Source organism: Zeus faber (assembly GCF_960531495.2).
Source record: "Zeus faber genome assembly, chromosome: 12".
Classification (NCBI taxonomy): domain Eukaryota; kingdom Metazoa; phylum Chordata; class Actinopteri; order Zeiformes; family Zeidae; genus Zeus; species Zeus faber.
This window is the reverse complement of record NC_137196.1, coordinates 3,451,858-3,596,036: the sequence shown is the minus strand read 5'-3', so window position 1 is coordinate 3,596,036 and position 144,179 is coordinate 3,451,858. Positions and strand designations below refer to the sequence as shown.

Here is a 144,179-nt window from a genome sequence, read left to right as displayed (position 1 = left end):
GAAACAAATGCTCCACTGGGGAATTTTGCTTCATCTGTGGTGGCGGCAGGTAAGTGACAGCATCGCTAGTGCACAAGTGACAACGCGACAGATCGTAGAGTTCCTGGAGCTTTGTAAGGGGTGGGGTGGAGGGGGACCACCTATGATGTTCTCTCTCTCTCTCTCTCTCTCTCTCTCTCTCTCTCTCTCTCTCTCTCTCTCTCTCTCTCTCTCTCTGTCAGCCTCTTGTTCTTTGCCTCCATTTCACCTTTTTTCACTTCTGATCTCCCTCCTTTTTTCAATTTTACTCACTCTCCCGTTTCTAATTGCCTTGTTTCAACCTCAGCAGTGTGACAAAATGAAACACCAATCGAGCGTCCTTTCTTCCAGCCCACAAGTTTGTCGTCAAATTCCCCGGTGCTGAACCAGCTGGAGGGGTATGTCTCTTGATGTCATTGATTAGAGTCTCTCGCTCCATCCGCTGCCATCGCTTGTAGATTTTGCAGCACACTCCCAAATCTCTCAACATGACCATAAGAAGTGGACAAGATCACAGGCGTAACATATACAAATTCTGTTTCCCAGCATTGATTCCCCTTTTGAGGTTGAGCGTTGAATACTCTGCTAGTCTCACCCCCCCCCCTTTCTCTCCCAACATCCAAATTCAGGGTGAATCAGGGCTGTTGTGACACTTTAATGGGAATCGGAAAAGGTCATTTGAGAGAACATTGCTATTGGTGCCGAAATGCCACTCACAGCAAAATAAAATGTTTTCCTTTGTCGCAGGGGAAGGGGCATAAATGGTGTCAGCTGTTTTTGCCAGCAACAAAGACCCCTCAGAAGCTATTCCATCTCTGCCCTTCTATGCATTCTTCGCTTTTCTCTCTTGTTCCCATTTTTTCACTCTCTCATTTTCCCACCCACTCCTGCCTCAAGATACTGTCAATGACAAAACCTTCAGACAAAACATCAGTCTACAGTTTACTTTGCACAACAAACGTTGCGTATCAACATGGCCGGCGGTAGACGGCACCTTCAATTGTTCTCAAAATAACCCATTATGTAAAGGACAGTTGAGCCATTAAACAACAATGTTATTTAAAATAACATTTAGGAGCAGACAATGAGTCTGTGCGCTGTGACATGTCGCGGACCATTTTCTGAAACTATGATTGCTTTATTTTTATTTTTACATGCATACAAACAAACATTTGCAAATATCTGCAGTATACAATCACCTGCCCCAGCAGCTTAAAATGCATGCCTACCGCTGTTATAATGATGAATACTACTTGACTCGATTTATCTTACAAGTGGGCCATTTCATTTACTGCAGTCAGAACGAAAATCCTTTTTAATACATACCCCCCTAACCCTAACCCCAACCCTAACCCGCCCTGGGTGAGCGCTCAGATTAAGGCTTTAAACCGTAGTGTTAAAGCCTTGATTTGGTGCTCACAAAATCACTGTTTTTGACTGAAAACTCTTTTATTTACATCCAATCCCCACTGGCTGTGTCATGGCTGTGTTATTTCGACACACGTACGGTATATGCATTTTTCTTCGCTGTGGGCTGCATGAATTAGAATGACTTTTTTTGCCAGGTGCATTTACATGTACTGAACTAGTCATGGTGATTATTGGTGTGTGTCTGCAGATGATTAGCATTACAAAAAAAACTCAGAGGAAAAAAAAAATACATAAAATAAAATAATAATGAAATAAAATAGATATTCCGTTATAATGTCTAGTACAAAATAAAACTAAATTGCCATATATACACAAACAGCTGAAAATACCAAACCAGTAGTATTTACATACATACTGTACCTTTCACTAGATGATCAAGATGGACAACTCTAAAGTTGTTATGGTTGTGGAAGTGGAAAAACCGCATTTGGCAATTTTTATTTATTTTATGTTTTATTTTCTTTCAGAACTTTTTTTTAAAGGGTCCAAGGGTATATTCAATTGAAAATTAATATTATTAGTTCTTCTTATTAATATTTTTTTTATTTACTATTAAGCTTTTTTTAAATGTTTATTGTCTGTAAAAACGCACCAATCCTCAACAGGACAAATTCTTTGGACATGTAAATGCACCTAGTGGAATAAATTTATTCTTATTGTGATTCTGAATTGGAATTGCAACAGTGCTTGATGATCTGTGTCCCTTGCCTTTAGTCGTCGAACAGCCACACGTTTGCTCGCTCCCCATAAAAGGTGATCCAGGTGACAATGTTGACCCCGGTTTATTCATCCTGTGTAGAATAACCCAGTGGTGGAGGTCAGGGTTTGAGGTTGTGGTCACACATCAGCGGTGGATGTGAGTAGGGGGATTTGTGTAGATCAAAAACCCTTTTGCCTTTATTGGAATTCAGGGAATGAAAGTTAGTATAGTTGTACAACGGTAAGGTCACGTTAAACAATCATTACTAGACTGCTTGATGCCAAGTTCCAGGGATTTCCGAGTCTAGTGATGGAAAGTTTGGCTGCTTTTGGAGATTCAGCTCTTAATGAGCGACTCAGTAAAAATTCAATTAATACAACTTAATTTGTTTGATCCAGTTGCTCTAACGAGAGATTGAAGAGTTGGTTGGCTCTGATTTGTGAATGGAATTCTGACAAGAATAATTTATTCCTGTCACAATCATCTATTAAAGGAGACCTCATTATGATCCTTTTTACACAAGATCTCTGAGGTCCCAAAAACAAATTTTTAAGGTTTTTTGATGAAAATACCACTCAGATTATATGCATTCTAGCCATTCTTAGATACCTCTATACCATCCTGTTCCAATACGGGATGTTTTTTGTGGGTGGAGCCACAAGTTCCAATTATGTGAGCCAATGGCATTCAAGCATGGCTTCTAGGTTTCGTTGTATCTTCTCCGTAACTTTCACTGATTTCACATTATCAGTCTCCCAAAATCGATTTCTGAAGGAATTTGAGGTAAGAGTTAAGCGATCCAGTTATTAAATCTTCATTCATATTTAGATCTACAAGGCCTAATTTAAAAGTTAGTTCTGACTTTCATTGCCGTGCTCCAAGCTTGCGGAGACAAGGACGTTGCAATGCAACGCAACGGGACACTGACATGAAGATTTCTTTATTTCATGTTAACGTCGGAAAATAAAATAAATAATATAAATACATATATGTACAATAAAAACACTACACAAATTATTTTTGAAATACTTAGATTTCATTGCCGGCAGTTTCTTCACGGACAGATGGTATTAATTCCTCTTTCTTTCAGATGATTTGTAAAGTTACTCAGATGGAGGGCTATTCTAATTACAGTGAAGCCCTCAGTGACGGCTCGTTTTAGGACAGCTCACAAAAAACTGACTAGGTTGTCTTATTTCAGTCTGTGTGTTAGTACTGTCGGCCTATCAGAGTCTCAAATGTATGTGCACAAGCACTGAAAAAGTGTAAATCAGTCACTTTGAATATCAGTCATATGTGTAAATCAGTCACATTCAATATGAATTACGCCAAATACATTCACCTTTTTTCACATTCATTTTATCTTATTTTGTGCTCGCAAGTTTAACATTCACTCACTTGCCTGGTGCAGGAGATTTGAAAGATTGAATCCCTACGAACTAATCATTTGTGAGTCATGCATCACTACTCCAGTCCAGTCAAGGTAATTGCTGTGTTTGGTTTGGTCAGTGTCTTATAGGGCTGTGACGGGTCTCTCCAATGGTGTAGGTGTATTTGAACATGGATGGAGATGTAAACAAGGGGGTCTGTTTAGATCATCATATGTTTTTATTGGTGGGCACAAATGCATGTGTTCTAAATATTGAGGGGAACGTGCGTCCTCCCTGAAATCTATGCCTATGTTTCTCTCGTGAGATGCATGAGAGATAGCCCAGGGGGCAGGTAGAACGAGAATCCGACTTTGCTGCGTGTTTTTCCAAACAGAGATTAAACCTGTATTTTCAGACCACCGTAAAGGTCACAAACGTGACCCAGCTCTGAAAGAGGAGCCCAGAGAGAGATCAAACACACAGCAGCTTTTCAAGACTGCTAATTACCTAAATCCCTGAGAGCTGCTTCCCCGGCCTGTTGAACGAGTGCTGGCTCCTCAACCTGCAGATGGCGCCAAAACCACAGCGGCATATATTTTGTTGTTGAAACAGAAAAAAAAACATGGAAGGTGTGGGGTCATCATCTAGAAGCACTCCACTGAAAGTCCAACCAATTTGACCCCCCATTTGCTGCTGACCTTTCAAAGAGTAACCAGTGGTTTTGCATTACGACATAATGAGAGATGAGACAGAAATGTGAAATTTTGTTTGATGTGTCTCTGAGTTTCTGGAATTCGGGAAAATCAGCTAGGTTCAGCAACACACTTGGCAAAATATTTGCTTTAAAAAAATTGATTGCGAGTGTCAGAATGTGGATGTATTTTTTATATGTGAGTTGTTATGTTTTGAGGTAAATAACATAAGCCTTTATTCATTACATGCACAATAATATTTGTACATGCAGCGGAATGCTCATTAGCAGGCTCCAGAGAAAACTGTGCAGGAGGTAAAGGAAATGTATTTAAAAAATCTCAGGAAAGCTTATCCCATATGAAAGATAAATCAGGTACAACAATGTAAAAATGACAATTTTCAAATTGTTAAGAGGTTTAGTATTATGAAACATTGAAAATCTTCACATAAACAGTATACTGTATATATAAGGACATTGGGCTTGCGTTAAAGTAGCACAATGTAACTTTTGGTATTTGGGATTTGGCATCCCGACAGTTTCTGAGTGCAATTGCACTTTTACTCCACTGTCGTAAACTTGGTCCGGCCTCCGAAAATAATTTAATTTACGGGACAAATTTGAACCTTATTGGTTCAAGGGGAACTGTAACCTTGGAACCAAAGGTTCCAAGGTTACAGTTCCCCTTGCACGGACCTTGTCGCTTCCCAAAGCCGTGGGGAGAGAGGGCGCGGGGAGGGACGCGGCCACCTGTTGTGCTCGGCCTGGAAGATCGGGTCGCACATGCGAGACAGAGGGTTAAACAAACCCCCATGGCACAATGAAAGTGAGGGCACTGATTGAGGTGAGGTGGGATCCTGGCCCTGCGGGTGCTGGGCACACCACTATCTCATCCGCGCCGTCGGGGGGATGGAGCAGCTATGCTTTGCATGAGCATTATAACCGGACTGGTAAGTTTATAATTTAATTTTTTTACATATACATTTTACTAGGCACAGTTCTGTAGCTGTTTTTGTAAAGTAAAAAGGTTACATAGTGTTGCTTTAAACCATCTTCTCAAATTGTAACGGGTGTGGTTAGGACCCAATTGCAGCACAAAGACAGGCAGGGATATTTGCTAATGTCTTTTATTTGTAGGGCAGATGGAAAACAGGCAGGCGGCAGGCAGGCGGCATCGTCGGGGACAGGCAGGTTCGATAACGAGGAGTGCAGACAGAAGACAGGCGGGGGGGCAGGCAGGATACGTGGTCGTAGCGAGGCAGAGTCGGTAGCGGGGAATCAGTCCACAGAATGCTGGAGAGTCTGGTGCAAGCATCGAAGACAATCGGGCAATGGGTGACTGGTGAGAGAGGCATATATAGTGGTTAGATTGCAGATCTGGAACAGCTGTGTGCGCAGGTGAATAGAGTTGGGCTAATGGGACAGGTAAGGAGAGGGAGGGGAAGGTAGAAGAAGGCGGAGATCATGACAGAACCCCCCCCCCCCCCCCCCCCCCATGGGACGGCAGGACCTCTCCTCCGGGCCGTAACCCTCCCAATCCACCAGGTACTGCAGGCCTCTCCCACGCCGGCGGGAACGTAGGAGACGGCGGACAGAAAAGGCAGGACCCCCGTCAATGAAGCGCGGAGGAGGCAGGGGAGGCACCAAGGGGACCAGAGCACTCTCCCGGACTGGCTTGACTTTGGACACATGGAAGGTGGGATGGACATGCATGGACCTGGGGAGCTTGAGCCGATCTTGAACTGGCCGATGAACCAAGGAGCCAGCTTTTGAGAGTTCACCTTCAGGGGGAGGTCCCGGGTGGTACCCTGAGGACAGGCTGACGGTGGCCCCCAGGAGCGAACAGAACTCCCTCCAGAAGACCAAGGCGAACTGGGGACCCCGGTTGGATACATCTACCGGGATACCATGGAGGCGGAAGACGTGATATAATAGCTCGGCGATGCCCTTGGCCGACGGGAGCTTCGGGAGAGGCACGAAGTGAGCCATCTTGCTGAACCGTTCCTCCACGGTCAGGATGGTAGTGTTGCCGCTAGACAGTGGCAGACCGGTGTCGAAGTCCACGGAGATGTGAGACCAGGGGCGATGAGGAACCGGCAGTGGGTGTAGAAGACCGGGAGGCGCAAGAAGAGAGGGTTTGTGCTGGTTACAGGTGGGGCAGGCATTGACGAACCCTCGGACATGCTCACCCAGGGAAGGCCACCAGAAGCGACGCTGGATGACCTCCTTCGTCCGCTGGATCCCCGGATGGGAGGTGAGTCAGGAGTTGTGGGCCCACTGGAGAACCTCGGACCGGAGGTCGGGCAGGACAAACAGACGGTCGGCCGGACATGCGCTGGGTCTGGGTTGGTCCTGGGGGGCGGCTCTTACTTTCTCTTCCACCTCCCAGGTGAGTGTGGTGACTAGACGGGAGGACGGTAGAATGCTGTCGGGGTCGGCAGCGTCTTCCTCCTCCTCCTGGAACTGCCGGGACAGGGCGTCGGGTTTGACATTGCGTGACCCCGGCTGATAGGAGAGGGAGAAATTGAATCGGGTTAGGAAGAGCGCCCAACAAGCCTGACGGGAGTTCAGCCTCCTGGCGGACTGGATATACTCCAGGTTCTTGTGGTCAGTCTACACCAGGAACGGCAGCTGGGTTCCCTCTAGCCAGTGTCGCCACTTTTCCAGGGCCAATTTGACGGCAAGAAGCTCCCTATTCCCGATGTCGTAGTTCCTCCCGGACAGGCTCAAATGCCTGGAGAAGAAGGCGCAGGGATGAAGTTTCTGATTGGAGGCTGTTCTCTGGGACAGGAAAGCTCCGACTCCCACGTCGGAGGCGTCCACTTCCACCACGAGCTGCCGTTCGGGGTCAGGCAATACCAGAATGGGGGCTGAAGTGAACCATGCCTTCAGGGCCAGGAAGGCATCGTTGGCGGCGGCGGACCACAGGAACGGCACCTTAGAGGAGGTTAGGGCTGTGAGAGGGGCCGCCACCGTTCTGTAGCCTCGGATGAACCTCCGATAGAAGTTGGCAAAACCGAGGAAGCGCTGGAGTTGTTTGCGGGAGTCCGGGGCGGGCCAGGTGGTGACCTTAGTGGAGTCCATCTGGATGGTCCCCCTCCCTACGACATACCCCAGGAAGGAGACAGATGGGACGTGAAACTCACACTTCTCTGCCTTCACAAAGAGTGAGTTCTTCAGGAGGCGCTGCAGGACCGTCTGGACGTGGTGGACGTGCTCAGCTTGGGATCGGGAGAAGATCAGGATGTCGTCGAGGTACACGAAGACGAACTTGTTGAGCATGTCCCTGAGCACGTCATTGACCAGGGCCTGGAAGATGGCGGGGGCGTTGGTGAGGCCAAAGAGCATCACCAGATATTCGTAGTGACCGGAGGGAGTGTTGAACGCCATCTTCCATTTGCCCCCCTCTTGAACCCGGACCAGATGGTAGGCGTTGGGTAGGTCGAGCTTGGTGAACACCGTGGCACCCTCCAGGAGTTCGAAGGCTGATGAGATGAGGGGCAGAGGATAGCGGTTTTTGACCATAATGTCGTTGAGACCTTGATAGTCAATACAGGGGCGAAGCGTCTTTCTCTCTATGAAGAAGAAGCCAGCCCCTGCCGGGGATGAGGAGGGACGGATGATGCCTGCCGCCAGAGCGTCGTTAATATAGGTGTCCATGGCCTCTCTCTCCGGGGCAGACAGGGAGTACAGGCGGCCTCTGGGGGGGGCGGTGGAGCTCGGCTGGAGGTCAATGGCAATATCGTATGGCCTGTGCAGGGGAAGGGATGTCACCTTGGCCTTGCTGAAGACCTCCCCGAAGTCGAGGTACTCGGCGGGGACCCCCAACATGTCGGGTGCGGAGCTGGAGCTGGTGAACGGCTGAGGTGCGGCGGCTTGCTTCAGGCAGACCTGATGGCACGCAGGACTGCATCCCAGAATAGCCCCTGTGGTCCACTCGAGGTGTGGGTTGTGACACCGGAGCCAGGGGAACCCCAGGAGGAGAGGGTGACGAGGTGAGTGCAGGATGCAGAACTGTATCATCTCGTGGTGGTTGCCGGACAGGAGCATGCGGATGGGAACCGTCTGATGGGTGACTGTCCCCAGGAGGCGGTCATCCAGGGCAGTGGCAGGGACCGGAGAAGGCAGGAGAACTCGACCAACACCCAGCTGCCGTGCTAGGTTATCGTCGATGATGTTAACATCGGAACCAGAGTCAATAAGTATAGCGAGGGAATGTGAGCCTTGTGGTAGCAGCAGCCGAGCCTGGCACAGGGGGCGTAGGTTGGAGGGGAATTTGGAGGTGTGGCTCACCAGGACCTCCTCCCTCACTGGCAAACCCGGCCCTTTTACCGGACACCCGGAAATGTAGTGTCCAGCTAGACAGCAGTAGAGGCAAAGGTTCCCCATCAGGTGTCTCTCCTTCTCCTCCGGGGTGAGGCTGGCCCGGCCAACCCGCATGGGAGAGGCCTCACTCGTGGGTTGACGGGCCGGAAGAGCTGGCGGCCCGGAGGAACCTGGAAGACGGGTTGCTGGGCGGCGCTCCACTTGCCTCCGACGCCTCTCTCGCTGCTGGGCCTGGATGTGTCGGTCGATACGGGAAGCAAGCTCAATGATGCCATAGAGAGAGGTGGGCAGGTCGTGGGAAACTAGCCCATCCTTCACATACTCTGTTAATCCCATCAGGAACGCGTCAATCTGGGCTGCCGGGTTCCACTCGCTCAGTCGAGCCTGGGTGCGGAAGTCGATCGCGTAATCGACCACGGAGCGGGACCCTTGACTGAGACCCAGGGGACCACCAGCAGCATCGGGACCTTGTGATGTCGCCACAAACACCTTGCGGAGCTCAGAGGCGAAGGCGTGAAAGGAAGAGCAGGCTGGTGTGCGTCGTTCCCACTCAGCCGTTCCCCACAGCCGAGCGCGGCCCGTCAGGCATCCTCGGAGGCAAAGGTGTGGGGCTGCAGAGCGAAGAGGATGGAACAGTTCGTGGTGAACGGACTACAGCCGTCTGCGTCTCCGGTGTAGCATTCTGGAATCCCCACCCGGGGCTCCAGGGAGTACCCAGGCTGCTGGTGCTGGTGGAGTTGGGTCCGGGGAAGCAGGCGGTGGGATGAACTGACCAAGAGCGATGGCGAGCTGCTGGACCTGGGCTGCTAGCGTGGCAAGCCCTTGCTCCTGGCTAGCCGCTGCTAGCCGAACGTCCGTTGAGGTGGAGGCTAGGACAGCCTCCTGGTGTTGGAACTGTGACTGCACCCTTCCCAGGCGTGCCAGCAACTCGGGGTTGTGTGCTGGGTCCATTGTTGGCCAGATTGTACTGTAACGGGTGTGGTTAGGACCCAGACGGAAGACAGGCAGGGGGCAGGCAGGTTCGATAACGAGGAGTACAGACAGAAGACAGGCGGGGGGGCAGGTAGGGTACGTGGTCGGAGCAAGGCAGAGTCGGTAGCGGGGAATCAGTCCGGAGAATGCTGGAGAGTCTGGTGCAAGCATCGAAGACAATCTGGCAATGGGTGACTGGTGAGAGAGGCATATATAGTGGTTAGATTGCAGATCTGGAACAGCTGTGTGCGCAGGTGAATAGAGTTGGGCTAATGGGACAGGTAAGGAGAGGGAGGGGAAGGTAGAAGAAGGTGGAGATCATGACACAAATGATTGTGTCCTTGCTGCAAGGTCTCATCTGTTAAAGGTTTACACATGCCAACAAGTCTAGATCAAAATTTGTATTAATTTATTTATTTTACTTATTTATTTATTTATTTATTTTTCATTCAGATTCAACCCTTGGGCCCACTGATTATTTTCAAATGAATTTTTAAATACAGGCGTCAAACATTCTTAGATGAAGGTCAACACATGTTGATGTGGTAAGAACCTGCTCTCCCAAAAATGATCAGTGAAAGCGTCTTGTAAATTGTGAGCACACCACTGAAGTTACCAAATTCCATACGTTATTAGTCTTGGGTCTTATTTGTTGTAGTTTTGCTGTTCATTCACTTTTGCCTTTGCTTGGCACCTAAATACACTTCTCCTATACACTGTGCTATACACTGACCCACCGCTTTGCAGGTCAATCCATTCTTTGAAAAATATGAAAAAGGACAAAAAAAGAATGATAAAATGTACAAAATTCTGTGAAAAGGCTGTCTGCCACCATTCTGAGACAACCCATTTTTTCACATAATTTCTATCCCCTACTTTCATCCCTTCTCTCTCTCTTTCCCTTCTCTCTCTCTTCCCTTTTTCTTTCAGTCCAACCCCCCAATCACTCCTTGACCCCCACTCAGGCACACAGAAGACGGCTTTATCTTGAGAGGGCACTTGAGCAAAAGAAAGGGCCGGAACAATAAAGCTTTTCAGCGCAGCTGCCCACTCAGAGAGACCCTTTTTTTTGTATCTTAGCAGCATTTTTTTATCTTCCTGTACCACTGTGCTCGTGTTGACCCCATCAGAGAGAGTGCATGTGTTTGTGGCTTTTCATTTCTCATATACGCCATTACGTCTTACCAAACACCCTGTGAAAAACTGAAATCTCATCACTGCAAAAAATCTCGAAAGTAAACAATAAATCTTTTTCTGGTATTTTTAGGTAAATTAATTGGCCTAGAATTGTGTGCACATTAATAGTCGGGGAGTTTAAAGAAAAGCTGACCTCTACTACATTTTGGTGGTCCTAAAGCTCAGTGTGTCTTGATGAAGGTTGTAGTCTGCAAGCGGTCTCGTTTATTAAAATGATTCAAATACATGCAAAGGATTTATTCTGTTGATATGGGCTATGGGCAGTAACTATGTAAATACTGCTGGCATGATCTCCATATTGCCATCCACAGCAGGTGCATGGTCTGTTTTGTTGTGTGGCACTCAGGCTGCCACTCACTGAGGTTGGAAGCTGAATCTATAGATGAACGCAATGCAACGCAACACCATGACGCAGTACTCAGTCCACTTCCAAGCAAACCCTGGTACAGTTCAATGTAGGTGAAACATGACCAATTACAAAAAATGTAGGATGGGGATTACTCAGAAGAGTGACGTGAATCGTGTACTAAGCGCAATAAAATCAACCAATAAACTTACATGGGTTGAAAAGCAAATCATTTTACTGAGCAGTCAATTTAGTGAGTTCAGGGTGAGGGCTGGGGTTTCTCCGCTCTCTGTTTGCTCACTTGAGAAGAAAGGTCGTCCTCAACACAGCGGCTTATTCTATTTCCTTATGTCTTCTCTCTCGATCAATTTATTCTCCACCGTTGCCCTATATTTGTCTACAGGCAATGATTTTGCTAAGTAATAAGTCTTCATTCGGTTGAGAATTATACATTGTGCTTTTACTTCGGTATGGTGTGTAGTTACATTTTGTCAATGTTTGATGTGCGCATACTATCTCAGGCCTTTTTTTATATATATATTATATCATGCCTGTAGTTGTGCTGTTACTATGAATGTGACAAACTTTCATTTTATATATTGCTTATGTTAACTCATATAATTGGGCTGGACAATAAATATGTTTTCTTTTGATCGGCAGGTTAGCACATTTAGAAAGTTTAAACAAGATTACACAAGTGTCACGACCAGGGCTAGGAGAGACCCAAAAGCACGACACATGGAGATGGGAGGCAGACAAAGGATGTTTATTAGCCCACACGGTGGAGCTGGCCGGGGGGGACCCGGTCAGGTAGGGATGGAGCAGGGCTGGGCAGGGATGATGATGACCGGGAGGAGGGGTCCAGGATCCGGGTGGAGAGACGGGTAACCGGGCTTGATGGAGATTGGACGGACAGCCTTGGTCGACGAGCAGAGACAAGCAGGTAAACCGGGCTGGCTGGCGATGGACAGACTGACTGGGTCAATGAGAGGAGACAAGCAGGTAAGGGGAAGACGAAACAAAGAGACATAAACTAGGGACTTGAAACAAGCACTAGGAGCTAGGAACTTGGAACTAGGAATGGAGCCAGTAGCTGCACAGAGCCATACCATCTGTCCGGGGACGTATGTGAGTGCAGGCGCACGGTGCCAGTTCGCCTGCCGCTGGGACCTGGCAGAGGCCTGGAGTAGGGCAGAGCGGGCCCTCCTCCATGTCCTCCGGCCAGAGTGCGGGTGATCCTGGGATGGCAGCTGAGGCGGGAGGCATGGGCCCACTGCAGAACCTGGGAGCGTGCAGAGTCAGAGACGAACAGGTGGTTAGGGGGTCCGGTACCTGGGTCGGGCTGGTGTTCCTGCGCTTGGGTGACAAGGGACTCGATCTCCCAGGTGAACGTGGCGGCAAGGCACAGGGGTGGAAGGATGGGTTCTGGATCCCCTGTCTTCTTCTCTGGCGCGAACACATGGGACAGGGCGTCAGGTTTGGTATTCTTGGTGCCTGGGCGGTAGGATAGAGAGAAGTTAAACCTGCCGAAGAAAAACGCCCACCTGACCTACCGGGAGTTGAGCCGCTTTGCCGTCTGGATATAGGCCAGGTTCTTATGATCGGTCCAAACGTCGAAGAGGTGGATTGCTCCCTCAAGCCAGTGGCGCCACTCCTCCAGGGCTAGTTTGACGGCCAGGAGTTCCCGTTTGCCCACATCATAATTGCGCTTGGGTGGGGTGAGCCTGCGGGACAGAAAGGCAATTGGCTCAAGGAGGGAGCTGCAGATGGGGCAAGAGCGGCCTCTAGTGGTGCTGGGAGGCCGTGGGCCTAACAACTAGAGGGAGTACTGTTATACTTAATATCGCAATTGATGGTTTGGTTGTTGGCACAAAGCCACAAGCAGAGTGATAATCTCCATTTTTAGATAATCCCCTTTTTAAGCACTAGGTTGATATTGCTTTTAAACAGCAGTTCAACAAATAAGGCATTCATCAAGTAACAGTCAACAGCAATTTTTAGTTTGTTTATTTTTTGTTTGGTTGTCTTTTTTTTTTTTTCTTTGTTGTGGTCTCTTAATTCATCTGACTTGTCTTGTCATGCTACTATTTATCTGCAATGTTGCTAATTGGTACCGAAACTAAGCATTTGATTGCTAACACTTGCCGTAATGTTATGTATTGATAAATCAAAGTTTGATCTTTTGAATAATAGACTACTTGTAGACCGTTTCTCACTTAACCTTTATTTCACAGCCAGGCTCTCCAGTTCTCCAGAGGCTAGCTGTTTGTGAAAGTGGAGAAGGGTTAGTTTCACGTTCCTTCCGTTTCCTTCCTGGGGTAAGTGATTTCAAATTCCCACATGGAAATGGATCCTGTCAAGGTGGCTGCTGTGAGGGATTGGCCCCAACCTACTACCGTGAAGCAGCTCAGACGCTTTCTTGGATTCACCAATTTCTACCAGCGTTTTATGTGCGGGTTTGGCTCCCTGGCTGCTCCTCTGAATGACTGACTCCTGGTCTCCAAATGCGGATCAATCATTTCTGGAGCTGAGAAAGCGCTTCACTTCTGCCCCCATTTTTGCTCACGCAGATTCATCTCTGCAGTTTGTGATCAAGGTTGAGGCTTCTGAGACAAGGGTGAGCGCTTTTCTTTCCCAGCATACCAAAGGATCACAAGCTGCATCTCTGCGCCTTCTTTCATGACGTCTCTCCCCGGCTAAGAAGAACTATGATATCGACAATCGGGAGCATCTGGTGGTAAAGCTGGATCTTGAGGAGTGAAAGGCACTTGGCGGAGGGGACCAAGTTGCCTTTTTAGTTTGGACTGACGACAAGAATCTGGCCTACATCCAAAGGGCTAAACTCCAATCAGGCTGGGTGGGCTCTGTTTTTTTTTTTTACCCGTTTTAACTTAACCCTTTCCTTTTGTCTTGGGTCAAAGAATGTCAAGCCCTATGCCCTGTCCCTGCAGTTCTGTCCTGGCGGGAGCCCAAGCCCATTCAATCTGAGCGGGCCAACCAGGACCTAGAGATTTTGCTGCGCTGGAGCACTTGGAGCAGGTGTCCAGTATGGATGGAGTATGCACACAACACTCTGCCCTTGTTAGCCACTGGTCTCTCACTGTTCAAGTGCGCCCTTGGGTACCAACCACACTGTTTCTAGAGAAGGAGGTGGAGGTGGCAGTCCTCTCCGCTCAGGAGCGTTGTCGCTGAATCTGGAGGTGTCCAGTACCTAGTGGACTGGGAGGGTTACCGGCCTGAGGAGAGGAGTTGGGTCCCCACCAGAAGTATGCTGGACCCAGGTCTCATTGCAGACTTCACCGGCGCCAGTCTGGTGGGACGTCCGGAGCTATCCCTGGGTTTTGAATGAATTTTCCAGTGTCTTCACTGTTACCTCCCCATCTATATCATAGACCTGTCCAATTAACGTCACATCACATTTTCAGGCAAAATTGGAAGTGGCAATAAGGTTACCATAAGATTATGTTGTTAAAAATCCCACATTTGAGATATTTCTAGCTTGTACTTTTCATGAAACAGTCCCATTCAATGTTGTATGCTAAAATGTGCTTCTCTACAGTATATGTATGCCTTTTCCATTGTTGGTGGTAGCTTTCCTTGCAAGAATTCAAAGACTGGGCACACCGTGATTCATTTGATACACCAGATACTTTCAAGAAAACTGACTTAAAGCATCTTAAAGCGATGATGAGGGAAAATATGGATGTTATGGATTCATAAATTGTCACTTTGAATCAAAATTGTATTTACGGATTGGTAGCCTAAATTGTGTTTTTAATATATGAGTTGATAGGAGAGTTCAGTTCATTGGCCTCCTTTCTTTTGATTGTGAAACTGCACAATCGGGCCCACCAAAAATATTGAAATAGAAGTAAAAATAGACCACAGTAGACCACCTGATGAATTTAATTGTAATAAGACAAATTAATTACCGTTCTGCATTTCATTTTTGGAACCCCTTGACAGTTCCATTTTGTATCTGATATTATTGAACGATAAGGTAACAAGGTGAATAAATGACTGACTATTTCTGCAACAAAAATATTCACTGAGAACTTGATACTCATTCTTTGTGCCAAAAATGTTATTGACGTGTTGCCAATACAGGCATAAAGACATAAAAATAGGCATTAATGATTGATGAGTTAAGGAGAATATGGGGCTAAGATAATGTATCGCTGAAAAAATAACGGCAAAAATAAACAACATAAATGGTATCCTGCACGGTTGCAACCCCCATGAGTCACATATAAGGATTTAATTGCACGCAAAAACACTTCCAACCCACATGTACATACTTTTGACAGCAGGCACACAAGTGCACTTAAAACCCTCCTTCCCACACAGGAAGAGCCAACACACACACTCACACACAGATTCACAAAGACACGCAAGGCATTCTTCATTTGCCTTCATAAATTACCTCTTACACACAACATTAACAAAAAAAACACAAACATGCAACATATACTTACACACACCACCCACAACACTCAGAGACTTCAGAGAGAGACAGAGACAGAGACTTTTAGCCCTCACCCCCCCAACACATAATCTCCCACCCACACACCCTCTCCTTTAATGTTCACTGAGATGTGAGCAGGAGCCCTGAGGACATTGTCCCCAGGCTGCCTAGCAAGTATCAAGGTCACTCTTCCTTTGTTTTCTCCCCCTGGGGAGGGGGGGGGGGGGGGGGGCAAGTATAAGAAGAGATTGTTGGGCAACAGACTGCCAGAATACAGGATTTCAGCACATATGGCAGCTTCTGAACTTGCCTCGGGGACATGCACACAATCTGGATCCCGTTCACCGACTCATTGCCAAGGCGATCACTTGACCCCTGCCATCCGCGGTTCTTTGTGTGTAAATACCTCAAATGAGTAAGGAGTCCTATCTTTTCCACTTTCTTTGTATAGAATTGTATTCATATTTTATGGCTGGTCCCGTTAATGTTTTTCTAACCATAATGCACAAAAAAAATCTTGCTTGAGATTTTAAAGGTACCCTAGTCAAGATTCAGAAGTTCAGAAGCAAAAATGTTTCATGTCAATTTTTGGTTTTGGAAAATATTATTGTCAACATTTTATGTACTGTTTAATGGTTATATTTAATGTCAGGTTTATTGTACATTAATCTTTCTACTTCACTGTTTATTTCATAAGTTATTATATAGGAATGTAAATTGTATGTTGTATGTTCATTTTGTTGTATATTTTCCAAATTTTCCATATATTGTATTGTTTTATTGCTTTATTATAATTTTGCCTACGTATCTATCTATTTATTTGTCTATCTATCTGTCTATCTAACTAATGTCAGGTGAATGAGCACGAGTAAGCTCATACAACAGAATGTTGCCTTTGTCTTTCAAAGATAGAGACCAAGCAGCTATAACCTGCAGTTCGGCTAATGGCCACTAATTGTTGGTTGCTACACCCATTTTTTTGTACAGTCTCTGATACGGTCCTCAAACATTTTTTTTCTGTTAGAATTAATTGTTATTTTTATCCATAGAGTTGCACCGAGTTTATTTTAACAGATTGCAGCTGAAGCAATGAAGTTACTGGGCCTTACTCTTTCAGATTCAATGCGTTCTGACAGGGCAAATTATTTTGCACTCTAAAATACATAAATATTCTTTCAGGAAACACAAACCTGGGTACAAATATGGGTATTACTTTAAAAGTAAATCACTGCAGCTCATAAAACATTTATTCAACTAGTCTACCCATCATCTCCAGTACATACCAGGGGTAAAGTAATGTGTAGTGCGCAAGATATCAAATTGCTGAGTTACACACCAATTATTTGTGAAACTAGTTCAGTATGATAACTGCTATTTATTGTATTTATAAATGTAGCAGGTTTTTTTTTTTTTAGAGGGTAAGTCATTCGCCCGATTGGACTGAACTTAATGAGTGAAGAATATTTTTAATAGGGATGACACAAACTATATAAGAATATCATTATGAGATCATCCAAATCAAATTTCTTTGAACAGATGCTTGTTCAATTATTTAAAAAAATCATCTCTCATTTCTCTTTCTCACCCCTTTGGAAGATAATGGCACTCCTTTCAATCGTTTTTTCCTTTTCTTAATTCACGCTATTTATTTATTTACTTGTTTATTTTTTTGCAGTATAGTCTTATGAATCTGTCCCAAAATGGTGTGTTGTAAAAATTTAAACATTAAACATTTAAACATTTAAATTTCTTTCTCTAAAAATCAGTTTAAAAAATCTGTGTTGGGGCCTCTGGAATGCATCAGGGGATAAAGGAACAGGGGGACTCCATTCAGCACTCAATAGTACCCTGTCTAGCACCCCGCCGTACTCTGGAATGACCATTCCTACATTTCCAGCTGACAACAAGACACCGGTGCATGGTTGCATAAAGGAAAGTTTGCCATTTTTCAACCCAGGCCTGATTAAAATGTTTGTTTCCATCATTGATAACTGTTCATAGCACAACTCTGCTGAACAGTTTTCTGTTGAGAAACACACCACCCTGCTGCGGCTTCTCATTGTGGTCAATTCAAGATTCAAGAGGTTTATTCATCACATACATATACATACTTTCATACATATATGCAGTGAAATGTCAATGCAACGCACCCAGTGATTACATACAATATGTTCTAGACTGAACACAATAGCCACCTAGAAAATTCTGCTTGACTAACTAACCGATTCCTAAAACGTAATACAGTAAGTTGAATACTATAGAATGAAATAAAATAAATACAATAAAATTAAATAAAATTAAATAAGAACTCAAAGGTAACACCAGAACAACACCAGAACAACCCAGAACGGTGAGTATGCGGTACAGTATGCTACATACAGTCCAGTGAGGTAGTGGAGCCTATGTGTGTGGCTCAGTTAGGACCCCTGGTGAGGTCAGCATTGACAGTTCTTATGGCTTGCAGGAAGAAACTCTGTCTCAGTCTCTCTGTTCTCGCTGTGTGACTGCAGAGGCGCTTGCCTGACCTCAGCAGCTGGAACAGTCCGTTGTTGGGGTGGTGAGGATCCTTCATGATCCTGTGGGCTCTGCTACTACACCTCCTGGTGTATAAGTCCTGCAGGGAGGGGAGGGTAGTTCCAGTGGTACGTTCAGCTGAATGCACCACTGGACAGTTCCCAAACCAGGCAGTGATGTTGCCTGTCAGGATGCTCTCCACTGCTCCACAGTAGAAGGACTTGAGGGTCCTCACCGAGACCCGGAATTTCCTCAGCTGCCTGAGGTGGTAAAGACGCTGCCTCGCCTTTCTCACCAGAGTGTCTGTTTGTAAAGTCCATGTTAAATCCTCTGTGATGTGGACTCCCAGGTACTTGAAGCTGCTCACCCTATCGACAGAAGCACCATTAATCACCAAAGGCGCGTGCGTCTTCGGTTGTAATGCCCTCGTAAAGTCCACAATCAGCTCCTTTGTTTTGCTGATGTTCAGGTGGAGGCTTGTTTTGCTGGCACCAGAGTGACAGGTCAGTCGACTCCTCACCTCGCTAGGCCTTCTCATCGTCTTCGGTGATCAGGCCCACGACAACAGTGTCGTCAGCAAACTTGATGATGGTGTTGGAGCTGGAACTGGCCACACAGTCATGTGTGTACAGGGAGTACAGTAGGGGACTGAGGACGCAGCCCTGGGGGCATCCTGTGTTCAGGGGGAGGGAACTGGACATGTGCTTCCCCACCCTAACCACCTGGGGCCGGGCTGAGAGGAAGTCCAGAATCCAGGCACACAGCGAAGTATTCGGTCCAAGCTCCTTCAGCTTGACAGCCAGTCTGGTGGGGACTATAGTATTGAAAGCTGAACTATAATCGATGAACAGCAATCTCACATAGGCCCCCTTCCGGCCATCCAGGTGCGTGAGCGTGGTGTGCAGTACATGGGAAGCTGCGTCATCTGTGGATCTGTTCTGCTGGTACGCAAACTGCAACGGGTCCAAGGTGCGGGGGAGGGAGGCGCAGATATAATCCTTAATCAGCCTCTCGAAAACTTCATGACTTCAGGTGAGGGTCAATGGACAGTAGCCATTCAGGCAGGCAGGAGAGGCGATCTTCAGGACAGGAACAACAGTGGACCTCTTGAAGCAGGACGGGACCACTGATTCAGCCAGCAAGATGTTGAATATTGTAGTGAGAACTGGGGCTAGCTGGTTAGCACAAGTCTTCAGTACTCGTCCAGATATGCCATCTGGGCCTGCAGCTTTCCTGGTGTTCACCCGCATCATGAGAGTGCGCACTCATCCCCAGCGGTGTAACTTCAATTAGCCGGTGAGCTAGCGGTGCTGTTGCTAGATTCAGACCACGCATAAAAGGAGATCAGTTTGTTGACTAGGGAATGAGTCTAATGGGGCAAAACCAAATCCATAAAAAGCCTTATAAAAAAAAACCTTATAATATCGTATTTTCTAAAACGGGAGACTCACGTTATAGTTACATGTGTCTTCGTGTATTTTTTCAATATGTTTGAAATTGTCGTAATATGACATTTTCATCTAAAGCTATTTTTTGCAATTGCCACAACACAAGGCAAGCGTAATGTTGGCTTCAGTAGGTTGCCAGTTTTCTCTTTTTTTTTAAACTGCATTTAAAATAAGCAACAGTGAAATTTCTTCTTTCAAAAAAGCATCAAATGTCTGCAGCTCTTTATTGAAAAAGTTTATAACAAAGGTAATCCATAGAATTATCCATGTTTTAAATATTTCTTTAAGATATCAGAGATATTGTCTCAAAGCCAAGAATAATCTCATCACACACAAATATCGTGTGTGATAAGATGATGATATGCACTGTAGGAAGAACCGAGAGCTTCTAAATAAAACAAAACCTCTTTCACTTTTGTGCTCAGAAAAACCTTTTAATAATTGAAATGAAAAAAAAATACACGCCTTCCTCCATGCCCACGTAACGTTTTTTTTTTTTCCACACTGATGCTGACACATCCCTAACTCATCAATAGAAAATTGTATTGTATTTCCAGGTTCACTGACAGCAGCTCAAGGGGTAACTGCTGTGAAATAAATAAATGAGGGCACATTAACTAAAATCGTCCTAATTTTTCTCTCAATTAATGGCTGACACTGCATGCTTCGTTTTACCAATCGGAAGTGTCTAAAAGAGAGCTACTCTGAAGAGAGATCCATGGGAAACATATGTCGACTACTGTGGCAATGCTCTGCTCAGTGGCCCTGGTGTAACCAGATAAGCTGAGACAGATGTACAGGTCACCAGACCAAGGGTGGAGTTTGCGCCAGTCATTGCAGCTACTGGCTTGAACAGCTTGGTGTGGGAAACCCTGGCTAAAACCCTGGTGCTTTCCTTGTCTTTCGCACTGATCCACTGAAAAGTTGTTTCAGAGGCCAATCATCTTCGTACACCAGAGTTGTACTGCAATTATTTGTGAAACTAGTTCAATATGATAACTGATGTTTATTGGACTTTTAAATGTAGCATTTTTTTCAAGTTATGGACTGAACTCCAGAATTTTAGTTAATGAGTGTACATTTGTTTTAATAGGGTTTATTTTAACTATATAAGAACATCATACGATGTAAAATTCAGACCATTACTCAATGTCGGCCTCACCGTTGTCAAAGGGAGACGTCCGATAATGAGACAATGTCGCACCACCATTCAATTAAAGTCAAATCAAGTCAAGTTTATTCATATAGCCCTTAATTACAGCACAGTCTCAAATGGCTTCACAAGCTTCACATTTCACATAGAAATGAAATGCATCACATGGTCTTAACAGCCACCTGGCCACAAAACAGATGGGGGTGGGTGATTGAAGAAACCTTGAGAAGGCGTCACAGAAGACATGAATTGAACAATTCCAGACGGAGGAATTGTTTGATGTGAACCGTTTGTTTCGACAAATGTTTTTATTCCATCGCAACCATTTACTTATGAGTGTCGCAGGACCTTTTGGATGCATGGACTAGTTAAATTAGGTAAAACTGCATCTTTGCAAACTGTAGTTGTTATAGTCATTCGTTAGCTTATTAGCGTATTTGAGCAAAGCTGTCTATCTGTTGGCATTGTAAAATTTCAGGCAATATCTGGATCTTTAGTAGACTAACGCAGACACAGATTTTGAATAAAATAAATCTATTCTGTTGGTCTGTTTGATCTATTATTATGAGAACTTGCTCAGAGCACTTCCAACAGAGCATTTCACATGCAGTACTGTTAATGGCCTGCTGCAATGCATTGTGGGAGATGTGCAAAAGAGTTTCAGGCCACCACATACAGTATCGGGGATTGTCTGATATTGATAGTTTTGATGGTCTTCACCAAACTGTTTCTGGGCAGCTGAAATGTTGAAGTTGAAACACTGCCCAGTCCAAAAGAAGAGCTCATCCTTCTAAGTGTAGACTTAAAGGCCGGCTTAATGTCGACATCCAGTATTTTTTTATATTTTGTTGCTATTTAACATTTTCCTACAGCACTCCCTACAGCATTGCATTGATTCCATGGTCACTGCAATACATTTTGGATGAATAACTGATTTAAGCACCAAAAGTTCAAAATTTCAAGCACTCGTTAAAACAGCGGTACTAAATTGATACCAACGCAATGCCCACTCACTGTGGAACACAACTATTCTCTTTCTTTCCTTGTTCTTCCTCTCTGTGACTCAACTCTACTCTGTGAGTGGTTGCGGCCGTTTCACAGCAAGTATATCATAATATATATATATATATATAATATATAATATAAGTGAGTCAGCTAAATGTAGAGAAAATTCCTCAACTTCAACTTCAACTTCTGTTTGAACCATCGCTACGTTTGTTTTCACTCGCTATCATTGAAGCTCGCCAGCAGTGTTGGTGGAAATCCGCTATGTTTATCACTGGTTGCCATGGTGTTGCTAACATGTGATGTTTAATGATATAATAACCACACTTCCACCTCCACTTGCAGAACGTTTTTACAGGGAAAGCAGAAAGTGACATTTGCAGGGAAAGCAGGAAGTGACATTTGCATTTGTATACCGATTAATTGATATGTTCATCTGCTCTGTTGCTTGTATTATTGCGATTGCTTCTAACTCCTCCCTCTCTTTGTAATTTATTGTTCTTTTCATTATGCCTTGTTGTTCTGTGTCTACACTTAACTGCTGCAGTTGAACTGCTTGGCTTATTAAGCAATGGTAAGTACTCCATTTTCAAAAGATTGCTTCTTGAAGTCCATCTCTGTCTTATGCTCACCACTCATATAATACATACATACCGAAGGTAGGTTTAATTCTTGCAGCAATCCAGCATTTTCTCTCATCATGCCGTATAATGCAAGTACTAGAGGACAAATCCACAATCTGCATAACCTTTCCTTTAAGCTGTATTATAATTATAATTATAATTATAATTATAATTATAATATAATTATAATTATGATTATTATTATTATTATTATTATTATTATTATTAGGGGTCCAGGTGAACAATAGGGAACCCTATTGTTTTTGTCAATCTTCACCACTCTCCCGCACTCTCCGTGGTTTGGGTGGTCGACCCCAAGTACTTGAACTCATCCGCCTTCTCCACCTCCATTCCTTGCATTCTCAGCTTTTCGCCGCCCTACCTCCCATTCAGGCACATGTATTCTGTCTTACTCCTGCTGACTTTCATTCCTCTTCTCTCTAATGCATGCCTCCACTTCTCCAGGCTCTCCTCAACCTGCTCCCTACTCTCGCTACAGATCACAATGTCATCCACGACAGAAGGGTTCCAGTAAGAGTGAATGGGAAGGTCTACAGGACGGTAGTGAGACCAGCTATGTGGTATGGTTTAGAGGCGGTGGCACTGACAAAAAGGCAGGTGACTGAACTGGAGGTGGCAGAGTTGAGGATGTTGAGATTTCCATTGGGAGTGACAAGGATGGATAGGATTAAGAATGAGTACATTGGAGGGACAGCTCAGGTTGGACAGTTTCATGAAAAAGTGAGAGAGGTGAGCTTGAGATGGTTTGGACATGTGTGTAGGAGAGATGAGAGTTACATTGGGAAAAGGATGCTGAGGATGGAGCTGCCAGGCAAGAGGAAAAGAGGAAGGCCAAAGAGAAGGTGTATGGATGTGGTGAGGGAGGACATGCAGGCGGTTGGTGTAAGGAAGGAAGATGCACAGAACAGAAGGTATTGGAGGCGGATGATCTGCTGTGGCAACCCCTAACAGGAGCAGCCGGAAGAAGAATAAGAAGAAGATAGTTTTTGTCAATCTTCCCAGTCATTATCACATGTCAAAATGTCTGCTTGGTCCAAGTTGGATCCACATCGGTCCATATTTCAAGGTTAAGTCCCATTGATTATTTGTGACATACATGTACATTGTGTATTTCCCATCTCTGTATGCGATAACAAAAGGTCACATGAAAACACTGCCGAATACTGATTGGTCACAAAGAATCGTCACTGCGTCATCATTGCGCAACACGCAACAACTCGTGGTTCATGCATCTTTGAAAGCTTGAACTCTATTCCACTGGAGATTTTGCATCCTGAGGAGTCCAGTGGAATTATCACAATCCTACCTAGAGGTGTCCGAGGCGGCGCAAGGAAAAAAAGCAGAAGTGGAGCAAGAGAGCAGGCCTACGAGTGAGGCTACACGTTTACCCGCACAGCCGGTCACTGGTCAACAAGATGGATATATTAAGACTGAGAATTACTTCGCACAACATGGATAACTGTGTAAAAGATCATTACAGAGACTTGGCTGGACAGCAACATTCCCTACGTGGCTATGGTGCAGCGGCTGCTCTGTTTTCCAAGCAGACAGGACTGCAGATTCCGGTAGGAGTAAAGGTGGAGGAGTGTGCATATATGTTAATAATGACTGGTGTACAGCTATGGACATTGTTGGGTCACACTGTTCCCCAGTTATAGAATACCTGGCTTTGAAATGCAGACCCTCCTTTATGCCGAGAGTTTACTGCCATCTTAATCACAGCTGTTTACATACCACCACATATTATAAGATATCCCTAGGGGAACTGCATAGCACTATCAATAACCAGCTGAATACACATCCAGAGGGAAGTGTGATTGTGGCAGGAGACATGGAACTAAAGACGATACTGCCCAGACTCCACAAAAATGTTGATTTCCCAATCAGAGAATATAATATTCTAGTCCACGTTTACAGCAAACAAAGCTACCCCATCTCCACACCTATATTTATCAGACCACATTAACCGCATTTAAGAGTGGCAACAGGCAATAATTTAAAGTGGAAAAATACACGCTTGGCATTGGCGGTTACATACATTTATATTTGTCCTTAGATCTTCTTGATCCTTCGGCTGCTCCTGTTAGGGGGCGCCACATCGGATCACCTGCATCCAATACCTTCTGCTCTGCGCATCTTCTTCCCTTACACCAACCACCTGCATGTCCTCCCTCACCACATCCATAAACCTTCTCTTTGGCCTTCCTCTTTTCCTCTTGCCTGGCAGCTCCATCCTCAGCATCCTTCTCCCAATGTAACTCTCATCTCTCCTACATACATGTCCAAACCATCTCAATCTCGCCTCTCTCACTTTCACTTTCATTCACTCTGTATTAGTCTTTAGATATTAAGCCAAATTCCAAGTTAATGACAGTCTACAATAAACGTTACATTTGATAGTCAAACCCAGTTTTGTTGCCAATATAACATATGGGTGTATTCCATCACAGACAAATAATTTGGTTATATGTCATCTTGAATTTTAATTAGTCATAACATTAAACATAATAAATTCTTCAGTATTGCAAATTCGGCTTGTAGGCCTACATTTTCGTGGAGCAGGGCGATTTGTGACGTCATGATCCGAATTTATATGAGTCCAAACTTCCTCTAACTGAAGTCAATCACAACCAGCAACTTGCGTTTTGTGTACTGCATTAGCGCTTGCTACACGTAGACAAACAACTCCAACATGTACATGAGCCAATGTTGTGGTTAAAGGAAACTCTGAAAACTGTAACTCGTACTGCATTTTACAAAACCCCGGAAAAATATAATCGGTCACAGAAGGTGTTTTCGCACCGCAGGAAATTCTAAGAACCATTGGAGGCACTTCAATGGTTCTTAGAAGATCTTCCCTTCGATTGTGTCCGCACTGCATGATCCAGGAACAATCGGAATTGTTGCTGCACCATTCTTGAAGGACATTTAAACTAAACTACTACTTAATACACATTATTATTATTATTATTATTATTATTATTATTATTATTATTATTATTATTATTATTATTATTGTTATTATTATTATTATTATTAATAATAATAATAACTTTATACTTAACTTAACTTTATAACTTAATTCTTATATGCGTGTGAGAGAGACAGAGGGAGAGAGAGGGACACAGAGAGGTAGAGAAGCAGATTTAGAAAGTGAGAGAGAGAGACTTCCATGAAATACTCTTACACTACACTACACCTCCGCCTGACCCCCCTCTTCTCCGTCACCTTGACAAAGTGGGTAACACGAAAAGACTCAGGGTAGCAATGAGAATAGATGGAGAGGCAGCTGCATGCATCAGTATGCCAGGAATTTGTGTGTGTGTGTGTGTGTGTGTGTGTGTGTGTGTGTGTGTGTGTGTGTGTGTGTGTGTGTGTGTGTGTGTGTGTGTGTGTGTGTGTGTGTGTGTGTGTGTGAGTGTGTGTGTGTGTGTGTGTGTGTGTGTGTGTGTGTGGGTGTGTGTATTTGTGTATGTGATAAAAAAAGCAAAAGCATTTCTATTTAGTTTGATTTCATGTTTTTTATGGAAAAGGGTTGGGTAGCCATGCACAGTTGAAAAAAATATACCTCTCGCACAAAAATGAAGCAATACTGCTCCCCCCCAGACCCCACGTGGCTGACATGGCCAGTGGAGCTGCAACAGTGTATTAACATAGATTTGAGGAAGCGTGCACTTACAGCACACCGTGCCTGTACGCAGCGCCAGTGCGTGTGGTGTAGTTCTATCATAAGCTTTGCTTGTGCACATTTATACCTACGAAATAGTAGCCTGTATGCGCCTTTGTTTCAATGTAAATATGCATGTATACGCATGGATACAAACTGTACACTGAGTGTTCATTTGTCAATTGTGTGTGGTGTAAATATATATATTTGTGTATGTGTTCAACCACACTGCCAGACACTGTGGCAGTTGCAGATGATTTTGAATACAGTCAATTTGATCGATGACACATGGCCAGGCACACGCAAAGCATTATGGGAATCATCCAACATCAAAACATATCCTTGAATTATTGAGTTCCTGATTCTATGTCCAGATCAGGATTGTACTTGCAGTGTGAGTAAAAAGACATTTGGAAAAAATAAAATAATAAAATATATGTATTTTTATACATATAAATATATATGTTTATATATATATACTTTATATATATATATGTATATATATATATATACACACGAATCAGTGACAACATAAAAACCACCACTAATAACCATTTATATTGTGTAACTCCCCCGCCATCAAAACATCTCTGACCCATCGAAGCATGGACTCCAGAAGACCTCTGAGGGTGCCCTGTGGTATCTGGCACCAAGACGTAAGCAGCAGATCCTTTAAGTCCTGTAAGTTGTGAGGTGGGTCCCCCATGGATTCAACTTGTTGTTCAGAACATCCCACAAATGCTCAATCGGATCGGACACTAACCCCGGCCATCCACATAATGAAGAAATGTGATTCATCATACCAGGCCATCTTCTTCCATTGCTCGGTGGTCCAGTTTGACGCCCACTTGCCCATTGTAGCCGCTTTTGGCGGTAGTCAGGGTTAAGCATGGGCACTCTGACTGGTCTGGTTATTATTATTTCCGCACCTGAGCGTGATTTATTTTTTTATTAAACTAAACCAAACCAAGCCAGACCTGCATAGTCAGTCGGCTACATCCACCTTCCAGCATAACAAAAAAGTTACGTATTTACGCCATACATCTTACATCTCATCACCTTCCATGATGAGTAAAAATAAACATTTTTCAAATGATTTTGGTTGCTTTACCCTAACCCCCTGATGTCTTTGCATCCTAGCAACTCCCCTGTTACCTGGTACGAACCTCAGTGCCTTGTGTCAGAACAGTAAAGTCAGCAAACTCAACTGAACTGAGTAAACTGCAAAAATAAGGGATTTATTCACCCAAAGAATTTAAACAACTTAGAATGTGTAGAAAAATCTACGTGCAGGGGAAACATTTACAAAATAACTCAAATTAGTCAAATTAACTGAAATATTATGAAGACGATAAGACACACCAAACAGACCAAACTAAATGAAACAGGAGGGAACATGCATACATAGGAGCCAAACTAAAATAAGAGGGGTGAAACAAATATCAGGAACAAAATTATTTAACTCTAGACATTTTTAAGTAGGGGACTAAAAAAAATAAGTTGCACAGGTTTAATTAATGCAAAAATTAATAGAAAAATACCCCATTATTCAAAAAAAAAGTATTGGTCTCGAAGTAAATAAAGATGAACCCTCAATCAGTGCGTTTACATGCACTTGAATACGTCAATCGCAATTGGGTTACAGAAAAATTCTGAATATTGCAACTCTCATGTAAACACCTTACCTGGATTATTTTAATTGAGTTAATGCCGAAATAGGTTCAAGCACAACACAACAATGGACCTATATTTCAGTTTGCCAGAAAAGTTGACCTTTTCCACAAACTATAGACACAAATCCAGTATCGCAATTATGTGTTGTAGATGCAATAACCTTGTTCTACTATTTATCAGAACTCATCGTGGCAGACAGGGGTTCAGCATATGGGAATTGGAGATGTTGGGGTGTACAACATGACTAAGGTTGTTGCTAATAAAGCACATTGTTAGAGCAAACAGAAAGTCCCGTTTTCCCCATTTTCTCCCTTTCATGGATCTCAGTAGTTGGTCCCTTCATTAATAGATGGTTCAGGCACCAAGAACTACTTTAATTGTGTGTGTGTGTGTGTGTGTGTGTGTGTGTGTGTGTGTGTGTGTGTGTGTGTGTGTGTGTGTGTGTGTGTGTGTGTGTGTGTTTGAGCAAAACCCATTCCATTGCAGCTGCTAAGAAATTGTTTTCCTCCCCCTCTTCGAAGTTGATCTGTCCAGTTAATCTGTCTGACTTTTCAACAAACATTTTTTACATATTTAATTTGAAATGTCAATTTCAAATTTTTAAATATGAACATAAGAAATTAATAAAAAATAGCCAGTCTGGACAATGGTTGTGAGGGCCTTTGTGTTTTTGAAGGTTGTTTAGAGTTTAGATAGATTTTGCTTAAATCTGTTTTAATTGGACATTTAGGTTGCAAAACAAAAGTTACAGTGGAAATGAAAGTCAAACCTTTTTGGTACATCGTAGATATTCTTTAATGCAACCTTTAGCAATTAAAGAGATTTTGTTTCATTTACCGGAGTTTTACAGTATCATAAAATACTGTCATGGCTTACTGTTGAGGTCAATTTTTGTCATTTTATTTTGTAAGTACCTTACATATATTCCAGTGCTCCCCAACACTGAATACTACAGTATAATAGTTAACCTAAATGGTTAACCGAAGATAACTTACTATAAATCAGGTACGAATTAATGTTGCAAGTGTCGCAATAGTTTTGACTAAAACCTCTCTCAAGACTTCAATCCTACCATTTCATCTAATTAACGAATATAACACATCGCTGTGTTATGAAATCATTTTTTGGACTGTCGCTTCTTCATCATATTTTGAAGCATCTTCAGAAGATCAAACCGATATTTTCCAATCCTTAGCATTTCAACTGCTGCGCATGTGTTGGATTTTGAGGAGAAACATATACTGGCCGGCCCTAGGAGGACTCATTCAACAACTTTCTCGTTGGAGAATCAACAATCCTTTCCCTCATCTCCTTCTCCTTTCTCATCATCCATTACTAGCTGTTATATCACGTCCCCTTGCTAGGAGTGTGTCCCGAGCATCCTATTGCCCTGCACCACCAGACCCCCAGATGCAAAGTCAAGTCAAGTCAAGTCACACTTTATTTATAGAGCGCATTTCATACCAGGGCAACACAATGCGCTTTACAAAGAAATACAAATAAGAAAGAGAGAACGTAGTCGTCAGCCAGTCAAAGAATGCCCCTGAAACAACTGCAACAACAAAAGCAAAAACAAAGACAACAAAAAAAACAATAAAAGAGACTCCAACCACAGTGGCAGCAACAGCAACAGAAAACAACAACAGCAGCAACAGAAACAACACCACTGGTGCCGGATGAAGCCATCCGTCCAGCTGAGTCCTTCTCCGTGTTCTGCGGCGACAAATTGGGGGAGTCGGGGAGATCCAAAGGTGGAGGCCTCTGCCTCATGGTAAACAACCGCTGGTGTAACCCTATCAACACCAAGTCTCTCCCCCGCTCCTGCTCGCCGAACCTGGAACAGCTGACAATCTTATGCCGTCCATTTTATCTCCCCCGGGAATTCAACAGGGTCATCATTACAGCGGTTTATATCCCACCGCAAGCGGATGCGGGTGAACACCAGGAAAGCTGCGTGCCCAGATTGCATATCTGGGCGAGTACTGAAGACCTGGGCTAACCAGCTAGCTCCGGTGTTCACTACAATATTCAACATCTCCCTGGCTGAATCAGTGGTCCCGTCCTGCTTCAAGAGGTCCACCATCATTCCTGTCCTGAAGATCACCTCTCCTGATGATTAAGGATTATATCTGTGCCTCCCTTCCCCACACCTTGTCTCCCAGGTACTGCACACCATGTACTCACGCACCTGGATGGCCGGAAGGGGGCCTATGTGAGATTGCTGTTCATCGATTACAGTTTCAATACCTCGGTTTTCAATACCATAGTCCCTACCGGACTTGCTGTCAAGCTGAAGGAGCTTAGACTGAATACTCCGCTGTGTGCCTGGATCCTGGATTTCCTCACAGCCCGGCTCCAGGTGGTTAGGGTGGGGAAGCACATGTACAGCTCCCTCATCCTGAATTCAGGATCCCCCCAGGGCTGCGTCCTCAGCCACCTACTGTACTCCCTGTACACACATGACTGTGTGGCCAGGTCCAGCTCCAACACCATCATCAGGTTTGCTGACGAAAACCATTGTGGTGGGCCTGATTACCGACTGCGATGAGAAGGCCTACCGTGAGGAGGTGGCTGACCTGTCACTCTGGTGCCAGGACAACAGCCTCCACTTGAACGTCAGCAAAACTAAGCAGCTAATTGTGGACTTTAGGCAAGGATTACAATCAATGACGCACACGCCCTTGGTGATTAATGGGACGTCTGTTGACATGGTGAGCAGCTTCAAGTACCTGGGAGTTCACATCACAGAGGATTTAACATGGACTTTACAAACAGACACTCTGGTGAGAAAGGCCAGGCAGCATCTTTACCACCTCAGGCAGCTGAGGAAATTCCGGGTCTCTGTGAGGATCCTCAAGTCCTTCTACTGTGGAGCAGTGGAGAGCATCCTGACAGGCAACATCACTGCCTGGTTTGGGAACTGTCCAGTGGTGCATTCCCCTCCCTGCAGGACGTATACACCAGGAGGTGTAGTCGCATAGCCCGCAGGATGATGAAGGATCCTCACCACCCCAGCTGCAGTAGGGCAAGTGCCTCCGCAGTCACAAAGCAAGAACAGAGAGACTGAGACAGAGTTTCTTCCCGCAAGCCATAAGAACTGTCAATGCTGACCTCACCAGGGGTCCTCACTGAGCCACATACATGGGCTCCACTAGCTTCTGTTCTGTATGTAGCATACTGTACCGCATACTGTGTCACTGTTCTGGGTTGTTAGGTGTTACCGTATTGCTGTGCCGTACTGTTGCATACTGTGCTGTATTATCCCACAAACGCTACCTCACTTTATTCACATGCCACTTTAATACACATATCTGTATTTACATAATTGCCTATCCCATCTACGTCAGCCAATTCCCTTTATCTATTCCATCTTATTTTATTTTAGTTTATTTTATTATTAAGTATTCGACTTACTGTATTATGTTTTAGTAATCAGTTAGTTGGTCTAGTAGAAAGAAATTTTCTTAGGTAGCTACTGTGTTCAGTCTAGGACATATTGTGTGTAACTCAGGTTAGAGATGGTTCAGTCGAGGTATAAAGCTACGTTATGTTGGGGTATAAGGTAAGCGAGAGTAAATTTTAGGTATAAGCTTTGCAGCAGCAACGACAACACCAGTTAAGGTATGAGGTTAGCAGCACCAACAACAGCACCAGTAGAAGCAGAAACGACAACATCAGCAACAAAAACAGCAACAGTAACATCACACGAGCGAAGACGTCACCGGGACCGGAAGTGGTAGCTCTCACCGGAACCAGAAATCTCCTCATCTGTATTGAGTCAACAGTGCGTACCATCTCATCTCAATGAAGTAAAGCACAGCAAAGACATCACCAGAACCGGAAGTGGTCGCCCTCACCGGAAACGTTAATTTCAACTGTGTGCACCATCTCATCTTAATCCAGTCACGGTCCTTTAATTAGCGACCCTAAGTTACAGGTCAAGTTTTCAGTCAGACCACGGGAGGGAGATTCTTTTGACTCTCTCTCCCCAAAAACACACCCTTTTTATGATCCTCTAACTGAAATATCACAACAGAAACAACCACAGCAACAGAAATAGCAGCAACATCAACATCAGCAGCACCAACGGCAAAACCAAAGCAGGAGCAACAACAGCAATGCACACGCAAAGACCTCACCGGAACCGGAAGTGGTAGCTCTCACCAAACCGGAAGAGTCACCCAGGTTAGAGATATCAGAGATGTTGAGTTGAAGTACAAAGTTAGAGATATTTAAATTTGGTTAGACATGGTTTAGTTAAGTTATACGTTTAGGGATTGTTATGTTTAGGTATAATGTTCGAGATGATTAGGTTAAGGAATAACGTCAGAGATGGTTAAATTTAGGTATAAGGTTAACAGCGGCAACGACAACACCAGTTAAGGTATAAGGTTAGCAGCACCAACAACACCACCAGCAGCAATAACAACACTAGCGGCTACAATACCAGCAGCAACAATAGCAGCAGCAAAAACAGCAGCAACAGCAACATTGCAAAGACGTCACCGGAACCGTAAGTGGTAGCTCTCACCGGAACCAGAAATCTCATCTCTAAAGAGTCAACAATTCTCAGGGAAGTAACACACAGCAAAGACATCCGGAAGTGGCAGCCCTCACCAGACACTGAGATTTCAACTGTGTGCACCATCTCATCTAAATCCAGTCACGGGGGATGGTTAAGTTTAGGTATAAGGTTAGCAGCAGCAACAACAATACCAGCAGAAACAATAGCAGCAACAGAAAACAGCAGCAACAATAGTATCAGCAACAGCCCACAAGCAAAGACGTCACCGGAACTGTAAATGGTAGCTCTCACCGGAACCAGAAATCTCCTCATCTGTATTGAGTCAACAGTGTGTACCATTGCATCTCAACGAAGTAACGCAGAGCAAAGACGTCCCCAGAACCGGAAGTGGTAGCCCTCACCGGAAAAGGAAATTTCAACTGTGTGCACCATCTAATCTTAATCCAGTCACAGTCCTTTAATTAGGGTCCCTAAATTACGGGTCTCATTAGTTTTTCATTCTGACCTCGGGAGGGAGATCCTTTTGACTATCTCTCCGAAAACATACCCTTCTTATGATCCTCTCACTGTAATAAAGTCACACTCTCTAAAATCATTAATGAAGCCTCAACAATAGTAAAGTTTTCTTCTTCACTGTTCTTCGACTTATTAATCCACCATCTACAGCCCCGTCAGAGATGCTCTCCACTGAAAAATGTGAGGAGTTCGCTACATTCTTCAGTAACAAAATTTTAGCTGTCAGACAGAATATTAGTCCCTCAACATCCAAAAATTAACCTACCCTTCAATTCCCCAGTAATATGACTGCTGCCATGTCTCATTTCATCCCCTTAGACATAAAAAGACTGGACGATATTGTTTGTCAGCTCAGGTCCTCCACCTGCTGCCCTGACCTCCTCCCTACCACTTTTTTTAAAAGCGTTTTTAACCACCTAGCACATGAGGTATTAGAAATTTTAAATGGCTCTTTTCAATCAGGTATATTCCCTGCAGCATTTAAAACTACTGTCATTAAACCACTCCTGAAGAAGAGCAATCTGGATGCAACGGTTATTGCCAACTACAGGCCCATTTCCAACCTGCCGTTCCTCAGCAAAAAACAGTTTACCTTCAGCTTAACAACTATCTAACCTCAAACAGCCTTTTAGACACCTATCAATTTGGCTTTCGACCTCACCATAGCACAGAAACAGCACTTATTAAACTTCTGAACGATCTGCACATAAACACTGATGATAAAAAACAACTGTTCTTCTGCTCCTGGATCTCAGTGCTGCCCTCGACTGTTGACCATCAGATTTTATTAGTGAGATTACAAAAATGGGTTGGCCTATCCGGCCCGATTCTAAATTGGTTCAAAACCTACCTACAGGACAGGCAGTTCTTCGTATCCATTGGAGATTTTGTGTCAAACAAAGTGGATATTGTATGTGGAGTGCCGCAAGGTTCGATTCTGGGACCATTATTGTTTAACCACCATATTATTCCACTGGCACATATTGTACACAACTGTACATATCTCCTGATGACCTACTCCCCATACACTCCCTCACTCAGTGTATTAATGATATTAATGCATGGATGTCAAATAACTTTTAAAACTGAACAAAGACAAAACAGAAATATTCATTTTTGGTGCAAAGATGTCCCTGGAGAGCAAGAATGAAGCCAAAAGCCTGGGTGTAATAATCGAAGGCATTCGAAAAGTTTGAACATATCACACCTGTTCTTAGATCTCTACATTGGCTCCCCGTCAAAACTAGAAGTGATTTTAAGATTCTGCTACTTGTATATAAAGCTATAAATGGCCTTGCACCTCAGTTTATATCAGAAGTGCTAATTATACACGAACCAGCAAGAACTCTCAGGTCCACAGGCAGTGGTCTTTTACCTATCCCTCGTACCAACTCTAAAGCAGGAGAAGCAGCTTTCTGTATCTTTGCCCCAAGTAAATGGAAAACCCTACCGAGGGACCTGAGAGAGGCCCCCAGACTGAATACTTTTAAAAGCAGGTTAAAAACCTTGATGTTCGCTACAGTCTATGACTGACTGACTGACGTCTGTCTGTCTGTCTGTCTGTCTGTCTGTCAGTCTGTCTGCCTGTCTGTGTTACTGGTGCTGGTGCTGTGGCTGCTGCTAACCTTATAACTAAACTTAACCCTTGCTTACCTTATGGCTAAAATTAAGCATCTCTAACCCAATTCCCTAACTTAAACACCTCTAACCTTATACCTCAACTTAACCGTTTCTAACTTGAGTGACTTCTCCGGTTCCGGTGAGAGCTACCACTTCCGGTTCCGGTGACTTCTTTGCGTGTGCGTTGCAGTTGTCTTTTTTGCTGTTGTTTTTTGTTGCTGCATGAAAAACTTGACACGTAATTTAGGGACGCAAATTTAAGGACCATGACTAGATTAAGATGAGTTCACACAGTGAGTGCACACAGTTGAAATTTCCGTTTCCGGTGAGGGCTACCACTTCCGGTCCCGGTGACGTCTTTGCTCTGCGTTACTTCGTTCAGATGCGATGGTACACACTGTTGACTCAATACAGATGAGGAGATTTCTGGTTCCGAGGAGACCTACCACTTCCGGTTCCGGTGACGTCTTCGCTTGTCCGCTGTTGCTGCTACTATTGCTGCTGCTGTTTTCTGTTGCTAACCTTATACCTAAACATAACCATCCACCGTGACTGGATTTAGGTGAGATGGTGCACACAGTTGAAATCTCAGTGTCTGGTGAGGGCTGCCACTCCCGGTTCTGGTGACGTCTTTGCTGTGTGTTGCTTCCCTGAAAACTGTTGGCTCAATACAGATGAGATTTCTGGTTCCGGTGAGAGATACCACTTACGGTTCCAGTGACGTCTTCGCTTGTGCGCAGTTGCTGCTGCTGTTGCTGCTGTTTTTGCTGCTGCTATCGTTGCTGCTGGTACAGTAGCCGCTAGTGTTGTTATTGCTGCTGGTGGTGTCGTTGGTGCTGCTAACCTTATACCTTAACTGGTGTTGTCGTTGCCGCTGCTAACCTTATACCTAAACTTAACCATCTCTGACCTTATTCCTTATCCTAATCATCTCGAACATTATACCCAAACATAACAATCCCTAAACGTATACCTTAACTTAACCATCTCTAACCTTATACCCTAATTTAAATATCTCTAACTTTGTACCTCAACTCAACATCTCTAACCCCTCTAACCTGAGTGACCTTTCCGGTTCCGGTGAGGTCTTTGCGTGTGCGTTGCTGTTGTTACTCATGCTTTGGTTTTGCTGTTGTTGCTGCTGGTGTTGATGTTGCTGCTATTTCTGTGGCTGTGGTTGTTTCTGTTGTGATATAACAGTTAGAGGATCATAAGAAGGGTGTGTTTTTGGAGAGAGAGAGTCAAAAGGATCTCCTTCCCGAGGTCTGATTGAAAACTTGACCCCTACCTTAGGGTCGCAAATTGAAGGACCGTGACTGGATTAAGATGAAATGGTGCACACAGTTGAAATTTACGTTTCCGGTGAGGGCTACCACCTTCGATTCCGGTGACGTCTTTTCTGTGCTTTACTTCATTGAGATGAGATGGTACACACTGTTGACTCAATACAGATGAGGAGATTCATGGCTCCGGTGAGAGCTACCACTTCCGGTCCCGGTGACGTCTTCGCTTGTGCGCTGTTGCTGTTGCTGTTTTTGTTGCTGCTGTTGTCTGCTGCTGGTATTGTCACTGCTGGTGTTGTCATTTCTGCTTCTGCTGGTGCTGTTGTTGATGCCGCTAACCTTATACCTTAACCGGTGTTGTCGTTGCTGCTGCAAACCTTGAACCTAAACTTGACTCTCACTTGCCTTATACCTCAACTTAATGTAGCCTTACACCTCGACTTAACCATCTCTAACCTGAGTGACCTATCCAGTTCCGGTGAGAGCTACTACTTCCGGTTCCGATTACGTCTTTGCATATTCATTGCTGCTACTGTTGTTTCTGCTGGTGTCGATGTTGCTGCTGCCATTGTTGTTATTTCTGTGGCTGATGTTGCTGCTGTTGTTGTTTTCTGTTGCTGTTGCTGCCACTGTGGTTGGAGTCGCTTTTATTGTTGTTTTTGTTGTCTTTGTTGTTGCTTTTGTTGTTGCTGTTGTTTCAGGGGCATTCTTTTGTAATGATTGGCTGACAACTACATTTCTCTTTCTTTTTTGTATTTCTTTGAAAAGCGCATTGTGTTGCCCTAGTACGGCCCGGACACGGAAAGGATTGACAGATTGATAGCTCTTAACCCGCTGCAGGTACAGGGACGTTGTACCTGCAGCGTCCCTGTACCACCACTTAAGACCCACAATGCGCTCTATAAATAAAATGTGGCTTGACTTGACTTGACATTGCAATTAGAACAGAGTTAGTCTGCATGTGGAGTTCAAGTTCTCAACCTGCAATGCAACTCTTTTTAAATTCTTAAATCATCAAAAACTACTGCAGTAGTTCTGTCCTGTGGATGACCTATAGGATGACAAGAGCACAGTTTTTCGTTTTAGAGAACCACCACCAACCCCCCTCTTTGGAGAACTATTTATCATGTTTGGGTCTGTAAACAACTGATCACTACTCCAAGAGGAGGAGATTCACCATAGGTGAGACAATTAAACATAGAACAAAACAACATTTACACAAAAACATAAACATTGAACAACATGTATTGAAGAACAGTTTATTAGGTCCAGGAAAACGAGAACTACAATCGGGCATGTGGCATCCTCCTGTCATAGTTATGGCCAATAATGAGGGAGGAAAGGAGAGGGATGCAATCAGGAGGGTGCTGGGGTGCATTCGAGGCAGGTGTGGTGGTGTGTGCATGTGTGTGTGTGATGGGACCGCCTGTATGTGTGTCCGTGTGTGTGTGTGTGTGTGTGTATCAGTCAGTATTATGTTGTGGGGCTTCCATGCAGTGGAAAGACACTCTATGGCTGCATGAAAGCCCCGAGCGTCCTGCCCTGCAGCCACAGAAGACCCCAGGCCCCCAGCAAAGCCGGAGGGCCGCGGAGCAACTCCCACGCCCTTCCCCAGAGGAGCATAACCAAGTCCCAGGGAGCATGAGGAGACCCACACATGCAACCCACCCCCAAGTGCAGGCACGAGACACACCCGCAGGCACAGAACCCTGGCACTGGGAGAGATAGGCAAAGCAATAAATTCTAGCTCTTATTTACCACTATTCATGTCTTACTAGTTAACTAGTCTCAGCCGTAACAAACCCAACCGGCGAACAGTACAAACCACAAAGATGCCAGAGTCCTAGAAAATCATATTTCCAAACTTTAACAAAATGTAATTAGTCTATTACAACACAATTAGTACATTTTTTGTGTGTGTTTTAATGTTGGTCTAGGCTCCCCCAAAATTCTAGTATCCTTAAATGAATGTTGTATGTGCAGGGGTTAACTTTACATATGGAGGTTATAAAGGATTCATCTTAACTTTACATATGCAGGTTATAAAGGATTCATCTTAATCTCCAACAGGTGTGACAACAGCATATTTATCTTTAAGGAATTAATTATGGATATTGCTGGATGCGTATCTCAGAGATGCTTGAATCTGTTTACTGAGAGTGCTGAATGGCTAATAACCCCATTTCCACTGGCAAGACAAGCCCTTCTTTTATTATTTATTATTATTTTTTCCATTCTATTATTATATACCATATGTAATAACCTGTAGCTGCAACTCAATCACCAGACCCACCGCGCCCAACCGGAGTCTTCTCACCACCAAACAGCCTCCATTTCAATTCATCAACTTCAATAAAATAAATCATTCATACATAAATAGACTCATATATCGATCCACATTTTCAATTTCAGCGCAAATCTCCTGCACCAGTCAGTGCGCTGTATGGTGCACTATATGCCCTTCTCCTCCTCCTCCTTTGAGCAGTAAACAGTTCCTTTCATGGAGAAATCGAGGCGTGGTTTAGGCTAACTAGACGTTCTGACCTCATGCATCTTGCATCCACTGGTGATTTTCCGCATCCAGCTTTTTTGCACACGGTGTAAGAACATTTCTTTGTACATATTCATGAATGAGGCCCAATGAGAAGCTGCCGCAGAGCAGGATGTTTCTCAATTTTAAAGCAGGATCATTTTTTTTGTTTTTGTTTTGGTTTGATTAACTATTTTCCTGAAATCCATAACCCCAACCCACCATCAAATAAAAGCAAAAAAAAGCTGCAGTTGTCAACCATAATTTAGAACTCACTCATTTTGAAAGGCTGTTTTAATTTCATTAATATCCCTCCAAATGGGAGATCATCGCTGCCTCAGGATCCCCACCCCTCAACTCATTCTTCTATTTCCACCAACAAAGTTCCAAGAGGCCTGCGTTCACGCAGCGTTCACGTTGACGTTTTCCACGAGAGATGAGCATGGTTTGGGAAGAGATGAGGAAAATATTAATGTAGTGGAGAGGGCTTTCAGAGAAGCTGGGGAAAAGCATATTTGCATTATTACATTTTTTTTGCACGCCACCTCATAATGGATGATTTGTGAACCATGATTTGCCAATCCTAAATTCCTCAGTGCTAATTTCTAATTCTCTCCCTCCCTCCATCCCTCTCTCCATTGTCCATTTCTTTTCTCTCTCCATCTCTTTCCTTGCTTATCCCCGACCTCCCAGAGCACTGAGTTAACTCTAACTCTCTCTTGCTTTCTTTCATCTGTTCTCTTCTCTCTCTCTATCTTGCTCTCTCTCTCTCTCTCTCTCTCTCTCTCTCTCTCTCTCTCTCTCTGTGCACACATATTTTATGTGTGCGTGCATGTGTGTGCTGTTGCTGAATCTAATCATGACTCCCTTGGCAGCATCTTGAGGGGGAGCCTTCACACGGGTGCAAGGCTGAAAACACACTGCCAACTGAAAAAAATATCTTTATTCTGTCACCACGTGGACCTATTGCTAATTCAACACGGAATACCCAGTAACACTCATTCTGGAGCGATGTGTGTGTGTGACTACGTGTATGACGTGGGGGGCAGGTATGGTTCCTTTTTAGTCACTTATAAAACCAATTCTGTAATCACTCTTGCATTGAAAGGAAAGCTGCATCGCCTTGTCTGGTTGCGCCGCAATCTTTTACCTATACGTAAGCTATAGCTAGTTAATGATCTTTATTGTATCTGGGTTAGAGTAAAGGTCTACGCATTGCAGTCTAAAATGGTTTATATATATATATATATATATATATATATATATATATTCCCTTCCGCTTTCAAAGCGGCTCGGGTCGCACCACTGCTCAAAAAACCCTCACTCGATCCCAATCAAGTAGAAAACTATCGGCCGGTCTCTCTCCTCCCATTCCTTTCCAAAACCTTAGAGAGGGCGGTCTCTAGACAGGTTACAGAGTACCTGTCAAGAAACAACCTTCTCGATACACTTCAATCTGGCTTCAAAAGTGGTCACTCCACCGAAACAGCCCTGTTGTCCGTGACAGAGGCCTTAAAAACTGCTAGAGCTGCTGCCAAATCCTGGGTTCTCATTCTGCTTGACTTATCAGCTGCTTTTGACACCGTCAATCACAGCATACTCCTGTCCATACTCTCAAGCATGGGCATGACGGGCAGCGCACTTTCCTGGTTCGAATCTTACCTTACTGGGCGCTCATTCAGTGTGACATGGCGAGGCCAGCTGTCTGTGCCTCACAACCTCACCACAGGGGTGCCCCAAGGCTTGGTGCTAGGACCCCTCCTCTGCCATATACACCACCTCACTGGGCCCGATCATCCGCTCACATGGCTTTTCATATCACTGCTATGCGGATCATACTCAACTCTATCCGTCCTTCCTGCCCGACGACCCCACTGTAAGCGGTGAATCGTCGTCTCTCTGCCACAGTGCAGAAGTAAGGTGGTTGTCAGTCGGCAGATTAGTCACAGGTTAGACACACACAAAATCCAGGTTCTACTAAATAAAGTCCTATACGAAGAGACACCGCAGTAAAGTTAAAGGGAACAACAGAGAGATACTGGGTGGGTGATACTGTGGTTTAGTTGAATTTTATTCAAGTAGGAAATTAAGGAAAATAAATACATCTTATTTTAAATAAAAACACACTACCTTTGTCTGAGCTTCTCTCTATGAGAGACAATCTTTCCCAAGATAGACAGGGCTCTACGCTCCCAGTAGGATGGAGTGGTTGTTCATGTATTTCGTTTCATACGGACAAGAAACTTGGAAATAAATCAAAATCTAAACTCAAAAGACCCAAAAGGAATATGAAGGGTGTCTCTCTCTCCGCATCTCTTCTATTTGCCAAGTTGCCATTCACCGCGGTGCTAGATCTGTCCTGTCTCACTCCTGTTACGTCACGTTCAAGTTCACAGGCAATGTCAGATTGGTGGTGGTTGTGGCTAATTGCAATGCAAAAATTAGTCCAGCTGTAATTCTAAGTAAAAAAAGAAAGAAAATAATTCTTAAATTTAATTGAGACATAATTTCCCCATACATTAATTCACTGAGTCTGCCAACCTGCAATTGCCCTTGAAGAACAAATGCAAGCTAAAATGAGATAAAATTCACTGATTTTGGACAAATCTTTTACTAATTTGCAGTTTTATAGTTTCAGATCAAGGTCATGGAACGGAAAACGGGGGATGCAATGGTGGGCAAGAAAGGTTTAAAGGTTGCCTAAGTCTTCATAATATGATGTTGCAATAAATTATGTTGAACTAAAATATCGTTATTGTATGAATCATCTGTAACTGTAAAATTTCAATCCATTAAATTAAATATATGCTGAACACTGCCATCAAAGCTGCTGCATATCAAGTCCGAACTTGTGGGTGTGGTGGAGGGACTTGTCCCACGCTAAATCTATTAACACCACAGATGGTTCCTATCAAGGGAAATGGGAAGTACCAGTTTTGCACCGCTTGCCAAAAACTAGTCAAGGCCAGCGGCGCATGGAGAGGCGCGGGCCAAGCGTCAGTGTAATGAGCATGTTAGCTGCACAGAAATGCCTGGAAACACACCTGCTGACACCTAGCATGTTAGTTTTTTCAACTTTCTATGTAACTAATACTTGAATCTAGAACGATGGTTTGTTTATCATATTTTACTGAATATCAAATACAGTAGTTATCCTGGTACCTTTCGGATACTATTTGAGCATCCTATGGTTTCGGACATAATAAACATTCATTTCTGCACGCTAAATAGTATGCTAGAGTGCCATTTTGGACACAGCTCTGACAGTATCTGTCCTCCACGTCAAAAAGTATTTTCCATTACTGAGCCTATTTGGTAGTCCACTGCAGGTAAAAATGTGTCACAACCGAGTGACCTATGCAGGATTTACACCCAAGCCACAACAACACCAACAAAAGGCAAAGGTTGGGTGGAAGGAATACCAATTTTTATTTCAAAATACACTCAAATAATACTAAATATAAAAAAACTGAGCTAAGAAATGAAAACGATAAAAGTCCACAAATAAAAACCTATGATGCTGCTAATATGTGACATTCGATTACTAACTGCAGGCCTATGAAAGAAAGAAACAGTCTTTAATCGTCACACGACACTCCACAACACATGCTTGCACACACACACACATGCACATGCTTGATGGTGGCCGGTGAAATGGCTCCTCTGCTTTTGACCCATCCTGGCTTGTCTGGGGGCACAGCCAGGAGCAGTGGGCAGCATACGTGGACGCGCCCGGGGACCAGGTGATGAGTGTCCATCGCTGGTCAGACCATGATGGGTGCATGTTTTTGGTGGTGGCCTTTCAGACTGTTTCCAACAACCACCTATATAGTTTTATTAAAAAAAACAACACGAAACTTGGACTGACAAAATGACACTAATGAAAATGTCCTTGTCTGTTTTGGAAAAAGCTAATTTAAAGGCACTAGCATGTTCACACACACACACACACACACACACACATACTCAGAGACATATGCAAGTTTATCTTTGGCAGTCCTTGAATGATGTGGACAATATTGAATAAAGGTACCAGGGAAAAGGTATAGCAGACAGAGAGAAAAAAAGAAAAGATGGCAACCTGAGAGACAGAAGCAGAGGGAGAGGGTGATTACGACCATTGCCCTCTCTCTCCGCCATGTCTGTGTGTGAAATATCATCTTGAGTGGTTGCCCCTGACGTCGTTCCTCTTTCACAGCTGAGGTCCTCCACTTTGTCATTTGAGATACAGGGGAGGGGGGAAAGATGGGTTTAAATAGCATGAAATGGCAGGCTTCCATCAACAATAAAAAAGTGCAAAAGAGTGGGTCAAGTGATTTGCTGACCGCCTGAGAGGATGATGGCTTGCTTTGTACGAAGGTTTTGTTAAAGAACTTCTCAGCCCAGCAGACGATAATATAAGTATGAGTTCATGTCGGAATGTGGTTTTATAGTCATAGCTGTGCATATATGCATGGGTACCACAAATGGTCGTGAAAGGTTCTCACTTTTCCTGGTCAATTCAGCTGAAGACTTCCGGTATCCTGTTCGATAGCTTCCGCCATGTGTTTTATCAGGTTTTTCAGGATTTAATGGACTTGCAAAGAGTTGTTTTAAATAAAATGTAGCACTAATACTCAAAAAGGAGATTCATCACATAGGTTTTTTTGTAGCTTAAACATTTGCACCATTGCGCTGCATTTAAGCTCAGCGAGAATCTGCAGTAGAGCGCCAGGTTTCTCAATCGTAAAGCAAGTTCAGCGACATTGTGCTAATAATGAGAACCAATATTTTAAAAAGGCCTGTGAAGGAAACCAGAGAACCTAACCTTTAACTATTCACGGTATTGCCATGTCAGGCTTTGCAGGCAAGCTGTTCTGTTCATCAAGTTATCTGTAGTCCATTCTACGGCGAGTCAATAGGCTGTGTTACTATGTCACAGCATTGTGCCTTTCTGAACGACAGTACAATACAACCGATCCAACGAGGTCGCATTGTGCAAGTCGCTGCGGCTTGAGAGCAAAGTAACTTTGAGTTATCTGAGAAAGCTGATGCAAAGCATGCAAAGAGGTGGGAAATAATAGATGAAAAGAGAGAAAAACAGCACAGTCTTCCCCCATTCCTCCCCCCAAACCCATCCACCCTCACCTTACTATTTTCTGTGTGACATTTAAGAGTCAGAAGGCAGAAAGGTGGCAATGTGCCCATGGGGACCCATGAATCACAAGATGGAGGAACTGAAAGGGAAACTCCGACTTGAACCGCAGTCTGGAGATGCGTTAGTCTGTGTTGTTTACTGGGCAAAATGGATGTGGAAAGCGTTACCTAACCTTGTTCATCAAAGAGATCATGTTTGAACCGGCATCTAGAGAATGTTTGTGTATCATCTGAAGGTGGGATCATGATTAATATCATGGTACATTGAAAATATAATTGCAAACATTTTTTTTAAGATTTACTAAATAAATGATGTGTGTAGTTGTATACATGCATACATGTACACATATATATATATGGGTGGGAAAACACAAGGCAGTTTTATCCGAAAGTGAATAAAATGACCTTGCAGAGGTCAGGGGGTATCACAGGCGTCTAAGGCTTGGAACACATCTTCAGAAAATCCCACCGTGGAACACCTCAGCGCACTACATTGTCAAGCTTTCCTCAGTGGACAACCGCGGTTAATTATATTTCCTAATAAATAAATATATTCATACATGAATACAGAGATGATGGAGTGAGAGGGGAGAGGTTGTGGAAAGAGAGGGCATGATCAAATGATGTCTCCTACTTCTGAGGCAATGGAATAATATTTTAAAGTAATTTGAATCCAACCTTAATGCCATCTTCCGCGTGGAAAGAATGATGCTGGTCGCTACCTATTCATCCCCGGGTTATTCCTGGGAGACAAACAAGCAAAGGTGTTGCTCGATACTTGAGGTTGTTTGAGTTCAGAGAAATGTTTTTATTCGCTTTGATTTGTCTTGTTTATCCTCTCACAGGACGGTACACAGTATTCATTGGAATTCACTTTGGGCATCAACCAAAGGTTTGGCTGTAATGGGGGCATCAAGTTTTCCAACAAATTCTACTGCAGGTAATAATGTCTGTGTACGATCTGTGAAACAAGTCATTGCTCTGTTGGGCATTATGGGCTGAAAAGGCACAACAGGAGCTTCCTACGGTTGAAAAGCCCAAATGGCACATAGCAGGCCTCTGAGCCAGGCGATCAGATTTACGTCTCCAATAAATGAGGTGAGGTGGGATGTGGGAGAGTAAATGTCAATACAGACAATTTGACGATGCCTGGAATCCATATAGTCTAGATATCTTAATAGTAAAGCGTTCAGTGGGGTTGTTCTTTGAACAGTTATGTAAATGATGGAAACCAATCATTTAATTGTTTTAAACACCTGGGTCTAGAAATAGCAAATCTATTCTTTCTTTGGTGCTTTGCATGTCGCCTGTTGTCATGTATCAGAACAAGTGCTGGAAAACGTGTGTCCCAGTAGGACACGCAAATCGGGTCACTATTAATGTCAGTCATATTGCGGTGTGTCAGGTTTCCTCAACCTATTTGTCCATATTCCTTGAACCTTATCTGTAGTAAAAACAGACACGCACCAAAAAAAAAAGAGTTTGGTGCAGATTTAAGATAAAGCATTCCTTCAAAGGGAGACCTGGAAAATAAACAAATGTCATAATTTGTACAAGTTGGCTCTCTCAGGCATGCATTCTTTTTTTCAGTACTCAAACTTGAACACCTGACCACAGACATAAAAAAAGAACAACAAATTAAGGAATTATAAATCACTTAATTTCTTCGGGAGCAAAAACACAACTAACATATACTGCACTTTCTTCGTTATTTAAAAAAACACAATAGTCAACCTTGATCCTTTGGAACCTGTGTGTTATTTTGGACGGAAAACCTTCAAAGTCAGGAAGGATGAGTGACAGAGTGTCTCTACAAAGATCAAGTGGCACATTGACAGACCGGAAAGAGGAAATGGTAATGGAGCTAGGTGATTGGTTTTGGGGAGAAGAGGGACAGCGGTACAGAGACCACAGGACGGAATCACTAACAGATGGTTTGGGCGGATAGGAAAGTTGTTTGCACATTTCAAAACATTATGATCACCTGGTGAGTCAGCTTGTTCAAAAAATCTGACCAATCTGACAGTGGGGATTTCATGGGACTCCCCAAACCTAGGGATAGGGTTAGGTGAGTCAGTGAGTTCCATCCCTTCCAGAAGGCCCATATAGAAAACATGGCATCTTGGAATCATGGCAACTCATGGGACAAGATGGGAACACAGCTAGGAGCATTGGCTGGACATCTTAAAGACCACAGTATACTTAAATAGATTGAAACAGAACTTTTCCTGCAAAAAGAACAAGTATCAAACAAAAATACTTCTGGAGTGGCTTTGTGTGCATGTCCTGAGTAAACTATTCATCGGGGAGAAATAAAATGGCTCCCCCTCTTTTAAAGACATAAAAAAAAGAATCAATATTTTCCAATATTAGAATTCAGCTTTCTTCTCCAGCTCATTGTATCATCGAATCGTATATGTCGCTGACCATAGAATAAACCAAAGATGTTGGTGGGAACTGTTCCCCTGGCGGTTTCTTTGCCAAGGTTCTCTATAAGACGATCTGAAATGTATCTAGTACATGGGCTAGGATCGGGGAATCGGGGAACGATTCGTTACGATATCTATTCAGTGCGATTAGAATGAGTGCAATGCGATACGATATCACGGCCCCAGCTGTGCCCTTCAGTCCCCTAGTCTCCTTATGTGTCTTTCCTCCCTTTCCCTGTTGTATCTAGTATGTCCATGTCGATGCCTGATAGTGCAGTGTGGTCGTGACTCCTGGTTCCAGGTTTGGCTGGCACAGCTGATCCTAGCCACACTCATCACCACTCTCCATAAGAACCCATAAGAAGCTCCTTGTCCGGACCTTGTCTGATCATACAGTCACATAGTGTGGTATACTCCAGACAGCACTCCATGAGAGCTAGTATATTCGTTGTTCCTGTCTAGACTCTGTTGCGCCTCGCCTTGCCTCGCCTCGCCTCACCTCCAGAAAATCTCCCTCGTGCTTGCTTGGCTGCGTATGCCTCAGTCCCAGCCTGCCAACTCTCCAAGCCCTGTGCTGTTAGCCCGCCCGCCCAGACCCTCGAACGACCCATCTGCCCTTCATCCCATTCCCAGATCATTATTATTTCCCCTTTGTAAATAAACCTTTTTTTTATGCCTGTGGTCGGTGCTGCGTTTGGGTCCTCTCCATCTTGTTCATGACATACGATGCAATCTGATACAGTTCTTAACATTTGTTTAATGTAGAGATTTGTTTTCCATTATAAATTAAAATAAGACAGTTTTATTAAAGTATATCTTAAATATCTGATACAATGATACGATTTCAGACACCCCTAAAGTGGACCGTACCAATATGCTGAGCGCAGTGGATCCAGGCAAGCTGGATCAGCTGCAGCGGGAACAGCTGTACACCAGAGGATGCGATCCGCCTCTCAGATCAGAGCGATCTTTTTTCCAAGCAAAGCAAATAAAACAATCTGTTTTTATTTTAGATCATTTATTGTTGATTTATTTTACTCCATTTTATAATGGAATGAAACAAAAAAAGCCCCATGTGTACAATAATACGTAACACGTACACATTCTCAGTCACAGCTCTCCGGCTGCCCGACCTCGCAGTCAAAGGCCTCCAAGGGCCGTAAATGGTTGTAAACCGCTTAAAAAACCGGAGGAAGCATGAACACTTGACATACAAGTCATTGTACTCCTATGGGGGGGACTAGAAGTGGGGATCGTGTTGGAGTGGGGAGTCATGCTGAGAAACAGTAGGTAGGAGGTATTGTGGGATGGGTAAATGGGGAAAGTCTACAAAGGGAAATAAAGAAAATCAACAGGGAGTGAGAAATGCATAAGAAGGATGTGTAAGGGTCCCTGGGGGAGATTCCTTCGTCTGCCTTTGTAAAGTAGTACAATGAAGGAAACAAAATGACACGCTCTAGTCAGGCTTCACAAGCGAGATGAAAACGCATTCCATGTGCATTGCTTGCGAGCACTTGTGATCAGATCTTTCCTCCTGGTTGAGTGTTATGCGATTAGACTGCTGTAATACTGTTATATATTATGTATATTATATACATATATATGTAATACTGCTGTATCGTCCGTCATGAAGTCAGGACCATGGTAAAATTTTCTTTCACGCACAGTTAGTTTTTATTTGGAAAGTTTGAGTGTATATATATATATATATATATATATATATATATATATATATATATAAAATATCCTCAATGCCACTAATTCCCGGTCACGATCCGGATCACCCTGGACGTATTTTTAATGGTGGCCGTCTGAACTGGCTCAGAAAGTAGAGGAGAGGAAGATTGGTGTTATAGCTGAGTCGCAATTCTCACACACAGACACATGCACGTACGCACGCACACATGCAGGCACGCGCGCACGCACGCACACATACACACACACACACACACACACACACACACAGACTAGAATTAAGCTTTTGCATCCAAGTGACGAAAAACTCACAAGCAGGTGGAATCTTAATACGAGAACACTGTTTCACTACAGTTTTTCCTATAATATTAAATATATCAAAAACCATAGCGGCACAGGTGATCATTTTACGGCACAAATCAGCACAAACGCAGCACGAATGACAATGATTTTATTCAAATCCTAATCACTTAGGGTGCCAACTCCACATAGGTTTGTACGTGTACTTTGCTATGCTGTTGTTCCATCGACCATCGGCGAGTCGGAATGACGGGGTCAAAAGAGAGAGAAAGAGGACTGGGATTTGGTAAATTCTTTTTTACAGATCAATCAATTGATAAATCAATTACTCTTTACCACTCCTTGCTGCAAAAAAAATCGTCCAAAAGGAAAAACTGGGGAATTAAAAAAATTATTGAAAAAGAAAAAGAAAAAGAAGTAAAAAGAAAAAGAAAAATGTCTTTGAACAGCCATTGTTGTGAACATTTTTCTGCAGTCAAACTCATAGTCTTTTTTTTTTTTTTTTTTTTAATCTTTTTTTGAATAACAGTAATATCACACAATCTCCTGTTGCATATGTCTCATTTAATTAATTGCCTGGACAGACGCCGCACAGAAGGCTCAGCAATGTTTGGCCTTCCAAAACCCCTAATTCCGCACCCTGGGGTAAATTCACCTTCCCCCTTTGCTCTTCTTACAAATTAATTGACTTGTGGAGCAAGAGAGCTCAAAAGGTGACAGGGTATGTTAAAGTTTCCTCAGCCACTTCCCACCGCGTACAAGTGGGACTTCCAGCTACGGTTCCAGAATCTCCAAGATGATGACCCGTTTGCCCTTTGCAAGCAACCAGACATGCAATTGCGACACATCACTCATATCAGAGACACCTCTTAATTCTTCTACATGTGATAAGTGCTGGTGGTATGAGATTTGTGTCCACATTGCAGATAAAAAAAGTATTTAGGGGAAAGAACTTCATCTGCAAAATTATTTGTCGATGAGCTGATCAACATTACATACATTCCTAGTGGTGGGGCTGATGGTGATATTGGAGGGGAGGGATAAATAAACACTGACATCTGTTTGTAAAAAATTACATTACAAAACTACATGCGTAAGTTCTCCAGTAAAATACCATGTTCCAACTGAAACAATTTATCATGGAAAAGAGTTTGCTAATTGCTCTAGAAAAAGCATTAGCCAGAACTTTATACTATATGAAACCACAAAATACAAAAGTTGCGTTTTCGTTTGGAAGAAACGCATATGGTTCACATTAAATCACCAGAAATCATTGATGGCGTGCATGGGCACAGTGCAAATGTGCCTACAGCAGGACCCAAGATGAACGAAACTAACAGAAGTTTGAGAAATTAGAAATTTTGAGATTCTTTGGAGAATTATTTTATGAAAACTAGCGTTTACAAGATGAAATACAGTGAGGATTTCAAACACAATAATGTAGGTGCATAAAGACTATGACAGTGACTCTGGTAAAGTCTTTGACTTTGGTAAATTCTCCTTACCAAATTACTGCTAACAAGCTATATGTTCTAGCTATACAATGTTCTAGCTAAGTAAACGAGAGTTCTAGCCTCAAACTGTTGATTACATTGTCTGATTGTGATATTCAATATATCCATTTCCAGAACCGCCGGAGAGGCTTTAAACAGTTTATCCACATATAAGCATTATATGGGATGGTACATTATGTTAGCTAATTATGTATTGCTAGTTCAAACGCTTGGACACACAAAGAAAAATAAACATTTCTACAAAGTGTACAGCCAAATCATTTCTTGTTCAAAAGAATTGTAAATTCTACCTAGTTTTACTTTAAGAGGCAATTGAGTTCAATATGGAAGAGCAAGTGACTTCTGATAGTTTTAAGATGTGCCACCACTACATCTGGGATGTCTCATTGTAGATCGTAGATCTTAGATTTGTACACCAATACTGTATGCAGCTAAGGGCTCCTACATCCAAAGCGTGTTTACAGCTCAGTTAAAGCTCTGTGACAGTGTCACATCGTAAAGCTCGGCTTGTTTAAAACATGAATTCTTCCATTCATTTTTTTATTTTTTTTTTTAAATCACATTTGCACATGTCCATCTTTGCTTTACGTCATGAAATGCCCCTCCCCCAATCATTTGACTATTTACACACTGGGTCATCTGAATAGTCCTGGGAAATCACTGTTATATTTATTCTATTTGGCCTTAGATGTGCCAGTGTGATTTCTCACTAGGCAGGCCTGTATGGTACTGGTAGTGGTATTTAGGGATGGAGGGTAGCCACTGGACATGTCTCATACAGTGTTTGTGGCGGTAGATAAGAATTATCACTGTGCATGTATACACGGAGTAGTGGAAGGCTGAGGGTGCTTGATGTGGGTAAGAAGGAAGGCGGTTTTGGTACACCAGAACTCATTGTTGAGTCTTCTGGAGGTGTTGTGGGACTAATGCAATAGAACACTGGTGAAAGAGGGGGCCCACTTTATAACCCTTAGTGAAATACTCAGGCTGGCACTTGTGGTCGTCATCGCAGCTTGGTAGCCAAATAAGCCATTTGGAGCAGGGCTTATTGAGTTTTATGGCGGCACCACCTGAGGTGTTCTACTTCAGCATAGGGAGGAGCATGTGAAATTACTTTGTTAAAATTTGATTCTGTGTGTAGTTACCTAATTAACAGCACAAGAGATTGAACATTATATCCTTTAGTGTTTAATCTGTAACAACCACAAGTTTATACAAGACGAAACAATACTTTTTTGTGATACATGGCATTGCCTTAAGAAAATATGTCCTCAACTATCTTAACAAATATACTAATTGTATTTTTTAAGATGGCAGCAGACCTTTGATGTTGATATCAAACAAAACTATAGGATACCATCCTTTGTTATAACACAATGAGATTAGAATATATATATTAAAAAAAATTGTCTTATTGTTCTGAATTTCTTAAGTTCTTAAATTTCTCAATCCAATTGCAAATAATTTCAATATTTTTATATATATGTTTTTATATGTAAGTTTTTATTTTGCAGTGAAGTAATATTTTGTGACCAGAGTCAGTTGGTTGGATACATTTTCACCACCTGAGTTTGGGTTGTAAAGAAGCCTTTTTAGTAACCGTTCTCAACTGCTGTATAGGATATGCACAATGGGCCATCGGCCTTGATAACTCAAATTGGATTTTAAACCTGAACTGATTGTAATTCTCATTTTCAAAGGGATTTATCGACGAAAGGCCACACTGTGCAAAAACGTGTGAAAGATGTGAACTTCAAGGTTTTTGTTTTTTTGTTTAGTAATGTGATTTTTATAATAGTCTTGGAAAATCCACAGTCTTCAATTTGAACCCACAGAAAAAAATAACAAATACAAAGTCGTTTTTGAGTACCTTTAAATACAAATAGTAATAATAATATAAATAGTTGGTTTTTTTGTTAATTCATCCTTGAATCTCTTCCTTGAAATTACTCATTGTTCCCTTATATTAATAAAGGATGCTCTCAAATTACTAATTCAGAATTTTGATTTCTGATGTAAATAATTTACATTTAATGATTTAATATCTAATTTCTGATATTAGAAATAAGCATTTTAACAAGTTAAAATTAAATGACAACAATACAACAACAACAATGTTGAACTATTTAGCTAATCAGTCAGGGAGCTTTTTAGGTTTCCGACAGATCTTGCAGTTTTGTGGTCCAAACAGCAACTTTCAAAGTTCACATCAGTTCGGTTTATACAAACAATTCAGTGTTGTTGCTACTGGCTAGATCACAGGGGTCACACAAATTGTTCAACTTGGCCAAGTGGTTATGATTGCAATTGTTTGGGTTAACTGAATTCACTTGCTAAATAAAGATTGTTGTTGCCAAGCAATATGAACACTCTGATTGGAGCTCTACTTGAAATAAAAAAAAAAAAAATCTTTGTAGTAGTACTTTTCAGTGTTTTTTTTTTAATTCTAGGCCTGTGGCTTGTATGACTAACTGGTTGGTAAATAACATCAAATTTGTGTTGCGTGGCATTTGGTGCCGCATCATTAAGCAGGGGGTAGGAAGTTCATCTGCCGGGCGTCTTGGACTTGAAAAAAAAAAAACGGAATCCCTATTTGCTGACTGCTGAGATAACACACACGCTTTCTTTTTTATAAATATAGCATAACCTGTATAGAGAGTACCATTAAAGAGTATGTGTTTCGGAAAAGAAACCCTGAAAATCTACCCTTATTGTAGTTTTATTAAAATGTTTTAACCAAATGGAAAAAGGGTTGTGGCTAGTAATAGAAGTTCATGCAGTAGCTACACCATAGCAATTGGTGATAAATTAAGCCGAATCTTACCAACTCTACGAGTTAGAGTCATTAATGGAGAGTTCAAACAAATGTTGAGAGGTGAACGATTTTTCTGTATAGATATCTGATTTGCTCAATAGACTGTAGAGGCCGTAATAATACTGTTGCAAACAGGCAGAATGAGTGACAAGAAATGTTTTAATTTCACAGTGAGTGGGCATGTAAAAAATCATTTTAAAGATTAAAAAAATTACAATTGTGCTGAAATCAGTTTGCAGTAGAGAGTGCCAAGGTTGAATATATGAGGCATAGCTTCTGTCAGACAACTTGACAGTGCCACACGCTTCCATGAACTTATGGACTGGCCTATTCAAGCAGCCAATACCTCTTGCCGACCTGCTCTGCTGCCTGTTTGCTTGCTGTGTTGCTGCGCTCCATCCACCTCCACTGCACCCACATGTTCTATCCAATGGGGGGATTCACGCTCATCACTCCAAGATTTTTAGCCCATTAAGCATGCCTGTGTTTGCTGTACGCTTCGCTGGGCAGTAGAGCACAGACAGCAAACTCAAAAAATGCTAAATAAATAAAGATAATTTTAAATTCAATCTAAGAGTTGTCTGTCAGAAATAAAAATGGACGCAGTGCGCAAATGATTGATGACATTTCATTGCGCACGTGAAGCAAAAGTGCCTTAATGAAAGGTAAACTTCACCTCGTCTCGATTGCAAATAATAACTAACTGCTTTGAAAGAATTAAATGCTGAATTTGCATTGAACTATACGGAACCTGCCTTGTGAAACAAACTGCAGAATGTCAATTACATTGATGCAATTTGGTCAATGCAATTGCACCTCAAATACGGCAAATGTTTGACAAGTGGCCTTAATTGACCAGGATTGCCTCATAGCCATGAACCCGACAAACCTCTAACATTAAATGATGGAGTTGCTATTTTTCAACCTAGGCCTTATTAAAATGTTGTTTCCCATCATTTATAAGCTGATGGCACATCTTCATAGAAGGCTTTAAAATTGAGAAACTCACAGCTCTGCTGCAATTTCTCACTGTGCTTGAATCCAATCCGTTAAGGACAAATATCTATGCCTTAAACAATGTAAATAAAAAAGTGATGGGAACCAAAATTCTATACAGTAAGTTGCGCTGGAGACAGCGCTGAGTTGTGGAAATATAATTTCCTCCATCGGGACCTGAAGGTAGAAATGCTCTAGAAGCAGAAATGCCATATCTACATACTCAAATGTGATATTCTATGTAGAGTTTGAGACTTGAAGCTTGGAGCGACTCACATAGAGTGTTTGCAGAGCATGCCCAATGGAGTTCTCTCTCCCCTGCTAGTGTGTGGCTGCCCCCATGGGCTGAAATAGCCAGAGCAAATCCTCATTTGTGTGTGTGTGTGTATGTGTGTGTGTGTGTGTATCCTACAACCCCCCCGCCCCCCATTCCCTCCAGGCTCTTCCTCTTACAATGAGGGTGGAGATCTCTTCGGACATCAGAAGACTCAGAGTGGCTCTCACTCAGTGATTAGCTATGCTCAGCAATCTCTACAGAGAGCAGCTAAGTCACAGTCACCCACACACAGTTTGTCACGCTGACAGACGGAGCAGCAGGGAGATAGACAAGCAGGCACCAGCTGGCCAATAAGTGGCGCAGTGTGTGTGTGTGTGTGTGTGTGTGCGTGTGTGTGTGTGTGTGCGTGTGTGTGTGTGTGTGTGTGTGTGTGTGTGTGTGTGTGTGTCTGTGTGTGTGTGTGTGTGTGTGTGTGTGTGTGTGTGTGTGTGTGTGTGTCTGCACGCGCACATGCAACTAAGCTTTAAATGTGTGCGTGATTGTGCGTGATTGTGCGTGATTGTATGTGTTTTTGTTTGTAGTCGTTTGTGTGTGTGTGTGTGTGTGTGTGTGTGTGTGTGTGTGTGTGTGTGTGTGTGTGTGTGTGTGTGTCTGTGTGTGTGTGTCTGTGTGTGTGTGTGTGTGTGTGTGTGTGTGTTCAGAAAAAGTGCATAGAAGGGTGCACACATGAATGCAATTACCGCACATTTTGGGAAGAAAACATCAATCCAAAATGGGATATGTTAACACAAGAAAAAATATTACAGTAGCATGCACACAAACACAGCGTTCTTAAAATAAAAAGAACATTTTAAATCGCTTCTTCCTTCCTGGAGAGAGTAAATAAAAAAATGTCCTGATGTCTTTAAAAATTATTTTTTTTCGCTAAAAAATTGCGAGAAATGGTTTATTTTTCTAGGTCATGCAGTTGAGGGCAAGTTTTCCAAAAGCTAGCTAAATAATCTGATGAATTGTTTGTTTAACAGATGCATTGTATGTGTATGTTTGAATATGGATTTGCATGAATAGAGTTATGTATGCATTTATTAAGTTGCATTAAGGTATAATTTTGTCTTTGTGTATTGGCAATGTGGGCAATAATGAGGCTTGGATGTGGTCCTTTAAAACCCAACATTTGGCCAGCAAAAACATGTGATCAGCAAACCTGGTATTACACTGTACATGCTTTAATAAGATAGTTAGCACATATAAATAATTCATATCTAAAATGTATTCCCTTATACCCATAACAATAATTTATCCTCTACATAGTATCGCATTTTGTATATTCGTATAACTTTACATATCTGATGATTTCTGTCTTGTATTATATTTTGTATTTGGTTTTCGTTTGTATTTGTATATTTTGCCAATTCAATAAAAATATTTTTTTTAAATAAATGTTTATTACTGTTACTGTTTTTAATGTAATGTTGTCTGGTGATTGAGCCTATGGTTCACTGATGAAAGCCCTTGAATTAGCATTATTCTGTGTATTAAGAACCAGGTGTCTGTGAAGAACCTGAACCTTTCCGAGTGAAATCAGACAAAGGGTTGGTCAGCTCCAAATAGTCGGCTGCAAACCTCATATCGTAACCTGCAGCCCTAAGAACTGCTTTACCTCCATTTTCGTTTTGGGTCTTGGACTGTTCACGACTGCGGCAGTTTTCTCTATGTGGGGAACAACCCGAAGGGAAGGGTTGGAAATTGGTACCCCTGCAGAGTGGAGAAAGCTGATATTTGCTTGGGCTCTCGCGACAAATGAATCTGCCATTAGCGCTTGGTTAAATCCAGTGTTGCAAACAAACGACCCGTGCCTAACCGGTCAAGGAGTTTGTCGACACGGGGCACGCATCCAATTTTGACACCGCCTTCACCTTTCTGTGGTCCACATAGAAGTGGACCGACCCATCGGGCATACCAGAAAGATGGGACCACACTGATCACTTGTAGCCTCCTCTATCAACCCTATGTCAAGCATGGTCTTCAGTTCTGCCTGCAGGACTTTCATGTTCAGGCAGGTGGTATGGAAGGGAGCATACTTTCTCCCCAGGGGTCATCTCCATGTGGGGGTGAATGAGGTAGCTGCGACCTGGCTGTGGGGGGACATCAGAAAACGGCCATTGAAACACGGCCACGTCCATGCTCTGGCCGTGCGAAAGATGGTTACTGGAAAGGCCTGAAAAGAGAGATCGAGATCGTGGTCGTTTTTGGAACCTCCGGCCCTTACTCATCCCCCTGTACACCAGCTCCTTCCACTCCTTTTGGAGGTTAAGGTGATAAATCTGAGTCGCCCCGCCCCTGTCGCCCCTTTGCAAGTAATTTAGAGCTGGACGCAAGGAGCAATTTGCAATGTGAGACAAATTGTTAGTACACATTGTGTCACGCTGAAAATTGCCTGAGGTGAGCCATTCTGTTGTATAACCAGCACTGACGTTCCTAAGCCTGAAGCAAATTCTCCCATGACACTCCCCAGCGAGTGTAGCTTTGCTTGTATGTCCATAACATACTGAACTTCATTCTTACAGGTGTTAGGCCATTCTACCCAGTTTTCCATAATTAGGTCCAGCAACCCCCAGGGTCCCCTGCCAAAGAGGAGTTCAAAGGGAGAAAATCCTGTGGAGGCCTGAGGCACCTCCTTTACGGCAAACAACAGAGGGTCCAACTATTTATCTTAACCACAGCTATTGTCAAGCACAAACTTATGAACCATATTCTTCAGCATCTTTATTGAACAGCTACACCGGGCCATTGGTCTTGGGGTGGTAAACACTGGTCCGAATTACGCCCAATAGCTCGTAAAGTCCGAGGTGTACGTGACATAAAAGGAGTGCCCTGGACGGTCAGGATTTACTTCGGAATCCTGACTCAGGGGATGACCTGAAACAGTGCTTGCGCCACTCTTTTAAGCCGTAATACTGCGCAGGGGCACCGCCTCAGGATACCGGGTTGCATAGTCCACTAGGACCAGCACACAAAATGAACGTGCACCGATCTAACAGCCTAATGAGGTCCATACTGAGTCTTTCAAACAGGGCCTCAACTAGGGGGATGGGCTGCAGCAGCATGGTTGGTGTAGCCAGAGGGTTGACTAATTGGCACTCTGGATACGCTGCGCACCATTTACGCACATCAGCCCACATCTGCCTGTTTGCAGTCCCAGCAGATTTTTGTGAGTATGAGCACAAAAAAGCGTGAGACTGGGTTGTTCCACCAGTCTTTCTTGCAAGGTGTTTACATTCCCTATCACAAGAGAGAGTGGCCTTTCACAGCGAACATTTGATTTGAATTAATGCATTGACAGACAGCCCCTTCAGCCAATCAGATTAACAAAACGTGTGACGCTATTACAGTTCACACAATTTGTGTAATGAATGGATGAAATATTCAAGTTTCGGGTCAAGTTTTTTGGCATCATCTTGAGAAGCAACAACAAACATAGAAGGACCAAATCAGAGTGCCAGCATGCTGGTTTTTTAATATGAGAACATTTCCTTTAAGTTTTTTTTTAGTTTTTTTTTTTATGAAATTGTGGCATGAAACATCCCAGCCTCAAAATAAGTTCACACGTGTGAAAATAAAGACCACAATGGAATATCTTATTTTCCCTGCTAGTGCAAAAAATATAAATAAAAACCACCCTACCCCTCAATTATTCAGATAGAAGCTCTAGTGCTTGAATTTATCTTGGAAATGCACAGTAACCAGTCTGCCAATATGGTGTAACTAATTTAAGGCGGATCAGCGATTCCTGCGCTAATCCCTTAGAGAATTCCCTCAGATATACACAGAGACAGACTGAATTAGCGGGGAAAAAACAATAGCCATTTTCAATGCGTTTTATGTAAAATATTTGTGTGCTGTGATACTCCTGGGCTGGGTAAAGGGCTCTATTGTGTTCCAGAGAACACGTAGAAAATATGTAGAAATGTAGAAAACCATGAAATCTTCTTGGTCAAAATTACAAAACTTCCTCAGTCAAAAGAAAAATAAAGTATCAACCGACTCCTCACTCTTTAGGCAAGGAAAAAAAACATAAAAATCCTGTGGCACTCTTTGGAAAATGAGCATAGCACTCTCAAACATACTTATTTTGTTCCTCACAAGGAACATAATGTCAAAATATCTATATTAAAACATTGGCATTGGTACATAGAAAACATAAAGGCAAACTGTTGGGGAGCTTGTTGCTAAACAGCTTTCATCAGTGTGGCAGATGAGGGTGGTGTTGTTAATCCACGTCTGCAGGGGACAGGGCCTGGCTTGGCCATGGTGGCGCAGCTTTTCCGGGTCTGCCCAATCAGCCTCTTTAGCGCTGATTGGTCGGACCTGGCTCGGAGAGTCTACTTATATGTTATTCTGTCTTTCAGTGGAGAGCTGAGGCAATAGGATGCGAAAAACGTACAGGTGGTTAGGGGGTCCGGTACCTGGGTCGGGCTGGCGTTCCTGCGCTTGGGTGACGAGGGATTCGATCTCCCAGGTGTGTGTGGCGGCAAGGTACAGGGGTGGAAGGATGGGTTCTGGATCCCCTGTCTTCTCCTCTGGTGCGAACACACGGGACAGGGCATCAGGTTTGGTGTTCTTGGTTCCTGGGCAGTAGGATAGAGAGAAGTTAAACCGGCCGAAAAACAATGCCCACCTGGCCTGCTGGGAGTTGAGCCGCTTCGCCATCCGGATATAGGCCAAGTTCTTATGATCGGTCCAGACAATGAAGGGGTGGATTGCTCCCTCAAGCCAGTGGCGCCACTCCTCCAGGGCTAGTTTGACGGCCAGGAGTTTCCGGTTACCCACGTCATAGTTGCGCTGGGGTGGGGTGAGCCTGCGGGACAGAAAGGCACAGGGTTGGAGCTTACTGTCGGTTGGAAGGCACTGAGAAAGTACTGCTCCTACCCCCATGTCTGAAGCATCCACCACTACCATGAACTGGAGGTTGGCGTCGGGCTTGGCCAAGACTGGGGCTGATGAAAAGCGACTTCTGAGGTTGAGGAATGCGGCCGCGGGGGTCCACTGGAGGTAAGGGCTGAGAGGGGAGCGGCGATTCGGCTGAAGTCTCAGATGAAGCGCCGGTAGAAGTTTGCAAGCCCGAGGAACTGTTGGAGCTGCTTCCTATTGGCTGGGGTTGGCCACTCCATCACGGCGGCCACCTTCTTGGGGTCCATCTCCAGCCTCCCTCAGCCAATGATGAATCCTAGGAAGGAAATGGATGGAACATGGAAGACACACTTCTCGGCCTTAACAAACAGACGGTTCTCCAGGAGGCGCTGCAAGACCAGACGTACGTGTTTTACGTGGTCAGAGAGGGATTTGGAGAAAATCAAGATGTCGTCGAGGTACCAAAGTCAAATGAGTTGAGCATGTCCCGGAGGACATCGTTAATTAGGGCCTGGAAGACCGCTGGGGCATTTGACAGACCAAAGGGCATTACCAGATACTCGAAGTGTCAGAGGGTGTTGAACGCGGTCTTCGGCTCGTCCCCTTCGCGGATGCGGACCAGGTGGTAAGCTTTGCGGAGGTCAAGCTTGGAAAAGTGGGTTGCACCCTGGATGGGGGCGAAGACTGAATCCATCAGGGGCAAGGGGTACTTTGATAGTGATGTCGTTGAGTCCCCTGAAGTCAATGCAAGGACGGAGGGTCTTGTCCTTCTTAGCAACAAAGAAGAACCCTGCGCCTAGTGGAGACGACGAGGGGCAAATGATCCCGGCAGCGAGAGAGTCGCGTATGTAAGTTTCCATGGCCTCCTGTTCGGGCCAGTAGACTATATACAGGCGACTGCAGGGGAGGGGGGCGCCTGGCAGGAGGTTGATTGCGCAGTCATAGGGGCGATGAGGTGGTAGGCATAGTGCACCCTGCTTGCTGAAGACCGGAGCCAGGTCCAGATATTGTGACGGAACTGAGGACAGGTCAGGGCTCTTGGGGTCCCCTGGCGGCGCGTCCGGCGGCAAGGTTGAGGCCGAGCGGAGGCAGTGGGCATGGCAGTGTGTGCTCCAGGAGCTCACACTGCCCGAGTGCCAGTCCATCTGAGGGTTGTGGGTCTGGGGCCAGGGGTACCCAAGAACCAGGGGGTTGAGTGGGGAATCTATGAGGAAGAACCTCAAGGACTCACGGTGGTTGCCGGAGAGTAGCAGCTTGAGGGGGGCTGTCTGGTGGGTAATCCGGGTCAGATGTGACCTGTTCAGCCCCTTGACCTCGAGCGGTGTGGGGAGAGGGACGGGTGTCAACCCGAGCTGGCGTGCTAGTCCCAGGTCGAGAAAACTCGCATCCGCCCCGGAATCTATGAGAGTGGAGGAAGGGAGTGTTATATCCCCCCACGAGGGGTAGCTGGGAGCAGAGGACGGGAGAGAGGGTTGGAGCTGGAGCGACTGGAACGTAACCCTAGTGAGGAATCGCAGGTGGACTGGGCAGGTGGCTCGGAGGTGTCCCAGCCGGCCGCAATACAGACAGGGTCCAGTTTGTATGCAGCTGCTTGCTCCTCGGGGGAGGAGGGAGGGTCGGAGGAGGAGCGGGGGGGTGCCACGGGGGCCGGAGGAACCTGCAGGCTGCTGACGGCCACTGAGATGGTCCGGAGATGGTCCGGAGGTGTTCCGCGATGTCCCAGAGGGCCTGGTCATGTTGACCAAACAACACTCCTTGGACCCGGAGTGCGCGGCGGAGGCTTCTGTGTCGGCTGGGTCCGTGTTTTCTTGGCCAGTCCGTACTGTCACGACCAGAGCTAGAAGAGACCCAAACGCACGACACAGGGAGACGGGAGGCAGGCAAAGGATGTTTATTATACCAGACGGTGATCAAAAGCTCTGGAGGTCTTCCTTGCCCTGACCGGCAAGGAAGTCTGATGTCGCTGTCTAGCCACAAGTCACAACACTCGCCAGCTCGGACACCCCATCCTCAATCAGCAACTTCAACACACAGTGTGGAAACAGATCGTGCACCCTCCTGCCATGAGAACTCACGGCTGTCATCCTCTCTTCTCCCCAACCACATTAATATTTGGGGACCCCATAACCAGGAACATCCGTTTCTTTATTACAGCCACATACTGCTTCCCTGTCAGCCTGTTTACCGGGGCTGCTGGGCTCTCTCTCGTCTTCTACCAAAAGGCTAATAAGTGCAGGTGGGGTCAAACGATATACTTCGTCAGCAGTCTCAGGTGACCAAAAAAAGATTTGAATTAATTTTTTTACTTTCGAAGTAGTTGTGGAAAGTCTGTTTTTATTTCCGGTCCGAATCCCACATTGGCCCTCCACGGGCCAATGTGGGATTCGGACCGGAAATAAAAACAGACTTTCCACAACTACTTCGAAAGTAAAAAAATTAGCAGGACATTTCAGCAGAATCCTCAGCCCCGAACTTGGTCCTGCAGACGGGTAGTGGTTGGTGGACTTGCCATAGCTTTTAAAGAACACGTTCAGATGCAAGCACATGTAAGCACAGAGTCTTATTGTTCATTTGAATTACAAATGTCTGGAGTCCGTCGGCTAAACCCTATTTATTGTATTTTCATTTACGAAAAGTCTAGCATGTCAGAATGTTACGATCAAGGCTAGGAGGGACCCAAATCCACGACACAGAGACGGTAGGCAGACAGAGGTAAACGAAGGAGGTTTATTTGGAGACACAGTGGAGACGACAGGAGGGGTCCTGTCGAGTTGGAACGGGTCGAGCCGGTGGGACTATCGGAACAGGTGGAGGAGGACAGGACCAGTGAGGACTGGGAGGACCGCCGAGAACCGGGATGGAGGAATCCAGGTTTCGGGTGGAGGGACGGTGAACCAGGCTGGGTGAAGCAGGACGGAAAGACTTGAACGAGGAGAGGAGACAGGCAGGTTAGGACAAGGATGCGATACTTGGATACACAGACTTGGATCAAAAGACTAGGAAGGAGCCAGGAGAGATATAAACTCGGGTAAGCTAGCTGATGATGGCGATGAATGACTGGGGAGCCAGAGAATAAATACAGCGGTTGATGATGATGATGATAGGTCTCAGGTGTTTGTATGGATTTTGCCTGAGCGAGGAGCAGCAGATGAGGAAAGAGCGGCCTCTAGTCGCGCTGGGAGGCCGTGGGCTTTACAGTACCCCCCTACAGACGCCACCTGGTAGACACCTGGAGCCAGGGGAAGAGTTCTGTTGAAATCCGAAATGAGGGAGACGTCCTGGATATGTCTCCGGGGGATCTGTCTGACGTCTGCGGGGTTGCCGTGTTGCCGGAACACCTCAGCCACCAGAAGATCAGCGGTCTCCTTAGCCGACGGCAATTTGAGCAGAGTGAGGAAGTTGGCCGCCTTCGAAAAATAGTACACCACTGTGAGGATGATGGTGTTGCCGCTGGATGGAGGGAGTCTGGTGACGAAGTCCAGGGCGATGCAGGACCAAGGGCGACCAGGAATGGTTAGGTGATGGAGGAGACAGGAGCGTGGTTGGGTGGAGGTCTTATTCTGGGCGCAGGTGGGGCAGGCGGAAACGAAGGACAGGGTATCTAGAACAGGAGTCGGCCACCAGAAGCGCTGTTGGATGACGGCCAAAGTGCGGGTGAACCCGGGGTGACAGGTGAGGCGGGATGCGTGATCCCACTGCAGGACCTGGCAACTTGCTGAGTCGGGAACAAACAGACGGTTAGGGGGTCCAGTACCTGGGTTAGGCTGGTGCTCCTGTACTCGGGTTACCAGCGATTCGATCTCCCAACTGAGCTTGGCGGCAAAACAGGTAGGGGGAATGATGGGGTCAGAGTCTATACTGTTCTCCTTTGCTATGAACACGCGGGACAGCGCATCGGGTTTGGTGTTCCTGGCACCTGGGTGGTAAGACAAAGAAAAATTGAAACGGCCAAAGAATAGCGCCCACCTGGCCTGCAGGAGTTGAGCCGCTTCGCTGACTGGATGTAGGCCAGATTTTGTGGTCCATCCAGATGACGAAGGGGAGGTTCGCTCCCTCGAGCCAGTGGCACTATTCTTCCAGTGCCAATTTAACCACCTCTCTGCAGCGGGTGCCCCGGGTGCCCCGGGTGCCCCGGGTGCCCCGGGTGCCCCGGGTGCTGGGGTTGTGGAGGGCCCATATATCTGGCGGCCTGCTGGCGTCGGCAGGGCAGTGGGGGGCTAACATCCGGCTGCACTGAGCTGAGCACACTCGGCTATGTGGGGCGACCGTGGTGGGGTGGGCTTGCTCTTGCGCGGGGCGCGGGTAGGCATGTGGGTCCCACCGGATCGCCTGCGGGGCGGGTGGTTTGGGCCTGGTGTCAGTCTGTCGGCGCAGGACCTGGCTCTGGGCCTGTGGTCCGTGCCTGGCACCTGCGACTGAGGCTGTCTGGTTTTATTGGGAGTTTCTTGTTTTTGAAACAGAGATTAAACGTGTTAATGCTGAAACATTTGCCCCATTTGACATCATTCAAGCACAGTGTAACAGCACACTGCAGCAGTACCTGAGAGCAGTACTGTACATTTTGGCGAGTTATAAAGGATGAGAACCAACATTTTAATTAAGGAGCCGAGGATGAAAAATGACAAACCTATCACTGAAGCCCAGGAGGTTGAGGTGGCGAGTGGCGACATTTGCAACCAGAGAAATCTCCTGTTTTCATCCAGCCTTGTCATGACAAGCGAAACACCCATCCCCCTGCTTGAAAGGTAAAGAGAGGCATACAGTGACATTGTATATGTAAATGATCTGCTTTGCACAGCGACCCATTTCAAACTCATTCAAGAGTATTCACAGCTACATTGAATTAACCTGGTATTAGATTAACCTGATGGCCTGTTGAATTTACCACCTCAGTTTGTGTATCCCCCCCCCCATAAGACAATTTAAATAATTCCCTACCTTGTTTCTACAAGCGCTTTCTACAGGATTTGCTGTTGCCTGGCAGGCAGAGTTGAAGTCATTATAATACTTACCGTTACTGTGCAATAGGCCTGGCAGAAATATGGACTAATCCTTCTATGTTGGGAATTAGGTCCTTTGTTTCAGAATGGCGGCATGTGAGGGTGCGAGGCCAAGCTTTCCCATTACACACAGATGGAATTCACTTCACGATTTCCGGAAATGGAGGGTTATTGAAATGGGGCTAGGATGAAAACAGCTGTTTGGTGAAAACAAAATGTTGTCGCTGTGTGTTGCATGTCCTCTCCCCCTTGGTTGAGATTGTGACACATTTTCATTCATAAAACAAGGAAAGTAATCTGAAATGATATATACAATTAGTAAATGGAATATATATCTTACTATATCTTATATCTATATATATCTTACTATATCGACATATGTTTTTTATCTCGGGGGGATGGTAGCTCAGGCGGTAGAGCTGGTGGTCTAGTGATCTAAAGGTTGCTGGTTGGATCCCAGGCTCCTCCTGCTAGCATGCTGTAGTGTCCTTGAGCAAGACACTTAACCCCTAATTGCACCTGATGGCTGCGTCCGTCGGTGATTGAACAATTGTAAGTCGCTTTGGATAGAAGCGTCTGATCAATGTAATGTAATGTAATATTTCCACTTATCTGTATACATATTTTGAACAGCAATATTTACATTTATCTGTTTTCATTTTGGATTATCTTCATATATATATATATATATATATATATATATTTTTTTTTTTTTTTTTTGTAAAATTAAATTAAATTTTATATATATATATATATATATATATATATATATATATATTTATACAATTTTATACAATTTTACAATAAAAAAAATGCATACATATATATATATATATTATATTTTATATATATATATATATATATATATATATATTTTAATTTTACTTCATATTTTCTTTGGCAATGTTAACTCTTGATCCCTGCCAATGAAGCCCTTTGAATTGAACTGAATCAAATTGCGAGAGAGAGTAGAGACAGAGAGACGGAGGGAGGTAGAGAGTCGAACACCCCTCCTCTCTCATTCACTCAGTCTCCTCCACTGGATTCACAGCGTCTGTGCTTTAAGAGAGATTCTCGGCAACGGTTTGCGGTGAGTTGATATCAATATTCACACTTCTATTCACATTCTCACTTCTCAAGACAATGCCACACCTGTTGCGTGGGAGACAAATCTTTTCTGCTGGCTTGAGGCTGAAATGTGAGATATTTATTTTTGTTGAACTTAGAACTGACAGCAGGCGCCCCCGATCTTCTTTTCTGTGTGTTAAAGGAAATGGACTATGAAGTTTTGGGGATATTACATTAAATCAGTGCAATAAGTGTTTATACGTTTTGCAATAAGAGCATGTTTTCCCATCTACGATGACTGACTATTTCATCTATTCAAAATCTGAAATTCTAACTATCCGGGGGAGCGCTCCGGAGAGGATGCTCCGTCACGATGATCGGAGATGACTGGAACTTTTATTTGTGCGCATTCTAGTTGCCGAGGAGATTATTATTATTATTATTATTATTATTATTATTATTATTATTATTATTATTATTATTATTGTTATTGTTGTTATTATTATTACCCTCAACTGAATGCGTGCTGTGATAGTGGTGCGTTATTGTGTTCTAGGTTAGGAGATGTGGAATTGTGGAAACGGAATAATTAATAACCTCGATCGCTGTGAAAAAAAAATAATAATAATAATAAAATAAGTGATGTTTAGACAGAGATGGCCTATCTCTCTGCGGTTACGCAGGAAGCACAGATCTAAATATTTTTTCCCTTATCATTATATTAATAATTATATAATGTTCTCTATTTGACTATTCTTCAGAAATAAATCTAATCATACCGTCAACGCTTTCTTGTTTATACATTTATTTAGTTATTAAATAAGAAAAATAGGGGTAAAAACATAGGTGGGTAACACATGCAAAAGCCCTAAGCTGTACTTGTTTTGTGTTGGGAATTGTTATGTTGGAAAGAAGTAGAGAAGGGAGGAGGGGTGAAAGAGTGTGTGTGTGCCACATTTACATTTGGCTGTTTTGTATTATTATGTTGTCATATTATATCATATATTATGTTATATTTTCTTTGCCATCCTTTTCTTGTTTTCTGTTTGCTTTGACAATGTAAACGTATGTTTCCTAATGCCCATTGAATTGAATTGACAGACAGATAAACGGGGAGAGAGAGCGGGAGAGAGAGAGAAAGAGAGCGAGACAGACAGACAGACAGACAGACAGACAGACAGACGCGGAGAGGGAAAAATAGATAGTTGAAATGGTTCTGTTTTCCAATGATGGAAAGGAGGAGAGAAGGGGGCAGTGAAAGAGAGAGGCAGAGGACGCATATAACGAGAGAGAGAGCGAGGGAGAGAGAGAGAGACTGGGAGTATGATGCTGGTGGCTCTGACTGCTTAGCTTGTAGTGTTCCTTTCCTTAACCCCTAATGTTAAATAACCAACAGGACCTCATCTAACACACACACAGACACACACACACACAGACAGACACACACACACACACACACACACACACACACACACACACACACACACACACACACACACACACACACACACACACACACACACACACACACACCCCTTGTCAGGCTGCCTGACATGGAAGGATTTATTATCAAGGCAATAAGAGGATGGAATAGCACAACACATATGGACTGTGTTTCATATAACCCCTTTCTGTTTGATGGTGACAGCCAGGCACTTTGCAATCACGGCTCACATTCCTATAATGATATCACAGTGCGCACTTAATAAGTGGAATAAGAAGAGGAATCTGACTGTGATTCATTCATCACAAAGTATTTCCTGAAGTATTGGGGGAGTGTATAATACCAATTTATATTGTATAATAATATACAAAAGAGTACCAAAACGTACCTCCATTCTGTATATCCGAGAACTTTTATGATGCGATGCCACTGGTGTTTTGTCATAAATTTAATAATCCCGAATAACATTAGGATTTGAATGACGAGTACATGAGCACAGCATGTATTGGATATATCAAGAAAACACGCCTATATATTTGATTGTCATATATTCTAATACTCTGTACCCCAAAGCATCGTCCTCATTGTCTTAACTGTTCCTTTCCTCTCCGAGCCTCTCTCTCTCTCTGCACCTTGTCTTGACCCTTAAAGGTGCCCCCGTTCAGTCGTTACAGGTGTTTCAGCATTGATGGCTTCGATTCCCTTCACAGCTTTGACAAGACAACTTGTGGATAAATCTCCATGAACTTGCTCATTTAAAACCTCATATGGGTTGAAGTTTGTTATGGGTTGAAGTAAGCACTCCATTTTAATGCTACTACCAACCACGTAGGGCGAGGCAAACGCCAGTCATGAATGGAAAATTGCTAGGAGGCCTCTTGTTGTGTGAGAAACATAACTTTTTGAGCAAGAAAAGAGTGTCAAGAACAAGAAGCATTTTGCGTTTACCTTACGTGGTTTTCCAGCAGATCGCCAACCTTCCTCTGCGTTGCGATCGCTCTAAGTATCACCTGTTTTTTTTCTCGCCGTGTTGAGTATAACAACGTTGTTCCCAGGTTGTTCTTTTTGGTCCAGTTCTTTCTTCATTTGTAGCATGCTGCTTTCTTTGATGCCTTGAGGGATTTAAGTTATTTTTGATAGGGACATTCCTTAATTTTATAGTTTTGTCAGGCGATCTACCTCTCTGCCCCCACCCCCCTTTAGAATGCACAGTACGGATGTGCCCTTGAAAGCCCCCTCCCCCGCATGCCCCCCAGGAGCAAGTGACATCATCTCTGTTATATTGCCTCCGAAGTCACTCCCTCACGTGCCGGGCCTTTTCGTCTCTGACTCAGACATGGCACATCTGTCACTTTTATAATACCCTGAGCATTCATGACATCGGTGAAAAATAGTTTCCAATATTGCCATTTGAAAGGTAGAGCCTCGTGGCCTTTGTGATTTGCGATTTCGAGTCGCTCCGACACAAGATCCAAGCCCATCCTATTGTCAAGCTGTTATGATTACACAACCCATCAAATATGAATGGCTACTTAATAGCAACTCGTGGAATGTTATCATTGCGAGAAAAATCACCTGACTGGCAACAGTCGTAAAACGTCTGATTTTACGACATTGTAAAATCCCCATCAATCACGCCCCCTAGTTTCCTGTCAAGAAAGACTCACTAAATGACTCACTGGATTTCCTTTAGCATTTCGCCTTTTCATGAATGCTTGAATGGTCATTGGGTTTCCCATCGCTCAACAAGTTGTACGTTGATTTTGATGTTGACGTGAGTAGTTTGCCGCTCGCTGGTGGTAAAATACAAACAAAATGTACAAGCTCCTTACCAAACGGATGGCCTTCTGCTATCTTTTCCTAAAGATTTTGTTCACATTTTTCTGTTCATAGAAATTAGGCATAATGAAATTATGGCTTAGGATGCGCTGACGCTGTGTTTCGTGGGAAAATAGCCACCGTTTGATTCACCGTGGATGTTAAATTCATTTAGTTAGAACACAATGCAATTGTAGAGAGAGCAATCACTTTAATTGTTCAGTGACATCACCCTCCTCAATTGAAAAGTGGAAGCAATGTCTGACTGTGAAGTCTGTATGCAAATTAAGCCCCCTCAGAAGCTTCTATAATGGTAATTTGATTGTGAGCAAACGGTGAATGCGATAATGAGCCATTGTGCTGTTTGTGTGCGTGTGTTTTTGTGTGTGTCTGTCTGTCTGTCTGTCTGTCTGTCTGTCTGTCTGTCTGTCTGTCTGTCTGTCTGTCTGTCTGTCTGTGTTTATGTGAAGGGCAAGAAATAGAGACTCCTTGGGAGCTTGAAAAAGCTCACACTGCATAAAATGGAAGGTTAACAAGCGAGAAAGCCTGAGAAGATAAATGATAGAACTGTGTTTTTCATTTTATAATTTATTGACTCGTTCGAATTGTGTGTGGAAGATTATTTAGCTATCTTCGGAAAAATATTTCTTAAAGGATAATTTCTTTGTAAGAAAGAAATCAAGTATAATTGTCTCAATCACAGTTTGCAAGACAATTTGACTTTGTTCAAGTATTTTCTTTTCTCTATTCATTTCACCGCCAAGTTCTGAACTGTTCAATTGCAAACCACTTGTAAAAACACACTAATAAAGGTGATTATATTTGGCCCTGAAAGCGGCACAAACTGAGAGTAGCAGCTAAATAATTTTAAGGGTGTCCATTAAAAAAAGAACTGCTAGTATCACAACACTGTTATAACAGACTGAGCAGGCAGATAAATAATCTTAGGGAAAGCAAACAGTGCTTTTAATGATTTGGAAGGTTCTTTCCCAGCATGTAAGAAGCTCAGTGACACTTTGATGTAGGTGCGAAACCCATCTCCAAAAAAATATAACCCCAAAAAAACTGATTGTTGTTGCTTCTGTCTATGGATATGCTTAAATCCTCTACTTAGACACACACACACACACACACACACACACACACACACACACACACACACACACACACACACACACACACACACACACACACACATACACAAGGATTCAAGAAAGATTCAAGAAGAGCAAGATTCAAAGACTCAAGATTTCTTGAAAAATTTCAGATATGCAAATACGGTGCAGTGAAATTAGTAAAGAGCAAGCGCCAATGGCTGTGCAAATGAACAAAGCAGAGAAATCTTAAAAAGAAAAATGTACACACAACAACACATTCAAAAATGGACATATGCAAAAGGAAAGATAAAGTTAGAGCAAATAAAGTTGGTTGGATTAGTCATCTGACCAGTGAGATACCGTTATCAGTATACGTTGCGGTATCTGGAGAGATTTGAAACACTCAAGTCTTCTGCCGATATTTGTGATATTTGTGGAGTACGTGTGTTACAGATTCTGGGTCTTGGAAGCTTTCATTAACTATTCATGATTTTTTGCTGAATAATTAGGTTAAAAGTGCAGTTTTTACAGTGCGCATATGAGCGTAATTGCCGTTTAAGTTGGCTAAACGGTTTAAGTTGGATAAACTGCCGCTAGCGCAGCAGTATCCATTAGCGACTGTAGCGACTTGTATGGAAACTAAGCACCATTGCAAGGGTCAAGGGTGGCTATGCATTTTGGTTAGTCACACGAAAGCGTCTTTGGTTTCTTGCTTGTGACTTTATCTGAGCCCACCTTTATCACTCAGTTGACCAACGGTGGAAGCTAGAACATTCTCTGTCTTAATCAACCTTTTACCCCCCTGCTTTTTGGAAAGGTCGCTGGGGCGCTTGACCCCCCCGCATCTCTACTGCTGTTACTCTGCAACAAATTCCTCTCTGTTCCACTGGCCTTGTGTCATTGTCTTCACTCCCTAACCCCTTTTTCTGCTTCCCATCTCTCAGTCTTTTCTCAGTTTTGGGTGCTGGGGATAATTGCGCAGTGTGTAATGAAATATTGAAATTTTAGGCATTTGCAAATGCGCACGGACCTTCTAAGAGATTAGGGCACATGCAACAATGCACTTGTCAGTTCTGCTTCTAAGCATGGCCTTCTCACTGCAAGTCTTTTCAGTGCACTAATTAGGGGTCAAGCAGCGGCAGCGCTGGTCAATATGAATATTTACACATCGTCCTCTGAGTGGCCCTCAGCACCTGGCATCACTGGGTCTCATTTAAGAAACATGAGCCCGATGAGTTTGTGCACAAAACGTTGCAAGGATGAAATCTCGAATTTGGGAGCTCATCAATCTTTCAGTCGGTACGATTTTTCTTTTTTCTTTTGTTTGCCCCCACGTCCAAATGCAAATTTCGGTAGACAACAAGAACTGGCGTAAGTTATGCAGAGCCACTTACTGTCCACGAATTTATGGAAAATCAGCAAAAAAACGACTCCTAAAATCCTTTTATGTCCTTAAATCCGTTAAAACATGCCTGTTAAAGAGTCTGACCTTTAAAGGGGCAATATACTTCACCCAAAGAAAGAACTTAATGAAAGAGAACCACCAAAAGAACCCTAACCCCGGATATTTTATACATTGATAGATTAAGGGGATTTATTTGGGGTCAGTACACTGTTTGTCAACTGATGAATAGTTTGTCGTGAGGGGTTAGACACACCCCTATATATAAGCTCAAAATACTGACTTTGTCTTTGTTTACATCCTTGTTCTAAAAGTTTTCTTTTGGCCAAAAAAGTTCTGTTACTCTGCGAGTATACTGGCACCTAATCTCTGTCCCTCACAAAAATGTAGAAGAGACCCAGTAGATGCATATTGTTGATAAACTCCGAATATGCATGTAATCGTAGTAGTAATCAATGAAGAGTTACTGACATTTCATCTATGTCTTTAAAACCCACCTGAGTGGATAACTTTCATGAAAAACACAGAATTTTTTTATCTCCGATTGCGAGTAAATGGAGTTGGCTTGTCAAGATGAGAACATTTGATCGACCAGAGGGAGCACAAACGACTCCAGGGGAAGTCCGGCTGCATGTTAACCCTCAACAATATGCTCGTTAATGCCATCCCTCAAAAAAAGATGATATTAACAGAATTTTTAAGGCCGGAAACCCTGATGTGATGTGTATAGAGAGGGGCCGTCCATCTGCCACCCTCTGTTCTGTGGTCGGCGTGTTCGGTGGCTGGGGGCTGACCAGGGGCCTGATGGGGGCGCGGAGCTGCCCGGCATGGCGGAGGCGCATGGCGGACCGCTCTGCACCCGTGGCTGATCCCTGTAGGTTGGTTGCCACCAGGTATGGGAGGTGGGTGTGCTGGGGCACGGTCGGGTCCGGGGGGAGGGGGTCCGCATGGTTGCTCCCCGGCCTGCTGCGCCCCTGGATCGATCTGATCGCGATTCACCTATCTCTCTCGGTGCCAAAACTCATACTCAGCACATTCATCACACAATAGGCCAAGGGCTTGCGTGATGGGTGGGGTGGAAGCTATGTGGGTGAGGATGCAGTGGGCAGCTGCCACCTTGCCTGTCATGCTCCTGCCCAAGCGTGCTTCTCGTCCGTCCCGAAATTTTAATCCCACTCATATTTGCTTCGATCACATACACTTGCACACCATTTTTACTCAGAATAACCCTCCACCGGACCAGGGTCTGTGGGGCAGGAGGGGTGCGAGTGATTTGGGTTCGACTTGCCTGAAGGACTCGCACCCCCAACCCCGCAATTTTAACTGAAATTACCAACAGCACACATTGAGCACTGGGGTTTTCTGGGTCGGCCGGGCGCTGGCAGGTCGGTGTGGGGCCGTGGTTGGCCGGAGTGCGGTCGGGTGGGCCCCCCTGCTGGATGGGCTGGAGACCTGGCGGCTTGGCACACACACACACACACACACACACACACACATACACACACGCGGTCCCATCGCACACGCGCACACCACCACAGCTGCTTGGAGTGCACCCCAGCATCCTCCTGGTTGCATTCCTCTCCTTTCCTCCCTCATTTACTGCCATAACTATGACAGGAAGAGGCCACGTGACTGATTAACTGTTTTTCAATACATGCTGTCGTCCAATGTCTATTTTTTTGTGTAAATGTTGTTTGTTTCTATGTTTATTTGTCTCACATGGTGATTCTCCCCCTCTTGGAGTAGTGATCAGTTGTTTATAGACCCAAACATGATGAATAGTTCTCCAAAGAGGGGGGTTGGGGGTGGTTCTCTATAACAAAAACTGTGCTCTTGTCATTCTACAGGTTGTCCACAGGACAGAGTCATTGCAGCAGTTCTTGATGATTTAAGAATTAATAAAGAGCTGCATTGCAGGTTGAGAACTTGAACTCCACTTGCAGACTAACTCTGTCCTAGATGCGAAGGCATACAAATACTCTGTGTTGTATGCCCAGCATGCTGACAGCACAGGTAAAAAAAAAAAAAAAAAAAAAGAGAACTCTTTACCCAATTGATATATACATACATATCCTGTCAACCTGTCAACCGTGTGTTGAGTAATGGATATTGGTGGGCTGCCATGCGTATAGGTGAGATATAGGTCAACTATACAGTAGTGTACAGTCCTGTGTGTTTCAATTTCTGTCTGCTGAGTAGACTCAATTGAGACGGTAAATTCCATGTATAACCTCAACTACACCAGTGCCAGCAATGTTTGCCCCATTGCACTGCATTTAAGTACAGTGACATTCTGCAGCAGAGGGCTATTCAAGATTCTTACTAATAAAACCTTCAGCGAGGTTGTGCTATGAACACTTCTAAATGATGGGAACGTACATTTTAAGTTTAAATCCTGGGGTGAAAAATAGCCAACCTAACCTTAAATATTGTTCTAGAAATTCACTCCAGATCCAGGAACACAGCCTTCGGAGTTCCCACCCTCCCTTTCCCTGCCCCCCCTCTCCTGTTTATATAATGCTAGTAATTCCTGAGGCCCCATCTGGTGCCGATGACACCACCCGAGACAAATTGTTGCTGATGCAAGTGGCGTCCAGTGCTTGCACAAGCACATGCTCACACACACACACACACACACATACGCACGCACACACGCACACACACACACAGTGACACTTCGAATCCCCCCTAATTTTTGAAAGCTTTATGCAGTTCACAGGTTGCATGAAGGATTAGACTTGGAGAGGCTTTGTAATTGATGGGAATGTGTTCCTGTGTGTGTGTGTGTGTGTGTGTGCGTGTGTGTGTGTGTGTGTGTGTGTGTGTGTGTGTGTGTGTGTGTGTGTGTGGTGGAGGTCAAGTGTGAGGGTGGGGGGGCAAGGGATTACATGGCCCTTGTTGTGCGTCTCTGGTTGTATCCCTTTGTCAATCAACTGCCCCACAAAGGGACTGTGGTAATTACCAATACCTCCCCGCCACACACACACACACACACACATACACCCTTTCCCAAGCAGGGAGCTCTTAAAGCACGTTTTACAGCTCAAAGCTTTGTGTAAAATGTTTGTTTTGGTCACCCTGCTCTGAAAGTGTTTGTGTTAGCTCAGTCCTTGTTGACAGAGGGCTTTCAGAGTTCACAAAGGCCCAAAATGTAAATTTTGTTTAATAAAGATGCAATACATTTGCAAAGAACATGTTCTCTTGAATGTGCTCTAATTGTTAGAGCACATACTTTTGACTTCATGCCATGACGCTCATGGCCTTGACGTCATGCCATCCGACTGTTGTATCAAAGGCAGATACAATGTTGTTTGTGTAAGTGGAGTATTTGGGTTGATTGATTGCCCTTTAAACCAATGTGGATCCATTTGAATTCAGGGTGTGGCACTACATTTCGTGGCACAGTTTTTAATTTTTTCATCGTGTCGATTCTAATTCTGATAATTCAGAAAACATGGCCACAGTTTGAATTACATGTACTGTATCGCAGGTAGTACTTTAGCACATTAATGGGTGATAACCACTTTATTGCTGGATAGTAATGTCTGTATAATATAATATATATTACTCAAAACGCTTAAGAAATTTAAACGGTAACTAAAAGTAGTTTTAGCTCAGATTGCTACATGCCGCTTGGACACGACATACATTTGATCACACCGTGTTCATGGATGGGAGGAGCAAGTGCATGCATGGGCTCTCTCATCAATTCCATTGATTTCTCCGACGCCTTAAGGGCACACATTGTCAGCCTAGACGGACTAGGCTTGGATGGAGGTCCAGCTGACGACTGAACTCGATGTTAGACTTGCCCTGATTGACTGACCCATAGGCTTACTCTGTAGCACATGACTGGCAGGTTTGCTGGCTGAGCAGCTGAATTACTAACAGTCACAGTTTTCTGACTTTGTCCCTGTGGCTTAAGACACATTGAGGGAGCATATCACTTGCTAAATGGTGGAATGATAGAAGGCACTCTTGCTGAAATGGTGGCGGGCCTTTGAATAATCAGCTGATGAAATCTGTTCCATATTAAAGAGAAAAAAGTACACGGGCAGGAGAATGTCAGGAGAAACTGAAAAACGTCCCCACCTCTCCTTAGAAAAAGTTCACCCTAAAAAAACTTGTTAGAAAATGTCTAAAGTTAAGGTGCAGCTTTTTGGGCCAGCGTCAGTATTGCGTCGGCCTATGGTTTATTCATACTGAGGCTTCACACTCCAAAGGACTAGTGTGTGTGTGTGTGTGTGTGTGTGTGTGTGTGTGTGTGTGTGTGTGTGTGTGTGTGTGTGTGTGTGTGTGTGTGTGTGTGTGTGTGTGTGTGTGTGTGTGTGTGTGTGTGTGTGTGTGTGAGAGAATGTGTGTTTGTGCGGGTGTGTGTGTAGGGGTGTCTGGGCTGGCAAGGTCTGACTTCAGATGGTGGCTACTCTATTCTGATGGGGAGAGGCAGACACACACACACACATTCATGCCACAGGGGCCACAGGTAGACAAAAAAAAAACACATACACACATACACACCTTGCCATTCTCCTTTTCTTCACCTCTAATTGGTCCTGTGGGAGTTCTCAGAGGTTTGTTCCAGAGCCGGTTCTTTTGCTGTCGAAATGCAAAGAACTGGTTCCAGATTAGGCACCAGCTCTGAACTAGCCCTCAAAATGCGGAAAAGGGGAATCAGCAACTGCCTGTAAAGTGCCCACATCCCCACTCCCCCAGACACACACACACATACACACACACACACACACACACACACACACACACACACACACACACACACACACACACACACACACACACACACACACACACACACACACACACACACCCACACTGTTCACTCGTGCCATCAGTAGAGGTGACAGAAATAAAGGGTTTGAAAAGAGAGACCAATGTGCTCAGAGAAACAGTGAGATAATAAGGCCAGAGAACAGTAATGGTCCCCTGAAGGGCGCCCGGTGTAGTGTGATGAGGACCTATAATTAATATTTATAGTTTACTTGAGGGTCACCAATTTTATATAAAATGATTGGAGCACATACTTTTTTGTCACAAAAACACTTTCATGAATTTGGTTATTTTATTATGGGTCTTCTGAAAATGTGACCAAATCAGCTGGGTCAAAAATTTACATACAGCCAGCAACCTGAATGATCAATTTTGATGATATAGAAAATCTTGTCAATCAAATTTGTGGCATGGCGTCTTAACATCTTGTGAGTGATTATTATTAACTACAGCGGGCGACTTCTCTGAGCCAATTTAAATATTTGATACAAAAAAGTTTGATACACTCATTAGACTCATTAGCCACAAATGCTACTATTGGAAAGTCGAAGAAGCTCAGCACAGATCTGAGAGAGTGGATCGGTGGATCGGTCAGAAAAGTCACTTGTAGCAATTTCAAAGAAGCTACAGGTCCCAAGATCAACTGTGCAAACAATTGTTTGTAAGTATAAAGCGCATGGCATAGTTGTCACTATCACGATCAGGAAGAAAATGCAAACTATCACCTGCTGCTGAGAGGAAATTGGTCAGGATGGTCAATAATCAACCAAGAACCACCAAAAAGCACATCTGCGATGAAAAAAGATGACGGAACACAGGTGTCAGTGTTCAGTCAAGAGTGTTTTACATCGTCATTGGCTGAGAGGCTGCTGTACAAGAAAGAAGCCCTTGCTTCAGAAGCGGCACCTTAAGGCTCGATGACATGGACAAAGAATCTGCCTTCTGGAGGAATGTTTTGTGGTCAGATGAAGCAAAAATTAAGCTATTTGGCCATAATGACCAGAAATATGTTTGGAGGAGACAAGGTGAGGCCTTTAACCCAAAGAACACCATACCTACCATCAAGCATGATGGTGGTAGTATTGTGGTCTGGGCCATTTTTGCTGCCAGCGGAACTGGTGCTTTACAGAAAGTAAATTGAAGAAGAAGGATTACCTCAAAATTCTCAGGAAAACCTAAAATCATCAGCCAGAAGGTTGACCCCAAACACACATCAACAGTGGTAAAGGAATGGCAAAAGAATTAAGGTTTTACAATGGCATTCCCAAAGTCCTGACTTAACCCCACTGAGAACATGTGGACTGTGCTGAAAAAACAAGTCTGTGTCAAAATGCCAACAAATTTAGTTGAATTGCACCAATTCTGTCAAGAGTATTTTCAAAGATTCAGCCAGAAGCTTGCCAGAAGCTTGTGGATGGCTACCAAAAGCACCTAACTGAGGTGAAAATGGCCAAGGGACATGTAACCAAATATTAGCATTGCTGTATGTATATTTGACCCAGCAAATTTGGTCACATTTTCAGAAGACCAACAATAAATTAATAAAATAACCAAAATTCATGAATATTTTTTGTGACAAAGAAGTATGTGCTCCAATTAATATTGGAAACTCAAGACTGCCATGACAGATTTTCTTTACAAGTGTATGTCAACTTTTGACTACTTTTGACCACCCGAAAAACATATTACGCGCCCTGATCTTCCATTTACAGCTCCATTATGTTCCTGCCGGGGCTGGTAGAAGACGTGAGCGATCGTGACAGCCCAGAATCAATCTATCCCCTCTCGCTCTTCACAGGATCCAATTACAGTTGTTTTACAGAGCGCCCTGATAATGACTCCTGATGTGGTGTGCGGAGGGAGGTGGAAAAAAAGCCAAGTGTACATGTGTGTGGGGGTGGGTCGGTGCTAGAGACTCAGACAAAGAATGAGCAGGAGGGAGGGAAAGGGGAACATTCATTCAAAAACACTCCATCGTGCCCTTGGAAAGGTCGACTGGGCAGGAACTTCGGCCATTTGTATCCCCTTGCCACCGTCAAACAAGCCCTGGTGTAAAGAAGATAAGTCCAAGTTAAGTCCAGGGCTCACACAATTTAGACCACAGAGCCCCCAGTGTCCTCCATTCCAAACCCTGGTGCAATTGAGGCTGTCACTGCCTGAGAGTGAATGTAGTACAATGTTCTCTACCTTAGTCTGTTTTGCTGAAACTCGAGAGACTGGTTTGGGTATACCACTGCAGCCTAAAGGCTTTTTTCTCGATAAAGTGTATCAAACTATAATCCAACAGCTCTGTGAGTCCACGTATTTACCCTGAAGCACATCAAGTGACGAAAACTGCTTTTCAACATAGTGTGAGGGTGTGCGGTGGACGACGGGAGTAGGGTATGGATGGGGGTAGATCCTTAGTAGGGGTGTCACGATTCAGATTTGAAATCAAAAATCGAAAGTAGCATCCATTTTGAACTTCGAAATCACAAGCAAGTTTGCGATTATCCCCGTATTTTTGTGGTTAATATTGTCCAATATGCTCGCAATATGGGGGGGCAGGGATCACTGTCCTCCAATAAAAAAAATGAATTACGGTCTTTTTTTATTTTCAATTTACAGTCCATTTATACTATTTAAACACATGTACAAACTAGGGATGTTAAAAGGTCTCAATTTTCAGTAAAATCGAAAACCTTATATTTTTTGTAATGGCCTATTCAAAATGTTCTTAAAACTTTACTGTTTTCCAAAATAGCCTATTTAAAATTTTCGAAATAAAATAAAAACTAACGGTATGTTTTCCAAATTGGAGAGGGAGCGAGGGTGCACCTGCCCCGCGACCAAGGTGTGCCCTTGCAGGAGTTTAGCTTTCTCACTTTGCATGCTTGAAAATGGCAACTTTGCATAAGATTTGTAGGGTCTCACGAAACCCTGCGGCACAATGAAAGTGATGAAAAATCCCACCTCAGCCGGCGTGAGTGGGGGCACGGGGGCACCACCACCTCCGCCCAGTCTGTCCGGGGTATATTTACTCATTTATATAATAACATTAACATATATTTATAAATGTATCGCCTTGTTTATATATTTCAGGATTTATTTCATAGAGATATTTATTTTTATTTGCGTGCTTCGTCCACATAATCTTTGTGCGCGTAAATGAATGAGCTGCAGCTGTATGCGCTGCTGCTCCGTCCGTCACTCTCCGGTGCAGGGGGTGCTGACCGGGGACCACACCGGGTGACTTCTACTGGTCTGTCCCTTGCCTCACCAATTATCATGGCACTTGTGAAAAGGTGCAAGACAGATATTTTCCTGAATGTAGCTGCATATGTGAATAGTGGAACTCACTAGCGGTGCCGGAAAGTTTATCCCTGTAATTTAACTGCTTAACAATGGCATAGCTGTAAGTGCTGAAAAAAAGTACATTTGTTTAAATGGAAAATCAATTTAAAAAAATTAAAATCAAATCGTGGATTTGGAGAATCGTGACACCCATAAACTTTAGCAGAAAATGGGTTTCCAGTGGACGACAGCAGTAGGGTATGGATGGCGGTAAAACTTTGTTTTTCCAAAGAATGATTTGGTTGTGGCAATGATTGGCACAGTGGTCCCTCTCTTGCAGAGTGACAAAGGTCAGAATGAATCAGCCCTACGGGATTTGCTGACATAGCTTCGTGGATTCGACTCGCGGACAGGATGTATGCATAAGCATAGTGCACGGCGGCGTGCACTGATCCGTGTACAAACACACACTAGGGATTGCTCTTTGTCAATGCCGATGTGGGTCCCAAGACCCCGATATGGAGGACTGACAACATCTATTATACTGTATGTACTAAACATTACAAACTGAAACCGTTAGTTTGGGTCTGTAAACCGTTTTTCACCGTGATTTCACTAATCAATTGACAAATGATTTGACATTAACTTCTAGATCAGAAACATCGAACGTGTCAGAAAGGTAGAAGGTTAAGTCACTTTTCTTTTCTTCGGCTCAAGGATTCAGGTAATGATGCCTATTTTAGACTAGTATTGGCATGATATCCCACACACATGCCTGTTGAAGTTCTTCTGTACTAAGCAGTAATCGACCACTCTCCATTGGGAATCAAAATACTAGACAGCATGTAACTTGGAAGGAGAAAAGGTGCAACTTGGGTGTGAAAAACGAAAAAATAGGTATGGCAGTCCCTTGGTGACTTAAGACATTTATGTTGCTCCGAGGCACTGACAAAGAATATTGTGTATGCCTTCATTGAAACATGGACAATGCTATTTGAATCTACCAGACAGCACAGTGCTGCAAGTCTCCTGGCTGCATTTATCGGGGTACAAAGTTACATTTCATTGCACAGCAGATAATAAACAATCCAGTTGCTACAGGTTATTCTCTTGCAAAACTAAATAATATATAAATAACTAATAAATATCTTGAAGGGGTTCCCATACCGACATGTTTTCTATATGGACCTTCAGGAAGAGATCTCTCTGATAATTTCGAGGACATGGGGAGATAGAAAGATAGATTGATATAGCTTGATGTAGGAAGATAAAAAAGCACATTTCCTTTTCATGGAAGCAATTGCTGTGTGTCATCCAGGGTTCTCACTGTGTATAGATGTATTGATCCAGAACGGTTTTATACATCCACAAAGGCAGTTTTTGAAAGGTACCTTTTTTGGGGGGAGGGGGTTACAAAACAATATCCAGCCCTTCGTTCTTTTTAACCCAAGGCAATTTGTCTCCCTCGGGTGACATATTCTCAGCTTGGTGACCTTTGATGCTCATGCAGAAATGATGGGTCCAGGAACATGGGTCTTCGCGTGCTTAACACCCCAGCGAAACACTCTTACTGCTCCTTTGTTTTTAAGGCAACTTTATTCAATCCCTCCCAAAATAATGGGCCTGTTTGCTATTTCTTGAAAAAAATACTGACGAGGTGAGCTGAGAGGGCACAGGGACAGGGAACAATTATGTATGATCTTGCACGTCCTCCTATTAAAGGAGGCCTGACCTGACCTGATCTCTAACAAGAGATCTCTAACAAGAAATTCAGTGAGGGGTGACTTGGCACCACAATTCAGAAAGTCAACATTTGGCCAATCAGCTTTCTCTGCTGTACTGAGAAAATGGAACTCCATACCTGATAACATAGTCAGTATGTGGGGAAATAAGGTGGCAATTAGATTTTAAATGTTTTGTAATGCAATTGGCCATGCCCACCTTAAAATCTGTTATAGCCCGCAAACTTGAATGTGAAGGCACAGGGGGAGACAGAACAGAACTAGCGCTACAGTGAGCAAATAGAAGAGATACAGACGGATGCTCAGAGTGTGATTTTATGTTAGATCTACATTTATTTCCTTTATTTTGTCAAAGAACTGGATTTTTTTGTGTAAATACTCTTTACTTCTTAATAATAAATCCTGCACTTCTGTAATAGGGAGACTTTCAGCCCCTCAACCCTGATCTCAGGTGCTTGTGCAGGCACTGCCAGGCCATGGCCTCAGCTGTGTTGTTTAATAATTTCATTTATTTTGTATATATTGTTAAAGCTAGACTGCAACCTGCGCAAACACAGTACTTCACCAATCTAAATATCCGTGAAAGTAAAACCGACTGACCTGCCGACTGATTACCATTCTGCTGCTGCGTTACATTTTCCCTGTATTTTTGCCTTTTCTGCCTGTAAAAAATTTTTTTTTTTGTTTTGTCACAATCTTCTCCATATTTTTTTTATCTATATTGTATTATCGACTATATTGTACTGTATATATCGGTCTTTAGGTATTTGCTTGCTACATATGCAAGTTAGTTTGAAGCCATTTATTGTGCAATTCCTTTAAAATTGCCGATTGGCCCTGTAAAATAAGCAATGAATAAAATGAACAAGGGTTATTTTGATTATGAATAGCCATGCAGACCAGATTTAGATTCAACTTGAGAATGATTTTGGCTTAAGAAAGGGATTGTTGAATACCATTAGAGGTGTGTAAAAAAACAAACAAAGATGGATCGTGTGTTCTTTCATTACACATTTACCCTTACGGAGAGACATTAAGTTGACACACACACAGGCACTGTCACCCACTCTTTAACAGCCAGAGATGCTGTACGTATGCTGCCTGTCATGACCTTGCGCAAGTTCATAGGTCGTCAGGGAGGAGGTCCAAAATAACTGTCAATCATGGCTATTGAAGCACTATAGCGATGCTGGCAGTCTTGTTTTCCGAAAAGAAAAAGAATATAAAGAAAAAACAATTGTGGACCCATTCCTCTGTGTCACAAGGAGGACAGTATGGGCTGTCTATCCTTCAAAGAGAACTTGAGGTAACAAATGTCTTTGCATGTTCCTTGTGCGGCAAGGAAAGGGGGGCACTGTTCCAGCTCCTTGTGGCCCTGGGGAAGGAGACGCTCAGTCAGTCAGTCCAGGGGGAGCAGGGGGACGGGGAGGTGGTGGAGACTGAACTGCTGTGAGAGCCAGGAAAACGAGTATAAAACCGATTCTAACTCTATATCCGTTGCCAACACAGACTGTCCAGACAATCAAATCTACTCTAGAGAAGATTGATTAATTTTTAGATTAAACGTTTGGACGGCCACTATTTCTCATCAACATTTATCTTGTTTTGATATGTCATGGTACTCCCTCAAGGAAAGGCTGGGGTATTGTTGCCACTGCTCATTGAACCTGTCCTCGGTTTCGTTGGGGGAACAGGAATGCTACTGTTGCCACTGTTACAACAGTATCCCTCTTTCTCTTCACCATGTGTACATAATAGGAGCAACTTGGAGAGGACAGCTGGAGCATGACAGAGCCCAGGCAGACCAGTGATTGGGGCGTGGTTGACCCATGCAAGAACCGTGACAGGTTCGCGCTTGGACCCTGGCTGTCAATGACGTAATTTTGGGCCGGCGCCTGGGAATGCTCCCAGGCTGCATTTGGTTTAAAAGATAAGGTAATTTATATATTTGAGTTACCATATTTCCTCAAATATAAACAGTTACTCAAATAAAAACCAGGACTCTAACAAATGCCGGGGGTGTGCTCAACACAAACAAATAAAGGTTAAAGGAAAATCCAAGGATGAACTACCGGTGCCTGTTACACAGCATGTGTACAGAATGCTGGTTAAGCATAATGTACATTTCCGCTGCTTTACTGTAAATTGATCAATTCATGACTACGATCATGCTATCTCAAACACTTTGTTGCGGATGATATTATGTCATTATCTGTAGCTAGAGTAGGGAGCAGGTTGAGGAGAACCTGGAGAAGTGGAGGCATGCATTAGACAGAAGAGGAATGAAAGTCACAGGAGTAAGACGGAATAGATGTGCCTGAATGGGAGGGAGGGCGACGAAAAGCTGAGAATGCAAGGAGTGGAGGTGGAGCAGGCAGATGAGTTCAAGTACTTGGGGTCGACCATCCAAAGCAGCGGAGAGTGTGGGAAAGAGGTGAAGAAGAGAGTACAGGCAGGGTGGAGTGGGTGGAGAAGAGTGTTCGGAGTGAGATGTGACAGAAGGGTTCCAACAAGAGTGAAGGGGAAGGTCTTCAGATCGGTAGTGAGACCAGCCATGTAGTACGGTTTGAGGCGGTGGCACTGACAAAAAGGCAGGTGGCTGAACTGGAGGTGGCAGGGTTGAGGATGTTGAGATTTTCATTGGGAGTGACAAAAATGGACAGGATTAAGAATGAGTACATTAGAGGGACAGCTCAGGTTGGACAGTTTGGTGAAAAAGTGAGACAGGTGAGATTGAGATGATTTGGACATTGGGAGTAGGATGCTGAGGATGGAGCTGCCAGGCAAGAGGAAAAGAGGAATGTCGAAGAGAAGGTTTATGGATGTGGTGAGGGAGGACATGCAGGCGGTTGGTGTAAGGGAGGAAGATGCGCAGAACAGAAGGTATTGGAGGCAGATGATCCACTGTGTCGACCCCTAACGGGAGCAGCAGAAAGAAGAAGAGAAGAGAGAGACTTATATTAACAGCTGTTTAAAGGATCATTATAGTTCCCCTTTAATAAAACGCCTGCCTTTGTCGTGTTGATTCTGATACAATGTAGTATCTTGTTCTAGTGCCATTATCAGACAGCAGAGCCTTTTCTCACCTTGGATTGTTGACTGGCGGGTCGGTCAGCAATACTTGCAATCGTCCAATTTCAAGACATGTTTAAGTCAGTCCAAAATAAAACTTTCTTTGAGGGAAGGAGGCCGTTATTGTTGGAATACACTTTAAACTTTGTTATGGCAATTCAAAATATGGCTTTTATATGTGTGTATGTAATGGTGCTTGAGTTTGTTTTACTTCCAGGACTCATAACGCTTGAACCCAGAACCTTACATCCAAAGCAAGGCTTAGGATATCTGGCATTGATCTGAGTTTAAGTGCAACCTGTTCTACCTGAAGCACTCGCAAATGGAGCTTGATTGAGTGTGTGTGCTGCTAAAAAAATGAAGGCGAAAATCTTGAAATTAAAAAATCATAATTTCATAATTGCTTTTCCTTTTGGGTCAATTTCCTTGATTTGAGATTTCCTGCTTGTCCCATCCAGGCACTCAATTCATTTTTCCTTCTTTTCTCCCTCCTACAGGTCATTCCTTTTGGCTGAGTTGGTGTTGGGACTATAGGTGTTGGGACTAACAGACCCCTCCTCCACTCCCAGGGAATCAACCTAGCCAGATAGAGCGTTTTAGCTCGGACCCAAGCACACACACCCACACACACACACACACACACGCACACACACACACACACACACGCACACGAACACGCACACACACACACACACACACACACACACACACACACAGACACACACACACACACACACACAAACACACACACACACACACACTTTCTGAAGCATGCGGACTACTTTCCCCGGCCTGCTGTGGGCCTGTCTGACTCTCTGTCTATCTCTAAATGCCTCCCTGTTCTCAATGCGAGCGGGAAAAGGGGTAGCGAATGGAGGCTACATTTCGGGGGAAGACGGCGAGAAGGGGGGTGATACCAGATCGACAATCAATGGGGGGAGACTCCTCAAGAGGGTGAGAAGAGGCTGGATGTGGAACCAGTTCTTCCTTCAAGAGGAATACACCGGAAACGATTATCAGTACATTGGCAAGGTAAGGCTTTCCACAGCCCCACAAAGTACTCATCAAGCCCCATTGAATACTTTGTATGTTGGTCTGGTTTAAATATACGACTAAATATAGCCACTTTTAGCTGACCATAAAGACTACTTAATGGAATCTAAAGCTTTTTTTTTGTAAATTCACATTTTGTCTACCCACCCAAGAATGTCAAAACCAATTTAACAGTGATTTTAATGCTGAATGATGAATTTAATGTTGGTTTTCAGGGGAATCAACTAGCCCAACTCCTGTGAAATTAAGGAAATGCATCTCCCAGTTTCTGATTATTTAAGTAATACCTAAGTAATTGCCTCTTTATAATGGGTAAAATATTTGTGGGTGTGCTTGCATTTTAATGAAAACATTAAAACTGAGATATTAGTGGTTTTAATTTCAGCTTTTAATTTCAGCTCCATGAAACTACTTTTGAAGCAAAACCATTCATGATTCATGTCATCTGTGATAGATGCTTGTGCATCTCGGTATTTGACACAAAAGGATGAAATTTGTATTGACCTTCTCGTCTGAATCTGGGAATGATAGACAATAAGCTAATTTCGCAAAAAAATGGAATATCCCTTTAAAGTGAGACCACACCCTCCAGATGAGTGCTTTTCAGGGCTTGGGCCGTCGAGAGCACCCCTGTTGCTAAGACTGTGTTGCCTGTCGAAAATGTCATTTGTGACAAGCTGGATAAGGTGGATAAGGGAAGCACAGGAATGGTCATTTGCCAATGTAAAGTCCCGTGGCTATTTTTGAAGCATGCAGTAAATATTTGCTGAGGTCTTGTGGCAATGCACCATGTGACACACTAGACCAGGGGTGGGCAAACTTTTTGGCTCAGTGGCCACATTGACTTTTAAAATTTGACAGACGGGCCGGGTCAGCACAAGACGCATACATATCAAGCATAAACAGAAAAAAAGCGTTACAGTGTTAATACACTTACCTTTTAGTGGGAACAGTGTTGTTGATCACCCATTTTTGCCAGTGCATCAAAGTCTGGTGTTAGTTTTGTTGTAGCAATTCTCAGAACAGATCTGAGGTGTTCATCACTCAACTGGGATCTGTGGGGTGCTTTGTTGGTGTTAATCACACTAAAAGTCTGTTCACACACATATGTAGAGCCAAACAACACCAGCATCCTCTGTGCCATCTTCTGGATGTTTGGAAATTTGGCTGCGCTTAATGAAGCATTAAACTCATCCAGTTTAAGAGAGTTGTACTTCTCCTTTAAGACGGTGTCACATTGGAGATCAATCAGTTCCAAATGCAACTCCTGTGGCGCCGTTTCAGGGTCTTGTGAGAAGGGACATGACACCAGCTGAAGTGACTTGTCAATTTTTCCAAAATCAGAGAACCAACGGCAGAATTCTTCATGCAGGTCATCCAGTGATTTCCTGTATTTTTTCACATGTTGTGGGGACTCTTTCAACGTAGCCAGTGTGGGGAAATGAGCGAATGACTTGTTTGGCATTTGCTTTGAGAATAAAGCTAGCTTAGTTTTGAAGGCTCTGACCTTTCTATGCATGTCATGCAGGAACTGGTCTTTCCCTTGTAGCTTCATATTCAGCTCATTCATGTGTGTCAGTATGTCCACAGCTAAATCACAAATCCAATCTGTGTCACTCAGCTCAGGAAACTTGTCAGCGTTCTCAAGTAGCTCCAAAAATGAGATAATCTCCTGTTTGAGCTCCCACACTCGTTGACATACTTTCCCCAAACTTAACCAGCGGACATTAGAATGGTAAAGCAAGTCCCTGTGATCAGCGTCAGTTTCTTCAAGAAACTTAATAAACTGACGATGGGGAAGTCCCCTCGCTCGAATAAAATTAACAAGTTTTACAACTGGTTTCACCACGTGGTCATGCTGCAATACGGATTTACACAGTGCTTCCTGGTGAATTTTGCAGTCTAGGAAAATTACCTCCTGCTCAGGGTTGTCCTCTTTCACCCTCTCCTGGATTCTTTTGAGCAGTCCGACGTTTTTTCCCAACAGATTTGGCGATCCATCTGTGGTAACGTTGGCGAGTGTACTCCAAGGTAGCTTGTGCCTCTTGATGACCGCCGACACACTGTCATACAAGTCCTCCCCCCCTGTTTTCCCTTTTAGGGATTCCATGGCCAAAAATTCCTCAGTTTTCTCAAAATTGTCATTAATCCCTCTGATACACATTACATTTTATTTACATTTAGCAGACGCTTTTATCCAAAGCGACTTACAATTGAGTTACTGTGAGTTACTGTCCTGCGTGATAAGCTAATTTTTTCAATTTTGTTCTTGCTCCCAGGACACAAGATACCTGCTGTCTATACCATACACTCTTTGAGAAGCTCCCTTTCGGAGAAACGCTTCCTCGCTTTTGCTAATTTGAATGCCAGCAAATAACTTGCCTTCGTGCTTGATTCTTGGATGGCAGTTTGTCGGATAAAGGTGTTTTGCTGAGCCTGCAAGCCAGCTGCCAACCTCTGAGCGGTAGCTGTCCGTTATGCGTTGATTGGTTGTTAGCGTAATTAGCATGCTTGGTAGAAAAGTGAGGGCGAATGTATTCCTTTAAAACCGCAATCCTTTCTTGGCAAATAAGACATACAGCCTTTGACCAGACCTAGATAAAAAAGTATTTAGTTGTCCATTCCTTATTAAACACTCGGCACTCACTGTCAACTTTTCTTTTCTTTGGCCCACTCATTGTTGCAGATGGGTTCAGAGTAGTAGCAGAGTAATAACAGAGAGTAGCTCGGGCTCCACAAAATCAAGTCACTGTGCCTAATGCACCACCTGGTGGAAACACCAGGCATTACAGGTCAAGGTGAAATGAATGCAGTCATAATTATGAATTCTGTACCAATCTTCGGCGGGCCGGATTAAAAAGACCCGATGTGGCCCACGGGCCGTAGTTTGCCCACCCCTGCACTAGACATTCTGGTTTGCTCAGTGCCATGGTATATAGTATGTGTTACTTTGCTCTTGTGTATGTACATACAGTAAACATGCCCAGCAAATCCTGAATTTAGGAATTATACTTCACCATTGCTAGGATGGCAGCAGAAGACATACATGGAAGACACTAATCACCTCGACAGACAGACAGATACTGTTGCTTTCCACTGTTGAACCTCCGCGACACAGATTTATCACCTAAATCTCTTAAAAGAATGGAGGGAGGGGGCGTCTGTGGCTCTGGTCACGTCGGTCATTGAGGGGGATGAGTTGGGGCCGGAGGTTCAAAAAGCGGCGGATTGGACTGTGGCCCTGTTAAGTGACCATCTCTCACTGTCCCAGAGGACGGACGTAGCTGCACTTTAGTGTTGCTTCTTTGATGTTCTCTCCTCCCTGCCGGGCCTCACGATCCTCATTAATCACCATGTGGAGAGGACCCGGCGGTGAAAATGGCTTTTGGCTGTATCACCTGCCCGAGCACAAACGCAAGATTGTGCAGGCGGAATTAGAGGCCATGCTTGACATGGGCGTAATAGAGGAGTCCACAAGTGACTGGTCTAGTCCCATCGTGTCGTTGGGTAAACCTGATGGGTCAGTCCGGTTCTGCGTGGACTACTGAAGGGTGAACGCGGTGTTCAAGTTTGACGCCTACCCGATGCCCCGGGTCGAAGAACTTCTCGACCGGTTAGGTACAGCTAGTTTTTTTACGACACTGGATTTAACCAAGGGCTACTGGCAGATTCCCTTGGCTCACGAGTCAAAGGAAAAATCTGCGTTCTCCACGCCATTTGGCTTACACCACTTTCGCACACTTCCATTCGGGTTGTTCAGTGCCCCAGCTACCTTTCAGAGACCCATGGACTGCATCCTGCGTCCGCATGTAGCATATGCCGCAGCCTACCTAGATGACGTTATAATTCACAGCCAGACACCTTGGAGCGGCATATGCAGCATGTGGGCGCTGTGCTTGAGTCCCTGAGGCAGGCTGGGCTCACCGCCAACCCAAAGAAGTGTGCTGTGGGACAGCAGAAGGAACGGTATCTGGGGTACCACTTGGGCAAAGGCCTGGTCCAACCCCAGCTTGATAAAACCGCTGCGGTTGCAAACACGCCGAGAACCAAGACCAAGAAGGAGGTGAGGCAGTTCTTGGGGCTGGCCAGCTACTATAAGAGGTTTGTCCCTGACTTTTCAGAGCTAACCAGCCCCTTGACCGACTTAACTCGAAAGGGTGCTCCAGATCCTGTCCAGTGGTCAGAGAAATGCCAGCAGGCATTTGCGAGTGTAAAGTAATCTCTCTGTGGGAAGCCAGTGCTGTATAAATCAAACTTCTTAGTTCCTTTCTGTCCGCAAACCGACGCATTGAACTGAGGGCTGGGCACAGTCTTGTCCTAGGAGGTGGATGGGCAGAGCGTCCAGTGCTGTATCTCAGCCGCAAGCTCTCAGATCGGGAGTCAAAGTACAGCGCTTTGGAGAAGTGTTTAGCTATCAAGTGGGCAGTAGGTTCCCTCCACTACTACCTCCTGGGACAAGCTTTCACCATCTGCTGGACCACGCCCCACTGCAGTGCTTCCACTGCATGAAGGACACAAACACCCGGATGACCCAGTGGTACCTAGCTCTCCAGCCCTTTGACTTCCGGGTGGTCCATAGGCCGGTGACGCAGATGGTCATGGCTGACTTTCTCTCCCGCTCTGGGGGAGCGGGGAGGATCGGCAGTTGGCCGACAAAGGGGCGTGGTATGCACCGGCTGCGGACGACAGCATGGTTCCCTTGCCGTGGCCGCAAGCTGTCCCGAATCGGCCCAATCAGTGCCCCCGTAGCTCTGATTGGTCTGACTTGAGGCAGAGAGATTTCTCAATGTTTGTCTGTCTTGCAGACGGGATTGGTGAACAGCAGCCCAGTAGTGGAACACCATTCCTCCTGCACCTGAAATGATCATTATCAACCTGATCATTATAATAATCATTATTTGTAATTTATACTTGTGACCAGCGTACCATATTGTTTTTAGATCACAACAAAAACCTTGGCCATGTTGGCGCACCATGGCCAGAGGACTCCGTCTCCCTCCCTTAACCCTTACCTGTGGGCAGAGATTTCCACAAGTACATTTTCAGGCTCTGCATTAAGCAAGAAGCAATTTCAAGACATCTTCAACGGTCTTACTTTGCCTCATGTGTACACTTATCCAGATCAATCAGATCAAGCATCTTTTTCTCTCTGTTTTGGCCTCTGAGGGCATTTTCGCCGAACCTCGAAATTCAAATTAGAATTTTAGCTCTTGGGCCGATTCGTTATGGACATCAACCTACAAAAATGTCAAAGTGCTAGTGTGGGACAAGAAGATGGCCAACAGCTGATATGATGAATTGGTTTTTTTTCGAGGGTTAGGGGGGAACCAGACAATGAGTGAAACGGGGAGGGAGGGATGATAGGTGCACGCTTGCTGGTATTACCGCAAAGCCAGGCGATCTTCGACAACTCTAAGAGGCTCCAGCTGCAGATGCTAAGTCCTTCTGGCAGGACACCTCTCTCTTTCTCTTTTTCTCTCTTCCTTTCCCTTTCCTCTCCTTCTCCACTCACCGTCTACTGAGCAGTTTTTAAGCAGCAGTTGTTCCTGTCGCGTCTTTCTTTAGGCCTTGGGAATGGGCTTTCTTTCTTTCTCTCGTTCTTTCTTTCTTTTGTTTTGTTCTTTCCATCTTTTCTTCTTTTTTTTTTTTATCCATTTCACCATAGTTAATGTGCGTTACAATAGCTCAAATGTATTATATGCCTAAATGCCTATATTGTAGGCAACGCAATAGCCTATAATTGTATTAAAATAATGCAATGAGTAAACAATCAATACTATAACTATACTACGACATTTTAGTATTTAGGAATAGGAACCTATAGCAACGAATATATTTATATCAACATACAATAGCATTTTTATGATGGTACTAAAGTAAGACCATACCATCGAGCACTATTATATTCTTACAGTTAACTCTAGCAAATCCATTGTGCATTCACGTATGTACACTTTTAGTCTGATATTGCTTTCATTTTCCCCCTGATTTAGCCCATTCAGTGTTTCCCTCCTTCCCTCGTTTTATTCTGTCGCTCCCGTCCACTCCATCTCCACCAAATTTGTCGTCTGAAAAGCCACTCACTGAAGCAGGCAGGCAGACAGACAGCATAGAATCAATGGTCAGTGAATCTCTTAGCCTGCTGCTAAGTGCTCTGCTTCTGTCCTCTTAGTTACATTGATCAGTGATTACTTTGAATGCAATTTTGGGTGACAGATTTGCAGCCACAACTCAGAACCATGTAAAATATAGAAAAGATAAAAAGATCGATATACTGACAGAGATAGGCAGGTCCATAAATCATACATACATATACACATACATAGTACATACATACAGAAGTGCATCGATACATACATGGGAACATAGATAGGAAAAGGAACTTCACATCGTGTTTACTAATTCATTTATATTCACAGTAAACGTTTCCTAATCAGGACTCATCCATCCTGATTTAGATTAGTTGAAAACAAGATGACTGGCAGTCATCAGCGGTGATCTGCGGTTATTCATTAATATGGTAATTAGAGACGGACCACCATGGATAGAGAAATACTAAATGAAAAAATAAAAACTAAAGTCCAGCTTGACACATTCTCCACTCTGTGAAAGCTTTTGTAGATTGTCTGGTGGTGTGCACTGTAGAAGAAATTATCCTGCATGATCGGTGAGGTTAATCTGCCTGCTACAAGAAAACAAAAACTGAGAATATTAAAGGTATTTATTTTGCAGAATAAAGAGAAAGATTCGGTACTGCTCCAAAGCAGTGTTCTGACCAGTCTGACCCTCTTTCTGACGAAGACGGCTTTATACCATGGAGAGGTTGTGGCCGTTTGTTTGAAGTCATTTTCAAGACTGTGCCCCTCACTTGTCTCCCCGGGTGTTACCTTTAAGCAGTCAATTCACAGGTACTTGCAAACTTTGGTGGCAGATGCAGACTAATATAAATTAAAATGATCTTTCCTGGGGTTACCTTAATCTCCATTCAAGGTTAAACAGGAAGAAATGTGATCTGGTTCTTCAATGTTACAATTGACATTGAAGAGAAAGATCAGTCTCTTTATATAAACTCTGGGGTGTGCTCCTGGAAACACAGAGGCAATGTTTTAAACCCCCTTCAACAGGAAGAGGCTTTTGTCTCCATAAAAATATTTGATTAAATGCATTTTTCTCTCACAGCACCGAAAAGAGGCTGCACTTGTGTGACAGATAATACGACTTGCAACACCTTTCGCATAAATGAGCCCATGGTTTTAATGTCGTGGCTGGTCGGTGTACACACACACACACACACACATATATATATATATACATATATCCCAGACGAGCCCCAAAACTGTTGGGATCCTGAAGAAAACCAATCCCTCCCAGGTTGGTTGATGTGTGGAGGTTCCTCAATAAGACGGAGACGGGTGCGATGCAAAATAGATCCTTTATTGGCGCTACTGCAACATGGTCACTTAGCACTTAGCACACATCAAAGACCAAGAGACGAGCGGGAGCCAGAGAGAGAGAGCGACGACAAAGACACAACCCTATATAGTCTCTCCTAAGCAGGTTGTCACAATAGGCTATATGGATGTGAAATGTCACAAAGGGACATTTTCTACTAGAGCCGCCATTTTAAGCAAAACGCCATGTCATTTCTCTCAGGCGCCATTTCTCTCAGGCGCCATACTACGGCCAACAATATATATGTATTTTTATATTAGGGCTGTCAAACAGTATTAGATTTAGCAATAAGGTTGTTAAGTTCCTTCATTTAGATGTAAAATGATGACAGCAAATATGTGTCTTCCAGGTTCAGAAAGAAGGAGTTCTCCACAGCATTTTGAGTCAGCCATTTGGATTTGCTATTAGCAAAACCCAGAGGTACAACTAATGAGTGAAATCAGCTGGCTCGGTGAATGAGTGGAGCGACACTTTCTTTGCAATCCTAGAATTGTCCAACTCTGACTGCAGGCTGTAAGCTGAATGTCAATTTCATGATGTATTTGATTCTTCTCAGAGCTATATTGACACCATATCACCCTTGATCTGTGAGCTTCTGCGTCAAGATATTCCTATGGTTGGATAAAAATCATCTGTTGGACATGTTACAAAAATCGACCACCCAAAGTCTGGCATTGTCACAAATCTCTTTGGACAAACGGCACAGCGAAACAGTACAGTAGAGAACGCTGCAAATGAAGACCTCTGCTCTACAAAACACAAGTTTCTTATTGTGCGTGAATGAAGTCCTATGAGGCAAACATTTCAAGGCCTTGAATTATAAACTCCTTTTAACTTAATTTCCTTGGTATGTTGCTCAATAGAAAAGTGTTCAGCAGTGGTTGTACTATTAACAGCTATACAGTACATGATTGTGACCAACATTTTGATAAGGTCTGGGCAGAACAATTGCCAACCTTTCCTTTAAGTTAAACTGTCATTGGTTCAATTAACAGGCAGAAAAAAAACATTCAAGAATAACATCTCGGTTTGCTCCACACAGCTCCAGTCGGACATTGACCGCGGGGATGGAAGTCTTAAGTATGTGCTGTCAGGGGAAGGGGCGGGCACAACGTTTGTCATTGATGAGAACAACGGCAACCTGCACGCCACTTGCCGCCTGGACCGAGAAGTCAAGTCCTTTTACACCCTCAAGGCTACTGTGGTCAACAAGAGAACGGGCCACAAGCTGGAGCCGGAGACCGAGTTCATTGTCAAGCTCCACGACATCAATGACAATGAGCCCACATTCAGCAAGGAGGTCTACACAGGAAACGTGCCTGAGAGGTCCGACATAGGTATGTTCGGTGTTTATGGTTGATTTAGCGCTACTGGTTTGATTTTTATCTTATTTGATTTTGGAGGCGGGGCGTGTTAACATATGCTTGTCTTGGCTCTTCTCTTTCCATTCCCGAAACAACTGACCTATAAAAAGAGCATATGTGACCCACCACCTACTACTTGAGGGTAATTTGGCGGCTTTCAAGATTTTTAACCCTTTTAACCCATTTTTCTAACCCTTTCTTTCACATCATTTGAAAGTGGAGTATCAGAGCTTCCAAACAAGGTCACTTGTGCAAATTAGGCAAATATTTTTAAAGCGATGACTTGTTAATGAGAAGGGTGTGGCAAACCGTGTTTCTGTGATAATCACCTCCAAAGTTTTACCCACACTAGGTTAATTCAGCCAGCTCCCAGAATGCAAATGCAGTTAGCGGACAAACACAGCCTCATGGCTAATTGACATACTGCTGAATGTTGTTGTTTGTTTTTTAAAAAGCTTTTATTTAACAGTAAGAATATACATGTTTTTTAAAAGTGGAATTATTTTGGAGTTTAAAAGTACGGACAACACAACAAAATTTAAGGTCTACCAATAATCTCTCAGAGTCTCAGAAAATCTGAAATCTGAAAATCGGTCACCAACCTCAACGGACTTCATCACGTCATCAACTTCTTCCGTTGTAACAATAACGGGCGTATCGTCGGTCTCAACCGGTGGTTCTTGAAAATATTCTGTTTCATCGTCACATTAAGTTTGAAATCCGCTGGTTGAAATGTTCTCCAAGTGCGGAGTAATATCAGACTCTGCAGTGCCGTCGTTCTCTCCGTTGCTGTCAGAGAACTGACTATCATTGCGGAAAATGAAGTCCAGTACGCACTGCTAACTCTGACTTGGATCTATCGCACTGGTCAGATTAAGGTCCGAAATATGATTCAGAGCTTCCGCTACCCACTTTGCATAATCCATAACGATACGGAGAAGAAAGTTTTCACAGACAAGTGAGACCGAAACACCACCGTGATGTGCTTTAACCGTCAGTTTATGGAAGTGATGTAGGTGTGTGACGCAAAGGGTTTTTCTTCTTCGCCGTTTCACAACAGTGGCTCTGTGTGTGTAAGAGTAGTACGATTTAATGGTTGAATTTTATCAAAGCGGTTTCACATTGTGACTTCACATCACATGGAATATGGATGAATGATCTTCATCTGGACGTTCGCTTTAAAGGAAATGATCGATCTGCGTTATTCAGCGCTGTTCTGCTTCTCGAAAATGAACTGCTTTTACCCTTGTAATCTAACGGGAATATTTAACTCCACGGTTTAACATTTTTCTACTATTTATAAATCAAACTCGGTTTTGAAAATACATTGAGAGATAAAAAAAAATACAAAGGAACACGAATCTGGAAAAATTGTATTTTCCTTCAAGAAAGGTTTTATCAACTTATTTGGCTGCTCCTGGCAATTTTAGAAATGTGCGAGATGGCTGCCTTTGCTGTGGTGTGTCACATATGCAGTCTTGTTAGAGTTGTTGGTGGCTGTTTTCGCAATTTTTTGGCTCAGCTATGTTCAGTGCCTCAAAATTGCATGCAAGTATTTCACATCAATTCACTGGGTCAACGGATACCTTGGGAAAGTACATGAAGGCTCTTGTTTAAAGCCATAATAATGCTTAATTTATTGCTATTATTTTTAGATTTGTCTTGACTGCTCATTCTTTGGTGTGAGGAAAAACTGTAACACTTTCTAGCTGATGCCTAAGGTATCGTAAGCATACATTAATATCATTGGCTTCATCCAGACAAGCACTTTAGGCATACCTGTCCCACAGTACAATTTATTAGTACCACCCACCACCCACCCCTGCCCCCTCCAAGATAAATGCAAATTTCTGCCAGCCCAGTAAGGGTTTCATATTGTGCATCCAAAAGCAACAGCACATCAACCTGCATTAACAGCAGCAAAACTTATGCACGCCATGTGTGAGGAAGGAAACTTGCCATCTCACGTGGTGCACACTGACATTTTGGAGAGTGACATGTCGTCAACAAAAACAAAACTAACCAAAGAAAGTGGAACAGCCTTTTCCCTTGAGTTTACACCCTCACCATCTAGCTTTTTTGCTTTTTCCGCCTCCAGGAACATCAGTAATTCAGGTGACAGCCACCGATGCCGATGACAGCATGTACGGGAACAGCGCCAAGCTGGTCTACAGCATCAGCCAAGGCCACCCCTACTTCTCGGTGGATCCCAATACAGGTAGCAGGGGCAGATTACCACAAGGCCAGGATTAACGAGCAAGTATAGCCACCGATCTGAGGGATCTGACGCAGAGCAGGTCGCTACACACAGTGGAAATCTCAAAAGGAAGGGAGGCAGATGGAAAGGCTGTAGAAGGACTGGAGAAAAGGTGTGAATGAGAAGAGAAGAAGAAGGATATAGGAGGGAAATATACACATGATAGATAGATAGATAGATAGATAGATAGATAGATAGATAGATAGATAGATAGATAGATAGATAGATAGATAGATAGATAGATAGATAGATAGATAGATAGATAGATAGATAGACAGATAGATGGATACATAAATAGACGGATTCTAAAAGAGAAATTTACAAATCTATTGGAAGTTCATGACCATGTTCACGAGCCATACTCGCCATTAAAAGAGGCTTGGATAGATAGAATGTTTGATGAGTTTGGATTTACTGTATTTGTTTAAAATGTAATTTTTTAGCACTCAAAGAAAGAGAGGTTTCGAAGACCCTATAATCTGTCTTTCAAACATAGGAATATAGGATATAAAAAAAACTTGAATGAAAGAATACTTTTTTTAATCTTTAAATCAGGCTTTGTAAAGCAGTGCACTGGCAAAAAATAAAAATAAATACTTCAATCGAGCAAAATGATCTGCCGCTGGTATAAGAGAGTCATGACTCAAACTCAGTTTCTTAAAACAAGAATAGCAATCATGATACATGGAACAGTCCACAAAGCATAGCATTCTTAAAATAAAGAGCGCTGTTGGAGAATGCAGTGCATCAAACATGTGCTGTTCTCTTGTAAAAGTTACCTTTTAAAAGTCACTAAAAGAATAGGTTTGCTAAATTTCAACCCTGGCCAGACCATGAGACCGAAACTTGAGTGCTGTTCTTCTGAAGTGCGCTAGGCTGCCACTGAAAGAATGATTCCAGCCCATTCACACATGCTCCTCTGTATGAAGTAGTATTGTAACATGTACCGGAAGCAGTGTACCGCATTTCGCAGCATGCCTGGAGTGAGAGAGGGAGGATATGGTGTGACGGACCCAGAAGGCTGGGTTGTTAGCGTTCTTATTGTGTGGAGCTTTCTAATAAAACACTTGTTTATGATTTCAGCAAATTCTTTGAGCCATTTTATATCTCACCCCGCCGTTCGCTACATTGGTGTCAAAAGTGGGATGCAGAAAATGTTACAGTCAGGGAGATGGAAGAAAAGAGAACCTACAAGTCAGCAAATACATCGGCCACCAGATGGGTCCAGCGCCGCTGACCAACGGTGAGTCGATCGGAAATTGCCGTCTTTACACTCTGGACCCCGTTGCTAGACTGGCACACCAACTGTACCTGGACTACAACTTGAATGACACCGCCTTGAATGACACGGGGTCCACCATCTCCTTGGTCCACTTTGACCACGTCGCTGCCAGCAGCCCGGGGGGTCCTCCACGTCGCTGCCAGCAGCTGGGAGTTCCTCCACATCGGCGCCAGCCGCCAGGGAGTCCTCTATGTCGCCGCCAGCATCCTGGGGTTGCCAAGCTGTTGGCAGCAAAGCAGAAGATCAGCGAGAAAGTGGAGGCGAGCATCATTGAACCTTCCAGTAGCCCCTGTGCAGCCCCATCCATTCTAATCAGGAAAAGGGATGGCACCTTGCGTCTCGCGTGGACTATCGCCGACTCGACAATGTCACCGGCAAAGACTCCTACCAACTGCCCCACATCCACGATGCACTGGATTACATCACTTGGCCCGCTGCTCCGGCTTACCCAGAAAGGCCAGGCATTTCATTGGGGAGAGGACTCTGCTACTGCCTTTATCACACTCTGGGAACAGCTCATTGAGGCCCCCGTGCTGGCCTATCCAGAACCCCAGCGACCGTTCATCGTTGACACTGAAGCCAGCAACGTGGGTCTTGGTGTGGTGCTTTTTCATGAGGGAGAGCGCAGTTAGCACTACAGTATCTGCCCTTGTCCTTCTACAGGTCGTCCACAGGACAGAGTTATTGCAGCAGTTCTTGATGATTTAAGAATTAATAAAAAGTTGCATTGCAGGTTGAGAACTTGAATACCACTTGCAGACTAACTCTGTCCTGAATGCAATGGCATACAAATACTCTGTGTTGTATGCCCAGCATGCTGACAGCACAGGCAAGAAAAAAAGAAAACAAAACAAACAAAAAAAAAACCCCACTACAGTTTCTACTACAGCTGCGCTCTCAGTCGACCAGAGAGGAACTACTGTGTGATTTGCCAGGAGCTGTTGGCCGCCATTCGGGGGCTTTACTACTCCCGGCCCTACCTCTACTGGGGAAAGTTCCTCTTGCGCACTGACCACTCCTCCCTCACCTGGCTCCTCAACTTTAGGGACCCGGAGAGCCAGTCCGGGCTCGAGGCCCTGCACGACTGACTTTGAGAACTGCCACCGGGTCGGTCGTCTCCACACCAACGCAGATGCCCTGTCCCAATGCCCCTGCGTCTACCTCAGCAGATGAAAGCGACTCCCTTCCACCTGGCAGTGACCATGGTTCCCAAGTTCTACCGGCCGATGAAAGCCTGGAGACCCTCGATCCCCAGCAGCTCAGTTTCAGCCTCACCATCCGAGACAGTCTCCTCCATCGTCAGCTGCAGCCCCGCATCCTCCAGCTCGTCCATGGCTTGGTGGGGCTAGCCACTTCGGGGTCACCAAGACCCTCCGCTGGTATCTGTTCTACTGGCCAGGGTGTCGCCAGGACATGGACCTATGCAAGTCCTGCACTGCCAAGCAGGGACCAAACTGGCCCTCACATGCCCCACTGCAGCAGTACCAGGTGGTGGCCCCCAGGGTGCAGGTGGGCATTGTTACCCTTGGCATCTTTCCCATCTCCAACTCGGGCAACCGCTACCTACTCGTGGACATAGACAACTTCACCAAGTGACCAGAGGTATTTGCGGTCCCTGAACAGAGCACAGCTGAACACCTGGTCAATGAGATGTTCTGCCGCTACGATGCATCAGAGGAGTTGCACAGTGACCAAGGGCGGATCTGCGAGGCCGCTGTGTTCAGTGAGGTTTGTAGGCGGTTGTGAGTTAAGAAAACCAGGACTGCACACCACAAAGCGATGGGCTGTTCGAATGTTTCAACCGAATGTTGGCCACCCAGATTGCGATCCTGACCAGCCACCGGCAGCAAGACTGGGAGCTCCACCAGCTCCGAGCAACCTCTCAGCCGGCAGTGCCGGCTCCCCCAGCATCTTGGGGACTTATACTCTATACTCATACTTATACTGTACTGGACTCATGGGTGGCTGAGGATAGCTAACATCTCAGGTGGGAGATGAAACATCTAGGGAAAGTAATGTACTGCATTTCCCAGCATGCCCTGGGGTGAGAAAAGGAGGATACAGGGTGACGGACCTGGAAGGCTAGGGGGGCTAGGCTGTTAGCGTTCTTGTGGTTTTTGCTGCAGTTCGTGAGGTAGTAGCTTTGTTTAGTGTTCTAATAAAGCACTCTAGAACTGTTTCATAAAAGTATGAGATCATTTCCGTCACTATAATTCCATCATTTCTTATCAAGATATTGTCTTTTTTTTAAGAAATCAAGAGAAATTCTCCCAGGTAATAGACTAAAAGACTAATGTGAGAGACACTGACCTGATTGCAAATAATTATCTCATCAATCTTCTGGGATTTATTGTGAGAAATTGAATAGATTACATCTTTCTGAAAATAAATCAAATTTCAGTTTTAATTTAATTTAATTAATTTCAGTGTCCGACCTGACCTGTGGTTGTTATACCATGTTGGATGTGTAGTGGACTACTTTCTAAAGCCAGTGCTGTCTTGCACTGGCTCACTCCTCACTATTTCACCATCACCATTATTTTACATTGGACCCTGAAGGGGGTGTTGAGGATGCAACTAATTTATAAAATGGAAAATAAATGCTAATGGTATACTTTTCTTTTCTCCTTTGTGATTGCAAGTGTACAAGGAAAAGCACATTTTGTTGGGTCCAATTTCAACAATCACAGACTGCTCTGTAAAAAATCCTAACCCTGAAAATTGAATCTGAGAATTTGAACAGGCCCTGCTGCACTCTTATCACTAATCCAAGTCAGATCGAACGGCAGATCCCCTTTGACATTGATTGGTTTACCTTCTCATTAAATTCAATAGGTTCTTGCCAATGAGGGGAGGCAAATGAAAGTCAGCCGAATCAATAAAATAATAAAATAAACATTATCACTTTTTTTGTTTGTTTTTCCTCTACAGGCATGATCCGGACAGCCTTGGGTCCTGGTGACATGGACAGGGAGCAGAGAGAGCACTATCAGGTTGTCATCGAAGCTAAAGACATGGCTGGACAGCGAGGTGGACTCACCGGGACCACTATGGTCAATATTACCCTCACCGATGTTAACGACAACCCTCCGGGCTTCACACAGAGTAAGATGGGGAGAAAACAAACATACACACACACTAGGGGTTAATGGTCACCTCCGGTATTTGAAAAACAAAGCAATACGGAATACAGACTGTGGAGAAACTTGGTCGCACTGAGTTTGGAACTTTTCTATTTGAAACCCAGTGAAATCTACAGCACCATAATAGAGACAGCAGAAGTGCAAATTGTGTCTCACAAAGTGCCATGAAGGAAGGGCTTCCAATTGCAACGTCCCCACACTAACATGTCGTTAAGCATAGAGGTTGCTCTCTCTGGAACATTTTTAATCCATCCATAAGTCACCAGCTGCATTATCAGCTTTTAAGATTCATTTAAAACTCAATCTCTTAGAGAACCTACGAAGCAGTTACTGTACATCCCATATATGTATTTCTTTGTTCTTATTGTTACAAAATACACAATTAAACCTAAAAAAAAGTCTGGAGAACGCTGGAGAGTCTGGTGCAAGCATCGAAGACAATCTGGCAATGGGTGACTGGTGAGATAGGCATATATAGTGGTTAGATTGCAGATCTGGAACAGCTGTGTGCGTAGGTGAATAGAGTTGGGCTAATGGGACAGGTAAGGAGAGGGAGGGGAAAGTAGAAGAAGGCGGAGTTCATGACAGAACCCCCCCTCAAGGGACGGCTCCTGACGTCCCAAACGAACAAGAAAAAAAAAAGAAAACATCAAAAAGTCCATGCAGGGTGGGAGGTGGGGGTCTGGAGGAGGGCTAGTGCTCGTCGGAGACCCCGTCCATCTCCACGTCCTCCGCTAAATGGGCCACGTGATCCTCATCGGAGTAGTTGGAGACCACGTCCATCTCCTCGTCCTCCGCTAAATGGGCCACTTCCTCATCGGAGGGCCCCCAGGGTCGACATCCTCCGCCTCTGACACATCGCTGGCGGACGCAGACAAGAGAGGTGGTGGGATCTGCGGTCGGGAGGGTTCACCCGGTCTGGAGGGCTGGTCAGGATGGCGCTGATGGAACCTCCTGATGAGGGTGTGGTCCAGAATGTGCCTCGCAGGGACCCAGGACCTCTCCTCCGGGCCGTAACCCTCCCAATCCACCAGGTACTGCAGGCCTCTCCCACGCCGGCGGGAACGTAGGAGACGGCGGACAGAGAAGGCAGGACCCCCCGTCAATGAAGCGCGGAGGAGGTGGGGGAGGCGCCAAGGGGACCAGAGCACTCTCCCGGACTGGCTTGACCTTGGACACGTGGAAGGTGGGATGGACGCGCATGGACGTGGGGAGCTTGAGCCGCACTGCCAACGGGTTGACGACCTTCTCGATCTTGAATGGGCCGATGAACCGAGGAGCCAGCTTCTTAGAGTCCACCTTCAGGGGGAGGTCCCGGGTGGAGAGCCAGACCTTCTGGCCCGGCTGGTACTCCGGGGCCTGGGAGCGGCGACGGTTGGCGGCAGAGGCTTTGCGGCCAGCGGCTCTGAGGAGGACGGCCTGGGCCCGGGTCCAGGTCCTGCGGCAGCGGAGAATGAAGGCCTGGACGGACGGGCAGGAAGCCTCCTTCGGACGGGCAGGAAGCCTCCTTCTCAAGGGCCGGGAACAGAGGCAGTTGGAAGCCGTAGGCGCCGGAAGGGGGAGAGGCCTGAGGCTGAACTGGTCAGGGTGTTGTGGGCATATTCCACCCACAAAAGCTGCTCGGACCAGGACGACGGGTGTTGTGATGTCATGCAGCGAAGGGCCGTCTCCATCTCTTGGTTCTTCTGCTCTGTTTGGCCGTTGGACTGGGGGTGGTACTCTGAAGGGAGGCTGACAGTGGCCCCCAGGAGCGCACAGAACTCCCTCCAGAAGACAGAGGCAAACTGGGGACCCCGGTTGGATACAACATCTACCGGGATGCCATGGAGGCGGACGACGTGGTATAATAATAGCTTGGCGGTGCCCTTGGCCCACGGGAGCTTCGGTAGAGGCACGAAGTGAGCCATCTTGCTAAACCGGTCCACCACGGTCAGGATGGTAGTGTTGCCGCTAGACGGTGGCAGACCGGTAACGAAGTCCACGGAGATGTGAGACCAGGGGCGATGAGGAACCGGCAGTGGGTGTAGGAGACCAGCAGGAGCAAGAAGAGAGGGTTTGTGCTAGTTACAGGTGGGGCAGGCATTGACGAACCCTCGGATGTCCTCACCCAGGGAGGACCACCAGAAGCGACGCTGGACGACCTCCTTCGTCCGCTGGATCCCCGGGTGGCAGGTGAGTCGGGAGTTGTGGGCCCACTGGAGAACCTCGGACCGGAGGTCAGGCAGGACGAACAGACGGTTGGGCGGACATGCGCTGGGTCAAGGTTGGTCCTAGGCGGCAGCTCTGACCTTCTCTTCCACCTCCCAGGTGAGTGTGGCAACTAGACGGGAGGACGGTAGAATGGTGTCAGGGTCAGCAGCGTCTTCCTCCTCCCCCTGGAACTGCTGGGACAGGGCGTCAGGTTTGATATTGCGTGACCCCGGCTGATAGGAGAGGGAGAAATTGAACCTTGTTAGGAAGAGTGCCCAACGGGCCTGACGGGAGTTCAGTCTCCTGGTGGACTGGATATACTCCAGGTTCTTGTGGTCGGTCCACACCAGGAACGGCAGCTGGGTTCCCTCTAGCCAGTGTCGCCACTCCTCCAGGGCCAATTTGACGGCGAGACTCTCCCTATTCCCGATGTCGTAGTTCCTCTCGGCCGGGGTTAAACGCCTGGTCAATAAGTATGGCGAGGGAATGTGAGCCTTGGGCAGGAGCAGCCGAGCCTGGCAAAGAGGGGCGTAGGTTGGAGGGGGATTTGGAGGTGTGGCTCACCAGGACCTCCTCCCTCACTGGCGAGCCCGGCCCTTTTACCGGACACCCGGAAATGTAGTGTCCAGCTAGACCGCAGGTAGAGGCAAAGGTTCCCCACCCAGCGTCTCTCCTTCTCCTCTGGGGTGACAACCCGCATGGGAGAGGCCTCACTCGTGGGTTGACGGGCCGGAAGAGCTGGCGGCCCGGAGGAACCTGGAAGACGGGTTGCTGGGCGGCGCTCCACTTGCCTCTGACGCCTCTCTCGCTGGCGGGCCTGGATGCTTCGGTCGATACGGGAAGCAAGCTCAATGATGCCATCGAGAGAGGTGGGCAGGTCGTGGGAAACTAGCTCATCCTTCACGTACTCTGCTAATCCCATCGGGAACGTGTCAATCTGGGCTGCCGGGTTCCACTCGCTCAGTCAAGCCTGGGTGCAGAAGTCGATCGCGTAATCGACTAGGGAGCGGGACCGTTGACTGAGACCCAGGAGACCACCAGCAGCATCGGGACCTCAAATGTCACCCCGAACACCTTGCGGAGCTCGGCAGCGAAGGCGTGGAAGGAGGAGCAGGCTGGTGTGCGTCGGTCCCACTCGGCCGTTCCCCATAGCCGAGTGCGGCCCGTCAGGTGATTTACAGTGAACGCCACCCTGGCTTCCTCGGAGGCGAAGGTGTGGGGCTGCAGAGCGAAGAGGATGGAACAGTTCGTAATGAACGGACTACAGCCATCTGCGTCTCCGGCATAGCGTTCTGGAACCCCCACCTGGGGCTCCAGGGAGTTCCCAGGCTGGGCCGGTGCAGGTGGGTCCGGGGAATCAGGCGGCGGGATGAACTGACCAAGAGCGATGGCGAGCTGCTGGACCTGGGCAGCTAGCGTGGCGAGCCATTGCTCCTGGCTAGCTGCTGCTAGCCGAACGTCCGCTGAGGTGGAGGCTCGGACAGCCTCCTGGTGTTGGAGCTGTGACTCCACCCTTCCCAGGCGTGCCAGCAACTCGGGGTTGTGTGCTGGGTCCATTGTCAGCCAGATTGTACTGTAATGGGTGTGGTTAGGACCCAATTGCAGCACAAAGACAGGCAGGGATATTTGGTAATGTCTTTTATTTGTAGAGCAATAACATATATATAAGGTTGAAGTGAATAAATTAAATAAATGAAAACGATAAAGAAAATAAAATAAATCAACTTATATAAAAGAAGATAAGTCAACTAAACATCTAGTCACCTCAACTTTCAAATCTCAAATGTAATCTCAGATGTAAAAAAACTAAAAAAAAAATTCTGTTGATGTTGTCAATGTCTGCTGCAGTGGAAACTACGTGATTAAGTTGTTGCTCACAGAATTCATTCCTTCTTGTTAACCTGATTGTGTGCATGCGCAACACTTCCCTCCCCTTCTTTCTTTCTTTCTTTCTTTCTTTGTTTTCACTTAGATATTTGAGATATTATAATTTTCATCATTCATTTACTTCATCTTTGGTCTTCCAAGCGGTTCGAATGTTCATTGTGTACCTTAAATATACATTGGTACCTTGAGTTATGAGTACACTAACATAGGAGTTTTCCGAGTTACGAGCCATCGTTCCGTCGATTTTTTGTATTGATTTGCGAGCAAAAATTTGGATTACGAGGAGCGAGCTTCAGGTACACCACCGCTAGTTGGCGTGGCGAGCGAATCCGGCCAGCACTCCGAAATGATAGAAGCCGGAGGATACATCCCCCAGCAAGTCTTCAACTGTGACGAGACAGGGCTCGAAGAAGATGCGAAGGAGGACTTACATAATTGCAGAGGAGAAGAAGATGCCAGGCCACAAAACCCATGAAGGATAGGTTAACCCTCGCACTGTGCGCCAATGGGAGTGGCGACTGCAAGATCAAGCCGCTCAAATATCATTCGGAAAACCCCTTAAGTTTTTAAGTCGCATAAGATCCTAAAAGAAAAAATGCCGGTTATGTGGAGGGCAAACCCGAAGGCGTGGGTCACCAGGCAGTTCTTTGTGGAGTGGGTAAACCTGGTTTTTGGTCCTGTTAAGAAGTAATTCCAGGAAAATTAACTACCCCTGCAAGCTCTTCTCGTCCTGGACAATGCACCTGCTCACCCGCCGAACCTCGAAGACGACATCCTCGAAGAGTTCACGTTTATAAAGGTTCTTTACCTTCCACCCAACATCACCCCTATCCTGCAGCCCATGGACCAGAAATTTCAAGAAGCTCTTCACCAAGCACCTGTTTTGCCGCTGCTTTGAGGTGACAGAGAACACAAACCTTACCCTTCGAGAGTTCTGGAAGGACCACTACAACATCGTGATATGCCTCAGAATTATCGATACAGCCTGGCAGGGTGTTACAAGGAGGACCTTGAACTCTGCGTGGAAGAAGCTGTGGCCTGAGGTTGTGTCCGAAAGGGACATCGCAGGATTCGAACACGAAGCGGCAGTGGTGGAGGAGATTGTGTCCCTCGGAAAGTCCATGGGCTTGGAGGTGGACAAAGAAGATGTGAACAAGCTCATCGAGGAGCACTCCGAGGAACTGACGACGGAGGAGTTAAAAGAGCTACAGACGCAGCAGCATACAGGGGTTTTGCAGGAAATTGGTACCGCGGAGAAGCAAGATGCAGAGGAGGTTATCTCTACAAGTGAGATAAAGGAAATGTTGGGAATGTGGGAGAGACTTTCAGAGTTCATTGAAAGGAAACACCCAGAAAAAGTTGCAACTGGTCGGGCGTCGTCGCTATATAATGACACTTGCCTAACTAATTTCTGTAACATTCTGAAAGGCAAGACCTCCTTGGACAGGTTTTTATTGAAACGCCTTGCAGATGAAAGTGAGGAAGGCGTGGCGATAAAGGCAAACATTGATGAAGAAGATTAAGGGTTTTTTTTTAAGTTAAGCGAAAGTGAAGTGAAAATAAATAAATAAATAAATTGTAGTCGTCTGATCTCCAAGGTAAATACACTTTATAAAACCAGTTTATTTCTTTACATTCTCTTTTATTATGCTTTAATATGTTTTATACAGTAAATGTGATTTATAAATACATTTTTCTTCATAAAAAACACGTAACAAAAAAATTGTGGTGGTATTTTGGGGGCAGGAACAGATTAACGGCATTTCAATTAATTTCAATGGGGAAAATTGATTTGCTATACGAGCAGATTGAATTACGAGCTCTGTCACGGAATGAATTCAACCGGTAACTCAAGGTACCACTGTATATAAATTGGAAATGGATGTCCTGTCTCGTATAGAAACATAGCGCCAGCCCAGACCAGCAATGGTGTGGACCCAATTTTCATTTTAATGCAGAGAATTTTGACTTAACGTTGTTGTCCATAATATCGCCGACTCACTCCACGTGCACACACACACACACACACACATACACACACACACACACACACACGCACACACACAGCCTTTGCTAGATGCAAATCAAGGTTGCACTGGGATCAGTCCAACAGATTGCACCTGGCATTATCATTCCATCTCTCCCTACGCCACACACACACACACACACACACACACACATACGCTCACACATTATGTTGTCGATGCATGTCAAATCACTTCATTTCACACCAGGACTCCAATCAGTGATGCTGATATCAGTGCCGAGGGTCACCCCCCCCACCCCCCGCCCCACCTTACCATGACCCTGCCGGCTGTCGCTGGCTCCCCACTGCTTGGTGAGGTGTCAAATTTTATTTAACAGCTTGGAAGAATGATTGGTTGAAGGACAAATCGATGCAGGCTTTGTGGAGTTTGGATTCGTAACTGCCGAACTGCTGCCACAGTTCCCAAACTTTTTCATGGCGATGCCCACGTATAATAAATGAATATAACTGTAGTGTAGGGCTCCTGTCGTTTGAGCAGCCACACCTGTTTTGGGTCTACGTAATTGGCCCAGGACCAGGGTGGCTGTATGCCTGTTAGACCAATCAATGAGCAACAGGTAAAACCCCCATTCCACACATAGAGGAGGAGCCCTTGTCATGACATGTCTTCCATCTGAGGGGGAAAACTGGAACAAGCTTATCAATAGTTGTCTGTTTTTGTTTCCACACACACACACACACACATACACACACACACACACGCACACACACACACACACACACACACACACACACACACACACACACACACACACACACACACACACACACACACACACACTCTGTGTCTGGAAAGTATTCACACCCCTTAGGGGTAGGCAGTTCTTGAAGTGGAAAAAAAATATGCGCCGGTACTCCCCTTATTTACATGTTGGCGGGGCACTGGGGGTAGGTAGAGGAACAGGAAACTAGCCTTTTGTTGTGGTCGCAGTGTGACAATTGATTTGCAACAATTTGCTTGTCTCCGCATATTTCTGTACTCGCATGTGATGATTTGATATAAAAGTCCGCAGCAGTGGAATTTGTATCTATGTGGCGTGAAATGAAAACTCAAAGTGATTGCCAGCTGCGCTAGGGAGTGCTGGCCCCCGGAAATCGTGGCACATTTTTCAGATTAACAAAATAATAGGCTGCGTAAACAATATATTATATAAATAATATTGTGGGAACCTGGTCTTCAGTGTTTAGAGTAATTTAATTGAGCCAGTTTCTCCCACAGCCCATGTGGAGGGACATGGATGGATAGACAGATCTATCTGCGTGTCAACAGTAGTCAACAGTAGTACATCTCAACAACCGCGTCCACAACTCTTAAACAAAACTGAAATAAATTAAAAAATTAACTGAAACTATGTTCAAATGGAATAAACATTCTAAGGTTAACTTGATTAATGTGAAACATTTCAATGTCCATTGAACCCATTAGACCAGTGTTTCCCAAGGTGTCGGCCGTGGCCCCATTGTGGCCCGCAAAGGTGGGCTGTGAGAGGTAATTTACAATAAATAACTAAAATGTTTTTAATTTTAAATGTTGTCATTATGTTGGAAATTACCAATAAATATTTATATTTTTTAAATATACATTTTTACATTGTAAAAAGTAATCTGAACTAATAAACCAAGTCCTTAGTATTTAAATCACGTGTTAATTTATCCAACCTATTTTGGTCCAGATTGTATCGTATATCTTGTCATTGGTGGTAATTGTAATTGAAGGAATACTTTTGTCATTGGCGGGGAAAGAGTTAAAGTAGAATTGTTCTGTTTATGAAATAAAAAATATATAGGGAAATACTTCATATAAGTCTCGTGTGTTGATCAGAATTGTGAATAAATGTTTGGGTTGGGACTGCAGAAGCTTTTCAGATTTCAAATTTGGCCATGGCATTTTTAAGTTTGGGAATGGCATGAAACACATTCCTCCAGAAAGAACTCTGCAGCCATTGAGTACAATTCAGCATAGTATAGACAAATGACAAAGAAGTTTAATTGTGTTTTTGTTTGTGTTTTGTTTGTTAGGTATATACCAGTTCAGCATCCCAGAGTCCTCCAAGTCCAGCTCGTCGGTCGGAAGGATACGGGCCACGGATAAAGACATTGGCAAGAACGCAGAGATGTTCTTCACCATCATCAGCGGGGATGGCATGGACATTTTTGACATCTCCACTGACAAGGACACCCAAGAGGGCGTCATCACTGTCAGCAAGGTCAGGGGAGGAAACCGTCAAATTTTTTCCAATTTCTAACCAGCTACTTTCATTTGGTTACCAAGCGGCGGTTGCATGTCTATAGTTTAATGTTAAATGCAATGTATTAAATGTATTGGTGAAATGCATATTAAAAACTTGAGAGCTCTGTATTAGACGCAGTCCATGCACACAGGCTACAGTTAAAAGGTTGATGTTGATGTACTGTATAAATGTCAGTCAAGTTAAGGGATCATATTGTGAGTAAGTCATAAAGGATATTCAGTTGTTTGATTCTTCTGCAGTTTAAACAAACTGCATCGACTGATTTAGCACCAGGTCTCATATTTATTCATTCATTGGTCAGGTTCCGCCGTAGTCCATGGAAATCGTGAATTGAAATGGTCACGAATAAGATACGATAAAACAGATATTATAAATGTTAAATCGAGTTGAATTATACATTAAACACAAGCGTGGTCACTCGAGTTTGTAACTGGTGACTGTTGACGCATGTCCTACTTCAACTCTAGGTCATCGCAGATTCTGTACCGTTCAATCTAGCTGGCTTATGAAAGCATTTCTCACTGTGTATATAAAATGAATTTACAGCAACAGAATCAGCGCATTCCATACTCCAAATTCACATACCTTCTGCACACCTAGTCTCTCTTAGTCTTACTGTACTCCACTGATAAATATGAAAAGCCCTGACAAGCTCGACAGATCAAAGAAACCTTTTAAAGAAACCGCCTTCCTGAACTGGAGAATCTTGGGTTGAAGGCAAAACTGTTCTCTGTTTGACTGTTTGTTTGACAGTTCCCATGCGATTCACCCTAAACGATGAAAAGGGTGTCATGCAGCAGTGGAAAATTCCAGATTTCAGAAATTCCCAGCATCTTTTTTTGCTCCAGTAATTCACTGATCATGCGCATTTCACATTTTACTGGGGAGGACTTTCACTTTCTGAACCTTCTAGTTCAACTTTAACATTAGGAATTTACTTTGCCCTTACTGCTCTCACCCCCATGTTGGTTTTCTTGAAGAAAGTGGGACCTGATAAAGTATTATATGTTGTTTCTCTCTGCTAAGTGTAGGGTAGGCTGAACCTGCCTAACTGCCAAACTGGACTGTTAATCTGAATCTGTTTGTTTGGACTGGAAGCAAGTAAAATAATACTTAAAATCTCCTTTTCATACCCACCTCCATCCCCCACCACCCCTCCACCACGACACAATCAAGCCGTTGGATTATGAGAGGAAGCGTTCTTACACAGTGGAGGTTCAAGTCCAGAACACCCAGGCTGACCCTCGCTTCCTGATGGCTGGCTCCAAGGACGTGGCCACGGTCCGCGTGGGTGTGGAGGATGTAGATGAACAGCCGCTGTTCGACAAGGCCAGCTATCTGATGGAGGTGAAGGAGGACACCGTTGCGGGGGCGGCAGTGGGCTCGGTCAGCGCCCAGGACCCAGATGCAGCCCACAGCCCTGTCAGGTGACACTACAAACAAATTGTTGTACTGCGTAAAGAGAGAAAGCCCATGCTAGAAGTGTTGATATCCCTTCGCTGGTACTTCCTGTATATACAGTATGTTGGATTTTTTTGACCTTTGCTGTCAGCATGCTAGGCATATAACACAGAGTATTTGTATGCCATTGCATCTAGGACAGAGTTAGTAAGTCAGTCTGCACGTGGACTTCAAGTTCTCAACCTGCAATGGATTTTTAATTTTTATTTTTATTTTTAAATCATCAAGAACTGCTGCAATAACTCTGTCCTGTGGATGACCTATAGGATGACAAGAGCATAGTTTTTGGTTATAAAGAACCACCACCAACCCCCCTCTTTGGAGAACTACTTGTCATCTTTGTGTTTATAAACAACTGATCACTACTCCAAGAATCAGTATGGGTGAGACAATTAAACATAGAACAAAACAACATTTACACTAAAATATAAACATTGGTTGACAACATGTATTGAAAAACAGTTAGATAGGTCCAGGAAAACTAGACCTACATTGGGCCCGTGGCCTCTTCCTGTCATAGTTATGGCAGTAAATGAGGGTGGAGAGGAATGCAACCATTAGGGTGCCGGGGTGCAAAGTGTGTGTGTGTGTGTGTGTGTGTGTGTGTGTGTGTGTGTGTGTGTGTGTGTGTGTGTGTGTGTGTGTGTGTGTGTGTGTGTGTGTGTGTGTGTGCGTGTACGTGTGTGTGTGTGTGTGTGTGTGTGTGTGATGGGATCGCCTGTATGTGTGTATCTGTGTCTCTAAGTTGTCCACCGGTGGGTGTACATGGCTTATCCCAATTGGTTCTAGTGTAGAAGGTCGGTATTATGTTGTGGCGCCTCCAAGCAGCGGAAAGGGCCCCGAAGCCCCCCCTCCAAGCTCCGCAGCCGCGATGCCAGCAGGCCGCCAGATATATGGGCCCTCCACCACCCAGGCAGGCGCGGCAGAGAGGTAATGCAGTGGCAGGCTGACAGCCAGCCATGGGCGCAGAGCGGCCCGCCATGCACCTCCGCCATACTGGGCAGCTCCGCGCCCCCATCATGTCCCTGGTCAGCTCCCAGCCACTGAGCATGCAGACCACAGAACAGAGGGCGGAGGACAGCCCCACCACCCATGGCCCAAACCCCCAGCGATGAGGGCCTCGCGCTCTGAGAGTGTCAGAGGACAGGTACCCCGGCAGCCCAGAGTGACAACAGGAGACCGTCCCCCACCGAAGGATGCCACATGGTGAGCCCCGCACTGAGCACACCCAGTCAGGTTTAGGACCCCGGTTGACAGGACTAGATAGAACGCCTATCCAGCCCTGGCATGATGGGCCATCCCCCCACGGGACGCAGAAGGACACGCAAGCCGCGCCATGCCGACCACGGGGCCAAGACCCGAACCCACGACCCGCACCCCCCGCCCCTAACCCGAGCCCCAAACCCGCAACCACGCCCCAAACCAACACACGGACAGCCGTAGGTACTCCCCAGGAGCGGGGGCCCCCCCTTCCTACCCCCGGAAGGAAGGGGGGATAGGAAGGGGGGCCAGCTCAACTAAGGAAAAGGAGCTCGCACCACCACCTGGCCCCCCTAACACCAACAGGAGAACTTCCACATGCCCCAAAATACCATGACATTGCCCCGACTTAGGAAGACTCAAGTATTAAATAAAAAGAGATAAAGATTTATGTCAGTAATAAAAGTAGCCCATATTTCATGAAATTAATCAACATTGTTTTTGGATATTGCCAATAGTTTTTCCATTGAGATGTATTCTAATAATAACTGCAACCATTGGGATGTGGTGAAATTATCTGTTTTTCCAATTGAGTAATATTATTTTCTTGGCAATTGCTAAGGCAATCAAAATGGTTGGTGGTTTTTAAGTGTTGGGTTGACTGAAGAGAGGTCACCGAGAAGACATATCGGGGAGTCGGGGAGACTGGAATGCTGCGACTCAGAAGGATTGATAGCTTCTTGGTGATGTTGGATAGGTGGGCAGAACCAGAAGGCATGAAAGTAGTCATCTCTGGTATTAAGCGAACAGTGAGAGCAAATGTCTTCATCCACAAAACATATTTTGAACATTTTGTTTTCTGTGATATGAGCTCTGTGCAGAATCTTATTATTGGATGATTTGCATATTGGAGTTGTGGGTCATAGAAAAGGGGTTGCGAAAAGGTGTGTTGCAAATAAGCTTCCAACTGTTGATATCGGTGGAAATGTCTCTATCCCAGCCCATTGTAGGTAAAGATAAGGTGTCATCTGTTTTTAATAGAAGTTTGTATATTCTGAAAATTGAATTTTTTAAATTACCCATATAAGTGAGATGTTCAATCATTCGAGGTGGTTGTAGGATGTTGTTCGTCAATTTGATTTTAACTTTTAGAGACTGCTGTAGTTGAAGGAATTGAAGGAAGCCGTGGCCACCGATACTATACCTTTGGGTTAAGGTTGGGAAGGATATAAGCGAATTGTTTTAAAAAATAGTTCTTAACCAGAAAATCTGGGTTGTGCCAGATGACGAGATGATGTGAATTTGTTTGGAGATAGAGTGTGACCGCTGAGTTTGAGGAATTTCCACCTGGCTGACAGAGTTGTTGCGATGAAAGGGTTTTTAAAGCAATTATGTTTCCTTATTGATTCAGTAAGGAATGGTAGCTCAGATAATGATAACTCCTGACATTTTTTTGTTCAATGTCTCGCCAACCATGGCCCAATTGTTGCTCTGGTTGTAACCATTTTATTATTAATTGAAGATGGTTAGCTAAATAGTAGTATCTAAAGTTTATAGCTGCTAGGCCTCACAGTCTGTTTTTCTGTAGTGTTGCTAGTTTAATTCTCGGTTTCTTGTATTTCCAATAAAATGTATTGACTATTGAGTCTAGAGTATTAAACCAATGTACTGTTGGTTGCACTGGGGTCACTGAAAATAAATTGTTCAGTTTTGGAAGTGTATTAATTTTCACTGCTGCTATCCTACCAATTAGTGAGATGGGTCAGTTGTTCCATCGAATGAGGGTTTCTTCAATGGATTTGAGCAATGGAGTAAAGTAAAGGGTAACCAAATCTGACAGATTGGTAGAGATATAAATACCAAGGTATCTAATATTGCCCATTGTGATGGCTAAGGGAAGTTTCTGGGTTGCAGCATTGCAGTCCTCCAGTACACTGAATGGTAAGACTGTGGTTTTAGTCCAATTTATTGAATTTTTGAAATAGCTGAGAATTTAGATATCAGATTGAACACCTCCAGTAGGGATGATATTTGGTTCCGTATGTGCAACAAGATATCGTCTGCATACAAACTGATTTTTGTGAGCAGAGTTTCCTGTTTTTATGCCTACTGTTGGAGAAATTCTGCTGCGTGGTCGGTGATGTTAATCTGCCCGCTACAAGGAAACCAAACTGAGAGTATTAAAGATATTTATTCTGCAGAATAAAGAGAAAGATTCAGTCATGCTTCAAAGTAGTGTTCTGATCAGTCTGACCCTATTGCTGATGAAGAGGGCTTCATACCAAAGAGAGGTTGGGTGCCATTGGTCAGATGTAATTTACAATAATGTGCCCCTCAATTGTCTCCGAGGGTGTTACCCTCAAACTATGATTTCCGGATGCTCTCCACTGCTCGAGAGTAGAAGGACTTGAGGATCCTCACCGAGACCTGCCTGAGGTGGTAAAGACGCTGCCTTGCCTTTCTCACCAAAGTGTCTGTGTGTGTAGTCCATGTTAAGTCCTCCGTGATGTGGACTCCCAGGTACTTGAAGCTGCTCACCCTGTCGACAAGAGTCCCATTAATAACCAGCGGCGCATGTGTCCTCGGTTGTAATCCTCTCCTAAAGTCCACAACCGGCTCCTTAGTTTTGCTGACTTTCAGGAGGAGGCTGTTGTCCTGGCACCAGAGTGACAGGTGGGGCACTTCCTCGCGGTAGGCCTACTCATCGCCGTCGTAGATCAGGCCCACAACAATGGTGTCGTCAGCAAACTTGATGATGGTGTTGAAGCTGGACCTGGCCACACAGTCATGTGTGTACAGGGAGTACAGTAGGGGGCTGAGGACGCAGCCCTAGGATCCTGTGTTCAGAGTGAGGGAGCTGGACATGTGCCTCCCCACCCTAACTACCTGGGGTTTGGCTGTGAGGAAGACCAGGATCCAGGCACACAGCGGAGTGTTCAGTCCTAGCTCCCACAGCTTGACAGCCAGTCCGGTGGGGACTATGGTATTGGAAGCTGAACTATAATCGATGAATTGCAATTTCACATAGGCCCCCTTCCGGTCATCAAGGTGCGTGAGCGTGGTGTGCAGTACCTGGGAGATTGTGTCATCCGTCTATCTGTTCTGCTGTTAGACAACTGCAGCGGGTCCGAGGTGCGGGGGAGGGAGGTGCAGATGTAATCCTTAATCAGCCTCTCGAAACCCTTCATGACCACTGAGGTGAGGGCCACCGGACGGTAGTCATTCAGGCAGGCAGGAGAGGCGATCTTTGGGACAGGAACGACGTTGGACCTCTTGAAGCAGGACGGGACCACTGATTCAGCCAGGGAGGAATTGAATATCGTAGTGAGCACCGGGGCTAGCTGGTTAGCACAGGTCTTCAGTACTCGTCCAGATATGCCATCTGTGCCCACAGCTTTCCTGGTGTTCACCCGCATCAGAGCCCTTCTGATGTCATGCTCAGACACTGAGAGTGCATGCTCATCCCCAGCGGTGTAACTTCAATTAGCTGGTGAGCTAGCGGTGCTCTTGCCAGACTCAAACCGTGCATGAAAGGATATCAGTTTGTTGGCTAGGGAGGCGTACGTACGTCCGTTTGGCGTCCTTCACCGCCCTCCGCAGATTGTACGACGGAGCTTTGTAATGTCCATGTTTCTGGATACAAGACCTTTGTTGTAAGCGGCTGTGTGGTTTCTGGTTTGGGAATATCCGAACTTTCACCGTGGGAACATTGTTGTCCGCTAACATAGCTATGAAACTCACAGCTACTTCCTTAAACTCGCTGACGTCACTGGAACTTGATTGGAACCTGTCCCAGTCTACGTCACTCAGAGCGTCCTTAAGCGTGGCGTCTGATTAGTCAGACCACCGCTTTACGACCCTCGTCACCACTGGTTCACGCACGATGCACGGCTGGTAAACGCGAACCAGTGAAATCGCAGAGTGATCTGATTTCCCGAAAGCAGGGAAATAGTCTTGTATCTGTTCTTGTAAGGTGTGTAACAGTGGTCCAAAGTTCTCTCTCCCCTGGTGGCACACGTTATGTGTTGCTAGAAATTAGGCAGAACTTTTTTCAGGTTCGTCCTGTTAAAGTCCCCAGGCACCACCACAGCCGCCTCTGGATGTTCATTCTGAAGTCCACACAACACATCAGATAGTTCTGTGTCGGTGTCCGATTGCGGATCGAATATAAACGGCTGTGATGATGACTGTGCTGAATTCCCGGGGAAGGTAAAATGGATGGCATGAGATGGTCAGCTGTTCCAGGTTCAGCAAGCAGCAGCGGGAGAGAGTCTGGATGTTGTTGGGGTTACACCACGGCTGTTTATCATGAGGCAGACGCCTCCGTCCTTGGATTTCCCCGACTCCTCCAACCTGTCGGTGCGAAACACGGAGAAGGACTCGGCTGGTATGGCGTGGTTCAGCACCAGCTGGTTCAGCTATGCCTCCATCAGGCAGAGGACGCAACAGTTTCTCGTATCCCGTTGGAATGTAATCCTCGCTCATAGATCATCAATCTTGTTCTCCAGGGACTGAACATTGGCAAGAAGGATGCTTGGCAGAGGTGGACGGTAAGGTTGCTTCCTCATTCTGACCCGAATACCGCCTCGTTTACCACGGTGCTTCCTCCATTGGCCCACCCATGGAACAGCAGCTCCAGAGTGTGGTAGCCTGCTCTGTCAAAAGTTTACGGAGGTCAATATCATCAAGGAATGAGTGAATCTTTGATATATAAGATTCATTTTCTGAGTGATATAGCTTATTATAAAAGTCTCCTAATACATTATTAATGTCTTATGTATGTTATCCTAGCCTGTGAATCTTTGATGGCTGCAATAAGTGCTTTTTCTCTATCGCTTTTCAATTGATTGGCAAGAAATTTACCTGATTTGTCATTGAATTCTAAATAATTGGCTCTTGTTCGTTGCATTAGGAATTGTGTCATTTGATGGATGATATTATCAAGTTGAGATGTAATTGTCCGGATCTCATTTTGGATTTGCTCATTGGATGAGTGGGCTTGTTGGGAGTGCACCTCCTTTAGTCATTGTTCGAGTTTATTTTCACTTTTTCTTGTGAGTGGAGAATGAAATAATACTATCTCTTAGAACTGTCTTAGCCGTTTCCCAGAGTATGGATGGTGATATTTCTGGTGAGTCATTCAGTTCAATGAAGGAAGTCCATTCTCTGTAAAAATATGGTTAAATTCTTTATCTGTCAAAGGTGAGGCGTTAGACCGCCACTTGCTGGGAGGGTTCTGGTTGGTTTCATTTATGAGGTGAAACTAATCGGCCCGTGATCGGAAATTATTAATAGGGTGGATTTTAGGATTAGTGATTTTGGACATTACACGGTTACTTGTCAAGAAAAAGTCGATTCTAGAGAAACTTTGGTGGAGTGTTGAATAATATGTGTATTCTCTAGAATGTGGGTTATTTGATCGCCAATAATCTCCAAGAGGAAGATCACTCATATATTGTTTTATAGTGTCTGACGCACACCAGTATTGGTGATTATTTCTGGTTGAAGAACATTCTAAACTTTGATCCAGTACTGTTCAACTGTGTTGAAGTCTCCTCCCAATATGATAATTGAGTAAGAGAATTCTAAGAGTTTTAAAAATATATTGTGAAAGAAATTTTGGTCGACCTCATTGGGGCCATAAATATTAGCTATGGTTAATTTGATGTTACCTAAAATTCCATGAATCATTATGTAAAGCCCTTCTGGGGCCTGATATTGTGGTTTTATTTGGATATGGGATCCTTTTATTGATCAATATAGAAACACCCCTTTTTTTGAGTTGTATGATGCAGAAAACATCTGCAAACCCATTTATCTTTGAGTTTGAGGTGCTCAGAGGCGGTCAGGTGAGTTTCTTGGAGTAGACAGAAACTGGGGTTCATCCTGGTCAGGTGACTTCGGATTTTACTATGTTTTGCAGGTGAGCCCAAACCTCTCACATTCCAACTAACAAACTTAATGGTTGTCACTGAAGTTAATTAGGGGGTGATGGCACAGTGCATCCAAGGCAATTGCTATACTACCGTGCCCATGCTTTCACAAAGATAAGTCTGGGTTTTCCTCCTTTACATTCCTTTTCACTGCCATAGCATTGCAGGAAGTTTGTAGGGATACATATCTACACAAACAAATGACAAATAGACAAAGATAAACATAGAACATTGCAGAGTGAGACATACAGTAGAATGGATATACATACATACATATAGTGAGAGACGGAATAGAGTGAGAGTAATGGGAGAAGTAGGGAGGGTGGATGCGGAGGTTGAGATAATGAGAGTGAGCGATATATAATTAACAGAATTACCAGAATGCATACATAATGATCAAAATAACCAGGGTGTGGTGGAGTCTCGGAATAAAAGACTGTCTATATATAGTTTATCAACAACCAGCGATACGTGGTTACTCTCCTTCAGGATGGGATACAGCACCTTCCATTGGTCTTTGATCTCCCGGGGGAATTGATCGTTCATACCCAGCGCTGTTCCTTTCAGCTCCTGCCCTTTGCTTTTAACCAGCTCCTTGTGCTTAAAGTGTTCAAACTTGGCAATGATGGAGCGGGGACGGTTCCATGCGGTGTCCCAGTCGGTGAACCCGGTGGAAGGGGGGATCTGCTTCACAGTGTCTGTAGGGGGTTTCAGGGCAGTGTGGAGGAAGTCTTTCACCATGTTTTCTGGGGATTCGGTGTTGTTCTCTGGGATCCCAGAAAATATGAGGTTGTCCTGCATATTTCTGGATTGTATATCCAGGATAGTCTCTTTAATTATTTTATTTTATTACTTTTAGAACCTCAATCTCCGTTGTGAGACGCTTCACGGAGGGTTTAGATCTGTGTTGTCTTTTTGCAACTCACAGACCGTGCGGTGCAGGAAATCAAGGCTGGCTTTGATCTTGGTAATGTCTCGGAGAAGTGGACCGAGCATGTCCAACTTCTTGTTAATCTCAATCAAGACACTAGCCTCTATAGCACTCGGGATTAGATCTCTTCTTAGATCTCATCTTCTTCCTTTCTGATTAATGTGGTTCTGATCCTCTTCCATGACTTACACGTTATAATAAAAATCAATATAATCCTCGGGGTCCTCCACTTTGGTTTCGAGCGGTGTTCCTTTTTTTTTTTGTTATTTATATATACAGGTTATATATAGTACATAGATATTCTTTGCAATTCACATTTTTAATTGTCTGAGTTGGAGCGGGTTGTTAGCGTTTTAGTCAGTGCAGCAGGGCGCCGCCATGTTGGATCTGTACTCACTTCCGTCTTCTTGGGAGATCACAGCATGCTCCCGTGAGATCTCACCTCCAATCTCACCTTCCTGTATATATGTTCTACATTTGGTTGTGAGGCAGATATCCTTCTTGAAAGGCCTTAAGGACAACTGAATATTTATAGATCTAATAAGGAGGTTGTCAGGAGGTTTTTGTGACCAAAATCAGATGCTTTTCTGCAAGCCTTTGATCAAAATTAAGACATAGACTTCCACAGTCACAATTTATTTTCTCTCGTTTTCAGAAATATTATCAAGTAAAAATATACATTGACAGATTGACATATAAATGGATTGAATGTAATTTTATCTAGGTTTTTTATTTTTTTTTATTTTATTAACATATCATTTTTTACAGCATGGCTCTCTTACGCTATTGTGCCACTGTTTCATGTCAGTAAGCAGTCTGGAAGTTTATACCGTCCACTTTACAGTTAACTCTCACTCAGTTTATAAATCTTACTCAGACAATATTTTTTGCCTGTGGAAATGTTTGGACAATCCCGCCTCAAACCATGGAGCACCATGACAATTCACAGCACTTCATTTCCATGTATTACTTTATTGTCTTTTTTGATTGTGCCATCAATCAGTTGTCTGTGTAAATGAATATTGTACCATCCTAGCACTTTTTAATTACGATCAATTCTCAAAGTAGATCTACTCAAAGTCCTGCCAACTGGGGGAATTAACACAGCAGTGTGGAAGCAACTCACCATCCGCATGCATTCTTTTGTCTTGTTGCTTGCTAGCATGTGTGGATTCATTTTAAGCCTTGAAAGTGTGCAATTAAATAAAAAATAAAAAACCCTGATGGGTACATTTATATAACCAATTGTGGTAGGGATAACTAACTACAATTCCATTTACCATAGTTTACTTTAGTGACTACAGGTACTCCTCATTTAACGAACGCTTTCCGTTTCCATGTGTGTGTGTGTGTGTGTGTGTGTGTGTGTGTGTGTGTGACCTGCCGTCCCATCCAAAGTCTCCCTGCCTTAGTCCTAAAGTAAGCTAGGATATGCTCCAGCTGCCAACAACCTTTAAAATGAATGGATGAAAGGACAGTTGGATGAGTGTTTTGATAGATAAATTGAAAGTTAGTTCCTGTCTCTACCTTTAAGCAAAAAAAAGGATAATCTCTAACCTTTAACCTTCATCCAAAATGGGTCAGATTTGGTTGTAAAGTGTACTTTCAGCGTGTGGCGGACAAAGGGCCGTGGTCAAGCACCGGCTGCGGATGACAACGCGGTTCCCTTTTCCCGCGTTTGTTTGTTTTACAGAGGAGATTGGCGCACAGGTTCGTGAGCAGCCCAGGAGCAGAACGCCACCCCCCTTGCGCCCAAGAGGACTATTATCTGCAATTAATATAATAAATCATCAGTTATATATATAATTGTGGCCTGCGCAACGGAGATAGAATTTAACAATAAAACTCTCGCCATGTCGGCGCACCATGGCCAGAAAGACTCCACCTCCCTCCCTAAACCCTTACCTGTAGGGAGAGAGACCCCCACACAGCAATAATAGCATTCAGCATAATATTATATCATCTGTTCAGGTGTTCTTTTTTGTGAATGTTAATCCATATCGTCAGTTTACCAACCACAGCTAGCTATAAGTGCCAGCTAAATTAAGTGTCAAGTATGGGATTTGTTTTTACAAAATAATCTTGTGGATTACCACTTTAACAGCAAGAAGTTCAAGCTTCTTACTAAAACCATATTAAGAACGCTTGTTTGTTGTTAATATGTCCTTTACACCGTTGTTAGTAGTGTGTTGAAAGAGGTCCATTCTTAAATTTGTTTTCCCTACGTATGCTGTTTTTTGTTCAGTCATTTTTTTATCATTGTTGGTCGCTTTGTCCAGCGAGCTCAGCACTCATGGCTTACACTTTTACTGTGCCGTTTGCAGGTACTCCATTGACCGTCGCACTGACATGGACCGCTTATTCAATGTCCACCCGGGAAACGGTTCAGTGTTTCTGCTCAGAGTCCTCGACCGGGAAGAGAATGCCTGGCACAACATCTCTGTCATCGCCACAGAGTTCAGTGAGTTCAGTAACACAATGAATCCAAAAGCGAAGTAATAAATTAAACAAGGTGGCAGAAAGGCAGGTACCAGTGACCTTTTCATGGAATAAAGAGTTGTGTCGTTTAAGCCGCGGAGGCTCTTTGACCGACGTTGACCAGGAGCTCTCATCCAGAAATAGACACTAGATTGTGTTTAATGTACAAACTGCACTGAATTTGCAGAGGCAAAGTTACCAAATATATGCATGTACTTTGCCACCATGTTTGTCTGTAAGATTAAATCCTGCATGGAAACATCCCTACTTATAGATCCAGTTGTGATACATAAACCATAAAGCTTGCTTTGAACAGAATATTTTACTGTATGGATAACCCATAGATACGGTGTATTATATGTTTGTCTTTACTTAAATACAATTAAGCATAATTATTTTAAAAAGTCCTAGCTTTATCAGGTATAGAAAGCCAAATACGGATCAGAGAAAACTATCTGAAAGCCAAGTTAGGGTTAGGGTTTTCACATTCACTCTATTTATCGTTAAATTCTCCCCCACCCCTTCAGACAACCCCCGTCAAACGAGCCACGTGCCGGTCTACATTCGCCTCCTGGACATAAATGACAACGCTCCAACATTTGCCGCTATCTACAACACCTTCGTCTGCGAGAGGACCAAGGCAGGACAGGTACAGACAGCCATCGCATTTATTACGCCGCTACCATTTACCGGATACGAGCTTCGGTTAACAAGCCATGGGCAACTGATATGAAGAGAAACAGGAAGTTTGCCATTTGTTGCTTTGTATGCTATGATTGTGGTTCAACACGATTATAGATTATCACGATGCAACACTCACCCACTAGAGGCATTGCAGCTATTTCATCACTGCCTGATCGTGAAAATTGTTAGATTCAATCAGTTAGCCTGGGAACCAGATGAATCTGCGAGCTCTTGTTTCATTTGCTCTGCAGAATACACCTGGCCACCCTCCCATTTAAACAGATTTTTACCCGACCTTGCCAAGGTCGGGCCAATCACAACCGTTTATCTAACGTGGGAAAATGAAACTGAGTGATTCCGGTCTAATACACATTTGCAAATTGGTCTGGAGATGCCAGGTTAGCAATCAGCTGTTTCCATTGAGCGATTTATGCCGATGTTAGTAATGTTGCGGTGAATTTAGGTGGGTTCACCATCTGTTGGGTTGAGGAAAATTGACTTGTACTGGAGTTTCTTCTTGCAGAGTTGAGAGTGTCAGAAGTCAGATTTACACTTTCAAACGTTTGTTATTTCACTTAAAGCTTTTGTTTCTTGGTAAGCTAGTTGAAGACATGTTTCCCAAACCTTACACACATTGTCTCGGAAGTGAAACTAAATAAATACAATATTTTATTTATTTTTGCAATGTTCTGGCCTGGTAAGATTAAATTGGGTTTGCAGAGATGGGGGAAGTGCTCCACCTATACAGAATCATTTGAACTTGTATTTCTTTACATTTAATGCCGCTCGAGTAGCCCAAACAGCCCCTGCAGCCTAGGACACAGAACAAACAGGTGCTGCAGCGTCTCCTCTCAGAGCAGAAGATGCATCCGACCCCTCTGCTGAAATCCAGGGATGCCAGATACCCGTTTGTGGCTACCGGCCCATGCACGATCCTCCACTAGAGGTCGCCCATCCGTTTGTCAACGGGGGATCGCCAGGGGCTATTAGGGGATGCTCCTGGGTCAAAGAACTTGGTCCACTTCAACACCTGCACCCCTGCCAGAGAGTGTAGGCATGCCACTTTGATGCAGGTGTAGTAGGCGGCTTTCTTGCCCACTGCCTCAAACCCCCCCAGCTTGGGAGTAGGAAAAGTCAGGAGACTGTCCTGCTCCTCCTCCCACTTCACGGCAGGAGAGACCTTTAGCGAAGGACCCACATACTCGCACTCATCGTCCCATTGGTCAGACAGAGTACGGTTCTCCATAAAAGCCCTATAGGGCACTGGCAGGGAAGTGCAGACTTCATCCATCAACCTGTGCAGAAGTCTGGAGGATCTGATGCCCGTTATCTCCCTGAGCTGCTCCACTGATGCAAAAAGCAGATGACCCAATTTGACGCACGCAGCTCTGTGCAAGCTGGAGCGCACTGTGGAGGAGGAAAGGAGCCCAGAGGCCAGCAGTGGGTTCCCAAACAAAGGCTCCCCAAACAGCCACATCCCAGGGGTAATTGTGGTGTCACGGCAGACCTTAATATCCTGCCATTGCAGCACCTTTGTGTCCAGCCAACGCAGTCCAAAACTGTACATCAGCCTCTGTGCCGTTTGAAAGCAGAATGCCGTGACCCTAGATGCGATGTCAATAAGCCCTTGACACCCCTCCTGGACTGGTAGATACAGGGCTGCTGCTCTGATCCAGTGCTGACCAGAAGAAGTTCATGATGGCCCTCTGGATCTCCTCTAGCCAGCCTCTAGGTGGATGCAGAATGGTTAGTCTCTGCCATAAGATAGACAGAGAGAGAGAGAGAGAGAGAGAGAGAGAGAGAGAGAGAGAGAGAGAGGAAAATCACAGGTTATTAAAAATGATCATCATCCTGGATGGAGCATAGCAGTAGACGGACCAAAGAGTGGGCCGGATCCACTGACCCCTGACCCCTTACAGCGTTCTTCCTGCTTTTACAAATGGCCAGTTTGGCCACCCCTGAAACAGTGTTCACCAGGACATAGACAGATTTGTTTGACACAGTGTAAACAGGACCGAAGATAAAAAGTTTAAAAGAGAAGCTCTTCCCCAGACCCTGAACACGCCGCTCCAGTAGCCCAAACAGCCCCTGACTTTTAAGGTTCCTTTATTTTAAGTTTCAGTAAGTCATGTCACAAATGAAGGAAACAATAAACAACAAAATTAGAGACAAACCCCAGGAAAGTCACAGGTCAGTGATGAATAGTATGAGTCTAAACATCTTCAGAGATAACTAGGTACACAGGGATCTGTTGATTTCTTCACCAGGTTTGAGACAGCTGTTCACTATAAGGCAGCTCCCTTTGTAGCCCAGACTTCCTCTTTTGTACAGTTTATCTCTTTAGATAGTTCACGGTGTGTCCAAGCTGGAGCTGGGTGTGTGATAGAGAGAGAGAGAGAGAGAGAGAGAGAGAGAGAGAGAGAGGTGGAAGACAGACAGAGAGAGAGAGAAAGATAGACAGAGATCATAACAGCAGAAGCTTGATTATGCACAAAACAATAAACTAAAAAAGCAGAGGACATAATTAGGTTTAGGTTTTTCTCATTCCTTTTCCCTGGTTCGCTATCCTGAGAGCCGTCACGTGTTTCTTTAGCCGGTATGTCTTTTTTTCATCCAACACTGCCCATGCCGACCTCCTCAGCATGGCCACCGTTTTAATAAATGTTCCGGAATCAGGGAAAGGATCTGCAGCTTAAACAGATTTCCCAAACATAGCATCTAGAAAACCATCTATTTCTTCGGCACCCCCAGGACGGCCGCCGGAGCCGCGCTCCACTGCGCCCCCCACCACTGCACCCCCTCCAGTCCTGCCACCGCCAGTCTCCTCGGGTTGATCCGGACCGGGTGATGCAGGCGGCGTAGGGACAGTCTGCCCACTCACGCCCTCCCTGGTCGCTGGATCGGGTGCCCACACGCCAGGCTCCGCATCCTCATCAGCCCGCTGTCTGTGCAGGCATGCGGCACATTTGTGTCCCACCTCTTTACAGTGAAAACATTGAGCATCTCCTGAATAGGCACTCCCTCCAGTCCTAACACCGCCAGTCTCCTCGGATTGACCCGGGCCGGGTGGCGCAGCCAGCATAGGGATAGTCTGTCCACTCGCGCCCTCCCCCGCAGCCAGATCGGGTGCCCGCATGCCAGGCTCCGCGCCCACATCAGCCCGCTGTCTGTGAGGGCAATCGGCGCCTACGTGTCCCACCTTTTTACAGTGAAAACATTTGGCATCCCCTGAATTGGCACAGACCATATCGTAACCTTCCCCATGTTTTACCCTAAATGATGTCCCGGGACGGGGCGTTTAGCACCATGAACGCCTCCCTCTTCAGGGACTGGATGTGCTTCAGTTTATCATCCTTATATCCCAGGCTCAAGGTGCGGACTGCTCGCCATCTTCCCTAAGCGCTGTAGCTCTCGCTCCAGCACCTCATTAGGGACAAACGGGGGGACTCCTGACACCGTGACCTGGGTAAAGGGCACGGCCAGCTGGGACACTTGGAGATACCCAACATCGATAAAGACGCCATTCGCGATCAGCTGGTAGAAGGGGTGCTCCTCATTTGCAAATGCCACCACAGCTTTATTCAGCCTGGAGGGAAAGGACAGATTACAATGTCCGATCCGCTCCCTCAGCACCATCAGAACCTCCTCCACACTTACAGCGGTGTCCGGCTCGACCGTCACTCCGTGACAGAGCAAGAGGGAAGGCGACCGCTGAGACGCCATCTGCCAAACAAACCCTGCGCAAAACTAAAGCTCACATTAAATTACTAACCGGTATATACATTTGTAAATGCTGATTAGTAGTAGGCGTCATGGGGGTCTGGTCTCCACTCCAAAACCTCAGTTAATTCTTACCCCATTTATGTAGAAAAACAGCCTCCCATCACCGAGCAGCGCAAAACCCCTGCAGCGGACATACTCAGAGTCATCTCCTGTTCTTTGTTTATCTCTGAGGCGCGTTGGAAAGTTAAGTCAGTGCCCTAGTGAGAGTTTCTCAATGATAAAGGGTTCAGTGATGACTTTTATGAATGGTGTATTCCATCAGGCCTGGGCCTGGGTTATAAATGAGTGAACCAATCCTTTAACAACTTGCACAGATTAACAGATTAACCACAGTTTGCACATAATTAAAAGCACAGTTTTTGCAAAAGGGATAAATGCATTTCTATGCACTCCATCTCTCATAGTTAGCCATCGTTATTATTGAGACTTCCTGTGCTTTGCTCTTACGCTGAGGAGTTGCTTTGTTAGTTTGTTTTATCCTGTCAATGCATTTCAGGGTTTATATGTCCAGCGGTATTTGGACATTGTTTCTGGTCCGCACACAAAATGTCTTGGCATCTGCCATTTGAAGGTAGAAACAAATCAAATTGGCCATAGCATAATCCATTGAAACAGTATCTGCAAAAAATATCAAGTATTACTTTCATGACCTTGGATCATACAGAGAATAACGACATAAGATAATCACGTTTGTTTCTGGAGAAAGTTTAAATCAAACACTGGGACTGATTTGGGAAGGGTTTACACTTCGATTTAATAAAAACAAAACATGCAAGTCTCCCAGAACGAGAGTAGTTCCTGTGGAATTGTCTACTGTTTATCCCTGTTCCATGGGTTCCTGGATGCATTCAAAACACACCCAAATTACCTACATTGCAGGTTGCAAATGAAACTCCCCTAATCCCTTTGCCAGTCACTATTACTAGCTGCAGGAATGACATCACATTAGGTTGTACCACAAAGGTTCACACGCATTGTATATTTTCTTCTCGTAGCTTATCCAGACGGTGAGTGCCGTGGATGCCGATGAGCCTTCCGCAGGGCATCGTTTCTACTTCAGCTTGGCCCCCGAGGGAACTTTCCGGAGCAACTTCACAGTCCGTGATAACGGGGGTAGGAATAAACCGGCTTTTCAGAAACCCACGCACGATTGGAAGTGGAACATGGATTTTACTTCCTAATGTCTTGTTCTTTATCAAAGTTCAATAACAGAATTGTCAAACTTCATAGGAACAATAAAATTTTTCCGTTGGCCACATTTGTGGGCTTACTAAACTACTGAGTGAAACGTTATGAACAAAAGTGTTAAAAAGCATGTAAAAGATTTATTTCCTCTCTTTCCTCCGCAGACAACACTGCTAGCATCCTGACGCGCCGTGCCAGCTACAGCCGCGACGTGCAGAACGTCTACTTAGTTCCTGTGGTCATCACTGATGGAGACTACCCGATGCAGAGCAGCACGGGTACGCTCACGGTGCAAGTGTGCACATGTGACCGGGACGGCAACATGGAGCTGTGCAATGCTGAGGCGCTGACCAGCTCAGCGGGCCTCAGTACAGGAGCGATCATCGCCATTCTGCTCTGCGCCATCATCCTGTTGAGTAAGTACGATGTACAGTGCATTCAGCAAGTATTCAGAATCCATTCTGTTATTTTACAGCCTTTTATTTATTAAGTCAGGGATAATGTGCAGCCAGGCGGTAATTATCGCAAAATAACCCCTGATAATGTGTTTATTACATGGCTACTTAGTAAATCTATGAATACATTCACACAATATTTATTTGAAATTATTACTAGTTTAGGAGCTTGTTGCCCTTCAAAAAGAGCAAAAAAAGTTGTCCTACACATGAGTAACCCATTGACCGTAATCAATATTTAATTGGACATCGTGAAATGAGACATAAAGAATGAGACGCTGAAATTTATATCAAAGTCTTCCACTGTTGTTTCCATGTTGTCTTACGTGATGACACCACTGACAGAGAAACGGTCATTATAAGATAGTTATAGATAGTTGAGATAGTGCAATAGGTTTTCTTCAGGGAACACATTTGCATGTAAAATACCACCAGAGGCAAATTCACTCAAGTGAAGGCATTCAAGTTTTATCGATCGAAATTGACTCCTTATTATGCAGGGCATCACAGCATTTACTGTATAGTCATTACCTAGTGCGTCAAAACATCCTGTGGTGTTCATCACCGGGTGTCATGACATTTCACTGCATATATGTATGTATATCTATCTCACAAATAATCTCTTGAACTTGAACTTGTTTGATACAACATTCTGGCAGCAGTGCATTGCACTGCTGCCTCACAGCAAGAAGGTCCTGGGTTCGATTCCCGCCTGGGTCGCTGTTGGCACCGTGCTCCGGCGGGTTATCTCCCAAATAGGAGCTTTTCTGTGTGGAGTTTTCATGTTCTCCCCGTGCTCACATGGGGTTTCCTCTACCTCACGTCAGTAAGGACCCCCCTCAAAAACATGCACACATCGTCTGACCAGCGATGGACACTTATCCCCCGGGCCCGTCCATGTATGCTGCCCACTGCTCCTGACTGTGGCCCCGGAGGAAGGACAAGCCAGGATGGGTTAAATGCAGAGGAACCATTTCACCGGCTGCCATCGAAAGCATGTGCGTGTGTGTGTGCAAGCATGTGTTGTAGAGTGGTGTGTTGTGTGACAAATAAAGACTGTTTCTTCTTGATAATATTATGTTATTTATTGAATTCTCATTATTTTTGTAAGAATAGGAACAAATTGATGACGTTCAAACTCAGTGTTTAGGTAGGAACATACCTCATAGAGACACTTGTAGCTGCAAAAGGGGTTGCAGGTTGTTTTTGGTGAAACTCGCAGACAGATGGACATACACACTTCCAAAATTGCCCCACGGTTTAGAAAAACATGGCTGCCAATGCTGATATGTTCAAGTTCAAATTCAAGAGATTATTTGTGACTTACGTGAAATGTCATGGTTGGGAAAGGTAGAATTTCCAATAAATTTATATCGACTACAGATTCATAACAGCAGCGGCAACAACACGGAAACTGGCCGAGATGGGAAAAGTTAGAGGAGACTCTCAAAGGCACAAGCACCTTTATAATCCATCAAATCTGAAAGCTGATTCAAACACCTTCATAACGCTTGATGAACCTAGAAGTATCCACAGTGAGGTAAACATTGTATTTATGCATGGTGGGCGGCTCTGTCTCACCCGAGAACAAGGTGTTCTGTAATATATCAGCGTTATAACCAGTGACTATGTATCGCATATCAACAGCGGCCAGCCCTGTATCCTACATCATGCGCTGTAATGAAAAAAACAACGCTGGTACGGTAATCCAATGTGCTGCTGCTAGCAGCAATCAAGGCTCGTATGGAAATGAATGCATTTCATCTGGCACAGCTTCACTGCTTATCCTCTTTATTCATGCAGCAAAGTCACAGTCCACCGGGTTGCCGGGGAAAAAAAAAATGAATACATATTTATGCCTATGATACTGCAGTCATTACAGACTTAGTTAATGGTGGCACACACAAACACACACACACACACACACACACACACACACACATACACAATTTAGGAGGTAAGCTGAACACACTCACTGGACATTAACACACACACACGCACACGCACACACACACACACACACACACACACACACACACACACACACACACACACAAACACACACACGGTGATACGCATGCGGAGACTTTACCAAAAAGTGACATTTGGTTGATTTTACATGTGAAATTCATGTGAGGAGGGCTAAAAGATTTTGTGCTTTTCGGGTATACCATTACCGCCAAAAGTTCTTCTCAAGATGCTTTGTGCTGCTGTTGGGCTGTCCATGGAATTTTAATTTGGCAATGGAAATAATTAGACATCCGTCAAACCCTTCTGTTTAGTTTCCCCCCACCCCCACCTCCTCTCCGTTCCTCTTTATCTGCCTTGTTCCTTTTCAAATGAGAAAGAAGCAAACTCGTGCTTGGATTTGGAAAAGTCCTTTAAAGTTCAAACTCTCCTTAACGCGGGTTATTTCATGGTGCATTATCGGTTCTTTCCGGGGGGCAGCCTCTGCTCGCCCATTTTTATTTTGTTCTCTTCCAGAGCCACTCTGTGGTGTCACTTTATTTACAATTCAGACTGGCTGGCATGGTCTCAAGCAAATCCAACGCTAAGCTTGATTATTTATGGCTAAGTCTCCTCTGAAATCCAAGGTATCCCCTGGTATCTTCCAAGTGACCATGGTGTGCGTCTCAGTGGTGTGTTGTGGTTATTACGGGATGAATCTGCAACTCAGTACGCTGCAGGTGTCAGCAGTTGATAGCTGTAGTTTTTTTTTCTACTTTTTATTTTTGCTAAGCGGTATTATCCTCTACGGGTTGTGCGATATGGCCTATAAACAATTTTATGTATCCAGATATTTTGGGGGTGAATTTTTTTGGGGGCATTAACTACATCATAAAAAAAATAATGCTAAATGTCATGTTCAGCATGGCATTGGATCCAGCAAGTGCTTGTGTACAAGTAACTAGAATTCTGACACTGTGGGCAGCAGAATTGTCTTTAATCGCTTTCATTTTTTTTTCCTTTCACCGCCGGCTTTAAAGGGCTACCTCCATCCAATTTCACGCCCAGATTTCCCCTCTTAAACACAGTAGATTCTCAACAACACCGGGGTAGTAGCTAGCATCAATAATGGAGAGTTGAAGTAGCCACTGCGAAAAGTCAGTTTTTAAGGTGGAGGTTTTTGCTATATATACATCTGACCCCGGTGGCTCAGTTACAAAGAGTCAGAGGTAGTGTGGGGAAATGGTTTTATGATGGTTTTCATGATGAACTAAGCCACTTGTATTTCCTCTATTCTTTTGAAGACAAACCATTTCCACACCAAAGATGCAGCTCTTTTATCGAATGCAGTCCACGGAAAAAAAACACCACCCCCCCGCGTCCACAACATTACAAAATCGTAGTTGAACCAAGAGCGAAAGTAGACAATGAGTTCAAATTTGTTTTCGCTTGAGCTTATTTGAAATACATTGATCTTTCTATTGATCTTCTGTGAACAACTGGATGGTCTTTTTTCCCATTACTTCAAAAGAAAAAAAATTAAGACATCTTTCTACATTTTAAGAATTCTATGTTTTGTGGAATGTAATGTATAAGATAATTAAAATAATTTCAATGGACTTTTTTCCCTTGTTTTAAGAGATCTAACCTATTGGAAGATGAGAATTGTTTTTTTTCATTATTTTGGCAGTTTTTTCAGTGTACTGCACTGGTACCTGGTGATGTTGCGAAATAGACAAATCTTCATGTTGCATGTTACTTTATGCATTCCTGCTTGATACACTTTGCTTATTCGATTCATCATGAAAGGAGCGGTTAGCTGTTTGTCAACCTGGGTCTTATTCAAATGTTGTTTCCCATCATTTATAACCGTTTCTGAACATGTGACTTCTGAGAAACTTACCGCTGAGCTTTCTGTTTGCAAAAAGGAGATTAAACATGTTATTCTTAAACATTTTCTGCATTGGACTGCATTGAAGCGCAGCAGAGTGGTACGTTTCTCAATATTTAAGCTTTATTCCGTTATACATGTTAATTCATGGCCTGTGCTTAAAAAAATAGCAAACATATGCTTTAGCCTATTAGTGTCATATAAACCTTTTTTAATGTCTAAATGGTTTTGCACCAAAGTGTGCAATTCTCCAACGTCCTCTTTTTTTGTGCCCTCTTCTTCCCCTGCTGTAGTGATTGTGGTGCTGTTCACAGCGCTGAGACACCAGAGGAAGCAGGAGCCGCTTATCATCTCCAAGGAAGACGTGCGGGACAATGTGGTGAGCTACAATGATGAGGGCGGCGGAGAGGAGGATACACAGGCCTTCGACATCGGGGCGTTGCGGAACCCGGAATCGACCGCCGCCGCCCTCGAGGAAGCCACCAATCAGCGACGTGACATCATTCCCACAGACAGCTTGCTCTATCCGCCGCTTTGGCGGGCCCCGGGTGGTGTGGGCGCCCAGGGCCTCGTCGCTGCCCCCCAGGTGACCCGGGCACAGGACAACGCAGACGTCGGCGAGTTCATCAACCAGCGGGTGCTGGAGAATGACTGCAACCCCACAGTGCCGCCTTACGACTCCCTCGCCACATACGCTTACGAGGGCACGGGGTCGGTGGCTGAGTCTCTGAGCTCACTGGGCTCCGGGTCGTCCGAAGGAGAGCAGAACTATCACTATCTGAGTGACTGGGGCCCTAGGTTCAGGAAACTGGCTGACCTGTACGGGGTGGAAGACGTCGATTTTTGCTAACACAGACCGGCCTACCGGGTCGGCTGCGTTATCGGATTCTCATTTTCCCACGCCAAACACAAGTTCAGGATACTCCAATGCAGGGTAAAGGATGAGGCTTCAAATTGAAAGGATTGTAATTTAAGTTATATACTCATACACACAGTCGTGTGGGGCCAGATTAACTCCATGTTGAAGGCTTTAAGGATTTCCATCAAACTCTTCATCATAACTTGACATTTTTCTGATAGTTGGCATTGTCCATTTTTGTCAACCATCAAGGTTGACAACAAGGGCCTAACTATTGGGATTCATGAAGTGACCCAACCAGCATAAGGGCTCTCGCCCCACAACTCTTTTTCAGAGAAGCTGCAATGCGATCAAGGACTTCCTGTCACTTTCGGTGTTCTACCCGAGGCCACCTTTGATGAAAAAACCCTACAGGGCCAAACTGAACATATATTCCCACCCTGCCTTGATAAAAGGAGAGTGTAAAGATCTTTTTTTTGTACTAAGTGCCCTTCTGCCCCTTCACTCGCTGCTGAGATGTACAGTTGACCTTGTTGTCAGGGAGGGCAGCGAGATGACCCTTTTATAAGATGGCTTTGCTGTCTATTCTCTATCAGCCATTTTGGGGGAGCATTTCGGTATCCAAATCTAAAGCAACCGTCCCCTCGCATTATTTTTGTTGTTGTTATAACTGTTGTTTAATTTTACAGTTTTTTTTCCACAGCACGATGAAGGAAATACCATTTGCACACAAGCTTTTAGTTTTCCTCTAAATGTAAATATCAGAACTTGGTGATGGAGAGAAAAATACTCTTGAATCATAGATTCTGGCAAATGAAAGTAATGTTTATTGATCAGTCATTTCACCGCACAATATTTGTTGAGAAACAAAACAAAAATAAATAAGCCGAAAAATACACCCTTCCAAAAAAGTGATTATTTAGCTTTAAACAAAGTGAAAAAGAAAAGCCATCCCTTTCCTATTTCCGGGATTTTCTTCTAAACCAATCCGATTTTCAAATTGAGCCTATTCTGAACCACCTCTCAAAGTTTCAGTACTTTTTCAGTTGGTTGGGAGATGTTTTATAGCTTTACAACTTACCGAAGAGAACTAACACAGCTGTTACAGTCGCCAGTACACTTTCGAAATACATACTTTTGACTTTTGTTACATTTTTCGGTGTCGACTCCACACAAAGTTGCTAGTAGGCGTTTTCGCTTTAGAGTTTTCAAGTTCACACCAACTGGCAAAGCAAAGTGAACAGGCTGACCTCAGTATAGCTGAGAAATCACTTTTTCCACCGTTATTTCCAAATCATGAAACAATATTGACCTTTTGTTATCTGCGTTCTGATTTTATAGCTTTCGTTTTGTGTAATGTTTTTCCAAGATCAAGTGCAAAACAGTAGCTTGCCGAAATGTGTGTTGTAATGACGACCTCTTCGAAAGCTCATTACAAAACACATCCGTATGTCTTACTTTGATCATGTTGAGATTTTTTATATTTTTATTCTTTTTTTATAGGACATAATGACACTGAACTCTTTGATGAACAAGAGAAAAAATGCCTAAATTCACAGTTTTTTATTGTACATTTTGGAGGTGCGAAACTCACTGTGGTTGAACTCGCGGTCTACCAATTTGTATGAAATACTGTATGATACACAGTTGTATAATTTTATCTGAATAAACTTTTACAGTTAAACAACCGTCTTCAATTGCCTGTTGGTATCGCAGCGTAAACAGTATCCAAATTGGACATCGGTGTTTAAGGATGACACAGACTATCTAAACAACAGAATTATAAAACATTGTGTCATTTGGAAAATATAACAACAGTTACAAGTTCGGTTGTTGTTTTTTTTTAATGGGGCAGATTCGCCACCACACGCCACCCAAGTGGCATGTTCAGGGCCCTCCGGCACAGAGACGCAGACAACGGGGGGTTGATAACACCAGTTCATTGTAGGGATGAGGCTCTCCTTTTCAAAAATCCGTTATCAGTACCGTACAGTACCATTATCAGTTAAAAATTATGGAAACCATCATTTTAGTAAGGCCTGCGTTTAACAATAGTAAACCTACCCTGTATGTTGGGGAGGAAGGCCGGGATAACACCTACAATGTCCTGAACGTGACAGATGAGACAGCACAGAGCACTGAAAAAGCCTTATGCATTCAAGTTCAAGTTGATGCAGCTGGAAAAGGGACAGGCAATAGCAGTTTATAAAAGTTATCAGCTAGATTTGAACTACGATTGTAGGGAGCTTGAAGGGTTTAATTTATTAATTGTGGTCAACACAATCAGTTTTTTTTTGTTTTTCGTGAAGACAAATATTTCCCGGTATAAATAAATAAATTGACAACTTCAATCACTGTCTGGGCCAACTGACAAGTGATCTTTACAGAAAACCTTGACTTACATTGTTTCTTGTATTTAAAAGAACAAGAAATATCTCTATTTCTGTCTTCATATGTTGAGCTCTGGATAGAAATTATTAAGTAAGGCCAGGAGTATTGCAGCCGCCTTCAAACTGTTCTACCATGGAGTGGATGGCAGGAGAAATGGAGTAGGGATAGTCTTGAAGGAAGAATATGTCAAGAGTGTTTTGGAGGTGACAAGAGAGTCGAACAGAGTGATGAGCAATGAAGCTGGAAATTGATGGGGTGATAATGAATGTGTTCAGTGCATATGCTCCCCAAGTTGGGTGGGGGATGGAAGAGAAAGAATAATTCTTTAGTGATTTGGATGTAATGGTGGAGAGCGTCCCCAAGGGAGAGAGAGTGGTTGTTGAAGCAGATCTCAATGGGCATGTTGGCAAAGGGATCAGAGACATAGGTGATGAGAAGGTTATGGGTAGGTATGGTGTCAAGGAGAGGGATGTGGAAGGACAGAAGGTGGTGGATTTCGCCAAAGGGATGGAATTGGCTGTTGTGAATACATATTTTAAGAAGAGGAAGGAACACAGGGTGACATACTAGAGTGGAGGAAGGTGCACACAGGTGGACTACATCTTATGCAGGAGGTGCAATCTGAGTACAAGGTGATGCTAGAGAGTGCACATGCGCAAAAGCTGCCTGCTGCCTGTTACGTTGTTAAGTCATTTCCCCTTGGGATTATTAAAGTATTTCTGATTTCTGATTTCTGATGCTGCGCAATGCGAAGAGAGAAGTGGCAAAGGCAAAGGAATGGATGAAGGCAGTCAGAGAGTAGTAAAGTGTGCAATAGGCATGATAAAGGCATTCAGACTATGATGTTTGCGGATGACATTGTGATCTGTAGCGAGAGTAGGGAGCAGGTTGAGTAGAGCCTGGAGAAGTGGAGGCATGCATTCGAGAGAAGAGGAATGAAAGTCAGCAGGAGTCAGACAGAATGCATGTGCCTGAATGGGAGGGAGGGCGGCGAAAAGCTAAGAATGCAAGGAGTGCAGGTGGAGAAGGCGGATGAGTTCAAGTACTTGGGGTCGACCATCCAAAATAGTGGAAAGTGCAGGAGAGAGGTGAAGAAGAGAGTACAGGCAGCGTGGAGTGTGTGGAGAAGAGTGTCCGGAGTAATCTGTGACAGAAGGGTTCCAGCAAGAATGAAGGGAAGGTCTATAGGACGGTAGTGAGACCAGCTCTGTTGTATGGTTCAGAGATGGTGGCACTGATAAAAAGGCAGGTGGCTGAACTGGAGGTGGCAGAGTTGAGGATGTTGGGATATTTCATTGGGAGTGACAAGGATGGACAGGATTAAGAATGAGTACATTAGAGGGACAGCTCAGGTTGGACAGTTTGGTGAAATAGTGAGAGGCAAGATTGAGATGGTTTGGGCACATGTGTAGGAGAGATGAGAGTTACATTGTGAGAAGGATGCTGAGGATGGAGCTGCCAGGCAAGAGGAAAAGAGGAAGGCCAAAGAGAAGGTTTCAGGATGTGGTGAGGGAGGACATGCAGGCAGTTGGTGTAAGGGAGGAAGATGCGCAGAACAGAAGGTATTAGAGGCAGATGATCCACTGTTGCGACCCCTAACGGAAGCAGCCAGAAGAAAGGGAACATATATTATACATTTATATATAAAATATTTTTACATATAATTACACATACCAGAGGTTGGAACTTGTTCCTAAAGTTTAACAAGGGGTTCAAATTAGGACATTGCCTTTTATTTGATGCTATGGCTTTCATTAATAAAATATTAATGTGATTAAAAAAATAGGTGAAAGCAGGTCTGGGTAGTCTTGGTAGTCCTGAAAGTCCTAATAACTTTCACAAGTCCCAACATTTTTTTATTTTATATATGGCTAAAATGTGTTATTGCTGTATAAGATTATGAATGAATACAATAACACATCTCTGAGTGTTGGGTAAAGTGATAGAAACAGTTGACAGGTTAAAGTCAAGGGAGTTGATGAATAATTTGGAGCTGGACGTGGGAAGCAGGGCCATAGCCAGGGTTTAGAAGTTAGTAAGGTCCAGAATTTTTCTTTGATGGATCTTATTTCCTGCATTTCTGAATGGCCCAAATTCATATGAAAATGACACATACAGACACAACCCAAGTTATAGACTACACACAAAGTCTATTATTATCACATTATCTATAATTAAATACATACAGGGGGCCAGGGGCATAGGTTCATTTGAACAGGCGATCCCGAAGATCGCCTCTCCAACCTGCCTGAATGACTACCGTCCGGTGGCCCTCACCTCGGTGGTCATGAAGTGTTTCGAGAGGCTGATTAAGGATTACATCTGCGCCTCCCTTCCCCGCACCTTGGACCCCTTGCAGTTCGCGTACCGGCAAAACAGATCCACGGATGACGCGGTCTCCCAGGTACTGCACACCACGCTCACGCATCTAGATGGCCAGAAGGGGGCCTTGTGAGAATGCTGTTCATCGATTATAGTTCAGCTTTCGACACCATAGTCCCCACCAGACTGGCTGTCAAGCTGATGGAGCTCGGATTGAATGGTCCGCTGTGCACCTGGATCCTGGACTTCCTCACAGGCCGCCCCCAGGTGGTCAAGGTGGGGAAGTACATGTCAAGCTCCCTCACCCTGAATACAGGATCCCCCCAGGGCTGCGTCCTCAGCCCCCTACTGTACTCCCTGTACACACATGACTGTGTGGCCAGGTCCAGCTCCAACACCATCATCAAGTTTGCTGACGACACCGTGGTCGTGGGCCTGATCACCGACTGCGATGAGAAGGCCTACCGCGAGGAGGTGGCTGACCTGTCACTCTGGTGCCAGGACAACAGCCTACACCTGAACGTCAGCAAAACCAAGGAGCTCATTGTGGACTTTAGGCGTGGATCACAATCGAGGACGCACGCGCCCCTGTGGATTAATGGGACTTCTGTCGACAGGGTGAGCAGCTTCAGATATCTGGGAGTCCACATCACAGAGGACTTAACATGGACTGTACACACAGACACTCTGGTGAGAAAGGCGAGGCAGCGTCTCTACCACCTCAGGCAGCTGAGGAAATTCCGGGTCTCGGTGAGGATCCTCAAGTTCTTCTACTCTGGAGCAGTGGAGAGCATCCTGACAGGCAACATCACTGCCTGGTTTGGGAACTGTACTGCCCAGGACAGGCGGGCCCTGCAGAGGGTGGTGCGTTCAGCTGAACGTACCACTGGAACTACCCTCCCCCCCTTGCAGGAGCTATACACCAGGAGGTGTAGTAGCAGAGCCCGTAGGATCATGAAGGATCCTCATCACCCCAACAACGGACTGTTTCAGCTGCTGCGGTCAGGCAAGCGCCTCCGCAGTCACACAGCGAGAACAGAGAGACTGAGATTTTTGCCGCAAGCCATAAGAACTGTCAATGCTGACCTCACCAGGGGTCCTAACACATAGGCTCCACTATCTACTGTACTATATGTAGCATACTGTAACGCATACTGTGTCACTGTTCAGGGTTGTTCGTGATGCCGTATTGCTGCGCCGTACTGTTGTATACTGTGCTGTATTATCCCAAACACTACCTCACTCTATTCACATTCACATGCCACTTTAATTCACATGCCACTTTAATGCACATATCTGTATATACATAGGCATATTCCCTCTATCTATTCCATTTTATTTCATTTTATTTTTATTGTATTTTATTCTATATATTTTTATCTTATTCTATAAGTATTCAACTTACTGTATTACGTTTTAGGAGTCAGCTAGTCGGTCTATTAGAAAGGAATTTTTTACTTTTATTTTTTTTCCTATTGTGTGCTATCACCGGGTGCGCTGCATTACATTTCACTGCATATATGTATGAAAGTATGTATATGTATGTGACAAATAAAAAATCTTGAATCTTGAATCTTGAATCTTGGGGGGGCACATTAAGTGGGGTGTCTTCCCCGAGTACAATTTGAGCGCCAAACACTTTATTTCCTGCATTCTGATGAATCTTTATGCACCGATTTGTGCCCTTTCTGCATCAATTCATGGTGGAAATGTCTTATTTAAAGGAAAACACAAAATTCAGCCACCAGGCGACAATTCAAACTATAATGGAATAAAATGCAGTAAGGCTCTCAGGCATTCTGTATTGCTTTCAAATAGTTATCCTCCTGTAGATCAACTTTTCTCATATAATAATATCCCTGCTGAGTGAACGCACATATCGGCACGATTTTATCTTCTGTCCTCTTTTGTTTGGGGAAGTAGGCTGCCTGGTCGATGCACAGATAGCCGTCTAAGGGATGACGTACATAAAGAAAGTGCCATACTGTCAGTGGTAATTGAATTAATTGAGGATGGGCGGCATGCTAACATTGTGTGATGCTACTAACAGTGTAGTCTCCGAAAGCAGGCCTAATTCTGACCTCACTGATTCTTGTGTGGGACGGATGAAGGGAGTCGAACAACGTTTCTGTGTATTGGTGTACCTCCTGTAAAATAACGTATGCTTCTCATTTTACATTTGTTAGTATTTACTTTTTCACAAAATATTTCAACTCAACCTCGCTAATGAGTTTTAATTCATTTCCATTTGAGATTTGCACTTTTTTTCCAGCAAGGTTTAAAATTAATGTTAAAATTGTCCAATGTCCACATTATCGACACAAAAGTATATTATAGGCATGTCAAATTCTCAACCATTCTCAAAATGTCACATCAAGGACCCTCAATTTGATACGCATTAGCCCACAGGTCCCATTAGATAAGATTTTGTCGCTGGGACCACCATCTGAGAAGATTTATATTGGATATTTATTTTGAGATATGATTTAGTCCAAACCACCATACCCATCTGTATTATAGTTTGGGAGAGAACAGTGAAGCTGATTAAAACAGGTACAATTTTATAGGTAGGTATTTTATAGGTACATTCTCTAATTGGGTAAAGTTAAGTTAATAAAGGTAATTGGGTTAAGTCTGGAACATGGAACAATGGAAATGTTTACCACACTGGCCGTTGGGTACGTAAAAATGTATGCGTAACATTTATATACAGTTAAATGCTATCTATGAATGAAATTCCTACTGAGGGTGTGATCCTATATCCCTATTCTCGCCCAACCTTGAATTTAACAGACCATTCAACAATAAAGCAAAACCAGTATCCCGATTTTATTTTGTGCTAGCCAGAAGGAAATTTGAACCCATGCATTTAGAATTTTAATCTTAATTACATTTTAACATCCATGCCCCACCCCCCACCTCCCAGTGGTGGCATTCTTTGGTCAGGTTAGTTTTCGTTTAAGTGTACATTTCTGCGGCCCCCGATTCTAAAGTCAAGTCCCATTCAAATTAATTGGTTTACGGTTGTTTACGGAAGTGACGTGAGCTTTTCTTCACTGTTGGTATACGCCATCTACACAACAATGTATCGATGTGTGTCAAAATCGTAGAATTTAAAGGTTGAACTCTATAAAAATGGTTTCACATCGTGACTTCACATCACATGGAATATGGAGGAATGATTTTCACCTGGATGGTCACTTTAAAGGAAACGATTGATCGGCGTTTGCGATCGGCGTTGGACTTATCTCTGTCCCATTTTGATGTAGAAAAACTGTATAGTTTTATCCATATTGGAGAGGAGTTTGTATAGATTTGAGGGAGAGAGAGAGAGAGCACCTTTGACCACTGACTCACATGACTGACTCTTCAGTAAAGACTCAGAGCAGTCTGCCGAGAGCCTCAGAGTCCTGGATTTTATCATTTCTTGGAAACTCCCTGACTGAGCTGACGATGGCATGGAGGAGCATGTGGCTGAGCCAGGTGGGGCTGTTGGAACTCAGTGGCTCCACAAAGTCTTGGGCCAAGCAGCAGGGGCTGCCCTTGAGCAGGCCTCGAAAGATGGAGAGACCCAGGCTCAGTGCTACATTGATGCCTACCAGGGCTGCAGAACTGTGGTCCACCAGGCCCCCAAACTCATTCAGGTCCCAGTGCTCAGAGAGGGTCTTGTCATGTGTGTCGGGGCTCCAATGTTTCAACCTCCAATGTTTCAACCTCACCAGTGACCTAGCCAGTGCCTTTGAGAGCAAGCCAGTGGCACCCCAGCTGGTCAATCCAATCCTTGGGCTTGATGGCCCTCAGCCTCTGGCAACTCCATTCTCTGTCAACCAACTTTCTGAATGCAAAAATGCCCAACGTCTCAATTGATTAGCACTCTGGACTCTGCCTTTATCTAGGGACGAGGCCCCCACAATTGTGCAGGCTCCTTACAGCAGAAACAGGAGAGGTGGGTCTCGCTCGGTTGCATTGACCACAGCGATATTGGCTCTGCTAAGAAAAAGGGGGAGCCAATAACACTACTGCTCGGAAAATCATGGGCACAGGGGTTTTATTCTCTCTATTTTCTAATTCCAAAGTGGGATGGGGGTTACCGTCCCATTCTGAATTTGATATGGCTACAGAGTTTCCTAAAGGACTTTGTTTGCCCAAGTTAAAACTATTTTAACTCCCTTTTCCAGCCCATCGGAAACGACAATTGCTTTCCAACTGTGGATCTTCGCGATGCGTATTTCCACGTCCCCATATGCCAGGCCCATCACAAGTAACTCAGGGAAAAAAAGCTCCAGGTACAAGGTTCTCTGCTGTCCAAGGCAACCTATCTCAATGACTTATCTGCGCACGGTCAGAGGACTGTGCAAGGGAGCACACGCCATGCTAGTCCATCTGCGCAACCTTGGCTTCAGGAATTAGTTGCTTGATTTCTTCAACCATGGTAAGGCATAGCCCTAACCCTGACTCCAGCCAGATGAGGGTGTTAATGGGTGTTAAAAAAATGCTTTGCTAGCTGCAGCTCAAAAAGGCAGGTGACAATTGTGCATCAGGGCCAGCAGTTCAGCTGGCCCTGATGCACTTCCTCCAAGCACTTCCTCCAAGCATTGCTGGGAGTTGATATGGATGGACACACACACACATCAGTGGTCTTGTATACCATTTGCGAGAGAGGAGCAGCAATCCTTCCTATATGCAAAGGCTTAGAAGCCTCTCTTTAAAAATAAAAATAAAGTATATATATATATAATTTTTACTTAAGATTTTTTTGGTTCCATAATACTAATAATAATAAATACACAGATTTTAGTTCAGACTCCGTCTAGCCATAGTTTGCATAGTTTTGTTTACTGAGTGGGAGTGGGGGGTTGGATTTTAAAGCCTTTTAGTCTACTCCATTTCCACTTTAAGTAGAGGGTATCTGGTGTTTATTTTCCCCAATTTGTCGGCTGCTGGAGGGAAAATTGCTCACCACAGAGAATGGAACAGGCAGAGGGAGGAAGCTGGAGAGACATAGAGAAGCGCCATGCCTTGGCTGCTACAGATTATGAAATTTGAACCACCCAGAAAATCTACAGAATATACATGATTAGATTTATCTTGTTTTCTTTCAGATAGCTTTGAGAAAATATGTCTCCAATAAATGTAATTTTCTGGATTTTTTATGAAATGACTAGCAATATATTTTTGTCTGTTTTAAGAAACCTTGTCAAGTAACATTTTCTGTCGATAAATTTAGTTTATTACTTTTGACTAAATTGTGTGTGTGTACTCTTACATCGGTATGTGTAGTCTTTGCTCGGCTGAGAGAACAATGCCTCCCTCCATTACAGCTTAGCTCTTCTTTTTTTTTTACCCCACCATTAGTGTGTTGGTTTTTTTAATCTTTGATGGGACTGCCGTGTAAGGGGATAAAAAATGCCTGCCAAACTCTCTAACTGCCCTCTTCTTCCCTACCGTCACACACACACATATATCCTGGCTGTATTACCATTTGGAGGAGATGGATATACTATTAGGAAGAGGCGTAGTTGGAATAAACCTTACTATGATTCCCTAAGGATGCACAGATACCGTTTCTGTTATCAGGTCCAAATATGGTAAATAGTAAATGGACTGTATTTATATATTTTCTACTCTTCAGACTACTCAAAGCACTTTATAGTACATGCCTAATATTCACACATACATTCATATATCGATGGAGGCAGCAGCACAAGGCACACATCTGCTCAACGAGTAGTTAGGGGTTCAGTTTCTTGCTCAAGGACACTCCCACATGGTACCAGCATGAGCGATTGAATCGGCAACTTTGAAGGATTTGGGGCCCTTGTTCGAACGCAGGTCAAGTAGCTTGGCCAAAATGTGACCGCAGCAAAACCCGCTAACTCGCACCAGGAGCAGCCACATAAGTGGAAAAAAGCTTTCTAGAAGGAAAATTAGATTTTTCCAGATTCGTGGACCTTTGTGTTTTTTTTTTTTTTTAATCTCTCAAGGTATTTTCAAAACAGAGTTTGGTTTATAAATAGTAGAAAAATTTTAAACTATGGAGCTATATATTCCCCTTATATTACATGGGGAAACACAGTTCACGCACGAGACGCTGAACAGCGCTGAACAATGTCAAGTCAAGTCACACTTTATTCATACCAGGGCAACATAATGCGCTTTACAAAGGAATACAAAACAGAAAGAGAGAACGTAGTTGTCAGCTGGTCATTACAAAAGAATGCCCCTGAAACCACAGCAACAACAAAAGCAACAGCGACAACATAGACAACAAAAACAACAATAAAAGCGACTCCAACCATAGTAGCAACAACAGCAGCAGCAACAGAAAACAACAAGAGCAGCAACAACACGCAAAGACGTCACCAGAACCGGAAGTGGTAGCTCTCACCGGAACAGGAAAAGTCACTTATGTTAGAGATGGTTAAGTTGAGGTATAAGGTTAGAGATGTTAACCAATACCAGCAGCAGACAATAGCAGCAACAAAAACAGCAGCAACAGCAGCAGCAACAGTGGCAGCAACAGTGCACAAGCAAAGACGTCACCGGAACTGGAAGTGGTAGCTCTCACCAGAACCAGAAATCTCCTCATCTGTATTGAGTCAACAGTGTGTACCATCTCATCTCAACGAAGTAATGCACAGCAAAGATGTCACCGGAACCGGAAGTGGTAGCCCTCACCGGAAAAGGAAATTTCAACTGTGTGCACGATCGCCTCTTAATCCAGTCATGGTCCTTAAATGAGCATCCCTAAGTTATGGATCAAGTTTTCAATCGGACCTCGGGAGGGAAATCCTTTTGACTCTTTCTCTCCGAAAACACACCCTTCTTATGATCCTCTCACTGTAATATCACAACAGAAAAAACAACAACAGCAACAGAAATAGCAGCAGCAGCCACAAAACAACAACAACAGCAGCAGTAACGTCAAAAAACAACAGGAAAAAAAGACAACAGCAAGGACATCACCGGAACCGATTGATCGTTTCCCTTTAAGTGACCATCCATGTGAAGATCATTCCTCCATATTCCATGTGATGTGAAGTCACAATGAGAAACCATTTTGATAGCTCGATAGTTTGAGTTCCACCTTTAAATCGTACTACTTTTACACACACATAGAGACATTATTGTGTACACCAACAAAGAAGTAAGCTGACGTCACTTCCGCAAACAAGACGAGGATCCGATTTTACTTATCTATGAAAATTCTTGTTCTTCTCGGTTATGGATTACGAGAAGCGGGTGGCGGAAGATCAAAATCATATCGCGGACCTTAATCTGACCAGTACGATAGATATGATAGAAGAAGAGATAGAAGTCAGTGTTTGCAGTGCATACTGGACTTCATTATCCGCGATGACAGTCAGTTCTCCGACAGTGGTGCTGAATCTGATACTGGCATTATCTCGGACTTGGAAAACATTTCAAACAGCGCATTTCAACCTGAATGTGACGATGAAACAGAATATTTTCAAGAACCAGGAAACCAATGATACGGCTGTTGTTGTTACAACAGAAGAAGTTGACGATGTGATGAAGTCCATTGAGGGGGAAAACTTTGGGGGTGATTATCTCAGAAACAGAGTTTGACACACCCTTGTCATTAAAAAGTCATAACTTTAAAAATGTGTGGTTGATTTGCACGTGACATTTTTTTTCGAAGCTCTGATTCTTCACTTTCAAATGATGCGAAACAAAAGTCAAAAGCCACCAAATGTATGTAAAGTCTGCGGTGGTTCACAAATAGTCTGCTTACCCGGATTATTATTACGTGGCCACACGACACCAGGAACACCAGGAAAATGAATTATTAAGGCTTGGCCGGTCCGGGGTGAGGACTCTCAGCATAGCAGGGGGTAGAAAGCTAAAGGATTTCAAGATATAATGTGTTCCTGAGCATTTTTTTTTATCTGTGCTGTCAGCCTGACATACAGCCTGCTTGGCATACAACACAGAGTGTGGATCTAGGACAAAGTCTGCAAGTGGAGTCAAACTTCTTAACCTGCAACGCCACTCTTCATTCATTCTTTAATCATCAAGAACTGCTTACAATAACGTCCTCCTGTGGACGACCTGTAGGATGACAAGAGCACAGCTTTTTTGTTACACAAGACCACCACCAATCCCCCTCTTTGGAGAACGAGCTTACCATATTTTGGTCTATAAATGACTAATCATCGTTACTATGCCAAGAGGAGGAGAATCACCACAAGTTAGACAAATAAACAGAAACAAACAACAACATGTACATGGAAAATAGAAATATCAACATGTATCGACAAAACAGAATTAATTAAGTCCAGGAAAATTGGAACAGCAATTTGGCAAGTGGCCTCTTCCTGTGATAGCTATGGCAGTAAATGAGGCAGAAAATGGGAGTGATGCAATCAGGAGCGTTTTCAAAGAAAGAAAGAAGAAACAGTCTTTATTCGTCACGCAACACACCACACTACAACACATGCTTGTTGTGTGTGCCTGTGATGAGTCCACCTGTATGTGTGTGTGTGTGTGTGTGTGTGTGTATGTGTGTGAGGGTCTCCACCGGTGAGTGCATGGGGCCCAATTAGTTCTGGTGTATGAGGCTGGAATTATATTGTAGCGCCTCCAAGCAGCGGAAAAGGCCTTGCAGTCACCCGTGAGTTCCGCAAATAGACACTCCACAACCACAGGAAAGCACCATGCCCTGCAGACCCCCCCACCCCCAGAGAAGCCGGGAGCCCACGCAGTAACACCCACGCCTGGCCCCGAGGAGCATAAACCAGTCCCAGAGAACGCGAGGTCACAGCAGGCCGGGAACCAGATGTAAGCCGCCAGGTCCCAAACCTAGCTGGCAGGGGGCCCACCCCAGAAACCCAAGCACTCA

The 144,179-nt window shown here is 44.3% G+C and overlaps 1 protein-coding gene across 1 annotated transcript; it reads left to right on the top strand.

The window, feature by feature from the left end:
• Nucleotides 1–83,797: 83,797 nt before the first annotated feature.
• On the top strand, nt 83,798–132,205 carry LOC307238459 (cadherin-6-like). Its single transcript, XM_080011445.1, has 11 exons — nt 83,798–83,901; nt 92,417–92,711; nt 94,837–94,956; nt 99,209–99,382; nt 107,564–107,751; nt 108,973–109,223; nt 119,646–119,782; nt 120,327–120,448; nt 125,262–125,379; nt 125,616–125,867; nt 130,038–132,205. Exons 1-11 carry the CDS (start codon nt 83,839–83,841, stop codon nt 130,592–130,594), a joined length of 2,277 nt encoding a protein of 758 aa, XP_079867571.1. The 5' UTR covers nt 83,798–83,838; the 3' UTR covers nt 130,595–132,205.
• The last annotated feature ends 11,974 nt before the right edge of the window (nt 132,206–144,179 follow it).

Excerpts from the sequence above, each read along its gene's own strand:
- LOC307238459 (XM_080011445.1), top strand. The coding sequence starts at position 83,839 with ATGTGGAACCAGTTCTTCCTTCAAGAGGAATACACCGGAAACGATTAT. Across the intron at positions 92,712-94,836 it reads GCCTGAGAGGTCCGACATAG|GAACATCAGTAATTCAGGTG; the intron begins GTATGTTCGGTG and ends TTCCGCCTCCAG. Across the intron at positions 107,752-108,972 it reads GCGTCATCACTGTCAGCAAG|CCGTTGGATTATGAGAGGAA; the intron begins GTCAGGGGAGGA and ends GACACAATCAAG.